The 144179-nt window shown below is 42.2% G+C and overlaps 3 protein-coding genes across 3 annotated transcripts; 1 reads left to right on the top strand and 2 right to left on the bottom strand.

Annotated features, from left to right (window-relative positions):
* Positions 1-4729: 4729 nt before the first annotated feature.
* On the bottom strand, positions 4730-6142 carry cart3 (cocaine- and amphetamine-regulated transcript 3). Its single transcript, XM_075472440.1, has 3 exons — positions 5921-6142; positions 5408-5491; positions 4730-5277 (listed from the first exon to the last, which is right to left on the bottom strand). The coding sequence occupies exons 1-3, from the start codon at positions 6107-6109 to the stop codon at positions 5170-5172; spliced, it is 381 nt and encodes a 126-aa protein (XP_075328555.1). The 5' UTR covers positions 6110-6142; the 3' UTR covers positions 4730-5169.
* A 46879-nt stretch (positions 6143-53021) lies between these two features.
* Positions 53022-55471, bottom strand: cartl (cocaine- and amphetamine-regulated transcript-like). Its single transcript, XM_075472434.1, has 3 exons — positions 55280-55471; positions 53867-53941; positions 53022-53310 (listed from the first exon to the last, which is right to left on the bottom strand). The coding sequence occupies exons 1-3, from the start codon at positions 55418-55420 to the stop codon at positions 53203-53205; spliced, it is 324 nt and encodes a 107-aa protein (XP_075328549.1). The 5' UTR covers positions 55421-55471; the 3' UTR covers positions 53022-53202.
* Positions 55472-65885: 10414 nt separating this feature from the next.
* On the top strand, positions 65886-138911 carry iqgap1 (IQ motif containing GTPase activating protein 1). The gene is made up of 37 exons (XM_075466942.1): positions 65886-66744; positions 67833-67935; positions 94839-94995; positions 97551-97628; positions 99861-99937; positions 101663-101730; positions 102096-102209; positions 103865-104043; positions 105336-105423; positions 105520-105677; positions 105766-105850; positions 106622-106785; positions 109272-109432; positions 109522-109646; positions 109841-110004; positions 115833-115923; positions 116003-116170; positions 118735-118877; positions 118959-119129; positions 119213-119296; positions 119381-119452; positions 122299-122368; positions 122441-122805; positions 123520-123683; positions 123790-124014; positions 125325-125465; positions 125564-125648; positions 126264-126496; positions 126591-126723; positions 126815-126917; positions 129176-129311; positions 130585-130672; positions 133087-133296; positions 133386-133552; positions 136736-136858; positions 136945-137053; positions 137529-138911. Exons 1-37 carry the CDS (start codon positions 66699-66701, stop codon positions 137640-137642), a joined length of 4962 nt encoding a protein of 1653 aa, XP_075323057.1. The 5' UTR covers positions 65886-66698; the 3' UTR covers positions 137643-138911.
* The last annotated feature ends 5268 nt before the right edge of the window (positions 138912-144179 follow it).

The following is a 144179-nucleotide window of genomic DNA, read 5'->3' as shown; positions in this document are numbered from 1 at the left end:
TTTAAGCAAAAACGTCTTGTGTTTGTTGTTCTTTTACTTATTTTTGGAGGGGCAATTTTTTCCAGTGCAGCTGAATAAATCTATGTGCTGGTTTCTGCACACAATAAATCAGTTGAGATAATGTCAGGTTGTAAGAAATAATTTCCTTTTGTGGAATCTCAATTTAACCAAGAAACCTTCCTTTGTGTCCTGCCACCTGTCAGTGAAATATCACCGATGACAGGAAAAGATGTGCCAACTTCCATATAAACACCCCTGCAGCCCAAAGTCCACAGACGAAGTGAACATTGTGAGTCTCACATGCATTATTGATGACGGGTAGCGAAGAATATGAGATTAAAACGGTGACGATAAATGAACAGAGGGTTTAAAGTCAGCATTATTCCCCAGATTTCATCATTATGTCGAGTCTTTATGTATTTCAAGTGAAATAGATGGATCTATTTCGGCTGATATTTTATATTAACATCTAAAGGTATTTTAATTTTCTCAAAATTATTAACTGTGAGAGGAGTGGAGGCTGTAAAATGACACAAATATTGACACAAATATTCACAGTTATTCAAGTGAAAGGTCAGCATATTGAAAATTGCTGATGTAATATTTGCATTAAATGCAAATGCAATAAAACTAGGGCTGGGCAACGATTAAAATGTTTAATCTAATTAATCGCATGATTTCCCTGATTAATCACGATTAATCGCATTTGTACGCAAAATCCAAAAATGAATCCAAAAGTAGCGTATAGCTTTTAGCATTTAGTTTTATTTTAAATGTGCTGCCATATGAATGAAAGTGCCATAACATTTGTTGTGCAAACACACTTTTAACATCAGCATCTTTCTGTAGTTTTTATGTAGAAGCCTCGCTCCACTGTCTGTTTCCTTGAATGACTTGCTGCTATCAGTTGTGTGTTTTGCCTTTAAAGCGATACAATGTAACTTCACAAAAAGCCCACTCTGGAGCTCCCCCTACAGGCTTGGAGGTAATGTACGGTTACACTGTCGTAAATACAACACCCTTTCACTTTCACTTTTCATGTTTGTTGACGAACCGGCGAGGAGTTAGAAGGTGCAAGCTATGTCGACCAAGAAGGTAAGAGTAATCAAATGTACCTGGGAGCGTGAGAGGGGTCTATTTGTTTTTGCGGTAGGTGTGCCAGAAAGCAAGTCAAAGTACTTCCGCTCAGCTCCCGGGCCGCTCCAGCAAAGTTACATAGCGCAGTTTTTCCAACTCAGACCCCCGAAGGGCATAGGAGACAGGCCAATCGTAATATTAAAACTCATTCTAGCCGCACAATTTTTCAAGCTGTTATTTTAAGGTAGAAATGTTACATAGTATTGCTTTAAGTGATATTTTAGACTGGAACTACTACGCTGAGAAGACAATTCAACTTGGCAGTGTTTACAGATGACTTTGGTTCTGTCGACTCCGCCGTCTGGAAGAACTTTAAAATGAAAATGGCCGAGTAAAAGTTCCGTACCCTTCTCCATGTTTGGTGGATCCGCCGATTACTTTCTTTTCCTGTTCCACAGCAGACAGCAACAGATTTTTACAAAATAAAAGCCTGTGAGCAACAGACTTTTATAAAATAAAATAAATAATAAAACAGCGGTGGTTTGTGGCGTAGTGGGTGGAGCAGGCACCCCATGTACAGAGGCTATAGTCCTCGTGCAGCTGGCCCCGGTTCGAGTCCCACATTGGACAGCCCTGTGCTGCGTGTCGTTCCCCCTCTCTCTGCCCCCTGCTTCCTGTCTCTCTGAACTTTCCTATCTATTAAAGGCACAAAAGCCCCCAAAAATAATATAATAAAAAAAAAGAAAAGTATGTTAATAAGCAATAAAATATTTATCTGCGTTAAATAATTAATGAGTTAACGCGATAATAACGAGTTAACTCGCCCAGCCCTAAGTAAAACGTGTGTAACTGCAGCTGCGTGTTAGAATTTGACCACCCCGTGTCCCAAAAGGCATAAAGTTTAAAATGTCTTTAAAAGACGGGCCTTAGAAACGGCTCCTCTGACATCTGGCACAGCTGGTTCACACCAAGAAACCGAGGAGCGTTCAACCGTCGTCAACCTGCGGCTCTCCTCAGGTGGGACTGACACCAAGCATAAACTACATTTAAAGAAGATAATTGTGAGGTTGTCATGATGTTTCCCTGAGGTTCATTAGAGTGTGAAAGTTCAGCTTAATCTCACGGTAATGAGCATGAATAACACCGCACTTCAGGCATCATTTATACACGATTTAAGCTTTTTGCTGTGTCATTCTACGCTGTTAATGAGACAGCAAACGGTCCGGGTCAAAGTAAAAGGAAGGGTGCCATCCTCTCACATCACAAAGTGTAAAGTGACTCATAATCTGTACCAATAATAATAAAGGATGAACATCTGAAAGTGTGCTAAGCAGGTAGCTTCATTCTTATTTTCAGTTGGTTCCAGTTCTGTGACACATCGCTCTTTGGAGGCCTGTTAACAGACTTTGAGGTGTGTTTAGGATCAATATTTGGTAAAACTGATATTCTTTCTTACCTCTGCCAGTGTTTTGTTCCATTTGCCTCTGTTAATTACCCCGTGATTAACCGAGAAAGGTGCTTTTATCAGGAAATTCTGAGCCTTATTTTTCTCAAATGGGGCCCCAAATTCTTCTTAAACTTCGACCCACACATGTTTGTTTAGTCGCTCGTTTGCAAACTTCTGACACTGAATTTTACGGTGATCTTTCTGTCTTACGGCTGTCCTGAGGAGTGGACCTGAACGGCTGCTGATGTTCGGGACAGTCGCATCTGATTCTTCTCCTTGAGGGAAAATGTGGATAAACTTTCCCAACTAATGGATTCTTATATCATGAAAAGGCCATTCCTATTTTCTGAATAAGTGATCACAAGAGCTCCCATCGTCTATCCCTGAGGGAAAAACAAAGACTTTACAAACACGCATTAACTTTAATGGTTTCTCATGTCATGAAAAGGCCGTTCCTATGTTCTGACTGAGTGATTGCAAGTGCTCCCATCATCTGTGAAACACTTTATATTCTTTGACTCTTATCATCATCAAGTGACCATCACAAAGACATCTGGTTGGGTTTAAATTTATTCTGCATGAAGACATCCAGCCAAGTCAAACTGAGCCATCATCAGTCAGAAGAAGACTGTCAGGGATTACTGCCAAGATGGAAAAAACTGTCCTTACTGCACTCACTTTAGTTTTAAAGGGATAGTTCACCTCTTTTGACATGAAGCTGTATGACATCCCATTCTAGCAACATCATTACTGAACATCTTCTTACCCCCTGCTGCGTACGGGCATTGACAAAAGTAGTCCGGCTAGTTTGCTGGGGTTACAAAAATAAAGCGTTTTGCTTCTCAAAACAATATGCGTTCAAAAGAGTAATACATTTGTATCACAAAATCGTTCATCAAGAAAAAGTCAGACCTCACAATCGCTTGGTGCTATTTTCTCTCCCTTCCTATTGTAAGAGGAGATTTATTTTGGTGTGAATACATATTCAGCAGATTGGCTTATTTTGCATTGTTCATTATTTTGAGTCCAAATAATTTAACTAATTGTTTCTATATTTATAAATACTACATTCTGCTGTTTAAGTGTCATTTGGAACTATGTAATATGGCGCACTTTACGTGCAGGTAATGTGAGTGATGATTAAGATTGGCGGAGTGATATGTAAGAGGTGAGCGTTGACGGTTTTTTGTTTTGGTTGGAGATTAAAAGTGGATCGAGTTATACGGCCGGAGTTGTCCTCGTGCTCTTACTTTACCCACAGCCCTCCGATAGTTTATGTAAGACAATAATTCAAACATCCAAAACCCGGTCTTACAGTATCACTGCATGCTGTGTGGACCGTGCAGACCGAGCAGCAAACACCGTAACAGGTGCGGCTGTCGGCAGGCGGCAGCAGGCAGTGATACGAAGGGAGAGAAAATAGGGCCAAGAGATTGTGAGGTCTGACTTTTTCCTGGAGAACCATTTTGTGATGCAAATGTATTACTCTTTTGAACGCATATTGTTTTGAGAAGCAAAACGCTTTATTTTTTAAACCCCAGCCAACTAGCCGGACTACCTTCATCAACACCAAAACGAGGCTGGAACTCTGCTCACAGGACGCAGCAGGGGGGAAGAAGATGTTCATAAATGATGTTGCTGATATGGGATGTCATACAGCTTCATGTCAAAAGAGGCGAACTATCCCTTTAAAGCAACCTCCTTTAGCGCTGTTAGCTTTGTAAGTGTTGTGAACCTCTAAAGATAAAGTGGGAAAATATCCTACTGATTACAAGCTCAAGCTCTGCAAATGCTTCCAAACTGAAGAGGAGCTTTTAAACAAAGTGTGGATTGTTTGCATCTCTTTGATTTTTGTCACTCTTGTCGGACATCTTTCATGCACGTGTCGGCATCATCAGCCAGAAGCTGCTCAGGTGAAAATGAATGGTGCAGTGACTGACATTCACTGTCTGTCTGCTTCCCCTGCAGCAGAATTTCATTTGAAATCTCTCAGTTATGGTCTGTGAGAAGCCCAACACCCCCACAGGAGGCGTGACGTCAGCGCCCAAAACATCCCAGTTCAAATACTGACCCCCTTTAGCTCGTTCTCATTATAACAACATGCGTGTTTCTGATGCCCTCGTGGAGCCTGCAGCGTTTACCTGATGGAAATGGATTTTCAAAAGAATCTACAGCCACTCCGCTGCTTTACAAAACAAGATCCAAGGTTTATTATTATCATGAGTCATACACAAAACATTCATCGGAGACCAAATAGCTCAAGCGTAAAACACAGATGAAAAATGACTTTATGCTCCAACTGTAGACTTTAAAGTGATCATGTGGTCCTCAGGTGCAGAGTGGGTCATCACAACCATGACTGTGTTGTTTTACGGACACATAGCGGATCTAAATATTCACAGGAACTTTGATGCGCATCTCCACATCCATACAGAGACTTATACTTCTGTGGTAACATGTTGGCTACTTTTAAAATATATACTTATATCATAAAACTACGACAGTTCTTTATTGTAAGGGCTGGGCAGTCACTCCAGTTGCTCCTCAGCTGCATCATAAAAAATATGAAAGTAATTACATGAGAATCGAGTGAGATGCTTTTCTCTCTTTCCTCCTCTCAAAGCTACATTCAGATCCGGAGAGGCTCATAAGCACTTCAGCAGGAAGAAGTTGCAGAAAGCTCCCCGGGGACAGTCGCACATCTTGCCGATTCGCGCGCCTTTCCTCACGGCGCACTGCTCCCCGACATCACACTGAGGGAGAGAGAAGCGGCAACAGCAGGCGTCTGATTAATATCCAGAGAAGGGAAATCTTATCGATCATTCAGACAAAAAACAAACAAACAAAAAAAAAGTTCAGGTCGATTCGGATTATTATTATTACCGTTGGGACTTGGCCAAATTTCTTTTCCCATGAAGGCAGTCGCTTCGCCTGCAGCTTTTCAAGAACTTCTTGGAGAGCTCCAAGCTGGCAGAAAACAGAACAGAGAAACCGCAAAAAGAGCTTCAGGAATGTAGAAAATCCACCTTTATCTGTCTCCGTAACGCAAAGAAGCTGCTGTCAGTAACCATTTGATCTGAGATGATCAATTTAATAACAGTTGAGCACCAAATGATTGTTTCTAATACTGAATGAACTATTTCTGTCATTAACACCCACAACAATAAGTTCAACATTAAATGCGCGCTTCTGAATTTATTTTGGTTCAGTTTAAGGTGTTTCACCGACTTGTTCAAGTGCATGTTTTGGTTCTTTTATATTTCTAAGCAACATGCGTGAAATTCAAAACAGAAATATCCAAGAAAATACTAAAAAAAAAAAAAAAAAAAAGACCAAACTCAAGCACTTCGTCGTCTTTTTTTTTGCGCGCGCTGCGGGATCAGATCCGGTACTCACCAACTGCTTCTCGCTGGTCAGGTTCGGACCTTTGGGGTAAAAATCCCGCAGCGCTCTGGGGCTCAGCTCCTCCTCGGACTCCGCGTCCAGCACCTGCGCTCCGGCGGCGCCGGCGGAGAGCAGCAGCAGCGCGCAGAGGAGCGCCCCGCTGAGTAGGCTGGAGCTCTGCATGGTCCCGGTGCGCGGCATCGTGTGGCCCTTCGACGGTCTCAAATAGTCGGTCCCCTGCGCCGAACACCTTTTTATGGGAGAACTTCCATCTGCTTGCTCCACCTTATTCTTTGATTTTTTTTTCTTTTTGTCATGCGTAACAGCTGCTTTGGGTGAGTCATCCCGTAAAAGTTGCTGGGCAAAATATGCCACACAAAAAAAAGTCAACAACAACAGCAGCAGAAGCAGCCCCGCGCGCGCGGTTATTACTGACACAGTAATTGATTACTCGATACGTGATTGATGGATGGCGATTTTCAAACTGATGAGGTCATATCTATGCAGTTTAATATGAAATCAGACTGATTAGACTTTGTGTCCTCTGCCTTTCTTTAGCATTAGATTTTGGATATCAAACACAAACACAATCATGGAGATTGAACTCAGTTTAAACCTCACACTGAGCCTTCTTCAGCATTCAGTATCGATCAGCAGAAACTTTTCTTAAATGTCATTGACTCTCCTGCATTCAAACTCGGTGACTCACTCGGTCTCTTACACAGCGCATGTTCATTAAAATCTTACAGTCATGGCTTTAAAAACCATTGTTACGCATTCTTTGTTCAAGTGAAATCGGCATCGACGCCCCCTCTGACATATTTGATAGTTTCTCAACCTTGAAATTAGTTTTGATTTGAACAATTCACCTGCGCTCTGATACGATTTGTGACCGAGGCCCAAAAGATCGGCTGCAATCAAACTGTTACTGAGAGGAAATGGGGCCTTGTCAAATCTTTAAAATAGGATTATTATGCATTTTGAAGTTCTGTTAGATATCTAGTCTACGCAAGTTATCAGTGCTATCATAAAGGCATTTGTTTGAGTCTGTGCAATTAAACTTTAATTATGTCTTACTGGATCTGAATGGAAGGATTAGTTACTTTGGGTTTAATATCAGGGGAAGAGGATACATGAAAACCAATGATTGGAAATGAAAACAGAATATAATCTAAATGCAAAATATGTATCTTAGAATCTGAATAAACCGTGACCAGCTGCAGAAAACGCTTCTCCAGTCTGTGTTTAAGCACATGCAACGAGCCCTTAGGTCCACTGTAACAATGCAAAGGCTGAGTGTTTACACGAGCCAGCATCTGCCTGCCGTTGGGGCTCCTGTTGTGTTCTTCCTCCTGTGCTCGAGTTCTCCCAGCTCACCGCATTGATCGCTGGATTGGGAGCTGGCAGAGATGGAGGAGCAGGAAGCTTTGATTGTGCTCGTTGCTGCATGACTCATGTCTCACTCCATCCCAGTTTTAATGACTGAGACGCCAATTTAACGTCTCATTCACAACAACCAAGCCATTTCATTCACCGCCACGAGTTCATTAGGTTGTGTTCCGCACATCGCTTACAGTTGTCTGCTGAAGACTCAGCTCTGTAGGAGTTCTCATTTGCTTCTCTGGTGCTTTTCGGTGCGGCTCTGAGGTCACGAGGTGATTTGCCTCAATCTGTCTGCAGACTGGACTCTCAGCAAAACAAACACTTAAAGTTTTCTGACTAAACCTGACAGCAACATGAAATAATCTAATATATCATATGCAGATACTTATGGAAACAGTGGGAGCCTTGTAAACAAACAATTAAAGAGAATTTACCTTCTGTCGAGACGCAGCTCATTCTTTACCAGAGATGGGACTCAAGTCACTGTGACTTGGACTCGAGTCGACTCGAGTCGCTGTTTTGATGACTTGTGACTTGACTTGACAAAAAATAAAAGACTTCAGACTCGACTCGACCTTGGAAGTTAAAGACTCGGCACTTGACTTGAGACACGATGACTTGAATGACTTGAGAGTTATTCAGTTCATGTTTTCAGTTTGAATATAAAATTAATAAGAAAATAATATGGATTACCCGGTAGGAGCGCAGGCTGAGAATGGCGTCATGATTGGATCCCTACCCTGTCAGTCAGCCATGCCCTCTCTACATACCTTACGTGTTTATTGGAGAGAATAAACTCATATCAGATATGCATCAACATGTCAGCAGCATCGAGAGTCGTTGTCTTCGGCTTTCGTAATGACCATTTTGACGGCTAAAGACGAACAGCACAGTGAGAGACATGCGGCATCAACATCTCAGACAGCCAGACGACAACTTCCAACTTTGTTCGTCATTTAAAGAACCATTCTGACCAGTAAGTGCTTATCAAATTAGCTAATATTATCCTGTTAGCCTAGTCGGTAGTTAGCTAACGTTAGCTTGATATGATACGGGGTGGACAGGTTGGACACATTGGCCAATGATGTTTACTGACAGTTACTTATATATTTGTGTTTTCACTTTATTAAGATCAGATTCTGCAGGTAAAACTGCAATAATAAGGTGACTTGACTTGACTTGCCCAAGAAAAAATTACTTGGGACTTGCTTGAGACTTGCACATGTGTGACTTGGTCCCATCTCTATTCTTTATATTTTGCTTCCAAGCAGCCAGACTTTCTTGTAATATTTTAAAGTGGTCTTAGTCACAGTCTCTTTACCTCTGACCCATGAATCATTCAATCATGAAGAGGTATCTAACTCAAGGGATGAACCAGTGTTGTGTAGCTGCATGAGTGAAAAACAGCAAAGATAACACAGTGTGACAGACAGAAAACAGATTTCTGCAGCAACAAGGTGATTCCCAAAGAGCTGTTAGCTGAAAACTTGGCATATCTCAGCATGGTGTGCAGTGTGTCCTTAAAACATTTGAGGAAACTGGACAAGTGGAGGACAAAAGAAGAAGTGTCAGGCCTAAAGAACTATCTACAGCAGATGAACAGGATCTGAAAGTGATGTCCTTAAGAAAGAGGAAAACATCCAGCAAAGACCTGACACAGGAGCTGAGAGATGCATCTGGACCTTCAGCTGATCCATCTGCTGTTGGCCCAAGCCTCATCAGAAATGGGCTCCATGGAAGGGTGGCTGTCAGGAAGCCGTTCTTAAGGAAGGGAAACAGGGAGAAAAGGCTGAGCTGTGCCAAAGCACACAAGAAGTGGGCTGAAAATCAGTGGCAGCAGGTCTGATGGAGGGATGAATCCTCCCCAGAGCCCGGAGCTCAACATTACTGAAGCAGTGTGGGATCATGTTGGCAGAGAACGGAACAAAAGGCAGCCCACATCCAAAGAAGAGCTTTGGGATGTCCTTCAAGAAGCCTGGAGAACTATTCCTGAAGACTCCTTAAAGAAAGGACAGAAAGCTCGTCTGAGAGGGTTCAGGCTGTGTTGGAGAATAAAGGAGCTCAGAGCAGATGTTCACTTTATTCTGCAGCAGCTGCCTGGTGCTGTCATGTCAATATGGACCAAAATCTCTGAGGAATGTCTCCAGCACCTTGTTGAAAGTTTGCCACGAAGAATTAAGGTCAAAAGGGGGTCCACTGGCACGATGTCCCTGGTAAAGTGTATACCTAAATATTCATATCTGACGGTGAGGATAAGGCCTTTGTTCAGTGTTTGCATTTGTTAGAAAGATTATTCAAAATGTTTGATTTGATTTGCGTGAACACTTAAGAGAGGTGGGGCAACGCCCACTTTGGAAGTGATTTGTTTTTCATAAAGATCGAGATCAGGTGTTGGAACCAGAAAGGTTTTATTCAGCCTTCAGACTGCTCCTGTTTCATTTGTTTCTCCGCCTGAAGACAAACTGCGTGATGGATGGCAATGAAAAGGGGACGGATTACTCTGATGTTAGCTGACAAATAGATACAAAGTTTTCCTGCAACACGAGATCGGTGAAAGTGCACAGCTGAGGTTTTCCTCAATTAAGGCGTTGTGTGAGTGTTGAAACAAACTTAAATTGGCATTAGAGCTGGGAAAAGGTAAACAGCTTGTGACCTGGATGATTGATAATCTACGCACAACCTAATCTCACATAAACACCAACTTTCGGACACGTCATCACTGGGTGGTGGCGCACAATGTGTTGAAATGATCGGCTTTGAGGTGGTGGAAGGGAATCTGTTGGTGGACATATGTAGAGGATAGTAGCCTCTTCTAGAGGCCAAGTGCCTCTCCAGGAATGACCATATTCTCAAACTACACACAAACTGTGATAATAGGCAACCACTGCTTCTTCCATTGTCTTATCCATCAGACGTCCTCTTGTACAGGTGTAGAATTTACGTTGCATCTCAGCAATGGACGTGGGCTTTGGGGTATGTTTGAGCTCTACTTGTTTGCCCAGGTGCTTATAACATGAGGGCATCCAGCTGGGGGCTCTTTTGTTGCCACTCTTGACATATTTTTGGTGTATTAAAGCTCAAACACTTGCAACCACTGTTCCTTTGGCGTTCTTGAGTGTGAGTTGCACTCTGGGATGGACCAAAAACGATTGGGTTAGGTGTAGAGGACCCTAAAGTTTAAGCAACAGTATCAGACCACTGACGAGTTAAAATATTCCAAAAAAAAAAGCATCAACAGTGACTGAAAGCAACTTTAGAGAAGTTTGTGAACAGTAAAGTTACACGCTTTTGACTCATTTTGAAGTGTATCGACTTCCTGAAACCGTTGTGGATGGTGCAGAGATACCAGCGTACAACACACGACTTGGACAGCACCGCTTCTCTTTACGGTTGCTTGACTTTTTTGTCGGCTTTTGATGGCGTCTTTGCGGCCCCTTTTCAACATGACAACATATTAATCTGAATTTGCTGTATATTTGCAGGACTCACACATAGATTTGGTTTTTATGACATCCCACAACTGCAGGGGGAGCCAAAGAGCAAAGAATAGCCAAATTCATCAGGGTTACTTTAAAGATGGAGCAGAGAAGATGAAGCTATCCTCTTATATAATTTCTCAGTGTGCACACGCTGGACTCCTCTGTTTATTATGATGTTGTGCTGCAGGTCACAGCTGCTTTAAATGATTTCTGTCTGATGAGCAGTGAATATGTTTGTGACACGGTACATATTTACCTTTATTTCAATTTACAGTGTAGGATTAACATGCCATACCGCCTTCTGAAGTCGCAGGTGCTAAAAAAACTTCCCCAAAGATGCATTGGTTTGTCCTCTTCTGGCAAGATCCTCTCTCCTCACTTTTACCTTTTCATTTTAAAATTTGTGACATCAGTAAGATTTGTCTGTGAACGAGAAACAGAGGAGAGAGGAGGCTGAAATCAGCAACATGAGTTGTTAGGTTTATGTATCCGTAATGTACTTCCAGTAGTATGAAAGCTTGTAGAGCAGCTATTAAACGATAAAAAGGATATTTTTGATATAACACATCATTTAATTCTCTCTTTTTAAGATAAACCACAATGTTTCCAACCTTAAGCATGTAATTTTTAATGCCCATCTTTAAGTGTAAGCACAAGTTAAAAACAAACATCATATTTCAAAGTTACTTTAAAACACGAGTTCTAAGCAGAAGACTTCAACTCGCTTCTTTAGCTTAACACTCGTGTGTGTTGTGCCGGAATCCATCCATCTTTCCATCCATCCATCCGTCCATCCAACCATCCGTCCAACCATCCATCCATTCATCCATCCAACAGTCCATCCATTCATCCATCCATCCATCCAACCAACCAACCAACCAACCATCCATCCATCCATCCATCCATCCATCCATCCATCCATCAATCCATCCATCCATCCATTCATCCAACCAACCATCTATCCATTCATCCAACCAACCAACCATCCATCCATCCATCCATCCATCCATCCATCCATCCATCCATCCATCCATCAAACCAACCAACCAACCATCCATCCATTCATCCAACCAACCAACCGTCCATCCATCCATCCATCCATCCATCCATCCATCCATCCAACAGTCCATCCATTCATCCATCCAACCAACCATCCATCCATCCAACCAACCAACCAACCAACCAACCAACCAACCAACCAACCAACCAACCAACCAACCAACCAACCATCCATTTTATATATACCCTATAGCCTATCCCAGCTGTCATTGGGGGGAGAACTACCAGGTACTCCCTTGACAGGTCGCCAGTCCATCACAGGGCCACACAGAGACAAACAGGACAAGCACCCATCCATGCTCACCCTAGGGTCAATTTTTAGAGTCGCCAATTAACCTAACATGCATGTGTTTGGGATGGAAAAACCTCAGGAGGAAGCCGGAGTACCCGGACAGAACACACCCATACACAGGGAGAACATGCAGACTCCACACAGAAAGGCCCCGGCAGGGATTCAAACCAGGAACCCTCTTGCTGTGAGGCAACAGTGCTAACCACCACACCACCGTGCAGCCCAGTGCCTGAATCCTAGCAAGCATGATCATGTATAAGTGCTGCAACATCATCACAAAAGGATGAATCTAATATTTTATGATGTAAGACGCAGATCGGAGACAAATCAAAGGAAGAAAGAAGCAAACAGAAGCCTCAGCGCTGTGAATCCAGGAATTCCTTTAGAACAAATATATATTCCTTCATGTGGGTGTTGGGATGATGGTGGGGAGTGTTGATTCAGCATCGTGAAAAAGTCAATTAAGCAATTAAGTTCTTGTTTAAACCGATCGACACAACCTTATTTATTCAGGTTTTTCTTTGTATTTCTCTTGTTTTCAATCTACTCGTTCGATTTATCAAACCTAATTGACAATGATTCTAATGAGTTCTCTGCCTCCAGTATCTCCAACAGCCATCAGTTTGAGAACCGTCCAATCAAGCTGTTTGTGTCTGTCAGTTATGTTCATGCTTCTCCCATGTTGGATATAAATTGCCGGGCTCTCATTATCTCTTCTTCTACATTTTATAACGTTCTTTCCACTGCTTGCTCCCGGCTGACATCCCACCTTTGTTCCAGTATCAGACCAAAAAAAAAACCCCAACAGCTCTCATCTTGACCTCATATCTCCAAAATGTCAGCTTTCCAAGAGCTAAAAATAGCCTGGCTTGCTTTAGCTCAGTTGCTGCGTTTTTGGAAAAAGAAGCAAATTGGCAGAGGTGGCATAATAATGTGTTTTGATGTTTGTTGTTATGATCCAGCCTGAAAGAAGTTATTGAATCTATATTGTTATCTCGGTTTGATTCTCTTAAGGAGGTTTGTTTGGGGTAAATTAGGACTTTTATTTCCACAGGAAGGGCAGAGAATGAAGACGGATGTGAGGATGGAGTGGGGCTACCGGCCTTAATTACACACGCCCGTATGACTGCTGTCGAGCTTTTACATCTCCTCTCCGGAAAACACCTCAAATGGAGATCTGAGGAGGAGGGTAAGAAGGAGAGGGCGAGAGAAGATGATATAAGAGGGTGACGTCGCAGCTATTCTGTATATATATATCGAACCTTCTTTCACACATCAGTACGCCTTCCCCGAGCCGTTTTTTTTTATTGGTCATGAAGTGGCGTACCATCAGGCGGCGTACCAGCCAGCTCAGCCAGGGTCGAGCGTTAACACGGTGACTCATCACTAATTACTGCATCTGAGTCTCTCAAGTCATTTGTGGGGAATGAGACCATGATTAATGAGCATCATTACCGTGCCGGTGTCAGGCGTTTGTGATATAAAATGTCTCTATGACACAAACTTGAGTTTTGCTTCAACTGTGGCTGTCTCATCTAATTTCACGACTGAGTGAGTCATCGGTGTAACTGTCATCTGCAGCGGTGCTTTTATGTGTGGCCGTCCCCCTGCTCATCCTGAACATTATGTAGGACTGGGATTTAACAGGTGGGGGAATCTCTCAGAGAAGTTGTTGGACGTTCAGGTCGCAGGAATGTGTTTCGATCAGAATAACACGAAGGACTGACGGTTCTTTGGAGTGAATAGATGTTCATCTGCAGGAGTGTTGGGCTGCAGGTTTATGCATCCACAGCATACTGTGTCGCAGAGCTGCCGGTGCATGACTTTGTTTTCTTCCCAGTGACTCTGTAATATTTTCTAAAAACCCCTCTGCGACCAGTGTTCTGAATCATGGCCAAAGAATTAAGTTAAACATGACATTTCAATATTCTAAGCAACATTGCTTTTTCCACTTTCATCTAAAAAAAACAAGTAAAAGTTGACACGCTCTGCTTCATTTGTGGGTGAGTTGCTTTGTTTTTGCAAAAAGCTTCTAGCTCATGCGCTTCTTTTGAGATTTTCCCAAAGATTTTTAGGTAATGCTTAGATCTTAGGACTGTGTGGTGCAGAGATTCTGCTGCCGATGCCCACAAAGCAGCATAAAGATGCCCACGAAGTGGCCCCATGCTGTTCAGCAGGCGTCAGGGTTCATTTTCAGGGGGAGGCAGCCGGCTTCTGATTGTTTGGGGTGAAGTTTAAGGCATCAGAGTACTTATACAACCTAGTCGCCTCTGTTAAATGTTGCTTTTTTACATTTCTAGAAACCACAAATACACACAATGCCAGAATGCTCCAATGACGTGCATGTGCATGTGCATGTGCTTTAACAACCAGAACCACGAGCATATTGAAGAAGAAGAAGGAACCTAAACTGTAGGACCTTCATCCCACCAAAAGTAACATGGTTTTTTTAGATGATTTTTTTGGGCTTTTATGCCTTTAATCTTTAATGGACAGGACAGTTGAAGAGAGACAGGAAGCAGGGGGCAGAGAGAGGGGGAAAGACATGCAGCAAAGGGCCGTCCGATGCGGGACTCGAACCGGGGCCAGCTGCAACGAGGACTGTAGCCTCTGTACATGGGGCGTCTGCTTAAAGGGATAGTTCGCCTCTTATGACATGAAGCTGTATGACATCCTATATCAGCAATATCATTTATGAACATCTTCTTACCCCCTGCTGCGTCCTGTGAGCCGAGTTCCAGCCGAGTTTTGGTGTTGACGCAAGTAGTCCGGCTAGTTGGCTGGGGTTTAAAAGATAAAGCGTTTTGCTTCTCAAAACAATATGCATTCAAAAGAGTAATACATTTGCATCACAAAATCGTTCTCCAGGAAAAAGTCAGACCTCACAATCGCTTGGCCCTATTTTCTCTCCCTTCATATCAGTGCCTGCTGTGTAGACCGTGCAGACCGAAGTGCAGACCGAGCAGTCCCCTGATTCCGAGCAGCAAACACCGTAACAGGAGCGGCAGGCGGCAGGCGGCAGCAGGCAGTGATACGAAGGGAGAGAAAATAGGGCCAAGCGATTTTGAGGTCTGACTTTTTCCTGGAGAATGATTTTGTCATGCAAATGTATTACTCTGTTGAGCACATATTGTTTTGAGAAGCAAAACGCTTTATTTTTGTGGCTCCAGCCAACTAGCCGGACTACCTTCATCAACGCCAAAACGAGGCTGGAACTCTGCTCACAGGACGCAGCAGGGGGTAAGAAGATGTTCATAAATGATGTTGCTAACATGGGATGTCATACAGCTTCATGTCAAAAGAGGCGAACTATCCCTTTAACCCACTATGCCACCGACATGTTTTTTTTAAACGTAGGTAACTCCCTACACCAGGGATGTCCAAAGTCGGTCCTCCCTACAGCAAGCAGATTAAACCCTTTCCCGTTACCAATGAAGGTGTGTTTACAAAGGCTCCACCTTTAATGCAACAAGCTATGAAACCATGAAGTGATGGCATCACACTGTATCCTGTAGCTTTCTGAGACTTTCTGGGCTGTTATTGTCGGTCTTACCATATTTGAAAAATTCTACATAAACAATTTGCAATGTGAAAAGTATTCAACTGTGTTTAGTGTATGGCGACAGCTGCTTTGTAGGAGTCAGATTCTTGCTTTTTGCAACAGGGATGGCTGCGCGGCTTCCTCTCAGCTTCACAGGCTTGAGCTGTCGCTACATATAAATCTTTCCATCTTCGCAGTCATGGCATTTCTATGAGCCCCTGGCAAGGGACACGGTGCACCTGACTGTGCTGAATAACAGGCCGTCAAACAAAGTCGAATGCCCAACGTTGACTCGTTTATATGTGGTGCATCTGTTGCCTCATTTGGGTGGTTAGACAGCCTCCTTACACCCCGGGTGTCTGATAAATCTGTCCATTCAGCTTATGGTCTGACTGATTTTTAAAGGTTTAATGGGATATTAACATTTGAAATTTCCGCACGTTTAAATGGAAGTTCAAACTTCAAAGAAAAAGTGTGTATTAACCCTAAATATTCACAGGTGAAAGCCAGTAGAAAACATTGTGCAGGACAAGTCTTCAGCCGATGATCTCAGGTCACCTCCTTATAAATGTGACGTCATCTGTCAGTGGGGTTACATGGCACTGAAAGGATCGGATTATTGGCTAAATTACATAAGATTGAGTTATTAAGTTCATGTAGACACCTTAGTTTGATAAAAAATTGGATCGGATCGGATTAAGACCCCGAGATAACTCAGTTGAAAGTCACTCTAAACCTGCTTGTAGACACTGAAGCTCGTGGTGAATCAGACTTTGCGTTCTGCGCATGCTCCAGATGTTTTCCCGGGGTCGTGACCCGGAAGTCAAAGGAGACGATATTCCTGTTGTTGTCGCCGTCAGAAAGAAACAAACAACGCGATGGAGAATGCTCCGTTGGGCATCGAGTTTGTGCAACAAGCAGCTCATCACAGACCAAATGTAGAGGGACGTAGCTTCATCTTGCTCTGCGTTCTCCATCTTTCTCCAATGCCTGAGTTAGTTGTTGTTGTTGGTGGGGAAGAGGTCAACAGGAAGTGGCTCTATTAGCAACAGCTGGAATGGGTACAGCGCCACCTATCATACCGGGGTATGACACGCTTTGTGCCTCTGATCCCATTCATTCACCGCCATATATCCAAGGAGAATAACCCTTATAACTCATTCTTACTGTAATTTAGCCAATAATCCGATCCTTTCCGTGCCTGTAACCCCACTGAGTGTAAGGACATAGGACGTTGAAATGGTGACGCATAAAAACTCAAGCTGACACCCGGGTCCGATTCCCGGCCAATGGGTCGTGGGTCAGTGGTTAGAGTGGGTTGTTGGCAGTTCGATTCCCACTCTCGCCACTCAAAGATTGGTGAACTGACGGCTGGAGGAGGGGTGTCAGTCCACCTCCTTGACACGGCCGAGGTGCTCTTGAGCAAGGCACCGTACCGCCCATGCTCCCCGGGCGCTGTGATTGGCTGCCCACCGCTCCAGTGTACATGGCATCTGTCTGCATGTGTGTGTGACCCTGTGCATGTGTGTTCAACAGGTGCCAACCTGGATGGGTTAAATGTGTTTCCCTATACATGACAGGACGTGAAAGAGCGGGAGTTCGAGGGTCCAAATGCAAGATTACCAGGAAGGAGGCGAGGACAGGTGGTGCCTAAACTAAACTAAGGGTCCCGCCGAGGCAGGAACAAACACACTACAAACTAACAACAAAATCACAGAGGACGGCAAAAACAACCTCCAATCTGATCTGACATTAAGGGGAAACCTGGAGGATAAACAGTCAGGTGGGTGCTAAAGAACCAGGATCAGAGGTCCGTTTCACGTAGCAGGTTTAGTGAAAACTCTGAGTAGGTTAACCCTGAAATGAGGGAAACCCTGAGTTTTCCGTTTCACAAAGGGAGGTAACTCAAACCCGAGAAAGAGGGGTAACTCTAGCCTGTTTCACAAAGAGAGGTAACTTAAGCTCTCGGTCAGTTACCGGAGTAACAGACTCTCTGAACCTAACCTGGTCGGGACCAGGTTTTATTCAAGAAACCTCGAGTTTCTTTCTGTCTCCGCCCTCTTTCAGCCACACACGCCATTTGATTTCCTCATTCATTCAGTCAGCAGAGCGAGTTCTTCTACTTCTTTTGACATAAAAGACAAATAAATATTTGTATGAATAGGCTTAAAAAAGACATATATAGGCCTATTATATTTTATAAAGACACTCGTTTCTTGGGGGTGGATTCCCTCAGCCACTGCCCTCCATTAGAGGTGACGGTGCTGGGCACCACCCGTTTTACGGGCATCTGCCTTCTTTCTGTTGGCTCAGTAGAAGTCTGTGTTTAAATAGGCTTAATTATTTAACAGAACATGATATAGATGAGAAGACATGGTTTATGTGTGTGAAAACAACATTATGTTGGGGATAAAACAACTGCACAGTCAAATAGCCACTTAATATTTATTTTACAGTGTAAAACATGATCAAAATGAGGTACCTCCATGCCGAGGTCTCACCTGTTTGAACAATGTTTTTATATTTCATCTTAAACTGCTGCCAAGTGCGCTTCTCCCCCGCGAGATTGCACCTAAATGAAATAAATGAATGGGCTACCATTCAAGCAGTTTCCCTGTAATAATATTGTGATTGCAAAGGACTACATTTAAACTTACACTTTTGCTGCTGCAGCGGTGTTGCACTTATTTCTAAAAACGTATTGAAACTCGCCGTATGAGCGCATTAAGATTTCCAATTCGAGGTTGGTGAAAAAAACGTAGCCCCTCCTCTTCCCCGTTGCCATGGTGACTCGTCGAATTGGGGCTCCATTGATGGTGGCTTTTTAAAGTTGTGGCGCACACGCAAAACTCAAGGTGAACCTACTCAGAGTTGATTAAACTCACTCAAATCAGCGTTTCTGGAACCGAAAACTCAGGGTTTTCTATCTCAGAGTAGATCAACTCAGAGATCAGGAATAGACTCAGAGTTGGTTGAACCTGCTTTGTGAAACGGACCCCAGGTGTGACAGATGTGCCTGATGAGAAACGAGTGGAAGTTAACGACACCGAATGCATAAGCTCTACAAAATAAAACGGGAAGCAAGAAAACTGAGATACAAGATGAAGACAAATAACCAGAGGTGGGTAGTAACGAGTTACATTTACTTGAGTAAGTTTTTGAAAACATTATACTTCTAGGAGTAGTTTTAAATCTCTATACTTTTTACTTTTACTTGAGTAGATGTGTGAAGCAGAAACTGTCCTCTTACTCCGCTACATTAGGCTACAATGAGCTGGTTACTTCTCTTCTTACCTCTTTGGTATTCTACGCCTCATTATTTTTATCCCCCCGCGTACGCCTCATTTTAATGTTTTATTCTGACAGAGAGAGAGACTTCCGCCAAAGGCTCTACCACCTGACTGTGTTCAACCAATCAGACGCAGCCGTGCAGTCTGCTCACGTGAGCATACTCAATCTCAGCGGCGGGACGGGTTAGCTTTAGCATTAGCAGTCGTAGCAAACAAACAAAGAAACAGATGAAAAATGTCAGAACCAACGGTGGGAAATGAAGACGCAGACGAGGCCTCATACTGAAAGCATGTTTACCTTACAAAGAGTGAGAAACAGCAGCTACATTATGTGTCTTCTGTGTCAACCAAAACAAACGCACATTTCAGCAGAAACTCAACATCTAACTTGAGGAAACATGTAGCGGTAAGTTTCCTAAACTCGTTTTTTCCCCATGGATAGGTGAATGTTTGTTTTTTAGGTTACATATTTTAAACATTTCCTAAGTCTCTTATTTTTTATTGAAGTTATAAAACTTACTTGTATTGTTTTAATTTAAGCTATTTTGTAATTTATTAATTCATTTTAATTTATTTGATCAATTGGATGAACTCTAATTTGCCTAAAGATGATTATTTAGTATTTTTGTCTGTCTGATTGAATGCTTATGTTAACAAATAAATCAGACGTTACTCAACAGTCCTGAACACACTCCTGGCTGACTTCTGTAGGCATCTCTAAGATGTTCAGATTCATCTGTAATCACCATCGACCTGATAAGCAGCAGAAACGGTCTGTAAGAATCGATCACACGGATCAATAAAGAAGCTATTGTAGCTGACTACAATGATTATTATGCTGAACTTCCAGTTCTAACAGAGGCGTTTTTAACTCGAGGACAACATGAGTCTTCTCTACCCTTAAAGCAGATTAAAGTCAGCAAACGGTTACAGTTTTAAACCTTAAGATGTTTTGGTGTTTACTGGATTTTAATATGAAGTGATGAGGATTATGTCATGGTCTGTGTTTTTGTGTTTTATCAGTTTGTATATCAGTTATATGCAGAAGTGGGTAGAGCAGCCAAAAATTGTACTCAAGTAAAAGTACTGTTACTTCAGAATAATATGACTCAATTAAAAGTAAAAAGTAGTCATCCAAATAATTACTTGAGTAAGAGTAAAAAAGTGCTTGGTGAAAAAACTACTCAAGTACTGAATGAGCGATTACTCAGTTCACGCCATGCTCATAATAATCTGACAGGCAGCAGCTGTAGCGACTCCTGCTCCATTAGCCCCGGCCAAACAAACGCATCAGCTGTCCAAGGTCCACGAGCACAAAGTGCTGGTCATCCTGAAATAAAAACCTTAACTTTTCAGTGAAAAACACGCTCTGCACTGGAAAAAGATCTAAATCTTACCAAGTATATTTTTCTCATTGAGTATCTCATTACACTCGATACAAGACACAATTGCCTAACCAAGTACTATTTCAGCCAAATATAGGGACTTCTTTTAATACAATACATCTTAAATATCTTGTTAAAGGGACACTATGTAATAAATTAAGTCATTTATTAACATAATCAACATATTCATTCATAAGTTAGTCCTCATTGGTGTAAAATGATCTCTGTCAAAAATCCCAATTATCCTCCTGAGTGAAGAATAACTTGTCTGTATCTACATAGAGCGGGCAAGCTCTATGGAGGCCTCCATGTCCTTCCGGTCTATGAAAAACGACGAAGTGCCGAGAGGGACATAAAGCACTTCGAATCGCGATTTCCCCACCAGGCCAATGACGTCATTTCCGCCAAATGGCTTATTACAGCCGCTAATGCTAAATACATTTTATTCCTTGGCCCACATGTCTTTGTGTTCATTAGCTTTATTTTTGTAAGTGCATCATGAAGGTCATCTTCTTCTTTTTATTATTATTCCTATGCTCCCCCTGGCTATCTTCTTTTTGGCGTTATATGCTCACATTTGTAAACTGTTATTTTGTTGATTTACTAATAAAGTTTAAAAAAAAAAATGCTAAATAGATAGATTTTATATTCCACTAATTAAATTATTAATTAAATTATCCCACTAATAATGTATTGATTGTTACCAAACTTCTGCCGTAGTACACATAGGCTCTTAACTCACAAAACGAGGCATTAGAAAGTTTGTAAGTTTACCGGGAGTTTATTTACTGCTGCTAATGCTCCTATTGCTAACGCTGCTAATGCTAACGCTGCGTCGACGTCACTTCTGGTAACTCCCGGAATATGACTAATTGCATTGCTTGCACACCAAAGGCTATGTCAACTTATGTTATCTGACATGTTATCTGTCATCTGTATTCATAGTGTTGTTGTATGTGTGTTATATAATCCTTTGTACTGTGTGTCTTGATTTATTTTTGTTTGTATGGACCTTGAGTCTGAAGCTATAGCTTCTTGAATCTTGACACATTCCGCTTGCCGTAGTTCAAGAAGTTGCAACGCACATTTGAAAACGTGAGGCGCTAGAGAGCAAATTCATTCAACTTTGCAAAATACAATTGCACCACTAGATGGGGGAAGAAATTACATAATGTCCCTTTAAGTGAAAACATCTTGTTTTGAGTCATATTTCATATGAAACAAGCTTTTTTTTTTTTTTTTACATTTGAAGAGGTTTTTAAGCTAATTTCAAGATCACTTTTATCTCAAAAGTCCTAAATATCACATTTTATTTCAAGAGATCTTGACAAGCCGATTTTCACTAGTTTTATTGGCAGATTTCAAGCAAAAACGTCTTGTATTTGTTGTTTCTCTTACTTATTTTTGGAGGCGCATTTTTTTCCAGTGTGCTTCTTTATGTGTTCTTAACCAGCTTTGCAGAACCCCAGGGCCCCAAATTCTACGCTCAAGCAGCTGCTGATTGCTTCCTGCCACAATGAATCCATCATTTAATTTGTTACACACGTAATTATTATTTATTTCCATATTCTGTCTTAAAAGTCATGCTATAGAAATGAATCTCCAGCTATAGCATACAGGGGAGCATCTTCTGCAAACCTCTGTGGGTGGAGGAGATAGTTAATGAAAAACCTGTCATTCATTCATTCATCACCATTGGATCATAATTCCAGCTCCCTTAAAGGCTTTTAGGTACAATGAGGACACAACATGTTTGAAGCTGGGGCTGCAGGAGTTTGTTTTAAACTGTCTGTCATGTTGCAGAACATTTCAAGCGTGTTAAAGGGACGGATGAAACGGCTTTGATCTTCCCTCACCGGGATTAATATTTCAACTTTTATGAACCGAAAGGAAAGGATTTTAAAGAGCAGAATATCAAAGGCATTGCATGAATAATAATAAACTATTCAGGAGGAAAAGTGTCGAACTCCACCCTTTTTCTTTTGAACCTAAGGGACAAAGGCACAGCTCGCTGGATTGGTAAATAACATACACTGGGACGAGTTCGCTCTGTCAGCCCAGCATCCCTCAGACTCGCTCATGTGCGTCACTGTGAGGTAATTGAGGGTTGTGGGTTTGGGACCTTTCTGTTTCTGTCTGCCTACACGGCTTACATTTGTCCTTAAATAATGCACACTGTTCTCCCTTCTGTAATTGCAGTGCAGAAACAATCTTGTGGCATTTTTCACCCCCCAGTGATGAAAAGAATTTTGCACAACGCTGCCGCTTCTCTGCATGTGTGCTTTCACAGATGAGACGAAACGCGGAAACACACATAAATGCAGTCTGATGCACAAATAAACAACACTTTTAACCAGTATTTATTTTTTTTAATCTATATTTAGATAAGAAGTGTTTTGGTGCTTTGATCTTTCAGCTTTAAATCTTTTAAGGAGCCTTTGAGCTGAAATGATTCACATTATTGAGCAGATATCACGTCTATCAGCGATAATATTTAAAGGGGAAGTTTGTTTTTTTTTAAACCTGGACCTTATTTCTGGCATAAAATACGTTCATCTACTCACAGATAACAGTTTGGTGAAAGTCGGCGTCCTTCAGAAGATATTTAGATCACTGGAGATCGGCGTATATCCATATAACGGGAGAGAACAGAGCAGAGACAATACAGCCTCTAAATAAGGCATTATCTGTCTTTATTTCACTAATACTTTAAGACCAATGAATGAATGAACGCGTACTATTGCACTGTTAGCTCAGAGCTGCCTTGTTGTTGTTATCAGGGGCTATCGGGTGGTTTATAGGAAGCTTTCTAAACACGCGTCTACTGGGATGATGTCATCAACACGCCCCTGCAGCACAGCTTGTGGTTTGTTCAGATTTGCAAACCTAAGCTGTGCTGCCATGTTCTTCTTAGAGAGAAGAGGCTTTCTCCTGCAGCCCTTCCACACAAGCCATACTTGTTAAGTATTTTTCTAACTGTGCTGTCATGAACTTTAACCTTTAACATGCTGACTGAGGCCTGCAGAGTCTGAGATGTAGCTCTTGGGTTTCTGACCTTGGGCTGACCTTGCTGGGACGTCCACTCCTGGGAAGATTGACAGCTGTCCTGAATGTTTTCCACCTGTGAATAATCTTTCTCTCTGTAGAATGACGGACTCCAGATAGTTTGGAAATGGCCTTATAACTCCTCCATTTTCTTGTGTCACTGCTGAGATCTTTCCTCCTCCTCATTGTGGTAACAAACGTCTCCAGCAAATGTGACAAACTTTCCGATGATCATTTAATCAAATGCATTTGATTAGCAGCCCCTTGCTACTACTTAACCTCTTAATACATATGGAAGCAGTAAGGCTGTAATTCGCTCAATGTTCGATGAATAAATATGGTATATCATGTCTTATATTGTTGTGTATCTCAGGCTGTAATCACCTGATTTTAAAACCTGGTCATTTTTCATCATGTCCTGAAATGTAAAAGCTTAGAATTAAAAGCAGCTTTACTTTGTTTTTCATTTGAGTTTAGAAGAAGGAAGAAAATTAAATGCATTTCCATTCAAATTTAGATGCATTGAATCATCATTAACAGACAGATTGTAACTAAATCAAACCAGGAGGCCAGTGAAGGTGCTTAAAATCTGGGAAGCGCTGACACGGGCTCTAACATGAGCCGCTGTTTTCTGACACCGGTAAGTCTCTTGCTCTTTTTCTGTGTCAGAGGATCCTTGGTCTTACTCCTCCTTCATCACAGTCTTAGATGTGTTTTTGTTTTTCTTGTGACTGCACTTGGAATAACTTTCAAAGTTCCTGTGATTTTCCCAATTAACCGACCTTCATGTTTTTTTTAGTTTTAATATTAACAGCCTGTTTTGTCTCTGTGATTCTTGGAATGATTCAGATGAATACATTAGTCAAATAGGGCCGTTTCCAAAGTTTCTTTAACTTTAACTTTAACTGGAATCTAGTTGACGACCTTATAAACATAGTTTAAGGGGCCCCGATAGCCCCTGATAACAACAACACGGCAGCTCTGAGCTAACAGTGCAACAGTACGTGTTCATTCATTCATTTGTCTTAAAGTATTGGTGAAATAAAGACAGATAATGCCTTATTTAGAGGCTGAATTGTCATTAATTATTAATTAACGTCGATAAATATTTTATCACGCATTAGCGCAGGTTTTATTATTTATTTTATTATTGTAAAAGTCTGTTGCTCACAGGCTTTTATTTTGTAAAAGTCTGTCGCTCACAGGCTTTTATTTTGTAAAAGGCTGTTGCTGTCTGCTGTGGAACCAGAAAAGAAAGTAATCGGCGGATCCACCAAACATGGAGAAGGGTACGGAACTTTTACTCGGCCATTTTCATTTTAAAGTTCTTCCAGACGGCGGAGTCGACAGAACCAAAGTCATCTGTAAACACAGCCAAGTTGAATTGTCTTCTCAGCGTAGTAGTTCCAGTCTAAAATATCACTTAAAGGCAAAACACACAACTGATAGCAGCAAGTCATTCAAGGAAACAGACAGTGGAGCGAGGCTTCTACATAAAAACTACAGAAAGATGCTGATGTTAAAAGTGTGTTTGCACAACAAATGTTATGGCACTTTCATTCATATGGCAGCACATTTAAAATAAAACTAAATGCTAAAAGCTATACGCTACTTTTGAATTCATTTTTGGATTTTCCGTCCAAATGCGATTAAACGTGATAAATCAGGGAAATCATGTGATTAGTTAGATTTTAATCGTTGCCCAGCCTTAATTTTATGCCAGAAATAAGGTCCAGGTTTAAAAAAAAGTGAACCTCTCCTTTAAGCTGCTGCCTATAATGAGTAAAACTTTCATCCATACAAACAGTGATTGCTTTGAGGAATTTAACCATTGAACAAGAGACTGCGTTCAGTCTTTGTAACCTTGGTTAGCCCCCATTGACAACATGTGGATTAAACAATAAACTGGAAATATATATATTTTCATGCTGAATATATGCGGCTGCTGTCGGTGTGTTGGTATTTAACAAGGCTGCTCAAAGTGTTTGTTGGGACCTGCGGAGGACTCAGGATACAGTCAGCGTTAGCGCTGCATGAAAGACGGCCGGACATGACCCGGTTTAATCTATTCATTGGGTGTCATGTTAGGTAACAAACCAATGAATCATTGAATCTTTGTCATGTCTTAACTGCACCCGAGCTCGGCTGGGTCTGGAATCAATTCTAATCTGGAGTTTCTGTGATTGTCAAACGTAGATACAAAGTCATTTCTTTCCACTCAAGACGAAGGAGGGGAAAAAAAAAAAAAATCAATAATGTCTGAACTATTTCAGGCCTTTCACAGCCATAATGCAGCAACTTGAAGTGACGAGTGAAATCACATAGAAAAAACAACTCACTGAACGTGTGAAAATAAATTAATTTTTATCATAATCATGTGTGAAGATGTGTTTCATCTTAAAGAAGGATGTGAAACTGCTGAAGGAAAGTCTCTGTTTTATCCATGTTATGAACTTCTAAAACCTTTTAAATAAGTGTTCAGTACTCCAGGTAGTTATCTAGAGTTTATAACATTTCCATTGTGTGATATAGTACTGAACATGGCTGCATGTTATATGCTTAAAGAGAGCTAATTCTGAGTTTTGAGTCTTATAAAAAGGTCTAAAGCAACGTCGGCACATTTAAGCTCCAGAACTTGATGCATTTGAGATCGTTTAGGTCAGACACAGTCCCAAAATGAGTGGAAATCCCTTTATTTTCAGCCTCATTCCCTTTGGAAACCAGCAAATCAGGACTAACGGCACGAAAACATGTGTATGCATTGTCTGCACCACAAACTGAATACATGTCAGCTCTCATGCAACATGGCGCATTCTAACCGCAGTGCTTTCTTTGGTGGTATTTCTTACTATAACATATGGCTCAACAGGTTTGCATATGTAGCATTTATTACCCATCGAGCACATTGTGAGGAAACGATTGAAATTTTTTATAGCGGATTCAAATCCAACATTCTTGACTTTGTTTTGGAGCAAATGGGTGCGAAACAAACCGTTGTGATGTCGTGTTTTTTGGGCTTTTTGGGTTTTGAGTTCTGGTTTGGTTCGACTCAGATTTCTGCCATCTTTCTGCTTCCGATCGGCTCAACCCGCCCCCACTTTTCCCATCATCCTGACCCATATATTCGACTCTGGGGCTGTGTTCGAAACCGCATACTACATACTTCCATACTACATTCTGCATACTCATCGATCAGACAGTATGCAGAGCGTTTACCCACAATGCATTTCGCTCCTGCCCGAGCCGAAATCAGCCGGTCTGAAGCTGATTTCACTTAAGCTCTAAACTCTGTAAACTTTAACAACATTTGAAACATTTTCAGGAAAGAAAGTAGTCGTTTAGATCCCCAACGTGTTGAAAACCTGACAAAATACCGGCTATTTACAATTTTGTTCCCACGAATTCGGTGCTACTAAAGCTAGCCGCAGTGAGCAACACACTTCCGGTTATTTTCACAAAATAAAATACCCGTTGCCTTTTATCATAGGGAAAGCCATTACGATACAATTGGTGCTTTTGTTTTGAAAACAGGAAGTGAACCTATCCTCGTTGTAGCTAGCTTGAAACTGCCGTTTTGACAGGAAATGACGATCGGCGACGTCACGTTACGTTGCATCTTGGGTAGTTTGAGTATGAGTAGTAACCTCATGATGCATACCCAACATTTCAGAGAATCTAGTATGCATCCGGGAACTTCTCGCTTACTCAAACTCGCAAACTAACTCAAAAAGTTAGTAGGAGAAGTAGGAGAAGTATGCGGTTTCGAACACAGCCTTAGTTTTTCACATTCACCTACTCGTTCATTGGCGTTCTTCTGTGTTGGCTCTGCTGGTCTCTCTACCTGTTCTGTTGCTGTCTACCGGTCCTTTTAGTTCAGTTAGTTGGTTCTTTTTCTCTTGTCTTTTCACACTTTTAACCTGCTTGAGCGGCACCTTTAGTTTTTCATCCCTAGGAGACCCCCCGCAGTTTGTCTACTGAGCAAACAGGTGGTGGATGACACGACCGACATGGGTCAGCGCTGCATCCTGCAACACCTTGGCGCCCCAGCAGCATATGCCAGGGTCCTGTTGGTGGACTTCTCCTCGGCGTCCCTAAAGTGCTCCACTCCAAGCTTACCCCGATCATCGCACCAGCCCCCATTCGTCAGCGGGTCACCAGCTTTCTCTGACTGACAGGAGACAGCGGGTGAGGCTGGGGAAAGTGGAGCTCGACCATTGTGTTGAAGCGACAGCCAAAAGCAAAAGCTCTTAGTTTATCAGATGGTCTACGTTCCGAACCTCAGTCTCAGAGATAGGGTGAGGAGCTTAGACTTAAAGGGGGTTGCGGTCTAATACTGCTGCTCCTTCTTGTACGAAAAGAGCCAATTGAGGTGTGAGGTGTCTGATACTTAAGAGAAAAGACGGTTGAAAAGGGCCTTTTCTAAGTTCACTGAGTACATAAACTCTAAACATGTCACTGATGAAGGCCACAGAGTGCATGTGTTCCAACCAGAGATAGCATATAGTCAAATAAGGAGATTCGGAGGAAAAATACATTCCAAAGGCATGAAGTCCGTGGACATTGTCTCTTGGCTAGATGCCTGGAGAAGAAGAGACCTTGAGCATCTCCCCATAAAAAGAAGTTTCACCCGTCTGCGATCTCAAAACGGTGTATAACTGAAAACAGTAGTGAGATCTTTAACCAGGTCTTCTCTTTAACACCTGCCCGGTCCGGGGGTTCAGTCAATGAGCTCGTCAGTAGCTTCAATGCTAAAATGTTAAATGTTATGGATGCTATTGCTCCCATTAAGGTGAGGGTTATCTCTGGAAGGAAGAAGTCTCCATGGCGAAATTCCACACTGGTGAAAAATGGGAAAAGAGAGTGTCCTAAATCATGCTTTTTATTTCTACTGTTTTAATGTATCTGTGAAGCACTTTGAATCGCCCTGTAGTTGAATTGTGCTGTACAAATAAACTTGCCTTGCCTCTGAAAAGGAGGGAGAGATTCCATTCGAACAATTGAGCTACTCTCTCCAGATTCGATGCATCTTTTCTGTAAATTCGAGACGGACCTGATGAATGCAATAAAGGTTTCTATGTTCGATTAAGTCCATGTCAGCAGAGTTCTTCATCGGCTCGGTGACCATCCCTCTTATTTACTACATGTGGCCCCTGGGTGCCCCTAGGAACGCCCATCTGTAAGGAGGCTCATTAGGATTACACATCCCATCAGGCCTGAACAGGTCAGGAGGAACTTGAAAGCATCGGACATGGACATACTTCTGTAACTGCTCTACATTGGGGCTGTTTTGCTGCTACTTGGAGGCAGCATCATGAATATTTGCAACAGTCTGCACAGCAGGTTGTGTTCGCTGAATGTGTCCCAGTACAGTCGTTGGCTTTTGCTTTTCACCGGTGCCTCTTTGCCATATTACATTTTTTGTGCGTTTCATTCTCTTCTTTTCGCTCATTATTGATGCCTCCTGGCTCCAGCTAACTTTCTGCCACTCAGGATTCAATTAGTGCATTGCAACATCTTCAAAGCCTATGTGCTGTGAGCTTTTTTTGGGGGGAAAACTTCACTTTTGTTTGTCTGCAGTGAAAAAAATACCCATTTCCATCTGAGAGCGTCTCACAGGGACACATTCCTGCAAGTATAAATGGTCCCAAAGGCTGCTGCCACTCAAACTTATACTTAATTTTCCAAATATATAGACTTATTTGCTGTTTATTACAGTACATCATTGTTCATATTGATAGTTAAACTTAACAAAAGAGGAACTTTTAATTCTGGCAGCACATTTGGTAACTTTTCCCCCGTAATATCTTTATAAATGAATCTTATCATCAGTAGTTTTTGCTTGTTGCAGCTTGTCATTGTCATTGAGCGCGCTGCTTTTCATAACTGTGCCTGAGATACAAAACAAATAGAGTCATTCTTAATTAATATATGAATAAATGTTGGAAGTTCTTTGCTTTCCTCCATCAAAGAGTTTCGGGAGCCGAGCATTAATTAATTCTAACATGTTTTCCCTTTTCCAGTGTGAATACTAAAACCAACATTTACACATGAGAAGTATGAAAAGGAGGAACCCAATTTGTGGCGTGTAATTCAGCTTGTGATCTGAATTTCAGATTCTCTGTTCATTTCACGGTTTTTTAAGGACTGATTTGAAGGAATCTCTGTCCAGAAGAAACAGCTGCGCAGCAGCGGGTTAAAACAGGAGAAAATTACACAGATAACCACGTTTTTCTGTGGGTTTTCATGATTAATTCTTTCGCAATATTTGCAGAGGATTTTAGATCATAAACAGATAAAAAGAGCAGGTTTGGAGACAGAATATGTTCAAATGAAAAGAGATAACAAACTCAGTCGTCACAAAGAGAGCCTTCTCTGTTATTATTTAAAGCTGATGGATGAGGGGACAAAGCCAGACACGAGTGGACAGTCGGTCGGGACTTTCGGCACACAGGCTGTAATTATGTGTAATCTTTTAAAGCAGTCCGGGAAACATAAGTAGATATTCTTCAGCGTCTGAAACCGACACAATGAGACTTTAGTCTGTTCTTGGTTCCTGGAGTTAATGGTTGGAATTAGAATTTATTCCCTGTTTCTATTTGTCTCTTCTTTGCTTTTATTTTTCATAAATCCATTTCATTAACTAAAAGTCTGTTCTTGTTTCATTTCTGGTTCATTCTGTCTTAGTTTCCCAAACCCACCGGTAGTTGTCCTGAGTCCCTCCTGCTTGCCGATGGTCAATCATCGCAGCTGCAGTCACCTGCTCATCAGTCTCCTTTGCGTTTCAGCTCCTCGCTGTTCTTACTCTGTTTGTTCCTGCTTTCCTGTCTCCTGGTTATCTTCTTGTAAGATTACTCTTTTGCTTTTCATTACTTTAGTTTTTGCTGCACTTTTGGTTTTGTTTTAAAGGGGAAGTTCACTTTTTTTTTTTTTTTAAACCTGGACCTTATTTCTGGCATAAAATACGTTCATCTACTCACCGATAACAGTTTGGTGAAAGTCGGCGTCCTTCAGAAGATATTTAGATCACTGGAGATCGGCGTATATCCATATAACGGGAGAGAACAGGGCAGAGACAATACAGCCTCTAAATAAGTTTAGTTTAGTTTAGTTTATTAGCTTATTTGACAGGGGCCATGTACAAGACAGTTCTAGTACCAGAGTTAGCTAAAAAGCTAATTTACATCTGTGGTCCCTGGGCAGGGAACTAAAACACACACATAAGGCATTATCTGTCTTTATTTCACCAATACTTTAAGACCAATGAATGAATGAACTATTGCACTGTTAGCTCGGAGCTGCCGTGTTGTTGTTATCCGGGGCTATCGGGGGCTTTCTACACACACGTCTAGTCTACAGCTGCAGCACAGCTCATTCACTCCGTGCTCTGTGACGGTCGGCTAACTTCACACGGAGTATTCTGCTGCTTGTTTTGTGCAAATGGCAGAATATTTATCAGATTTTGACGACGTGGATGACGGCTTTGAGTACGATGGAGTGAATGAGCTGTCCTGCTGCGGCACACGTTGATGACGTCATCCCAGTAGTGTGTAGAAAGCTTCCATAAGCCCCCTGATTACAACAACACAGCAGCTCTGAGCTAACAGTGCAATAGCGCGCATTCATTCATTCATTGGTCTTAAAGTATTGGTGAAATAAAGACAGATAATGCCTTATTGGGCCTAAACAGATCACAGATGTGTTTAGGCCCAATAAGACATCTGTGTTATGTTCAGAGAATATAAAGCCAGCAGAGCTCTGAGATCCAAGGACTCGGGTCAGCTGGTCCAGTCCAGAGTCCAGACTAAACATGGAGAAGCAGCATTTAGCTGTTATGCTGCAAACAAGTGGAACAAACTGCCAGTGGAGATTAAACTTTCCCCAAATGGAGACATTTTTAAATCCAGGTTAAACACATTTCTGTTCTCATGTGTCTATGCATGAAATCTGCACGATATCTTTGAACTTATCTGGACTGTTGCTTGTTTTTAAATTAATTTAAATTATTTAATTTGTTTCTCTTTATGTTCTTTTATGTATTTTAATGCTTCTTCCACTCCCTGCTGCAATGCTTTTATTTTATGTGAAGCACTTTGAATTGTTTTGTACATGAAATGTGCTACAAATAAACTTGATTTGATTTGATATTTAGAGGCTGTATTGTCTCTGCCCTGTTCTCTCCCGTTATGTGGATATACGCCGATCTCCAGTGATCTAAATATCTTCCGAAGGACGCCGACTTTCACCAAACTGTTATCGGTGAGTAGATGAAGGTATTTTATGCCAGAAATAAGGTCCAGGTTTAAAAAAACGAACTTCCCCTTTAAATAAAGCAAGTATCAGCACAGGGATATGAGGTGCATAATCTCTCATTTGGATTATGAGCCATCGGTTGGACCCACGGAGCATCTTTACAAAGGATGAAATAAGTCGGACACGCACAACTCTGAGGTTCTGAGGCTTCCTTTAAATAAGCAAGTGACTTGTGTACATGTCTGAGTGAAGCGCAAACCACGTGTTTTTCTACTTCTTTGTGTTCAGCACGATGAGCAGCAGATGTTTCCACACGTAGAGGATGATTATTAACATGTCAAATGTGCCTCCCGCAGATTCGTGCAGTCAGCTTTTTCCTCATTGGTGAGAAAAGTTGTAGAACCCCCAGAGCAGAGAGCACATGTTGTATTTGAGCTGAACTGATGCAGCACTTATTCATGACAAAAACGCTCCTCTAATCTCAGCTCGTGAAACGCGATAAATATGCTGACTCCAACTTTTCTGAATTCAGATAGTGGGAACACTTACTTAGCGCAGACTTAGCGGAGTTCACTTTTCAACTTGTACTTTTAGCTTGTTGGTCGTCCTGAATGTCTCTTTGACGGTCGTTTCTGCTTTGGATGAACCCGAGAGGTTTCATTCACCTCGGAGAATCAGAGAAAGGGGAGGCAGGGGCGGCTGTGGAGCCGAAGAGGAGAGGCAGTGGTATTTCCTCCATCAGGCGCCTAAACTGTCACGGCTACTGGAAAAGTTGTGACGTACAATGCGACACAACCTCCAGATACACTGATCTTTTTCTCAAAGTCAGGATAAAACCCGAGGTCATGAAATTATTGTCTTTTGGAGCAAGATGCTGCAGCCATTAAGTTACTGTCCTCCAATAAAAAACTACAGCATCAGTGCCATTGAGCCCAGACAATGTGGCTGGACCAGTTTTAATCAATATAACCGAATCACATCCCATCCAGATATAGATCTGAGATATATATAAAAGGTGTGTGGCTGAGATCAAATTGGTCTGGCACAGTTACAAAGTAAAGGGCGTCAGCAGTGAGGGGGTCCTGTCCCGTATTCCTGTTATTTCTGTGGGTTCTTCTCATGTTTTTGGTTGTTTTGTCCAATATTCTTGTTTATTTGTTCTCGGATCGTCCTGCTTTCTCCTGCCTCTGTCCACCTGGGTTCAGCTAAAGCTAATTATCACCTCCCGCCTTGTGTTACTCGTTAACGCCCTCAGTTTCTGTCCTCCTGCTTTTTCTTTGCTTCTTCATTGATGTCGTTTCCCTGTGAGGTCAGTTTTTCTGTCGTCGTTCTATCAGCTGCAGGAGTCCTCTTACTTTACTTCCTGCCTTTCGCAGTACCTTTCACTGTTTTTTTAAACTCTTTATTTATGCTACAAAACATTGAACAATTACACATTCAAGGTCCGGGGGTGGTCAGTATTTTCGAAAGACAGAATATCATACACAACACGTTAAAACAGTCTCACTCATTGGCCAAATAAGCCATTTCTGACATCGTTTTTCACCCAGATCTTTTTGGAGTTGGATTGAGTCAGTCATTTGCTCTAGGATTATACAAAGAAATAACAAATAAAGCAATCTTTCATCTTGAAACCTGGCCCTTTGATGCACTGCCCACCTGCTGGGATAGGCTCCAGCCCCCTCATGACTGAATTGGATAAAGCACCTATAGAATATATGAAAATATAGAGTATTGTATCAAATGGATGGCAGACGCACTTAATGTCTTCGGAGCTGTATTTGTCAAAGTTTAGCTCCAACAGGACTTAATCATAGTAAATCAAATGGTTTACAATCCAAGCATGCAGTGTGGTTATCTGAATAGACGGTAAGGGGCTTTTCAATCATCTATTCTTTCTCCAGGAGTCATTAAAAGTCCTTAACTCTCTGACACATAAAAAACAAAATACGGTGCTGTCCAACAAGCGTCCAAAACCAATTAGTGGTCCTAAATAATTAATCCTGGTGAGCAGCTGTTATTAGAATTGTTGTAATGACCACATTAGTCACCCAGATTTTCTGCCTTTGCAGGTGAACCGTCCTAACGTATTTCTGTTTGACAGTCGAGCGAGAGTAATGTACCAGTTAGGGAAATTACTTCAGGGCCCAAAGGTCAGCAGTGTCTGGCTTTAATCTGCTGTTGCTCTCTGATAAAGCATCACTCATGTCGGGTTGACCCTTCTGGGGCAACGGGAGAGCTGCAGGCACAGAAGCGGAAACGCAGAAAAACAATCTGAAGTTTTTAAAAGTACATTAATCATCAGTCAGACTGTTGGAAGTTAACAAGGCTGTTCTTTACCCTGAGAAGTGCAAAAAGATGCTGTTTTTGACATTAGAAAATGTCAGTAAAAAGCCTTTAATGGGAGCTCTTTGACAAACACTTCGCATGACTAACGCTGTCATGGTTACCAGTGTCATCGCATGGCATTAAAAGCTTCTTCACTTTGGGTCTCATTTTTATGCGTTTATGTAAACAGTGTAACTACCATCCAAAGTGCACATCAGGAAACGTGTGCAACGACTTCCTTAACGGGGAAGTTCATTTTTCTTTTAAACCTGGACCTTATTCCTGGCATAAAATACGTTCATCTAGTCACCGATAACAATTTGGTGAAAGTTTCAACGATACTTTAAGACGAATGGATGAATGAATGCGTACTATTCCACTGTTAGCTCAGAACTACCGTGTTGTTGTTATCTGGGGCTTATAGGAAGCTTTCTACGCACTCGTGTACTGGGATGACATCATCAACGTGCGCCGCTGCACACAGGCCGTGTTGGAAACCGCATACTTCTCCTACTACTCCTACTAACTTTTTGAGTTAGTAAGCAAGTTTGAGTAAACGAGAAGTTCCCGGATGCATACTAGATTCTCCGAAATGTTGGGTATGCATCATGAGGTTACTACTCATACTCAAACTACCCAAGATGCAACGTAACGTGACGTCGCCGATCATCATTTCCTGTCAAAACGGCAGTTTCAAGCTAGCTACAACGAGGGTAGGTTCACTTCCTGTTTTCAAAACAAAAGCACCAATTGTATCGTAATGGCTTTCCCTATGATAAAAGGCAACGGGTATTTTATTTTGTGAAAATAACCGGAAGTGCGTTGCTCACTGCGGCTAGCTTTAGTAGCGCTGAATTTGTGAGAACAAAATTGTAAATAGCCGGTATTTTGTCAGGTTTTCAACACGTTGGGGATCTAAACGACTACTTTCTCTCCTGAAAATGTTTCAAATGTTGCTAAAGTTTACAGAGTTTAGAGCTTAAGCGAAATCAGCTTCAGGCCGGCTGATTTCGGCTCGGACAGGAGCGAAATGCATTGTGGGTAAACGCTCTGCATACTGTCTGATCGATCAGTATGCCGTATGCAAGTATGTAGTATGTAGTATGCGGTATGCGGTTTCGAACACAGCCACAGAGTTTGCTACTGCTAGTTTTGTGCAACATGGCAATTTGGAAATACTCAATAACGAACCATGTTACCAGCAGCAATAGCAAATTCCGTGTATGGATGACGTCATCCAAGGAGACTCATGTGTAGAAAGCTTCCTATAAGCCCCCCGACAACAACACAGCAGCTCTGAGATAACAGAGCAATAGTTCACGTTCATTCATTCATTGGTCTTAAAGTATTGGTGAAATAAAGACAGATAATGCCTTATTTAGAGGCTGTATCGTCTCTGCCCTGTTCTCTCCCGTTATATGGATATACGCCGATCTCCAGTAATCTAAATATCTTCAGAAGGACGCCGACTTTCACCAAACTGTTATCGGTGAGTAGATGAAGGTATTTTATGCCAGAAATAAGGTCCAGGTTTAAAAAGACCAAACTTCCTCAGGCCCAGGATACATGGCTGTGTTTTGGATCTTTATAAATTAAACATTTATTTTTCTTTTCGTGGTAAAGTCTTAAGTTACGTTGCTGAGTGAAAACTGTGTTCTTTAGTCTATGAAGAGATTTTCCACTACAAAAGGTTTTCAGTGCAGATCCTTGAGAGATCAGGGACATTATGTATTGGTTTTTAGGCTTTTGTGTGGAGATTTTCAGGCTGGAACTCTTTCACCAACATATCGGGCCTCCTTAACCCGGTTGAGCTTTATGAAACCCCGGGAAACATTATTCCTGAAGTGTTGAACTGTTTGTCCACACACTCTTTCATGGGGAGGTGAACTCCTTCTCATACTTCCTTCTGAAATCTCTCTTGAATGTTCCCTTTATACCCATTCGTGTTACGGACCTGTTGCTAATTAACCTAATTAGTTGCGAGATGTTTCTCCAGTTTTCAAAACGTTTTCAGTCTTTTGTTGCTGCAATTCTACCTTTTAACAACAAAAAATGTGTTTATATATTCTTCATATTGTTCACACACACATATATATGTATATATATATATATATATATACATATATATATGATTATGCATATGCCTTTGTGGCCTTAGCTTATATACATAAATCTAATTTATGAATCTAAAAAATAGTTGAATATTTTGTGGTTTTGATAATTAATACATCGATTATATGTATGATTATGAAACCCCAAGAAACATTATTCCTGAAGTGTTGAACTGTTTGTCCACACACTCTTTCATACTTCCTCCTGAAACTTCTCATGAATGTTCCCTTTATACCCAATCGTGTTACGGACCTGTTGCTAATTAACCTAATTTTCACCAGTTTTCAAAACTTTTTCAGTCTTTTGTTGCTGAAATTCTACCTTTTAACAAAAAAAAATGTGTAGATATATAATTCATATTCACACATGTTCACACACACACACACACACACACACACACACACATATATATATAATTATGCATATGCCTTCGTGGCCTTAGCATATATTCATAAAACTAATTTATGAATCTAAAAAAATAATTGAATATTTTGTGGTTTTGATAATTAATACATCTATTATAGTCATACTTGCTAATATATAAAACATAAATCTGAGCAGGTTATTAAGGCTATTAAACAACAACAGTAGAGATAAAAAGTGTAATATCTAAGTCACTGTTAATGAGTGAAGTCATTCACATCCCAGCATCAAACAAAAGCACAGTGAGTCCAGCTTTTACCCAAAATAAGCACTGTGATGTCAGAATTATTGGACAAAGAAGTGTTCAAACAGGCTCTAATTAGTGAAATCACCTGCTGACACGAAAAGCCTCCTGAAGCGTGATGTTGTCAGAATCCTGCTGGGATCGTGTCCTGCTTTCACCCGACTCCACAGGTGACAGGCAGCCACTGATTACATGATTAGAGTCGCAGCCTGCAGTGTGCATTTGTGAAGAAACAGCACCATCTGCTGGTCTCAGGGTGTGTTTATCAAGTGAAGAAGCCTCTTAGATGGGACGTGAAACGTCTTCAAGATCCAAGAAGAAGTCCAGTTCAAGCTCTTAGGATCACTTTCTGCAGTATGGTTGATTCTAGGGAGCAATTGTGTGGAAGTTTTTCTGTGCCATCAGAGTTTGAATACGAATTTCTAATTTTGAATTTTTACAGCATCAAAATCAGACTTTGAATTTGAAAAACCAGCAGTGGAAAAAAATTCAACATCTAAAAAAATAAATTCAGTGGAAAAAAATTCAACTTCAAAAAATTAAATGGAAAAAAAATTCAGTGGAAAAAGAACTCAACATCCGGGTAAACAGGGAGAAGCAATCGATCCCTGTCTCAATTCATCCAACGGCAGCCAATCAGGTTACGCTCCACTGAATTTTTTGATGTTGAATTTTGTTTTAGAAATTGATTTTTTTTTTAAACTTTTGGTTTTTCAAATTCAAAGTCTGATTTTGATGCTGTAAAAATTCAATATTAGAAGATCATATTCAAACTGATGGCACAGAAATTCCATACAGTGGGTCTAATCACACACAACGATCAGAATATTTGCACCCATAACAGTCTGAACCTACAGCACCAATGATCTCATGGTCTGTCCGCTGAATCTCACTTAATCCTTTTTAAATTCACAGAGATTTGGTGAAGAAAATATCCAAAAATGGAGAAGATGTGGCCACGTTATGTACGGCAATGCAGGTTTATCTGTACGGCACAATTCAACAACAAGGTGATTCAAAGTGCATTACAGAGACATTAAAACAGTAGAAATAAAAAGCACAATTTAAATTTTAAACAAAAAAAGAAAGAAATAAGAACAATAGATAAAATCAGGAGTTAAAATGTGATTAAGCTTTGGAGCTTTATTCAAATGCAGCTGAAAATGGGTGTGTCTTCAGCCTGGACTTAAACACACTGTAACACATCAATGTAGGAATTGCCAGCAATCTACACTGTAAAGAATTTCCCTGTAAAATAACAGCAACATACTGTTATTTATTTTAACAGTATATTACTGTTTTTTGGATTACAGTATATGACCGTAGAATTATGGTAGCTGTTGTAGTTATTTTACAGCGCAACTACCGTAATTCATTTAACAGTATAATAACGTATTTTGGATTTGGACATCAATTCATTCCAAATACTGTTTTATGCTGTTAAATTACAGTTATCTACTGGGATTGTTAAATGACTGATTTAACTGTTAATTTACATGTGAGGGATGAATATTCAACAGAATTTTTACAATTATTGTCAAATACAGTCGGATACTGCTGTAAATCCACCGTAAATATACAGCAATTCGTTACAGTGCATATCAGTAATCTCCATAGAATGGAGGTTGTTGAATGCCAGTAAAATGACAATTCAGATGTAAATGTATGTGTGGCATCGCTTTATTCTCTTACCGTGACCCCTGAGGATTTATGATATGATTCTTTCTGAATTGATTCACAGGATTACAGGACAACAGGTCGACGCAGTGATTCTGCAGAAGCAGTAATTTGACTTTAGCATGAAGTTGAATATAAGGTGCATGTTTACACTGGAAAAAATGCCCCTCCAAAAATAAGTAAGACAAACAAATACAAGACGTTTTTGCTTGAAATAAGCAAAAAAATCTGCCAATGGAACTAGTGAAAATCGGCTTGTCCAGATTTCTTGAAATAAGATGTGATATTTAGGGCTTTTGAGATAAAAGTGATCTTGAAATAAGCTTAAAAACCTCTTCAAATGTCAAAAAAAGCTTGTTTCATGTGATATGTGACAATTTCTTTTCAAGACTTTTTCATTTAGCAAGATATTCCAGATGTATTGTCTTCAAACAAGTCCCTATATCTGTCTGAAATAGTACTTGTTAGGCAGTTGTGTCTTATATTAAGTGTAATGAGATATTTTAACTAGAAATGAGACAAATATTGGTAAGACTTTGATTTTTCCAGTGTACACCTTGCTCCACAGTGTCTGTCATTTTAAGGGTTTTTCCTGGATTATTGTGTCTTCCAGCAGTGCAGCTTCCCATCCTTTGCACCCACTTCTCCTCCCATCAGTCCTCCCCTCCATCAGAGTCTGGACTGCAGCTGCAGGACATTTCTGTTCAGCTCATGGCATCACGGCCGCCGTCACATCTTCATCACTCTGCATGCAATGTCAAAGGATTTTTTCCTTTTCTGTGTGAAATAATGCGTCTGCATCCTGAGTGCATCTCTTTCAGAGACACTTCCACATCAGCTATATTTAGCATCTTTGGTGGCTGCTCTGCTAACAGAAGGGACTGTGAAAAAGGAGGAAAAAATACTTTTGACGATCATAAAGGTTTCTCCCCACGTCGCTACATTTGGGCTCCCGGAAGACCACAACCGGTTTACTTCCAAGCAGCTAGATATCACAGCCACTTCACTTCATTAATAGCTAGACGCCATCTTCCTCTTCACTGGAAGTCAACTAAAGCTCCCTCCAGACCTCAGTCGCTCAACAATACACTGAAAAAAATAACTCATAAGATTTACTTAAAAAACCCTTTTTAAGTATTTGCACTCAAATGATTTAAGTAATATTTAATGCTGCAATATCAAGTAAATTTTACTTACCATGAAACACAACAGTTTTCAAGATATTAAGTAACATTTACTTAATTACATCTAAGTTTTAAGTTATATTTAGTTAAACAAATTAAATATACTTGTTTTTCATAGGCAGGAACATCATTTTACTCAAAATTCTAAGTAAATTTTATATATCTGTAGTATTTGCTGTTATGAAGTAACTTAGTAGATTTTAACGATACACTTTCAGAGTAAAGTTTATGTAGTATTTCTAGGTTTATGTACATACGACTATTAAACATTTAAATTGTATGAGGAAACCTAAGTAAAACTTACTCTTCCCCCATAATTCATGTATTACGTTAATAAAATGTTTAATTTTACTTAAGAAGCTCTAGTTCTTACTGAATCTTAAAAATACAAGGTAGAAATGATGACAGTTACTCTAATAGAGTTTACTTCACCAAAAAGTCACTTTTTTCAGTGTACTATGTCTTTTCTAAAGCTAGAGAAGATCAGATATTCAGTGAAAGGTAACTCTGACAAATTCTACAACAAGTGGCATCCTTTTTTTTAAAACTTTTTTTCATTCTCTTCAATCTCTGCCCCCTGATTGATGGACACCCCCCCCCCCCCCACTCTCTCTCTCTCTCTCTCTCTCTCTCTCTCTCTCTCTCTCTCTCTCCTTCTCTTTCCTCTCTTTTTCCTTTTCTGTCTTTTGTCCTCCTTTTTATTTATACTGAGCAGCTTACACACACATGTACAAATTACACTTATTATACTTATTCAATTGCTATATATAGATGCCCTTAAAGGGATAATCCGGAGTAAAATGCACTTTAGATCAATTTACGGGATGTTGGGAGTACATACGCTGAGTTGACATCAAAATCATGTCATTCGGATGTGTTTTGAGAATTTCGATTTGACCGTTTTTAGCCAAAAGTCGTTAGCCTGGAGGTGATGCGGGCATATCGTATCGCCGCTACAAAACGCTATTTTTATACCTCTTCTACAGCTCCAAACAACATAACACTTACGTGGTAGTGAGTAGAGGGTCCCTAAAGCCAAACCGAAGTGTCCCGAGGTCTTCATGTGGTCGGATAGAGAGTCCAGAATGAATTTAATCAAGCCAGTTCCTTTCCGGAAATGTTGCTGCTGCAGCTGCCGCTGAAGACCGTGGTGAAGTTGGTTTGATATTGGATATTCGACAGATATTCACAATAAGGAAACAAGGTGTCTTTTTTTTTCAATACCTCCCAAGCCTTGTGACCTAGTGAGTGTAGTACCAACCACACACACCTTTTTGTACACCAATTGAATGCACACTCTAGTTTATATTCATCCCGTCGAATATCCAATATCAAACCAACTTCACCACGGTCTGTAGCGGCAGCTGCAGCAGCAACATTTCCGGAAAGGAACTGGCTTGATTAAATTCATTCTAGACTCTCTATCCGACCACATGAAGACCTCGGGACACTTCGGTTTGGCTTTAGGGACCCTCTACTCACTACCACGTAAGTGTTATGTTGTTTGGAGCTGTAGAAGAGGAATAAAAATAGCGTTTCGTAGCGGTGACATGAAATGCCCCTCTCACCTCCAGGCTAACAACTTTTGGCTAAAAACAGTCAAATCGAAATTCTCAAAACACATCCGAATGACATGATTTTGATGTCAACTCAACGTATGTACTCCCAACATCCCGTAAATTGATCTAAAGTGCATTTTACTCCGGATTATCCCTTTAACTGTTAGTTAAGTAGCCCCCCCCACAATTGTGTATTGTTCTGAATTGTTGTGGAAAAAAAACCCGAAAACACTAGAGGAGGTAGACTTTATGCTTTTTTTTTTAACTCATCGAGATGCACATTATTTTGACTGTATCAATGTGTTTGCTCAAACTGACAGTGGTGATACAATGCTCAATGTAAATGTGACACTGATTTCTATTCCAATGTGCCTTACCTCCCAATAAAAATATAAAAAAAATTTTAAAAAAAGGAGGAATTGCACACCAAAGAGCTCCTGGCTCCTGTTATTTTCTGCTTTTGTCATTCAAAGCACCAGGCCCTCTTTCAGACCATTAAATAACAAGAGTCTGAAGAAGGGCTCGGTGCTCAAAATGTCACAACAGCAACTAGGAGCTCTTTGTGTCACAATCACTCTGGGCGGTGTTGTTGCTTTGGTTTCTGGGTCTTAGTGGAGCTGGGCAGGTTTCCTGGGAGCTCTGGGTTTCTCCTGCCAGTATCGACGGCCGTGGTTGGATTCCTCCCACAGAGTTCCACATCCTCCCGGATTCAGCTCTCTACCCTCCACAAACTCCTCTAATAGTATCCAAAATTATTTAATCCTTCAGAGAGGATATTCTTACATCTGCTGCACAGATTATGAAACCACTTCTGCATTTTTAAAGCATTAAAAAGTCATCCTTATTTCAGAGAAAAACCATCAACTTTTAATTGTTTATATTTATAAATGCTCTTTTAACTGGACTTCCCAAAAAGAGCATTAAACATCTGCAGCTCATCCAGAACGCTGCTGCTGGAGTTTTAACCCGGACTGAGAGATCTGAACACATCACAGCAGCTTTAAAATCTTTACTCTGGCTTCCAGTCAGTCACAGAATAGATTTTAAAAGCCTGCTGATGGTTTACAATCTGTGATCTGTTCAGAGAATATAAAGCCAGCAGAGCTCTTAGATCCAAGGACTCAGGTCAGCTGGTCCAGTCCAGAGTCCAGACTAAACATGGAGAAGCAGCATTTAGCTGTTATGCTGCAAACAAGTGGAACAAACTGCCAGTGGAGATTAAACTTTCACCAAATGGAGACATTTTTAAATCCAGGTTAAAGACATTTCTGTTCTCATGTGTCTATGCATGAAATCTGCACGATATCTTTGAACTTATCTGGACTGTTGCTCGTTTTTAAATTCATTTAAATAATTTTATTTGTTTCTCTTTATATTCTTTTATGTACTTTTAGTGCTTCTTCCACTCCCTGCTGCAATGCTTTTATTTTCTGTAAAGCACTTTGAATTGTTTTGCACATGAAATGTGCTACAAATAAATGATTTGATTTGATTTAGAAACTGATTCAGGGCTGTATTTAGTCTTTGACTTTGTACTAATCAATAGTACAACCGTTCCTCCAGAATTAAAAATAAATGTTCTAACAAGATGATTTGTGCCTTGTTTTCATAAATACTGGTTCTGAAACCGATCCCAAAAAAACTCAAAAACCAAATGTAACAGACATGACAAGACATTGCTGCTAGTTTAATGGGATTAAGTATGTCTTTGAGGTATAATTTGGGGTGAAATGACCCTTTAAAGATGAAACCTTCATGATCCTGCAGCAGAGAGCCCAGGAACCGTTTCTCATCGGTTACGCTGTACAGTCCACAGGAATCTCCTCAACATCTGTGTGTTGGTGAAGCTGGTGGCAGAAACAGATGCTTTTCTCCCTCTCTGACGTTTTTTTTTCACGCCACTAAAGTTATCTGCAATCTGAGCCGAACTTGGAGTAATTACATCCCCAGTCTTGTTCACAGATTCGATGTAGTGTTCATCCATCCACAAAACACACTCAACCAAGATCGTTTGGTGAGATCTGAAAATGAAGGTTCGACGCCTTGAGTTATATGTGAATTACATCTCGGTCTAATGGATTTTCATTTATGCCGACGCGTCTCTCTTAGCTCAGTACTCAAAGCGTTCATAGAGAAAATACAGGACCTAATCTTGTGTTTGGCCCTGAGACGGATGTGATGGATTCCTTTCATAAGCTTTATAGCTCACAGAATCTGAGTGGCGCTGCCTCATGAGAGACAACAACTTTGACGCCTTTAAAGTTCAGTGTTCAGTCGACTTGTTACGCAAATGTTCAACTAATTCAACTAACTAGAAACACACAGATTTAGAGCATCATCCCTCGACACACTGAGGATGGGGTAGCGTGCACGTTTCATTCACAAAAACACCTGATTCTAAAGAATGAGTCTTACCAGGTGTCTGCAGAGCTGGGTGAATAGCTACTGAGCTGCTCCATTTACTTGAATCAGATGTGTATGTAAAACATGCACATATATATACATATATATTTTAGGGCTGGGCAACGATTAAAATGTTTAATCTAATTAATCACACGATTTCCCTGATTAATCACGATTAATCACATTTGTACGCAAAATCCAAAAATGAATCCAAAAGTAGTGTATAGCTTTTAGCATTTAGCTTTATTTTAAATGTGCTGCCATATGAATGAAAGTGCCATAACATTTGTTGTGCAAACACACTTTTATCATCAGCATCTTTCTGTAGTTTTTATGTAGAAGCCTCGCTCCACTGTCTGTTTCCTTGAATGACTTGCTGCTATCAGTTGTGTGTTTTGCCTTTAAGTGATATTTTAGACTGGAACTACTACGCTGAGAAGACAATTCAACTTGGCTGTGTTTACAGATGACTTTGGTTCTGTCGACTCCGCCGTCTGGAAGAACTTTAAAATGAAAATGGCCGAGTAAAAGTTCCGTACCCTTCTCCGTGTTTGGTGGATCCGCCGATTACTTTCTTTTCCTGTTCCACAGCAGACAGCAACAGACTTTTACAAAATAAAAGCCTGTGAGCAACAGACTTTTACAATAATAAAATGAACCAAACCCCGGTTTGAGTCCCGCATCGGACGGCCCTGTGCTGCGTGTCATTCCACCTCTCTCTGCCCCCTGCTTCCTGTCTCTCTGAACTTTCTTATCCATCAAAGGCACAAAAGTCTTTTAAATTGTAAAAAAAATTGTACAAAAAAATGTAAAAAATAAAAACATGCGTTAATGCACGATAAAATATTTAACGGCGTTAAATAATTAATGCGTTAACGCGATAGTAACGAGTTAACTTGCCCAGCCCTGATTTAATATATGGGGCTCTATCTGTGCCAAACTTATGCTCACTGTGTGAACACTTACATGAGTGTATGTGACTCTGAACAAGTGCTTCAGTTGGGACCAAGCTCCATGACACCCGTCTCATGTGTGTCACTGAGTCATATGCACTGGCTGGGCCATCTTATCATTTGGCCTTTTGGTGTGGACTCGCAGTTGGTCTGATGTGATGGCTCTCAGCACTCGCACGTGAATGAGGAAGTGTGCAAATTCCAAAGGCAGCCGGAATCAATGGGAATATTTCACCGATGGAAATCGTATCAGGAAAGCAATCGTAACGACATGTCAGGAAGACACAGAAGTTTTGTTCAGGGTCACGTAACCACATGTAAGTCAGTGGGTCTACATGGTGAGATTAATTCGATTACAGCTATAGTTGAGTTATGCTCCTTATTTGAGCACTGGTAATTATCCTTGGACATATGGCGGTGAATGAATCGAATCAGAGGCACAAAGCGTGTCATACCCCGGTGTGATAGGTGACGCTGTACCCATTTCAACTGTTGCTAATAGAGCCACTTCCTGTTGACCTCTTCACCACCACCACCACCAACAACAACAAACTCAGTTGTTGGAGCTATTTATTCCTCATCTTCATCACTTTGAATTTTGTTCAAATTTATTCTTGGGTTACTTTATATTTTGGGGGGGTTATTTTCAGAGTTTATTTGTAGGTTATATTGGAAAAAAGTGAAAAAACACCTGATTTCTTAGCATTAAATTGAGACAAAATCATGTAGAAATGTATTTTAAGAGATATAATGTCATGAAGGTGAAGGTGGCCTATGAAAGCCATGAGTTAGCAACAAGTTAGCAGAGAACATTTAGTAAGATCTGGTGTGAAATTAGCTAAAACTGCCCAAACATTTTTTACATGAAACAAGCTTGCTTCATGTTAGTCTGAAAAGTTGTTTTCTAAATTGTCTTTTTTCCCATTTATCTAAGTACCGAACTTATTGCACTTACTCTAGCACTAGTTATACTCTTAGCTGTTTTGGAAGGAAATGCACTTATGATTTCTTGTGACCTGAAGTTCTTTTGCCTACCGATGTGGAACACACTTATTGTAAGTCGCTTTGGATAAAAGCGTCTGAAAAATGACTGTACTGTAATGTAATGTAAAAAGAACTGAAACTAGATAACAACTTACATTTCAATCTCTGATAGATAATTTAACACGATGGAGAGCAGTAAAGTAAATATCTGGAGTATCTCCACTCCTTCATCGGACTTTCTGACACTACCCTGGCTTGGTTCACATCATATCTCACTGACAGAACAGAACATGTATCCCTGGGAGGTGCAAAATCAGACACGCATTCCGTTACCTGTGGTGTCCCTCAAGGCTCTGTCCTTGGCCCCACCCTCTTCACACTGTACATGCTCCCCCTTGGTCGTGTAATCAGCCGGCATGGAATATCTTTCCACGGCTACGCTGATGACACCCAACTCTACATTAAAACAAACCCAACCCCCTCTGCAGCCCTATCCACAGTTTCCACCTGCCTGGAGGAGATAATGGCGTGGATGACGCCAAACATCCTGCAACTAAACAGCTCAAAAACAGAAGCCATTCTTGTTGGCAAAAAAAGGCCTGAAAACTCACCTTTTTAGAAAAGCCTTTAGTTTACCTGAAAAATCTTTAAATTATTTTACTGTTTATTTATTTATTTTTTTTAAATGCTAGTTTTAAAATGTAGCACTCTGAGGTCATTAAGTTGATGTAAAGTGCTTTATAAATAAAATATATTATTATTATTAGTAGTAGTAGTAGTATATAAACATGTATCATCAGTTTTATTACAGGAATAGACCACTGTTTAAATCATGATGTGGTTCTTTGTTGTGTTGGAAACCAAAATTTCACCAAAGATTACTTCAAAATGAGTCAGGATGACGTAGATTTTAAGGTTAAAAACTTCTCTGCTGCTGCTTTGAACAAAGTGCTGAGTTAGTGCTCTGCGACAGTGGCGCACCAGAGCATCCCTAATCCCCTGAAAGCATGAGGGAAAAGGAGAAGCTTATCACAGTGTGAGGTAATTGGTGCTCTCTGTTATTAAACCTTTGCATCCACTGAACATTAACCAGGACACCAACAAATAATGTCCCCTTTGTAAAACACCGTAATCACATTTCCAACACACTCTCTAAATGCGTTTTACTAATGGAATAATCCACTAGTCAATATTTTTATCATCAGTGGTTAACATGATCAATGTGAACAGGGTAATTGTAGTAGAGACTCGGCCAATCACAACTCCACACAACATTTCTAGGCTTTTACCCGATTAATTTGTTTTTATAACAACAATTTTACAGTTTCACTGTTCCAGAATAGTGCTGTTTCCATGCCGACCAAAAGGCTCCTAACACCCATGTACGAGACCCAGCTCCAGATATCTGACCAGAAACTTTTTCTGGTCCTTATAAACAAAATTTAGCAGCTGAAGACCAAGATAAACCGAGTTAAAACAGACCAAAATACTGGATTTAGGATACAGGAAACTACGTTTGTCAACACATGTGACACTACTACTGCTCCTTTGTTGGGTCTCCATCTAAATGGCTTTATTACACACTTTTTTTCAGGGGCTGTGCACTTAATGTAAATTATTAGGAGAAGAAGAACGGCCCTTTGACTTCATTAGGTGTGAGCATTGCTTAAATAATGCTAGTTGAGACAGATTGGACCCTTAAGCAGAGACAGGTAGTTTGAGAAGGTTTATTCACAGGACTCAGGTAAGCATTTCCAGGGGCTCTGCAACTGAAAGACAGATCAGTGTCCAATTCACCGGGTTAGTGATTAATCTTGGAATTGCAGAGTCAGCAAACAGGCCTGTTTACTGAGGCAGTGACTTCTTCTCCTTCCGGAGGGATTTCTGAAGCAGTAAACTGTCAAGTTTCCGAGTGCAAGATTCTGAGGCAAGAGGCTGGCTGCAAGTCATCCAGGGAAGTAAACATCAGTGAAAAAAATACTCTTATATGGTCACTGTAGAGAGCATAGAAAGAGCAGGACAAAAAATACAAAATATTGCAAAAATTCTACACTGAGTCTCAGACTAAAGATTAGACCTGCTGAGTAACGTAAAGGTGACAAAATGTCGATGCGTGAGGGGCAAACCGGAGTATTTCAGCAGAGGTTGAATGAGCAATCAAAGCGCCGCAGACTGCCACACCTAGGCCTGCCATGGCTAGGACTGCCTCCCCTAGGACTGCCTCACCTAGGACTGCCTCCCCTAGGACTGCCTCCCCCAGGACTGCCTCACCTAGGACTGCCTCACCTAGGACTGCCTCCCCTAGGACTGCCTCCCCTAGGACTGCCTCACCTAGGACTGCCTCACCTAGGACTGCCTCCCCTAGGACTGCCTCCCCTAGGACTGCCTGCCCTAGGACTGCCTCCCCTAGGACTGCCTCACCTAGGACTGCCTCCCCTAGGACTGCCTCCCCTAGGACTGCCTCACTTAGGACTGCCTCCCCTAGGACTGCCTCACCTAGGACTGCCTCACCTAGGACTGCCTATTCTATGACTGACACACCTAGGACTGACACGCCTAGGACTGACAAACGGACTTACACTTGGTGTGATTGAGCCTTTTTTCGAATATTAATCAAAAAGCTGACACATTTATTTGTATTATTTGAATAAACACACCAGTCACAAGGTAAAAACACCACACACATCTTCAAAAATGAGGTCCAAATTAGCTAAGAATCATAAGAGGAGACTATCTTCCTCCCCAAATCATTCCCATGGGTTGCATGTTCATATAATCTAACAAATTGTGTGTATTTTAGCCCTAACTATGATCATTCTTTAACCTTACCTGAGTAGTTTTGTTTTCTAACCCTGACTGAATGATATCATCATCTTAAGCCAACCAGGAAATGATGACATAGGGTAACATAGAGTGTTAATGTTGTTGGAGGGATCTGTAAAGGTTAAAAGTTGAGGAATGAAAAACAAATCTGATGTGAGGTCAGAAAGTAAAGAGGCTTCTTTAGACTGCTCCTCGTTTGTGCTGCAGGCTGGGAGCGTGAGCCTCATCAGATCATGTCATCTGACTTTTTTTTCCCACATCTCTGCAAGACCGTGACCTTTTGCAACCAATGTACGGATGTCTTCCCCACGGATCTAAATGCAGCTGTCACCTGTATGGAAGTTTTTCTGTGCCATCAGAGTTTGAATACGAAATTCTAATATTGAATTTTTACAGCATCAAAATCAGACTTTGAATTTGAAAAACCAACAGTGTAAAAAAAATCGATTTCTAAAAACAAAAATCAGTGTAAAAAAATTCAACATCTAAAAATTCAGTGGAAAAAGAACCAGACTCAACATCCGGGTAAACAGGGAGAAGCAATCAATCCCTGTCTCAATTCATCCAACGACAGCCAATCAGGTTACGCTCCATTGGACAGATCAGCTCATTAGACATTGAGTAATATCTATTACTCAATTTTATTAACACAAATGGCAAATAAAGTAAACTCACTCCCCCATATGGGCAAACACAGGTGAGGCCACCGTGGAAACTGCGGACAAACCCACTTGGGACCCTTATCTGCAGCCCAAATTTAAACCTTATGGGCCCCATACGGACATGCTGGCTGGGATTCACACTGCAGTGAGTGGAGTGTGCCTCAATCTCCAAAAAAACGGTTATGGAGTCTAAGAATAGGTGCATCTGGTCACAAAAAAATGCGGTTATACAGCTTGTCTGCTATTACAGGTGTCAGTGCTGATTTTGTATGTTTGATCACTCAACTGCAGACTGTAAAAAAACAATTATGTTATCATTAGCTGTCAAACGCGGAGCTGATGTGAAAGTGCCTGAAATGCAATGTCACCGATGGCCACTAGGTGCTGACCCCAACAGACATGGAGCCTAATGTGTTTATATCGTCTCAATCTCGATTGAGATCTCGGTAAACTTGAGGCTTCAGCACAGCAGTTGATGAACCAATGGATGATCTAATGAGGATTTTTCAATCTTTCATTTACAGTCTATGGAGTCGGCATACTCTTCTGATGAGACAGGAGCTAAAACTGACACTAGATAGATAGCTTTACTGTAGTATCCGAGGTACTTTCTCTAATTATTATGAGAAAAACATTTATTCAGTTCAGTTCAGCTTCTTTTTTCACTTCATTGAGCCACTGGTGGTGTTTCTCCACTCTAATTTAAATTAGAATAGGCATGAAATGCAAAAACAAAAAGGAAACAAGGCGCATATGGTACTTAATAAATGTGAAATCACAGTGAAACCTTTTTTTTTTAAAGGCCAAAACAAAGAAACAAAAAAAAGCTTCAACTAAGTCAAATGCAATTTATCAACAACAACACTTTTCATTCCCTATTGACTTGTTTTTTATTGCATACTGAATAGCTTCAGGGGTTGAGAGAGGGAAGTATCACACTGCTGTATCTCCAGCAGAAGACATTTAAATGAGCTCCTCAGTCTTTTATGGTTCTGGGGATTAAAACTCCCCGGACTGACGTAAAGTGTGCATCTGGTGGCTGCAGGCCACGTGTACTTTCAGCATCATTTATCTTTTTTATTATTGGACCATATTTTTTTTTTTTTTTCCACTTTATTTATTGTTTTTCACAATTTAAAATGATACATAAGACATACAGAAATACAGAAATATAAGAACACCCCCCCACCACCCCAAGGGGACAAGCAAACAATAGAAAAAAATAAAAAATAATAATAGAATAGAACATAATAATTTAAGAAATTAACACAAAATAAAGGTGTGTGAGAGAACATTCATGTGGTTTTCAGTAATGATGAATGACAATATATACATGACATATATACATGACATATCAAAACGCTATACCTGTCCGAGCAGGTGTGTAATAAAAGGTTGCCATAACCTGCTGAAATTATTATTAGGACGTCGTAAAGCCAGTCTAATCTTTTCTAACTTCAAGAGTTGTAGCGTATCTCTAACCCAATGTTTGTAGGAGGGTGGAGCAGCCTGCTTCCAATTAAGTAAAATTATTCTTCTCGCTATGAGAGTGACAAAAGCAACGCCATCAGATTGTGCCCTAGGAAGATGGTCATCCTCACATTGAATACCAAAAATGGCTGTGAGAGGGTTTGGGTTTATTGTTCTTTTAAATACTTTGGATAGGGTATCAAATATAGAGGACCAATAACCCGAGAGCCTCGGACAAGACCAGAACGTATGAGCCAAGGTTGCAGGTGAAAAATTGCATCTGTTACATGAATCATCAATTGTTGGATGCATCTTTGCGATTCTGGCTTTTGAAAAGTGCAGTCTGTGTGCTACTTTGAACTGAAGTAGGCCATGTCTGGCACAAATTGATGAGGAGTGTATCCTTGAGAATATATCTGACCATTCAGTATCTGTAATTTGTAGGTTTAGATCAGCCTGCCACGCTTCTCTCAGTGCATCAAGAGATGCCGTCTGAAAAGAGGAGAGTTTCATATACATAATCGATGAAAAAATAATCGATACGCGAATAGGAATGATGCACAGGGGAGAAGAATGAATAATGTTTTAGATCAGGGTACAGGAAGCGCCAGGGATCAGTCATATTATAAACTTGAAGAAAGGAAGTAATGATCTTCGCTGATCTTGTTATACTGTAAGGAGTGCTGGAGGAGCGGTCCAATACTGGATGTAATACACAATTAAAGTCACCCCCCAAAATAAGCCTGTGCGTGTTTAAGTTGGGAAGTGAGGATAAAAAAGTCTTCAGAAACTGTGCATCATCTCCATTTGGAGCATAAACATTAGCCAGAATTATAGGTATATTATACAGGGTCCCTGTGACCACAACATATCTCCCTCGGTGGTCTGCAGTAACAGTTTGCATAATAAAAGGAGTATTCTTATTAACAAGAATTGCAGCTCCTCTAGACTTGTTTTGATAATTAGAGTGGTATAATTGCCCCACTCACCTTTTGCGTAATCTGTTATGATCAGAGAATGTAAGGTGGGTTTCTTGGAGGAAAGCGATATTAACATCAAGACTTCTCAAATGGGATAAAACTCTATTACGTTTGATGATCTGATTAACTCCCTTGGTGTTCCAACTAATATTATTGGACCATATTTAAGGGAGTGAGATATGAACGAAAGTTAAAACGTGAACAAAAAGTATGCAACAACTCATGTATCACAGTGCACAAGCCTAAATCTCAGTGCACTGGTCTTAAATAGAGGTTAAAACGCTGTCAAAAACAATGTTACGATAAAACAGATTGCAGAAACAGTGAAAACGATACAATAAACGATTACTCCAACTTTCATCGACTCAGCTCCAAGGGGGTGCTGAGGCCCATCAGCTGCCATCAGGCGAGAGGCGGGTCCATCCTGGATAACCAGTGCATCACAGGAGCAACAGAGAGACAAAAGAGACTCAGGGCTCATTTAGAAAAACTAACTAACCCGACAAGCGTGTTTTACCTGGAGAGCACCCATCCACACATACCTGAAGAAGTGTTGTACCTGTTTTAGGACCTTCGGAGTTTCGTAATATGCTGAAACGTAAAACATGACACCATCTTTTCAAATTATGACCCCTATTTGAAATATAACACAGCATTTTCACAAGTGTATAATAAGAGTATATATTCAAATGCTTGCCTCTAACATGAAACATCTGAAATGTCCAAATTTCCTATTTCGATTTCCTTTTAATTGTCTTTATGACTTGTTTTAAATCACGGTCACAGCTTTTCTCTGTTCTGGCACCCCGATGGTGGAGTCGCTGCCCATCTTTGGCCGCAGGCTGTAAAGCCATCTCTGCAGGAAACACCGCCCTGATCCGCCCTCTGAGGACATCACCTGTTTCATCCCAGCTTCTTACGCACTTATTTGTTTCCTAAATTGTCTTCCCATTTGTCTCAGTACCTAACTCACCGCACTTACTCTAGCACTAGTTATGCTCTTAGCTGTTTGGTTTTGGAAGGAAATGCACTTGTGATTTCTTGTGACCTGAAGTTCTTTTGCCCACCGATGTGGAACACACTTATTGGAAGTCGCTTTGGATAAAAGCGTCTGCAGAATGACCGTAATGTAATGTAAATGTAAATCGATCCTTGAACATAAATGCCCACTAAACAGATTCAAGTTTAGATACGTTGAATGTGGAATATTGCGCAATATTGTATTTTTATTTTTTACCTTTTGTTTTTAGGTTAATATCTTAGATTAGCATAGGCTATTATGTGTATTATATGTTCAGTATAGCTCTTTTAATTAGCGTAAAATGTATTTGTAATATCCATTTTGCTTATTTATTGTTACTGGTTTTTTAGAGTACTTATGTCATGATATGTTACAGCATGTTATGTCTTGTCATGGTAGCTGCCTTTACGGTGTCCTGTCCTAAGAATTTCAGTGCCCAGTCCGACTCTGTTGTTCTGTGTATCTGACAATAAAAGACTTGACTTGAAATGATTTAATCATGTAACAGCAAAGTGTGAACAAACCAAACGACAAGAATACACGATGAAACATCTGTTTATTGGACGTGAAGCTCGTACATGCTGGAGGACATTGACTGGAATGAGGGCAGTAGAAAACACACGCTGACCCCTGGGGCAACAGCAACACAACAAAGATAAAGGATGTTAAACAAAAAACGGAAGCGGAGAGACGAGGCTGGCTTGGTTTATCAAAGCTGTGCAGAAGTGGAAAGAAAAACAAACGTCCTCAGATGCATTTGAGCAGGTAGGAGTTGCAGTTGGCTCCTCTTCTGCAGTCGCAGAGCCTCCCGATGCGAGGCCCGAACTTCATGGCACAGCGGTCACCCATCCCACACTGAGGACAGACGTGTTGTTCGGTCGGTCAGTCTCACCAAGTCAAGAAGAAACCATGAATCATCAGGAAAGACTTTTATACTTCATAAACTTTGATTTATTCTTCAGAGTTTTTCTTTTCCTTCCTTTTGATTTAATTGGGTTTTTATATCAAAAAGAGTAAAAAGACGGAGAGGGAGAGCTGTAATCCACCCCAGCGTTTTTCAGGGAAATAATTAGATCCTGATCGTTAGCTCAAATTGGGCCCGTAGGCTGATTTACTTTCTCTGAGGAAGCAGAAGGATTGAAAGGATTCTGTAGCCTTTTAGTTTCCTTCTTTCAGCTAATTGAAATCAGGCACTAATCTTTATTAGCCCCTTAATTACACTCTGCTGTTGACATTTTGTTGTTATCTTTTAATTAGTGGCAGGTATCCCTTACCAACCGGTTTAATTAAAAAGCTGTGGAGGGATGCGGCTACAGTGGACAACAATGACTCAGCGCAGCCTTGTGAATGAGTTAATTAAGCTCTTCAAAGCTGCGTTGCATCAATATTAATGTGAGAAAAGTTGAGTTACCAGTGCAACGCTCCCTCTTTTCTCCGTGGAAGAAACGTGATTCATCTGGCCCAGCAGAGCCTCCAGCGCTTCGACCTGCACGACAAAGAAGTTGGAGCACAAAAACAGAAGCAGGGACAACTTTAAGCTTTTCAAAAGAAGAAAAATGGTAAAAGTGTACATTTTTTTCTACCTGAAACTCAATGGCCTTAGCTTAAAATTTTGTTTTTAGCACACATGCTACTATACCCCACACATTTACATCCTTCATATGGTCTTCGGGTCAGTTTGACCCGCATACACAGAGACACACAGACAAAATGTTACATTATTATCATCAACCATTGGCTTCCTGTCCTTTATAGAACTGATTTTAAACTAAAAGATGACTTCGAATATGAGGATAATTTGGATCTGAATCTGGACGTGAATTTGAAGATGACCTTCACTCGGAATATGCACCACAAGGAGCACCACAGGTGGCCGCTGGAAGAGCCTCACAGACATATTTGTCTAAGAATAGACAAATGAAATGGTATTCGTCCCCAGTGAGAGAGCCAAAGTATTGAGTACAGTGGATTTTTAACATCAATTATAACCTTACGACAAAAAGAGTAGTCACACTTCCATTGTTATTTGTAGTAGAGACTGATTGCATTATTAAACATAAATATTATCTCAGTTGTTTGATTTTGAGATAAAGACAGCATATGTTAATGGTTTATGAAATAAAATTTTATGTTAGAATTGTTTTTAAAGCCCCAAATATGTCCCGGGTCAATTTGACCCGAGGGACACCAGAGGGTCCCAAAAGTGAAGACCATACAAGGGTTAAATAGAAAGTGTCAGACCTTTGAAAAACGAATGAATAGCTTAGCTTTTTAAACATTTCACAAGACGCTTTTCACATCAAGAAAACTGCAAGAAGCTGTAAAAACTTTTTAAAAGTTATCTTTTGTGGATTTTGTGGTCACACGACTACACTAAAATGAAATATGTAAGCTGTCTTTTGCAAAGTTTCTTACAAATTCTCTCACATTCATTTGAAAAGTATTTGGAATCTTTGGAAACTTTGAGATCTAGAAGTTAGAATATTGTTAAAGGTTTAACACTATCAGACAGGGAATGACTATAAAGCCATAATAAACTATCCATTTTGCTTAAAAAAAAAATTAAATTAAAAAAAGCGCAAATTTATCTTCACTTAAAGACCAAACACTCTCAAAATCATTTAGTTTAGGATGGACTCTTCGTTTTTTATTTTTTTTAAATCAAACAACAGAAAAGATCTGAAAATGGATGAGAAAACAACAACATACTTTTGGGTTGTTCTGTTGAGATTTCCCTACTTTAATAAACGCGAACCATGCAGTGATTTCAGTCCATTTGCTCCAGGAGTTCCACATCTGCTGCAGAGCTTCTCATCATACTGACCAGCTCTTTGTCTGCGGCTGGTTCTGGTTTCTCCGCTCCAAAGTCCTCGGCGGGGTCTTCCGGCGGCGCCTGGCCGCGGCACAGAGCGGACAGCAGGCCGACGAGCAGCAGCAACCCGCGGAGCATCCCGGAGCTCTCCATGGTGCTGGTGCCGGTGATGGAGGAGGGCGGGGGTCCTGGTAGGAGGTGACAGATCAGGGGGCTGGAGGAGCAGAGGGTCGCGGCAGGTCTACACGAGATTCTCCTTCCGCCCACCGGACTTTCTCCTCTCTTATAAAGACTCGCAAAGCTCCGCCCGAGAGGCCGCTGCAGAGTCCTGCATGGGGGGCTGCAATCCCCCCCAGTTCGGTTAAATTGATTAAATGAAGACTGGATCGATACTGAACACTAGTCTTGCGTTAATGCACTTAAGAAAACCCATCCCTACACGAGCAGGTTCTTTAGAAGCCCGTGCAGATCCACGCACAGGTGCACAGGTGTGCTGATGGCCTGGTCACGTGATTCATATCAGGTGAAGTAAAAACCCATTTTTATGCAGTTTGGTCGATTGTAAGAGGCTTTAGCTCCTATAAATGTACACATTTATACAGAACTCCACACACCACCATGCACTGATTTCACTGACTCTATTCATTATTCACAGAAAGTCACAATAAAATGAAGTTTTATTAAAAACAGTATGCGTTTGTACAATAATTCGAGAGAAAATAAATGATAATAATACATTTTATTTTAAAATGCACCACGCCCCCTCCACATCATATAATATGATCTATATAATATGGGATGTCATACAGCTTCATGTCAAAAAAGGCGAAATATCCCTTTAATGGTATGGCCAGCAAAAACTCCAGGTTTCAGTTCGGTGAAAGATGTACGGGCCGTATTTTTTTTTAAATGGTCCGTGACGTGGCTCCATTGTGCAAAACTGACGTGATTAATGTACAAAAAAAGTTGGAACTTGACTGAAGAAGAACATTGTATTTAATTATAGGAGTTTTCAAAGAATTCTAGTGTCACAAACGCCAGAGGAGCTGAAACAAAGTTCTAATTTGTGATTTCATCCTTTTTTCCCTACTTATCTGAAATTAAACATTTATTACAACGGTTTTATTTATTTATTTTTCCAGCTATGATTTAATGGGTCAGAATGTGCGCAGTTATAAAAGCGGGGGAGGTTAAGTGTCTCGGGATCTGGTTCTATGAGGGCGCTGCTCCGCTCCGTTGTGGAGAAGAGGGAGCTGAGCTGAAAGGCAAAGCTTTCAGTTTACTGGTTCATCTTTGTTCCAACCCTCACCTGTGGTCACAACATCTGGTTAGAGACTGAAAGAATGAGGTCATAGGGTGAAGAGCTGCAGCATCTGGAAGGAGCTCGGAGTGGAGCCGCTGCTCTGAGGTGGTTTGGACGATTAGGATACTTTTTCCTAGGTTTTTCAGGCATGTCCAACCTGAAGCAGACCCCCAGGGGAAAGCCTCTGGATCCTACTGCTTCGGTTTATTATTTCTGTTAGTGGAGCATTCATTTTGTTTGTGACCAAGTTAGACATAATCATCCATCCATTTTCTATACCTGCTTAATCCAATTCATGGTCCCAGGGGGGCTGGAGCCTATCCCAGCTGCCTGTGGGAGAGGGGCGGGGTACACCCTGGACAGACCCAGTCCATCACAGGGCTAACTGTGACATATGTTTACTGTAATTCAGTTTATTCTGTGGGAAACACTGAGTAATGCCCCCTTCAGCTGTATGGGAATCCAAAAAGACTTCTTCAAAGGTTACACTTGTGCATCCTTTCTTACAGCTTCAATGGCGAGACCTGTTCTCCACTTGATGCTCTCCAGGTGTAATTTAAAAATGAAGATTCATAACCTTCCAAAGGTTTGGCTTCTGGGACATGAGGCCTTTCCGGGTCTTTTCTGCAGTTTGAGTTTCCCCTGAAACACAAAGATTGATTTATCAGAAACTATGATTTAGGGGCACATCAACCGTTTTCCTAGGTTGGTCAGTTTGCTTTCAGTGTATGAAAACAGTTTAAAATCATGATACCCAGAACTTGTGGCTTCTGTGGCTTGGTGAGCTCTGAATTCTTCGATTGCCTCCACAGGTCGGGGTCTACGCTGTAGCCTCAAGCCACCTCTGAAACACGCTTCCTTAAAACCACTTCTGCATTCAGAGCTCACTCACCGGAGGTCTGCTCTACTTGCGTAAAGCTGTGGGCGGTCGTGTGCCAGTGAGCTGGTTTCAATACTGCCACACAGAAAAGGCCAAAGTGCTGTTTTCAGATGGGATGTTTCTAAGAAACTCTTCTTCACGGCGCTGATCGAAGCGGTTATTGTTGTCAGAGTTAGTGTAGGCACCAGATGCCTATTTTATACCTAGTTTTGAATTTGCCCCATATTATGTGTATTTGAAAACAATATTTAGGGACCGAGCAGAGAAACTGCAAGGACCCTATTGTATCTGTAAGGATTATTATTCCGTCTTCCGTCTTCTTATTCTTTGCGAAAGGTATGCGAAATCTCATGAACTTTTGCGAGCGCCACCTGCCAGTCGACGACATGAAAGAATCTAAACTTTATATTTTTGGGAGTCGCTCATTGACTCTGTAGCGCCCCCTACGATGCTTAAAAATGGTCCCCGCATTGGGGTTAGTTTCACGTGGGATGACGGAATTCGGTACACTCATTCATCATGCCCAGACGCACAAAAAAGTCTCAGGCCGCCATCGTCCCATGTCCACAGGAAGGCGGCCATTTTGGATGGAAAGTGCGTTTTGGTGCCATTTTTGACCGATTCCACGCCTTGCATATAATCGAACTTGTCCTACAGATTTAATGCTACAGACTTCAAACTTGGCCAAGTTACTCTTAAGACATGGGGGGGGAAAATTCATGGAGAAACTTTTTCAAAACTTAAAGGGTGTGGCCGTGGCGATGGCTCAAAGTTTGATGACTCGCCATCACTCGCCACAAAAAATGAAGTCGCTTATAACTCCCACATACATTATCCAATCTGTCCCAAACTTCATACGGTGAATGCTGGACCCAGCCTGAACGCGTACATATTATCATAGTGACATCCACCTATAGCGCCACCTGCTGGGGGTTGGAAAAGTCTTTTTTTTTCCACACCTCGCATTTGATCGAACTCCTCCTACAGATTTTATGGTAACAGCTCCGAACTTGGCCAGGTTACTCTTAAGCAAGGGGGGAAGAAAACTCTTGACAAACCTTTTCAAACTCTGAACGGTGTGGGTGTGGCGAGGCGTTCAAAATCGTGTGATGGCGTTTGTGATTTGAAAGCCTTATCATCATCGCAAGGTCATGAAACTTGGCACACACGTCCACCCTGTCGACCTCGTACATATGTAAAGGGTATCATGTGTGGGTTAGTTTGGCTCAGTGGCGCCCCCTAGAAATTTTCAAAAACCCCTCCGCATTGGGGTTATTATGTGCTCGTACGTACGCAGAGGGTATCGTGCGTGTGGGCAGAGCTGCGCGTCTACGGCGTCCAGCGCATGCCCCAACGTGCGCACATCCAACGTACGCACACCTCGGTCCCGCTCACAGCTGCTTGCAGCTTTCTAGTTCTTATTATAATTTCATATTGATAAGATATTTGATGTTTATTTGATTTCATGATTGATACAATTAATAATTTAGGTTAAAAACATATGTACAAGGTTAAAATGTGGATTTAGAATAATTATAGGAAGTTACATAGTAGACCTTTAATCACTTTAGAGCTCAGCGCGAGGTGCCTGGGACAGTAGCCATTCTTAGATTGACACGGCAGGTGGAAGGTTGGTGCCTCACGGTTTTCTGACCGTGCCGTTACCGTGCGTGGTCTGTGGAGCCTTAGATTTAGATTTGTAAAAGTTTAGGAGGCATATTTTCATTTGTATTCATTTATGTTGTCTTATTTGTTTTTAAAATAAAAAATACAAAACGTGACTTCGGTGGAAGATGAGTTATCCTTTCTTTGGATCCTGGAACACGCGTCAGCCACAAAGCTCCAACCTATTAAGGATTTGGTTTAGTTTTTCGAAAATACCCTACAGTTAGGGTTTGTGGGCTTTGGATTCTGGTTTATTCTTTGCATTTCGGTGTCTTGATTTCACACGTTTTCTTGACTCCAGGGGTCCGTTTCACGTAGCAGGTTCAACCAACTCTGAGTCTATTCCTGATCTCTGAGTTGATCTACTCTGAGATAGAAAACTCTGAGTTTTCGGTTCCACAAACGCTGATTTGAGTGAGGTTAATCAACTCTGAGTAGGTTCACCTTGAGTTTTGCGTGTGCGCCACAACTTTAAAAAGCCAGCATCAATGGAGCCCCGATTCGACGAGTCACCTTGGCAACGGGGAAGAGGAGGGGCTACGTTTTTCACCAACCTCGAATTGGAAATCTTAATGCGCTCATACGGCGAGTTTCAATACGTTTTTAGAAATAAGTGCAACACCGCTGCAGCAGCAAAAGTGTAAGTTTAAATGTAGTCCTTTGCAATCACAATAATATTACAGGGAAACTGCTTGAATGGTAGCCCATTCATTTATTTCATTTAGGTACAATCCCGCAGGGGAGAAGCGCTCTTGGCAGCAGTTTAAGATGAAATATAAAAACATTGTTCAAACAGGTGAGACCTCGGCATGGAGGTACCTCATTTTGATCATGTTTCACACTGTAAAATAAATATTAAGTGGCTATTTGACTGTGCAGTTATTTTATTCCAAACATAATGTTGTTTTCACACACATAAACTATGTCTTCTCATCTATATCATCCATCCATCCATTATCTATACACCGCTGAATCCGTCAGTCGGGTCGCGGGGGGGCTGGAGCCTATCCCAGCGGTCAATGGGCAAGAGGCGGGGTACACCCTGGACAGGCCGCCAGTCCATCACAGGGCCACATAGAGACAAACGAGACAAACAACCATACACACTCACAGTCACTCCTAAGGACAATTTAGAGTCATCATCTATATCATGTTCTGTTAAATAATTAAGCCTATTTAAACTAACACAGACTTCTACTGAGCCAACAGAAAGAAGGCAGATGCCCGTAAAACGGGTGGTGCCCAGCACCGCCACCTCTAACGGAAGGCCAGTGGCTGAGGGAATCCACCCCCAAGACACGAGTGCCTTTATAAAATATAATAGGCCTATATATGTCTTTTTTAAGCCTATTCATACAAATATTTATATGTCTTTTATGTCTTTTTTTTCTTTTGTCCCAACACATTCTGATGGTGCCGCTCAAAAAGATAATTGTCTGTAAATGCAAAAATCTATGCGCGGTCTGATAACCATCTCCGACGAATATTTAATTCTCTGCGCAATAATGCTGCACCTTCATCCACGGGATCGTTGTCAAAAGGACATGTTCGTGAAAAAGTCGCCTCCTACTGTACCTAATGGACTTCTAGAAGTAGAAGAACTCGCTCTGCTGACTGAATGAATGAGGAAATCAAATGGCGTGTGTGGCTGAAAGAGGGCGGAGACAGAAAGAAACTCGAGGTTTCTTGAATAAAACCTGGTCCCGACCAGGTTAGGTTCAGAGAGTCTGTTACTACGGTAACTGACCGTGAGGTTAAGTTACCTCTCTTTGTGAAACAGGCTAAAGTTACCCCTCTTTCTCGGGGTTGAGTTACCTCCCTTTGTGAAACGGAAAACTCAGAGTTTTCACTAAACCTGCTACGTGAAACGGACCTCAGCTGTCTGAGTTTGATTCTGATCGTTGCTTTTTTTTCTTAGCTCAGGTTAAGTTTTTCCTAGTGCCTTTGTTTAGTCTCTGTTGTGTGTTTGGTTCAGTTCTGTTTGAGTTCTTGGAGTTCTTTAGTTTGAACAAGGGCTGGGCAACGATTCAAATTTTTAATCTAATTAATCACATGATTTCCCTGATTAATCACGATTAATCGCATTTGTACACACAATCCAAAAATGAATCCAAAAGTAGTGTATAGCTTTTAGCATTTAGTTTTATTTTAAATGTGCTGCCATATGAATGAAAGTGCCATAACATTTGTTGTGCAAACACACTTTTAACATCAGCATCTTTCTGTAGTTTTCATGTAGAAGCCTCGCTCCACTGTCTGTTTCCTTGAATGACTTGCTGCTATCAGTTGTGTGTTTTTTAAATTGAAATTTTTTTGTTTTTTTTTAAATAAATCAAACCTGCGTTAATGCACGATAAAATATTTATCGGCGTTAAATAATCAACGAGTTAACGTGATAATAACGAGTTAACTCGCCCAGCCCTAGTTTGAACCTTACTCTTTCTGCATTCTGTAACCTGTTATACTCTTGTTTATGTCATAACAGTCTGTTTGTCTTTTGCTTAGTTTCTAGCTTTTGTATTTGTGCTCATGTTTCTCCATGTTTGTTCTGTTTAGTTTCTACTTTCAGTTCTTGGCTCAGTCTAATCCCCCCATTCTTGTCAACACCCCTAGACATTCTCAGCTTTCTCGGCCTTGTCCCTAGGTCTTTACTCACCTGCTGTCCCTCCGCTCATCAACCTTCCCAGTATCTTTAGCTCTCCAGTCCTCCTTGACCAGTTTCTTGTCACCTCCATGGTAATCCTTCCCTCTTTCTTCCTTGTTCTGAGTCTTTTTGTTTGATTGTCTGCAGTGGATTTAGTTTGGATTTGTTAAATAAAGGCCTTTCATTCCTTCACCCACCTGCCTCCTGTGGACCTGTCCACCACCATCTCCTCAGCCGTGGATCTCAACAATCAGTGTTTTTTCAGCGATTACTTCCTGCAAAATTCTATTGATCAGAAAACTCTCAAACTGGGCGATGCCTCCTTTATTTATTTAACATTCTTCCAGATGTTTCACTGTTAATTTATTCCTAAATGTGCGACAATTAAACCACCAAAACATCCTCGAGCCAAGGTGTTTATTGAGCTAACATCAGGAGAAAGTCAGAATAACAAGTTGCCCTGGACTGTTTAAATGGCTTCTTTGTGAGTCTCAGGCATTACCTCACTGGGAAACCCCTTTAAATTCAGCAACAGGAAAAGTGAGTCAGCAGCTGACCTTTTACCGGAGACACAAGCTGCCTCTTCTCTTTGAGCTGACTTTATATGTGGGCTTTATTAGCCGAGTTTCTCTAATATCTAATCACATGTTAAGATGTAGAAGATGCTCATCGTTAGTGAGTCTGTAAATAAGTTTTTTTCAGTCAGTTTACTGTAGAAGTGTTTATGTTTAAAAAAAGCGAGTACAATAAAGTGATAATAAGATGCAGAGTTAATAAGCTCTCAGGTTCTTGTGGTTAAATATTGTAAACATGGGTTGATAAAGCTCAGGAAAGTTCCTGAATGATTTTTTTAAATAAGTAAAAGACAGACTTGAGGATCACCAGTTTTAGTCCAGTCCTGTAGTGACTTCATTCCACAGACAACAGATTAATAGTACCTTTATTTGTGTGGTTTTACAGAGTTTAATGAAATATCTCTGGTTAAAGTATTAGTATAAGTATCAGTAGTATGAATTATGGTCATCATCAGTGGGCGTGGTTATCAAACTGAGTGGATAGATAGATAGATAGATAGATAGATAGATAGATAGATAGATAGATAGATAGAAAGATAGATAGATAGATAGATAGCTTTAAAAAAGCCTGAGCCAGTTCAAAAAGAGGAATAAGGGATTTAAATATTGGCAAATCACCACTGAAATAATTTCCTGTCAGTTGGAAATGTGGTTGAGCTTGCTGTGTGTGCTCTGTCAGTGTGATAACATCAGGCTATGTTCTGTTTGTATCATCTCTCATACAATCAGAACTTACTTCCAAAGTTAAAGGCAGTCAGTTGTGTTCAAATTTACATTTGAATTATTGCTGGATGCCAGAGGGCAGATCTTAAATCGAAGGATCCAGTGGCTCACTAAACAGAGCTGTAAATTCATGGATTATACCGGAGGTGCATGTGCTGCCTTTCTGAGATATTTCCACCAAAGCATGTCACATGAAGACGTCAGGAAACTGTGGCAGTGTGTGAAAAAAAAGGGGGAAAAGTAGCTACGGATCAAAAGAAGTCGGCTCAAGATGGGATGAAAAGAACATTTTTGCTCTAATTGTGTATGATATGAGGAGGATTTAGAAATGGAATGAAACAGGCAGCTTCACTCAAAGTGGCTTTAAAGGATGGTCCAGTGTTCTTTCTGCAAAGGTGACACGACCTGGCTCAAAAGCCATATCAAAAAGGAGGAAGCACACGGTTTGTAAGTTATAAGGAAATCAATTTATTTAACCTATTCGAACTTGAGCTGGAGAATTCAACAAAAGTAAAACAATGGCATGTGGCAATCAGTCATCAGTAGTGTAGTGGTGTTATGGAGCATGAATGTGCTGCAAAGGTGTTGTATGGTGCGAAAAATAACAAGAGGATAAACCAAACAAACCCAAAACACACTGCTATTCTCACAAACCCAGCCAGGAACCAAAAGGGAAGAATTAACAAAGTAAGGTGGCTTAAATCCACTCCCACAGACGGCCAGGTGTACGAGCTGCCGCAATCACTGCTGCACACTCCAATCAGCTTCCTGGTCTGAGGGAGGAGACAAAGAGAGAGGGAGGAGAGAGAGAGGAGAGAGATATGCCCGGCAACAGCCCCAGGGGCTGTGAACAACAGGATTAGACCTTTTTTTGAGAGGCGAAATCAAAACTTCACTTCACACGAATCTGTGGGTCTGCGTCACTGAAACTACAGTTCAATAAATATTAAACCAGAAGCTTTAGATACTTTATCTGATGAAAAGAAGAAAGAAGAAGAAGAAAAGCCACAAAATGGGAGCTGAGTGTCCTCATATTTATTTACAGGAATCAAGGTCAGTGTGTGGATTTAACTGAGCGTCGTTTTAAATACGGCGGCTTCAAGGAAGAATTTCCCATTTCTTTTAATCACGAAACGTTGATCTCCTTTCTTTAGCATTTAGAAACTCCAGGGAGTGCTTGTTGTAGCTGTCAGACACTTCTAAGTTTGGAAGGTTCCTAATCAAATAAGATTATTACAGTAAATCCTGAAGCTCTCGTTTAAACTGGCTACATTGATTAGTTTTCCAGCGTCAGAATGAGAGCCGTGATCTTGGTTGTTTGGTCGTAAAACTCTTTCTCACATCTCTGGGATTTGACAAAATCAAACATGTTTCATATTATCCTCCATCCTTTCAGTGATGCATTCTGCGTCGTCCCTTCCAAACAGGAAGCAGAAGAAGCTGTGGTTGAGAGTAACTATGGCGACGTGGCTAAAAAAGTACAGTTTTAAGGGATTGTCTAAAATATTACAGTACATTACATCACATTACGGTCATTTTGCAGATGCTTTTATCCAAAGCGACTTACAATAAGTGTGTTCCACATCGGTAGGCAAAAGAACTTCAGGTCACAAGAAATCAGAAGTGCATTTCCTTCCAAAACCAAACAGCTAAGAGCAAAACTAGTGCTAGAGTAAGTGCGGTAAATTAGGTACCGAGACAAATGGGAAGACAATTTAGAAAACAAAGACAATTTAGGAAACGAAACAGGAGATGTCCTAAGAGGGCGGATCTGGGTAGTGTTTCCTGAAGAGATGGGTTTAAATTAAAAAAACAAGGAGCAACTGACTGCATTATGGCAACAACACGAAGGTCTCCACGACGTTTTATCTTCTTTGTGCACTGTGCTGTTATTTCAGCACACAACTTTGCACTTAGAAATGCAGCTGTGGCTAAAAGCTGCTTATTGGTTGATTCGTTGTTGTTAAGAATTCCCACCAGGTGCATGCTGGGAAATAATCTCAAATAAATCTAGTTGTGGTCCTGCGAACAGTGACCCTGCTTTAGTCTGTGGCTTGAAACCAGAGGTGGGTAGTAACGAGTTACATTTACTTGAGTAGATGTGTGCAGCAGAAACTGTCCTCTTACTCCGCTACATTAGGCTACAATGAGCTGGTTACTTTTCTTCTTACCTCTTTGGTATTCTACGCCTCATTATTTTTATCCCCCCGCGTACGCCTCATTTTAATGTTTTATTCTGACAGAGAGAGAGACTTCCACCAAAGGCTCTACCACCTGACTGTGTTCCACCAATCAGACGCAGCCGTGCAGTCTGGTCACGTGACCATACTCAATCTCAGCGGCGGGACGGGTTAGCTTTAGCATTAGCAGTCGTAGCAAACAAACAAAGAAACAGATGAAAAATGTCAGAACCAACGGTGGGAAATGAAGACGCAGACGAGGCCTCATACTGAAAGCATGTTTACCTTACAAAGAGTGAGAAACAGCAGCTACATTATGTGTCTTCTGTGTCAACCAAAACAAACGCACATTTCAGCAGAAACTCAACATCTAACTTGAGGAAACATGTAGCGCTAAGTTTCCTAAACTCGTTTTTCCCCATGGATAGGTGAATGTTTGTTTTTTAGGTTACATATGGGTTACATATGTTTTAAACATTTCTTAAGTCTCTTTTATTTTTTATTGAAGTACTTGAATTTACCTGGATTATTTTAATTTAAGCTATTTTGTAATTAATTAATTAATTTTAATATATTTTATCAATTGGATTAACTCTAATTTGCCTAAAGATGATTATTTAGTTTTTTTTTCTGTCTGATTGAATGCTTGTGTTAACAAATAAATCAGACGTTACTCACTTACTTACTTTTCACCAAGCACTTTTTTACTCTTACTCAAGTAATTATTTGGATGACTACTTTTTACTTTTACTCGAGTCATATTATTCTGAAGTAACAGTACTTTTACTTGAGTACAATTTTTGGCTACTCTACCCACCTCTGGTGATGTGTTGCCATGAAAAAATACCAAACTATAACTTTTTAGCCGTACTGCCCAGCCTGAAGGAACCTTTTCAGTTCCTTAAAAAAGTCAAAAAGTATCGGGCACTTTTGGTCTATGACCAGCTAATGATAAAAGGAAGTAATTAAAGCTAATTAAAGTAATTAAACCTCTGCTTAAAGCTCAGTGGGATTGTCTTCAGATGTGAGCAGGTGTTTGTCTATTTAAAGTCTGTTTGAGGTATTTTTTTCAAAGTCAAACGGACCCCGGGTGGTCCACGGACCTCGGGCTGGAGCCCCTCTGAGGCGCCCTCCCGGCAGTGACCAACAGGGGGCGCTGCGGCCGCAGTCCGACCGCCTGGAGGCTGCTCTGCGTTTCCTGAAACGCATACTTCAGGATTTATGAACACACCCAGTGACATCAGTGAGGTTTGAAGAAGGAAAAAAAAAACTGTGCAGAGAAGGAACCAGAGGGCCGAGAGGTCCTTGCTTGTGTTTCTGTCGGAGTTTTGAGTGTTTTTTAGGGTCCGCGCGGGGTTTGGGAACCGGACTCTCTGGGACTGCGCGTGAACTTTTTTATCCACTGAAGCGAACCGCGGAGCGCAGAGAGAGAGACAGAGAGAGGTTTCTCAGCAGAGGAGGATGTCAGCTTCAGACGAGACAGACGCGCTCCGGCCGAGATATGGCTGTAAGTTTGACTTTTTTAGCTGCTCACCTTGGGATGCCAGCGGGGAGGCTTCCCCTCCCAGCCCGGGCTGCGGGGCGCAGTCCCCGCCGCCGGTTCATGCAAACTGCCTCAAAACTTGTGAAAAGTTGGTTTAATCGGAATGCTCAGTGAGGCGGGTCGGGTTTCTTTTTTTTTTTTTTTTTACCTCTGACAGCATGCTTGCAGCTTAATTATGACTTCCGCGTTTTTACTATAAAGCAGAGTGATCTTTGGAGGGAGGCCTGCTTCTTACCACACCGCACATATGTTAGTTTTTACGCTCACAGTTAAGCTTTAATAGTTTAATAAAAACAGATTAATCTGCATCTAATCATTGTGAAGTTGTGTGGCTGTGAAGTTTCCACCCAGAGTTTAACCACCGCCCATGAATCATCTCCAGAACTCTGGGGGCAAAGTTTGGAAAAAAAAAAAAAAAAAAAGTTTAAAAAAATGAATTAATTCAATCTAATTTGATTCAAAACTTTCTCTTTTGACCTTTTTTCCCATCTCATATTCTTGTGTAATATTCTACACATATTTTGCGAAGCATATTCTGGGTGAAACTGGAGCCATTTGGGGCTCATTTTGGTCCCAAATCACGTTTGACCTGCTCGGGAAGTTTCCTCTGATCCCACTCAGGCTCCACTTTCCCACCTCAGATGTGACAGGCGGGTTAAAAGCCTCTTCTTTGTATCGGGGCCCCTCCCGTCCCCATCCCCCCCTTCTCCATATTTTGGGAAAGAAAACGCAGCTTTGGGGAGTTTTTGCCCTGCAGGAGGCATCACAGTTAGAATCTGCTCAGACTGTAACTTCAGCCGCATTGTGTTGCCTCCTCAGAGTGTGAATAAGCACTGAGAGTCACGGCTCACACTCAGGTGGATGCAGAACATGTTTTAACTGGCAGATGACTAATAAATGAGGCAGTTTTTGGATGGGAACGTTGCCCCGGTGCTGCAACAACAATACAGCCTTCTGTAAATGAATGAATGAGTGAGTGAATCAGCCCAAACTGAACCATGATCACAGCATTCATCAGCCACTCTTTTGGCTTTCTGTGTGTCTGACCCCAGCTGTCCTGGATGGCATGGAGCGGCTCACGGCGGAGGAGATGGATGAGCGGCGGCAGCAGAACATGGCCTACGAGTACCTGTGCCACCTGGAGGAAGCGAAAAGGTACGCCGGAAATAAGACGCCTCGTTCACAGCTCTGATCTGTGATGCTTGGTTTTATGTTCAGTTAATCTGCCCGTAGTTTTCTTATGGAACAGAGAGCTGTCATGGATTCCTAAAAAAACTGTCCTGCCAGCATCCCAGAACAAAGGTAGAACGCCTTGATGTGATTTAAGAGGAAGAAAAGAGGAAAGTGGGATGGATTTTTGGTTGATTTTGGTCGCTGAAGTGTCTCCGAGCAGATTTTAAAACTTCAAACTTGGGCTGTGTTTGAAACCGCCTACTACATACTTGCAAACTACATACTTCCATACGGCATACTCATCGATCAGACAGTATGCAGAGTGTTTACCCACAATCCATTTCGCTCCTGCCCAAGCCGAAATCAGCCGGCCTGAAGCTGATTTCGCTTAAGCTCTAAACTCTGTAAACTTTAGCAACATTTGAAACATTTTCAGGCGAGAAAGTAGTCGTTTAGATCCCCAACGTGTTGAAAACCTGACAAAATACCGGCTATTTACAATTTTGTTCCCACGAATTCGGCACTACTAAAGCTAGCCGCAGTGAGCAACGCACTTCCGGTTATTTTCACAGAATAAAACACCCGTTGCCTTTTATCATAGGGAAAGCCATTACCATACAATTGGTGCTTTTGTTTTGAAAACAGGAAGTGAACCTACCCTCGTTGTAGCTAGCTTGAAACTGCCGTTTTGACAGGAAATGACGATCGGCGACGTCACGCTACGTTGCATCTTGGGTAGTTTAAGTATGAGTAGTAACCTTATGATGCATACCCAACATTTCAGAGAATCTAGTATGCATCCGGGAACTTAAAAAAAGTTAGTTAAAGTTAGTAGGAGTAGTGCGAGTAGTAGGAGAAGTATGCGGTTTCGAACACAGCCTTGATCTAAAGTCTGATCGCTGCTGACTCGTTTGGGGTTTATGAATCTGACCAGTTTTCCCCCTGATGAGCTCGATGTTTTCACCAGTATCGATCAAACTACATGTGAGACTTGATGGAACCATTTTCTTGGTCATTGCCATCATGAAGTTGTGACTTTGCTGAGTCGGTCGCAGTATTTCTGGCCACGTTTGGAGCTTCAGAAACTAGATTCCAGCGTGGAGTCATGCACAGATTCTAAATTTGAGAAACATAAAGCACTCACATCTAATTTGTACTTAATATCTGCAAGAAGAAAAGAGGCAACTTGATTAAAACCTCTCTTCAGTCGGAGCTCCGTGCAGCTCGGTGAGGTGGAAACGTGTGCAGTCGGGCTGAAATTACCGTTCTGATGAAAGAAAAGATGAGATTTGTGATGAGATTCTTCCTCGTAGAGCTTTCACACATGCGCTGCTTTTCTTTTATCAGCTGAACGTGTCTGTGTCACGTCTGAATGAGCTGATTTTCTGCAGCTGCAGCAGAGTTTCCCATCACTTTCTGCACGCTGCAGCCATGAGATCTGCCCTGCTCAGACTATTATCTTTCTTTTCATTGATAACCAGCTTAATTTCTGCTTCCTTCTACTGCTGATAGGTTTCAGTATCGCCATGGCAATCAGACAATTCTGATAAATACCTTTTGTATTGTACCTTCTTGGATGTGGCCGTCTCCATCCCGCTTTCTGTGTCTGCGTGAAACAATAAGATGCATTAACATAAAGGTGATAAATGTCTGAATGGCTTTGCTGTAACCGATGAATGAAGCTGTTCATTTTAAGTAGGGCTGGGTAACGATTAAAATGTTTAATCTAATTAATCGCATGATTTCCCTGATTAATCACGATTAATCGCATTTGTACGCAAAATCCAAAAATGAATCCAAAAGTAGTGTATAGCTTTTAGCATTTAGTTTTATTTTAAATGTGCTGCCATATGAATGAAAGTGCCATAACATTTGTTGTGCAAACACACTTTTAACATCAGCATCTTTCTGTAGTTTTTATGTAGAAGCCTCGCTCCACTGTCTGTTTCCTTGAATGACTTGCTGCTATCAGTTGTGTGTTTTGCCTTTAAGTGATATTTTAGACTGGAACTACTACGCTGAGAAGACAATTCAACTTGGCAGTGTTTACAGATGACTTTGGTTCTGTCGACTCTGCCGTCTGGAAGAACTTTAAAATGAAAATGGCCGAGTAAAAGTTCCGTACCCTTCTCCATGTTTGGTGGATCCGCCGATTACTTTCTTTTCCTGTTCCACAGCAGACAGCAACAGACTTTTACAAAATAAAAGCCTGTGAGCAACAGACTTTTACCATAATAAAATATATATATATATTAATTAAAAAAAACTGCGTTAATGCGTGATAAAATATTTATCAACGTTAAATAATTAACATTGGGCTGTGAGGCTCAGATAGGCACGACTGTGAAGTTCATTTATCTCAATCATAACTCTGCCATTTATAATCCAGGTTTATGTTCACCAGCAAAGCAAATCTGAGGCTTAAAGAAGGAGTGAGTTACGTGTCAGTGGAACCATTGGACTCGAGGTGGAAAAAAAAAGAAAACGACAGCTGTGGTGGATATCCACAAGAGGAAAATGAAGAGAGCTGTTCCTCAGGAATGCCTCTCTTCTCTGGGGATGTCTGGGGTGTTATATCACATCTGTGGGGATGCCATGCAGATGCCACACAGATGCACGAGTCGGGCTGCAAACAGCGGGGGAGGCGAGTTATTTTAATCTGCACTGGGTCGGATGTGAGTCCTTTTCAGAAAACAAATCGAAAACACAGTGAAAGGATGCATATTTCTGCGCATAAATCCCACGATAAAAGAAGTGGGAAAGAGAGACCGGAGCCCTGATACCTCCCAGTGTTTGGGAGGAAAGTTTGGAGCACATCCAGTCTGAGGAGGCTATACAGCCCTTTACAGGCAATCCTTACGGTGTACCAAAGTGCTTAACAGCAGGTAATAAATAAAGAGAAGAATAAGTAAAAACAAATGATAACAATAAAAGAACAGTGAAAGCAATAAAATACAACAAAATCAAATAAGATAAAAGTGTCATCATACTACTGGGTATTAAAATCCATCCTAAATAAGTAGGTTTTTAGCCTAGATGTGAAGAGGCCCAGGTCAGAAATAAGACGCAGCTGGACGGGGGGCTTATTCCAGAGCCTGGGGGCAGCTTTGGGAAAAGGCTCGCTCACCCCAGGGTTTGTATTCTGACCTGGGCACTTCCAGCAGAAACTGATCTGTTGACCTCAGAGCTCTACCAGGACTGTTAAAAGCTCAGATAAATATGAAGGGGATGCCATATATTATGGCACTATAACGGCAAAAAAAACCTTGCACTGGGAGAGAATTAGATTTATTCTGAAAGACAAATTGAAGGACTTTGATCAAATCTGGCAACCTTTGGTCCCTCATCTTGACAGGGAATCCGATTAGACTTAAGGCTGAGTTATACTTCTTTTAACTGCACTTGCGCTTGTGTTAATGGCTCGAGACGTTTATGCTTCATTTAGCTTTGCCGGCGCTTGCGTGTGCTGCGTGGCGATTCACCGCCAGGACAGTAGGTGGAGTAGCGGCTTTTTTCAATGACAAGCCTACTACGATATAGGGAATTTACCGCCAGGACCTCTTCGGCAAGTCTCTCTTCGAGTGGATTCATCATAGACATAATATATCATAGACATAATATATTTAATATATTATGTCTATGGGATTCATGCTTCGTCTTCTTCTTCTTTGCTTTGTACCTTGGCGTTTGAAAACAGCGGTCTTTTATTAGGGGATGAAACCGGAAGATGAACACGCCGCCGGATGTGATGTAGATAGTGGCTTGTGCTCGCGTCCAGAGTGGCTACTCTATAGCTCTGCTCGCGTCTTGCGTGAAGTTTAGAAAATTGAGGTGACACACGCAAACACGACAGGGGGGGCTTGCAACCGCCCAAGGGCTTGCGTTGCGTCTTGCGTTACCGACTATAAACCAGGCTTTAGTTGGATGCACTCCTGGAGGGTGGGAGGAAACCGTGTGTTTTTTTGTTTTCGTTTGTTTGTTTTTTCTCTCCAAGTTAGCTTTGTTTTTGCTGGTTTCTGTTTGTTTATTTACTTTTATTCACTACTTTACTTGTTTTTGTCATTGTCGTTATTATTGTTAAAAAACAAAGGGAAACATGACTGTTGTTAGTTAATTTCTCTGTGAAATGATGTTTATTGTTTCCCAATAAACATATTTGAAACCAAAAAAACCCAAAAAAGATGATCTAATTTGGCAGTATGAACCTGTTTCTGATCTCGTTGTTAACCGTGAGACTCGATGTTTAACGCGTGGAGCGAATTCTCACTTTGGGGTCACTTCTTGGGTGAAATGGTTCCAAATCCAATTTTTATTTATAAAGCACTTTGCAACAACCTCAGTTGAAAGTGCTGTACAGAAAAATAAAAACAAAGAAATTAAAAGAATGAAATACAAGAATAAATTAAAAGACATAAAACAGCTATATCATTTAAAACAATAATAATACTAAAATAAATAATAAATTGCTTTCGGTAACCTCTTGGACTCGGAGCAGGTCGCGGACTCACAGATTCAAAAGAGGAAGAGTTGCGCGAGACAGGAAGTGACTCTGTTGGTTTTTAGTATCTCCCACTTGTTGCCACAGAAACCCACGGTTGTCATAGCAACAGGTTCCGGTGCGAGTGGGGTGTGTGCTGCTGCTGCAACGCCGTGAGCTCTGATTATCTGAGAGAAAGAAAAAAAGAAGCTGAGTGATGTGTTTGTTGAACCGTCCGTCTGGGATCTCCAGGATGTGATCGATTCTTCACCTCATTTCCTCCCGTCTGACGCTTCTATTTTCTTTCTTTCTTTTGTTTGTTTTCTTCAGGAATGTCTTTAAGTAACTTTGAGATAATATATCAGAAGTCGGTGTTCACGATAAGAGCAGAAAAAGTCCATTCTCTGTCGGCAGAAGCAGAATCTCTCACTTAAAGCTCCGTTTGTCCAGTTTTCTGCTGTAAAACTGGACAAATGTAGCACACAGCAGTAACTGCAGGTCACTGCTTAATGCTTAATGCTTAATGCTTAATGCACGCCCCGGTTCTTCATCTTTGTAACTCGGCTTTTCCTTTTCGAGAGCCGCTGATGTGGAACAGTGTTGTGACAGCGTTTCCCTCAGGAAATCAGCTTGTGAAGGTGGAAGCGTTGAGCGGAAGGTTTCGGGTTTGCAGTCGTTGTTGATCGAACCGGGTTTACCACGACATCAGAAATAAAGTTGGACTTGTTGTTGGACTTTACTGCATTTAGCTAAAGGGGCTGAAGTTGTTTTCCAAGGGTTCCTTGAAAATTATCACATTGATTTGACTCATACACGCCTGAAGTTATTGGAAACTGTTGCTGACAACATGATCTCAGCATGAAGATAGATAGATAGATACTTTATTCATTCCAATTTGGGAAATTATTGTGTTGCAGCAGCGTACAGTATAAAAGATATGTAAACAATTAAAGGAAAAACAAGCAAATAGAATATAAATAGAGAATAAACATCAGCTATAAACAAATCTACAGTATTGAAAAAGACAACTTTCTGTGGGACACTGAAGGAAATTTAGTTTTTTTCCAACTCTTTGGAATATTTCAACATTGCACATGCTGTTCAGTCACTCTTTGATCTACCTCGGTGATAGATTCCATCACTTCTTGTCACACGTGTATGTAAAGGAGTCACGTTAACTGCTTCTTCACTGCTGACTAATGGTGTTTTTCTGCCTCAGGCTCATTTTTGTCGTGTCACATGGCAACAAAAATCATTACCTAAGCTTCTATATTAAGGTCTTGAGCCCCTCATTTCCTAATATATTCCCAGAAAAATGGGAAATGAGTGCAGTAATCAGTTGAAAGATGCAGATTTGTATGGAAAAACTTGACTTATAAATTCCAGCCTGAACCCTCTCAGACGAGCTTTCTGTCCTTTCTTTAAGGAGTCTTCAGGAATAGTTCTCCAGGCTTCTTGAAGGACATCCCAAAGCTCTTCTTTGGATGTGGGCTGCCTTTTGTTGCGTTCTCTGCCAACATGATCCCACACTGCTTCAGTAATGTTGAGCTCCGGGCTCTGGGGAGGATTCATCCCTCCATCAGACCTGCTGCCACTGATTTTCAGCCCACTTCTTGTGTCCTTTGGCACAGCTCAGCCTTTTCTCCCTGTTTCCCTTCCTTAAGAACGGCTTCCTGACAGCCACCCTTCCATGGAGCCCATTTCTGATGAGGCTTGGGCCAACAGCAGATGGATCAGCTGAAGGTCCAGATGCATCTCTCAGCTCCTGTGTCAGGTCTTTGCTGGATTCTTTCCTCTTTCTTAAGGACATCACTTTCAGATCCTGTTCATCTGCTGTAGATAGTTCTTTAGGCCTGACACGTCTTCTTCTGTCCTCCCCTTGTCCAGTTTCCTCAAATGTTTTACGGACACGCTGCACACCATGCTTCTGTACTTTTTTGCTTATTAAATATTAATTGTCGGCTCCACATTTAAGTCTGTATTTGCAGTGATATGAGGTCTCCCGCTGTGCTGCCAGCAGAGGTGTGCAGTCATCCACAGAAAGTAATTAAGCTTCGTTCAGAAGGTTAACTCCACTTTTCACTAGGGGATTTTTTTTTTTTTTTTTTTTTTTTTTTGCATAAAGGTGCTAAAAGGTTCCGAACATGGGTTAAAAAGTCGCTAGCCTCAGTTGGCCAAGCGTTCATACTGTTGGCTGTGTCTTTATCCGGTGTTATTGATGTTAGCAGGGAGGGATGGATGTGTGAGACGAAGGCGTGGAGCGCTGCGCATGGATTTAAAGGACTAGTACAACACTACGTTGGAATGTTAATAGTGAAACGATGTGAGTGGGTTGTCAAATCTATGTTTATATCCTTTGGCCACGATGACAGGTACAAGAACTGGACTGAAAATAAGTGAAACTGAAACAATGAATCTGAAACAAAAATAATAAATGACAAGTACATTTACATTTTGTTTTGCCACGGCTGTTGGATGTGGCACCGTGGTAAGGATCAGCTAATCCTGCCTTTGTCGGGAGTGGACCATCTTTTAGGCAAAAAGTGGTTCTGAAGCAGGAATATTATGAATGAAATATCTGTTATGTTTTTAATATTTAGATGAATTTTCCTCCTAGAAATGAGGTTTCCGACAGAATGAATGCTGCCAACTGATTGAGGATTTGTCTCCAGCTGAAGTGTCACCAAATGTCCTCCAGCATTCGCCTTCTGCTGTGATTGGCTGACTGAGCTCTCGCATCGTATCCAGCAGGTGTCTGTTGTGTCAGAGTTTCAGGTAGACCGAACTCCATTGCTGTGTTCGAAACCACGTACTACATACTTCCATACTGCATACTGATCGATCAGACAGTATGCAGGGCGTTTACCCACAATGCATTTCACTCCTGCCCGAGCCGAAATCAGCCGGCCTGAAGCTGATTTCGCTTAAGCTCTAAACTCTGTAAACTTTAGCAACATTTGGAACATTTTCAGGTGAGAAAGTAGTCGTTTAGATCCCCAACGTGTTGAAAACCTGACAAAATACCGCAAATTCGGCGCTACTAAAGCTAGCCGCAGTGAGCAACGCACTTCCGGTTATTTTCACAAAATAAAATACCCGTTGCCTTTTATCATAGGGAAAGTTATTACGATACAATTGGTGCTTTTGTTTTGAAAACAGGAAGTGAACCTACCCTCGTGGTAGCTAGCTTGAAACTGCCGTTTTGACAGGAAATGACGATCGGCGACGTCACGTTACGTTGCATCTTGGGTAGTTTGAGTATGAGTAGTAACCTCATGATGCATACCCAACATTTCGGAGAATCTAGTATGCATCCGGGAACTTATCGCTTACTCAAACTCGCTTACTAACTCAAAAAGTTAGTAGGAGAAGTATGAGAAGTATGCGGTTTCGAACACAGCCCATGTGTGGGACAGCTCAGAATGTATCGGGTTGGGAGGTTGTGTTTGATATGTGTGGCATGATGGGAATGCACCTGCAGGGTGTGAGAGTGCACCTGTGGGGATGGCTGCAGGAATGCCCGTTTCTGCTGCAACGCCGCTACCATCAGGTGTGCGTTTGAGTATCGACCTCTAACCACAGCAGAGACATGCAAACTCTGTGTTATCGCTCTTATTTTCATGCCCATCGCATGAACAGAAACCGTGCGAGGCTCACGGCCTGCTCATTATCACTTCAATTTGAATGCTGGCTGACCTGCTCGTCTCTGCTGGCTTTTCAAGAGGGTTTGGATAAACCAAACCGTTTTTATGGTAGAAATTGTTAAAAAAAAAAAGGCTGAAAAAAATCACTTTGTTGTCCAAAGTGACCTCTCTGGTTTGCGTGTTTAATCCAAAACCCAGAGGAATTCATTTCGGTGATATAAAAGGAAGAAAAGTGGAACAAATTCACTGATTTCAAAAGGCTGAAAGCAGCTTTTGTTCAAAGTAATAAATGACAAAAAAAAGCTCATAAATTTCCCTCAACCAGCTCAACTACTCTGCATATGGAGCTTTCTGTCTTTACCTTATTTGCTCCCTGAGTCTTCTCTGGAATGCGGTCGGACATATTGTTAGTACCTGGACCCCCCCCCCCCAGCACTGTGTCAGCTGGTTTAATTTCTGAACCATGGATGGTCAGGATATCGTGACTGCAGTTCCACCTTCTGTTTAGTTTCCTGTCGACCTTTGCAGCATGCAGTGCGGTTCATGAATCGCTCATTCAGCAGATCTTTGCAGCGGATCACCTGGTACGATTCCGCAGGTCCTCCCAGATCCTGCAGCAAGATGACATCAGAGTGAAAGTGGAAGAGGAACAATTGATCACTCATTGTGAGAGGAGCTGATTGTACATCCCCAGAAACATAACGCAATACATTTTCTTGATTTATTCAACAAAAACTAAGAAGAAGAAGCAGTGTGTGGGAAACTAAGTGAACCCCTGATCCAGCAGCTGGTTTCCTGTGGGACGTTCTCAGTCTCTCTCCTGGTTCTGGAGGAATCTTGTTCCCACTCTTCTCTCCAGCTGCTTCAGCTCATTGAGGTCTGCAGCTCTGGTTTCTGCAGCTCTCTGAAGGTCCCACCACAGCATCTCAGTCAGGCTGAGGTCTGGACTCTGACTGGACCGTTGCACACCTCGATTCTTCTCTTCTTCACACATTCTGCTGTAGATCTGCTGCTGTGTTTGGGATCTTTGTCGTGTTGATGAGCCAGTTTCAGCCCAGCTTTAGCTGTCAGACAGACGGCCTCACATCTGACTCTAGAACACTTTGGGATCCAGAGGAGTTCATGATGGACTCACTGGCTGCGAGGTGCCCAGGTCCTGTGGCTGCAGAACCAGCCCAGATCATCAGCCCTCCACCACCGTGCTTGACAGCTGGTGTGAGGTGTTTGTGCTGATGTGCTGTGTTTGGTTTCCTCCAAACGTGCTGCTGTGCATTATGAGCAAACATCTCCACTTTGGTCTGGTCTGTCCAAAGGACATTGTTCCAGAAGTCTTGTGGTTTGTTCAGATGCAGCTTTGCAAACCTAAGCTGTGCTGCCATGTTCTTTTTAGAGAGAAGAGGCTTTCTCCTGCAGCCCTTCCACACAAGCCACACCTGTTCAGTCTGTTTCTAACTGTGCTGTCAGGACCTTTTAAAGCTGCAGTCGGCAGGTTTTCAAAATTACGAGTCGGAAAATTCGAACTGATACAACTTTCAGGTCCCTCCCCCAACCTCTAACAAGCTCCGAATCGCCCCCCAAACCCCTCCCTCTCTGTGGACGAGGTTGTGCACGTGAGTTCACACCAGTGTGAGCGCACAAAAGCTGGGGCAGACTCACGCTCAGCAGCGTGTGCACAAGCTGTGATTGACAGGTAGGATTGCTCCACCCTAACTTGATTGGTTAAAAACAGCCGGGAGCGCTCGGTTTTTGCAAGCATGATTACAGGCTTCAGAGGGAGCTACAGATTTCGTTATTTTTCCTAAACAGCCTATTTAATATTCTACTTCCAGAATCCCATGACAGTTCAAGCTAATATGACTAAAAAAAAAGTTGCCGACCGCAGCTTTAACCTTTAACATGCTAACTGAGGCCCGCAGAGTCTGAGATGTAGCTCTTGGGTTTCTGACCTTGCTGGGACGTCCACTCCTGGGAAGATTGACAGCTGTCCTGGATGTTTTCCACTTGTGAATAATCTTTCTCTCTGTAGAACGATGGACTCCAGATAGTTTGGAAATGGCCTTATAATCTAACAGTTGCTTCTCTGAGATCATTGCTGATGTCTTTCCTCCTTGGCATCGTGTTAACACACACCTAAACGGCACAGACCAACGAACTGACAAAACTTCTGCTTTTAGCTTTAGCTGTTCTTTAGATAAATGACGACACAGTATAATACATTGTGTTGTTCCTCTGAGAACTGGTAAGTACCAGAAGATAGTGAAGATTTTTCATATGACTGCTATGTCAACAACAAGTATTTGAAGTAACGGGTGTGATTGACTTAATTGTGTTTCTAACCTGCTGGTTGGACTGAATCTCGTTCTGTGGGTTGGGTCAGACCAATGAAGACGCTATGAACGCCGTAAAGTGGAGATCAAATGTAACTGATACTCACAACACTGGGCAGATTCAGCTTCTGCTTTTATTTAGCTAATGTTTGAAATGGGGATGTCGAAATTTAAAAAAGGTCTTGACCGACCACTGAGCCTCATTAGTCGATTAAAGTCGGTCACCGAAAATTCTACAAGTGCCATTTATGATATCTGTGTCCTGTCGCGCGCCCCCATTTTAGACTGGTTAGGCTCCCACCACACAATCAATGTTAGTTTGTGCCCTTGGTATTATACATTTTCCCCAATCATTGACCACTAGTTCTAGGCGTACTTGTGGAGGAATAAGGGTTTTGGGTAGAAAAATAATTGCTGTGCCTGCGCAGACACGCACAGCCACACATTACGCGCAACGGCGCCCTTCCAGTCACGGTACTTTTTAAACACGAATCAAACGCGGCACCGAACTCGGGCTGTTAAAAGCCCCCGTTACAAAGTCACACACAGAGAAGGGTGCATTTGGCGGCGTTACAGGAAAGTAGGTTAACCAATGACTTCGTTAAAAAAAAACAACTTACCGAATGCCAACAGCCTCTGTGGCGTAGCCTATGCTGCACAAAATCCTTTGCAATAACTTCCTGTCGTCATGCCATTTAAGTACAGATGAATATATCACAACAAGTAGGCTAAGTTAGTCTTGTGTCTTTTGCCATTACAATGTTACAATTATCATTATGTCGTAGTCCACACGCAGCCACATTATTTAGGTTAATAGTGGCGATTTTTTATTTTTTTTATTTTTTTTTTAACTGCGCAGACAGGACCCGTCATGTACGGCGTACAAGTTGCAACCGGTGTAAGAGAGGACCTCTGAGGAGGGCGCTACGTGAGCTCTGCTGCGGTTGTTCTTCCATTGTGGGATGGCTCATGCTCACATAACATTTCTAAAGATATAGTGAGGTTTTTATTTGATTTTTTTTTTTTTAAACCGACGGCAGAAAAATTCTGTTGATTCGGTCAACCATCAGTCATACGGTTATCGGTTAACATCCCTTGTTTGAAAGTTCCCTCTGACATGTTTGTGTTGTGCTTTGCACTTCTCTGTCATGCCCACAGCAGTAAAGCTGCTGGATCTCAGACTGATTTAGCTGGTTTCATGGCTGCAGTGGACAGAGACATGATGTGTAAACCAGTAGGACTTCCTGAGGGTGTCTCAGAGCTGCAGTATCACCTTTCCCCTGAAGTCCTCAAACATGCTCCGTTTACCACATCACTGCACATCTGTGATGGTCCTTTAGCTGCCATCTGTGGTTTTCATCTGTCTTTTTTATGTTTCCTGTTCCCTTTCAGTTATATTTACACTACACACACACACAGGTTTACCTGAATTAGAGTGTGTCTGATGAGTGTTTGGTTAAAGAATTTGAGAAGAATAGTTTGAACCTTAGACCAGAGATACTCATTGCGTGGCTCCTCAAGCTCTAATTGTTGGCTCTTGTGACAATATGGTAACAATAAAAATATATTTTTTCAAATAACATACAGCGAATACTGCACAGTATTAAGTATTTTTATTAAGTATTAATTAAGGCTTAATGGTGTTTCCTGAAGGGGGCACTGCACTGGAAAAAAATCAAAGTCTTACCAAGTATATTTGGTAACATAGGAACATGACATAGGAACTTTCTTTGGACTGAAAGGGGAGAACCGGGAAGTTTTCTGCACCTGAATCCTCGTGCCTCCTCCTCCTCCTCCTCACATCTCCGTCTCATCCTTTCTCATCGGAGCTAAAACCAAAGGAGGAAGCAAAGGAGACACTTCAGGTCTTAAAGGGGCCATTGAGTTTCAGGTATTGCTCAGTTTTGGAGCTAAGAAAAGCTAATTCGAGCCAAATCTTTTAGGACAGTCGTTCCTTTTTATGTCTGGAAATTTGGATTCCAGATCGGTCTTAAGAATGCAGAATGCCCCTCCTCCGTTTTCTAAAGGAGTAGTTTGACAACCTGCAGCAAACGGCTGACGTTAGTGTTATGCTCTGAGCAGCCCACATAATTACTCTGAGTTAATTTATTGTGTCGATCGAAAATGACAGGCTGCTGAATCCAGTCATTAGCCTTTATTTAACCTTCTTGTCATGAACTTTCCATCACCTCCCACTCCACAATAACAAGAAGGGAGAGGTGTGCACTCCGTGTTTCTGACTGTGACCTTTTTCACCCGTGGCATTAAAGTGTTTCGCATTCATTTCAGACAGAATAATGAGCAGAGGTGGGTAGAGTAGCCAAAAATTGTACTCAAGTAAAAGTACCGTTACTTCAGAATAATATGATTCAGGTAAAAGTAAAAAGGAGTCATCCAAATAATTACTTGAGTAAGAGTAAAAAAGTGCTTGGTGAAAAAACTGCTCAAGTACTGAGTAACTGTTGAGTAACGTCTGATTTATTTGTTAACACAAGCATTCAATCAGACAGACAAAACTACTAAATAATCATCTTTAGGCCAATTAGAGTTCATCCAATTGATAAAATAAATGAAAATGAATTAATTAATTACAAAATAGCTTAAATTAAAATAATCCAGGTAAATTCAAGAACTTCAATAAAAAATAAAAGAGACTTAGGAAATGTTTAAAACATATGTAACCCATATGTAACCTAAAAAACAAACATTCGCCTATCCATGGGGTAAAAAACGAGTTTAGGAAACTTAGCGCTACATGTTTCCTCAAGTTAGATGTTGAGTTTCTGCTGAAATGTGCGTTTGTTTTGGTTGACACAGAAGACACATAATGTAGCTGCTGTTTCTCACTCTTTGTAAGGTAAACATGCTTTCAGTATGAGGCCTCGTCTGCGTCTTCATTTCCCACCGTTGGTTCTGACATTTTTCATCTGTTTCTTTGTTTGTTTGCTACGACTGTAAACTGTAAAAGTAAAACATTAAAATGAGGCGTACACGGGCGGATAAAAATAATGAGGCGTAGAATACCAAAGAGGTAAGAAGAAAAGTAACCAGCTCATTGTAGCCTAATGTAGCGGAGTAAGAGGACAGTTTCTGCTGCACACATCTACTCAAGTAAAAGTAAAAAGTATAGAAATTTAAAACTACTCCTAGAAATATAGTTTTTTCAAAAACTTACTCGAGTAAATGTAACTCGTTACTACCCACCTCTGATAATGAGTGTTAAATTCTTATGTTGTTGCTGCAGGACAGACGGTTTAATGACTGGAAGCACACGTGATCGATTTACCTCCAGCATTCGACCTCAAACCCGATGGTTCTGTCATGTTCTCAACAGGGAAATGCCATCCTTTAGGTGGATTTATTTAGAGTTATAATGAAGGTTGTTCGGCTTAATCATTGCGCAGTGGTGAAAACGGCACAAAGCCCGTCTGTTTAAAGTGTTTCAGATGCAAACGTCAGTGCAGCAGTTTATCTTGTGACGGGACAGTAAAAACAGCACCTTTTTGTACACTTTCTCCCCTGGAAATCAGTCAATTTATTAACATAATTTTAGTTTATGTTGGTGAGGCAACCATTGAGTGGTTAAATGTCACAGAATTCATATGCCGCCTCTGGAAGATATGCACATGTTTTCACTAAAGGAAAACAACTTTCAACGTTTATGTCAAAGGAACTGTCTCTAAAGAATGATCAGAATTTACTGAGACAGGATTGTTGTTGTTGCAATAAATGACAGCGGTGACGTTATACATCACTGACGGTTCAAAAACAGGACGTACAACTGTCTCACTGAGTGGAAATCTTTGGAACTTTCCGGAATTTCACCTACGACCCCCTTAAAGGGATAGTTCGCCTCTTTTGACATGAAGCTGTATGACATCCCATATTAGCAATATCATTTATGAACATCTTCTTACCCCCTGCTGCGTCCTGTGAGCCGAGTTCCAGCCTCGTTTTGGTGTTGACGAAAGTAGTCCAGCTAGTTGGCTGGGGTTTAAAAAATAAAGCGTTTTGCTTCTCAAAACAATATGCGTTCAACAGAGTAATACATTTGCATCACAAAATCGTTCTCCAGGAAAAAGTCAGACCTCACAATCGCTTGGCCCTATTTTCTCTCCCTTCGTATCACTGCCTGCCGACAGCCGCGGCTGTTACGGTGTTTGCTGCTCGGAAGCAGGACTGCTCGGTCTGCACTTCGGTCTGCACAGTCTACACAGCAGGCAGTTCATCCTAAAAAAGTCTGTCGCAGGTAGCTGGACGCATTGATATGAAGGGAGAGAAAATAGTGCCAAGCGATTGTGATGTCTGACTTTTTCCTGGAGAACAATTTTGTGATGCAAATGTATTACTCTTTTGAACACATATTGTTTTGAGAAGCAAAACGCTTTATTTTTTAAACCCCAGCCAACTAGCCGGACTACCTTCGTCAACACCAAAACGAGGCTGGAACTCTGCTCACAGGACGCAGCAGGGGGTAAGAAGATGTTCATAAACGATGTTGCTAATAGAAATAGAAATGGAATAGAAAAATACTTTATTCGTCCCCCACTGAGGGAAATTCAAATTAGTCAAGTAGCTCAATTTTTTTTTTTTAATATTTACTATATGGAATGTCATACAGCTTCATGTCAAAAGAGGCGAACTATCCCTTTAAAGTGAGAGTAAATTCACTTCAAGGCTACGCAGATCAGCAGATCAACGCCTTCCCTGACGTCCTTCTTAAAGAAATGATGTCGGGCTCATTTTTGTCCCTGGGAAGATTGTTCTGAGCCAAGGCGGAGCCGCTCTCTAAAGCGTGGGTTTTCTTCTGTCTGGAGGTGTTTCAGCATGTTGTGTCTCTGTTTACATCACCACTTTGTTCTTATGACAGTATTCTGCTATGCTGTGTAACAGCTCCGTTTTCAGATCTTTCCTCACAGAAAAGCCATTCCTGTAAACAGATGACTGTGACGGAACGCGATGGTTCATCACAGTAAACACAAGGATTACGTCGGCTTTATCTTTTAATCCATCATGCAGTGTCTGCTGTTGTCACATCAAACTGAAGATTAAACTCTCCCCTCCGTGCGTCCTGCTGATAGTAACAACATCGTGAAGAGGACTCCAAGAAGTTAATACTTTGAGCACGTCATGCGTGCAAGATAAGGTGGCTAACTCGATGGAACACAAACAGAAAAACTAGATTTTGACTGTTTAAAGCTTAACAGAAGCTCTTGTTGTTTCATTCTCACCCTTTGCTGCGTGAGCAGCCCAGTTCCTCCTAAAGCCCTGGCTATTTGCCTGTAATTTCCTGTTTTCAAAAGGTTTCCAAACACCCTTGTGTATTGCTGCTGCAGCATTGAATATTACACAACACCAGGCCCCGACATTGTGTCGTTACGAGGGGAACAATGGCTCAAGAATGATGTATCAAAACCCCTCTTAAAGCGATACGATCTGTCCTCGGGTGACTGCTGGCAGCTGAAAGAGTTGCAGAGCTGCAAACAAACAAGTTCAGCAACAGTTTGGAGTATGAACAAAACATTTACAGTTTTCCCACTTTTCTTTCTGCTTGATGATGTAAAGTTGCTGATGCTTTTTGCCCCTCAAAGATACTAAAATGACTATCTGTAAGTTCAAGACCAAACTTGGTCATGATGACCGCACAATGATGCGCGAGACGAGCAATCTGAAAAGACGAGGTTACAGGAAGTATGACTCGTGTCAGTCACCGCAGCTTCTACGGTTACCGTGGTTACTTGCTTGTGTTGTGTATGCAGTGAGTCTGTAGAGGCAGAGCTGAAGCACAGCAGAGAGGGAGGGGCTCACATGATTATTATGCTGCGTGTACACCAAGAGCGACCTACGCTACCTGAGCGCCGGAAATCATTATTTCTCTATGGAGGGTGAGCTAACTGCGCTACCAGAGCGGATTCCAGCGATTAAACTCAAGCTAACTTTATGGTAATGAGCTATGACGCGTTTCGGCGAAAACCAATGACAATCCACAGATTGTAGGGGTCCGACAATCCGCGGGGTTCGCGGAAACAAACGTGTAAACTTTAGTTCCTATCCAAACAATAGTCGTTTAATCCTGAGACTGTTGCAATTGCTGTGTTGAGTGCTTCAATACAATAGTGTAGTAACCCCACGCATACCTTTCTCACTGCAATTAAGTTTTATTTCGGATTTTATTTTGAATTTAGTTTATTTTCACCGCTGCCTCTGCTATTCCTGCTCTTCTCAGGTGTACCTAATGTAGTTTTACATAATTTGTAACTTGATGTATATTTTGTGTTACAAATTGTAAATAACAACACGTTTATTCGTGTCCCTGCCCTCTCTTTCCTCATGTTCTTTTCCGCGGGGGTGCTGCACAGCCGCGGGGCCTTTAAGAATTGAACATTCTAAATGTGACGTCACGAGCTACCAAAGCAAATTCTCAAGCGAAGCTTCTCCAGCGACCTCCGCTACGAGGTAGCGTAGGTCGCTCTTGGTGTACACGCAGCATTAGTAGGTAGGGCAGCAAGAAGTATTAAAAAAAGTGGCATCTACCTGCCCTCTCAGTTACAACGTAATGACAAACATTTCATGCATTTCGTTAGTATGCAAACAAGTCCACGTCCAACGGACGTCGTGGCATTTTGACCACAGGAACCATTATCAGGAACCAGAAATACCTTCAGTATGGTTCTCAGCCCCATTTATTTCCAAGACAGGAAGTTTGGGTTATGGTATGAAGTCAGATTTTGACTCTCAAACGGCCTTGGCATGGAATTCACATATTTGAGTTGGGGGGGCTAACGGTGCTGATCATTTCTGTTCTCACAGTGTGTTATAGTTACACCTCTCTATCAGGCAGCTCATGTTGGAATTCCACCGTAGATCCTAAAATAACTCGAATAGTTTTTAGTGTTTGTAAGTAAACACCAACAGTCAAAGTCGGCCGTACCCGGTTCAATCAGATGAGGGCAGATGCTGCATACCAGCAACGACGAATGATGCTAAACCATGTTAGTTTGAGCCTTAATCGGAACTTAAATCAGAACTTGCGGTTCCCACCTCCCTTCCTACTGTGCTTAGACCTTCCCTTTGAAACCTCCTTCACAAACAGGAGGCTGTCATGGGACTTACAGCCAAGGAAACGATCAAAAACTCCCCCTGACTCTCTGCTAGCATTAGTAAACACATTGGAATCCTCAAGAGGAGCCAGAACAACCTGATTTTTATCACATTAATATCATGATAATATCTGATCATTAATATCAATATAATATCATGTTATTTTATTTTTATATGTCAAATTGCCATGCTCTGGTTTAAATGCACATGATTATGCTCACATGTAGTCGATTTTTGTTGATCTGTACATGTTTGCCTCTTGCTTAGCACACTAATCTATGATGCTAATCTATGATGTCAGCTTTATTCTTGTTGATACACATTCTACTGGCACAAAGAAAGCTAGTCTGGCAGGTGTTTAGATTCACATGCTTTCACTTTGAACATTGCCCTGAACTTTGGGTTTTGGGTTTTGCTGAAATCCTACCGGGCGGTTGTTTTCCAGAGAAATGTTGAGGCCTCAGCGAAAGCAGGCCGGGTCGCTCATCCTGGCAGTAAATTGTTGAATGTGGGGTATCGTGGGCTCCATAAAGGCCCCGCGGGAATCGTCCCGCCCACCTTTTGAAAACTCGAGACCACAGGTTACATTTCCAGTTTGGATTTCTGTCATTCAGTCCAGTAACAGACTTGTGATTGAGATAAAAAGCTGTCGGTATCTCGCCGCGGTGCCTGGTCCCGTCCGATAAGCAGGGTTATCGGCCTGCTTGGGATTGCTGAGATAAAGGTTTGCTGTCAGCAGGTCAGATGGGGCACATCCTCCGCCGGATGCCTGCTGCACTTCGGTTGGCCAAAGGTCACAGCTTTGTTTAAAGGAAAATCCCTGGTGTATCCTGAACTAAACTTAATGGAAGTGAATGATCTTCAGTGAAAGTATTTGGAGGTTACAGTTTCTGCTGCAGGTGCTGAGCTGAAACCAAGCTTTGGCACGGTGTTGGTCCAGCTGCTTTCGGCTGTTTCAGTGAGAGGACGAGCTCGGTTGGTGCAGCTGGTGGACAGATTCCTGTGTTGCAACAAAGCATGTAATGGACAACTTGGCTCTCACTCTTCTCTTCTCTTTTTTTTTTTTTTTTTTGGGTCTTCTGTCATTCTGGTCCTGGTTTTCTTCCACTGCTTCCCTTGTAAAACGGTGACATGTTTGTGGAAGGATGGGATTTCCTCAGGAGTTTTGATTCCCATAACTTCAAAGTTTCTCTTTCAGCTCGAATACATAGACTTTTTTTTATTTTTTTATTTTAACTCAGCCTTTAATTATCCTCCAGTTCAGCAGCACAATGACGGAGGTGAGTCACAGCTAGCAGCAGCACAACAGGACGGGGGTGTGTCCGTACCTTGGCATTGTGCGGCTGCCAGATAAGACTCACCACACACATGATTAGCCTTTCCAGCTATTCAGAAAGCACACAGCACTTCCCTCCTTTTTTCTTTTTTTCCTTTCAGGCTCACATGGATGCACAAATGCATTTACAATGCCGGGGCCAGGAGCTGAAAGAGCATTGTTTAAAAGTACTGACACCTTTTTGTATCGGTGCTGCGTTACCCTCCTTCTCTCTGTGTCATCTAAAGTTAGCGCCATGTTTCGCCTTGTGATGTATGTTCGGGAGGTTCCCGGCTTAACGTACGTGTTGCTTTGCACATGTTGTGGATGTGTGGCTTAATACGGCGACTGTAAGCTTTGGAAAATGTAGAAACATCCCGAAGCCCGAAGGAAAAGCAGCAAGTTTTCTGTTGGAAATCAGAGAAAGGCAGCCTGTAGGAAACCCTTGTGGTGAAATGTTGACTCAGTTATGAAAGGACCAGCTGTCGCCACAGGATAAAGTCTGGCAGGATGTGAGGTCACCTGCAGCGTTTTCCTCTTTAAGGGCATTTATTACCCTCCTCCAGTCATGTTGCATGTTTGTGAAGCAGTATTTAGCTTCTGGTTCGATTGTGCGGAACATCAAAAATAAAATCGCCTCCAAAAATACGTCCCACTGAGCACCATGGGAATGTGCTCGGTACTAAAACCAGCTTTTCAAATCATTCATGGTCGCTGTGAGCTGCAGGATGACACACATCATTCACTGTCATTGTTTCTTCATTGCACTGCCCATAGTTTTCTAAGCGATGCAACCTATTGGCCCCTCCCTGAGCAATAATATGCAATAATGAGGCTTGTGGTCTGTCAGTTTGAGCCTGTTTTATCTCTCTCTTATTAAACATTAACTGCCTGTGGCACGGGGTTGAGACCTGGGAAAGAGGAAGAATGTAACTGAAGTTTCTCCATCTCTGTGGACTGAATGTGATCATAATGCACCTTCTGCGTCCCAGTAAATACGCAGTTTGAGCATCTGAGTTTGAGTTTGAGCAGAGGATGTGTCTCCTGGACGGCAGCTGGGGGCGGCTTCCTGGAAAGATAGTGGTCAGTAGCCGACCTCTTCCTATGAGACTGACCTCTGAACTTGGCACTGCCTTTAGCTTCCTGACAGCACCAAGCATCTGGGAAGGTTTCTTGGATTCCACGTGTGCTACTTTATTTCTAAAGCTCTTAAAGCAGGGGTGTCAAACTGGTCCATGAAAGGGCCGTGTGGCTGCAGGTTTTTGTTCCAACCCTGCAGCAGCACAGCTGACTTGTTTCATTCAATCAACAGAACTGTCTGCACTGAAGGTCTTACCAGTTCAGTTGATTGAAGGAAACAAGTCAGCTGTGCTGTCGCAGGGTTGGAACAAAAACCTGCAGCCACAGGGCCCTTTCATGGACCAGTTTGACACCCCTGCCTTAAAGGGATAGTTCGCCTCTTTTGACATGAAGCTGTATGACATCCCATATTAGCAATGTCATTTATGAACATTTTCTTACCCCCTGGTGCGTCCTGTGAGCCGAGTTCCTGCCTCGTTTTGGTGTTGATGAAGGTAGTCCGGCTAGTTGGCTGGGGTTTAAAAAATAAAGTGTTTTGCTTGTCAAAACAATATGCGTTCCAAAGAGTAAATCATTTGCATCACAAAATCGTTCTCCAGGAAAAAGTCAGACCTCACAATCGCTTGGTGCTATTTTCTCTCCCTTCGTATCACTGCCTGCTGTGCAGACCGAGCAGACCGAAGTGCAGACCGAGCAGCAAACACCGTAACAGGCGCGGCTGTCGGCAGGCGGCAGCAGGCAGTGATACGAAGGGAGAGAAATTATGGCCAAGCGATTGTGAGGTCTGACTTTTTCTGGATGAATGATTTTGTGATGCAAATGTATTACTCTTTTGAACGCATATTGTTTTGAGAAGCAAAACGCTTTATTTTTTTAAGCCCCAGCCAACTAGCCGGACTACTTTCATCAACACCAAAACGAGGCTGGAACTCGGCTCACATGACGCAGCAGGGGGTAAGAAGATGTTCATAAATGATGTTGCTGATATGGGATGTCATACAGCTTCATGTCAAAAGAGGCGAACTATCCCTTTAAATCATTTCTGACTGGATGAAGAATTACAAATCCTGCATTCAAACCCTGTGTTTGATGAAAAGGAAAATGTTCTCATGTTTTATAGCCTCGCAGGTCCCCCTCAAAGTTTCCACCTGCAGTTGTGATATTCTTAAGCTTTATTGTTCCTGTTGGTATTCGGCTTGTTTGATCATGAAATTTAATTAGTTGAACAAAAAACTTGCTGAGCCTTAAACCCTGTGAAAAGGTTTTTCCATCTTACTTATTGGTTTAGAGTGATTCCAGTCAATCCTCTCATATTTGTGGCTTTCTCTAAATGCCTGTCAGAGTCTGAAACCCAGCGTGACATTTACTTTGGCTGCTTTGTCTGCTCTCATTGACGACATCCTGAACTCTCGTTCATAGCTGTAGTTCTTACTGGTTAAGTGGAGGGCGTGACTGTGTTTGTGCTCGCCTGGAAATGGCGTGGAGCCTTGATAAAAGAGCCATTACTTGGCAGTCTTTATGGAGCCTTTCATTCCTCCAGAGTGGGGTGAAAATGGGGACTTGTTCCTCACTGGCAGGCCCAGGCCCAGCGCCATGGGTCGCTCACCTCGGCCTCAATGGCAGCCCTGTCTGCAGGCCTCATGTCACGACTTCCTGAGAGGGAAGTTGTTTCAGCTGGAGGTTAGCTGCCCTTCGCTCTGCAAACTGTGGGTGCGCATGTATTTTCATGTGTTTGTATGAGGACCAAGTGTCTCAACAAGAATTTAAATGTGGGAACAGAGATTTTCCCCCAACAGTTTGTTTGCTCTTTGCTAACTTTGTTAAACCTTTTGAATTCACCAGAACGTCAGCAGAGATTCTTCTTTGTGTTCTGATCTCACGGTTTTACTGCTTAATGAAAGCATATGAAGACGAGGATTTCAGAAAGTCTGCTCTTCTGTAGAAAGATTTCTAAAGACCTGAATGATCATCAGGCTACAATTAAGGAAAGGGGGGAAAAAACTGTCCATAAATGGAGGAAATTCAGTACTGGTACTATTCCCCCAGCGTTGGTCATCCTGTGAATTACGGCTGTTAGTGTAGCAATACGCTAATCTCACGAATGATACGATACGATTATATTCGATATACTTACATCATTTTCTGAAAGGGGAAAAAAAAAAAAGAGACGGTGTGATTTGACGTGAATCGTCGCTGATTGGACTGGTGATCCGTCCTTTGAACCAGACGGACAACACCGCCAGTCAAACGGAAACAAACGAACATGTCGTATGTATACGCTTTAATGCCTCCAGTCTTGAGTTATCAGCTTATTATGAGCAACTTTGGGCTCGTTTTTTAAAGAACAACATGGTTCATAGCGACTCATTTTCACCTTGTGTCTGTTAAAGATCTGGCAACGCTGGTTCCAACAGAGTTTAATGCAGAATATGAAGACTGGGGTGAAAATAATACACATTTTAGTGGGTTAATACTCCCTGTTTTTATGGATATTGAGACTTTGGATAGGCACTAAGCTTTCAGTGGGGAACTTCATGTAATTGTGCTCCGTAACACGCCAAGCAGGATATTAATGAACAAATGAATGAATCTCCTATGTAACTAATGTAAACGCCATCGTTGGAACATCATCCGTTTAGATTAAAGCACCACAAGAGAAGTTTATGAACCTTAAAGCTAGGTGCTACTGATGTGTTTTTGGAGTACATTACCTTTAGTTCTGCACATTCCTAGAGCTGAGATACTGCAGTTTGCAACGATGGCCTCCAGCCCTGCAGCAAATTTGTTTTTCTGACAGGTGGTGCATCCCGCAGCTGTACGGGGGGCCGAAGAGCAGAATTTACTTTGCATGTTAACTGACGCTTTTATGGATCACGTCTGACCTGGTAAAGATTGAAATGACTCGACTTGCCAGCTGTTTCCCCGTCTGAGTCACAGAAAATACACTTAAAGGGATAGTTCGCCTCTTTTGACATGAAGCTGTATGACATCCCATATCAGCAACATCATTTATGAACATTTTCTTACCCCCTGCTGCGTCCTGTGAGCAGAGTTCCAGCCTCGTTTTGGTGTTGATGAAGGTAGTCCGGCTAGTTGGCTGGGGTTTAAAAAATAAAGCGTTTTGCTTCTCAGAACAATATGCGTTCAAAAGAGTAATACATTTGCATCACAAAATCGTTCAACAGGAAAAAGTCAGACCTCACAATCGCTTGGCACTATTTTCTCTCCTTTCGTATCACTGCCTGCTGTGTAGACCGTGCAGACCGAGCAGTCCCCTGCTTCCGAGCAGCAAACACCGTAACAGGTGCGGCAGGCAGCAGCAGGCAGTGATACGAAGGGAGAGAAAATAGGGCCAAGAGATTGTGAGGTCTGACTTTTTCCTGGAGAACGATTTTGTGATGCAAATGTATTACTCTGTTGAACGCATATTGTTTTGAGAAGCAAAATGCTTTATTTTTTAAACCCCAGCCAACTAACCGGACTACTTTTGTCAACGCCAAAACGAGGCCAGAAAGGAAAATATTCATGCACGATATTGCTAGTATGGGATGTCATACAGCTTCATGTCAAAAGAGGCGAACTATCCCTTTAAGATATTCCTCAGATTCCTGCTCCGGTGAATGTCCACTTGTCTTTATTTTACTCCTACTTCTTTTAAACCATCATATTCTCCTGATTCCAAACCTCGGCTCTGATGATGCTCCGCAGCCGTGTTAACTCACTTCAGACCTGTTAGTGTAAAAGTGTCTGATCTGTTTATGCTATCCAGAAGACTACTTCAGATGGACTCTTCTAGTAAATGGAAACTTGTTTTGTGAGTCTCACAAGCCGCTGTAGAAAAGAGCTGATGAGTGTTGTTATGATTTGAGGTCAAGACTTTTTTTCATTCTAGTATCTGCTGTGAATGATCTATTTTCTTGTTTTTTATGAAGACATAATTAGATGGTTTGGATGGATCGAGATGGATAAATTCTGCTGAAAACATCCTGAAACATTTTGTTCTCACAGCTCCAGCAACAGAAATGAGTGTGTTTTCTTTTGGGGGGGGGGGGTCTGGTCTGTCTGTCTATCCGAAGCAGGAAGGCAGTCTTTTAATCTCCCTAAGGATATAGCTAACCTTGTTGTTGCCTGACAAAGACCTCGGTTGCAGAAGAGGAGGAGTGTTTTCTTAGCAGATGAAAAGAAAGGCTGTTTTCTCTTTCCAGAAGGCCGTGTTTGACTTCACGCTGTAAAATTCCTCGCAGCCAATGATAAACTCAAGGTTTCTCTGATATTTTTAAAGCCTCATTAAAGCCGGGCAGACGCCGCCGAAAATGCTATGAATCACTGATTTAGAAAGATTGTTGTTTTCAAGTTTTAAAGCCAACTACGATGCAGCTTTTTTGAGTTTTTGAAGGCATTCGTGTGACCTAAATAAAACAGAAAATAAATTGGATGGATTATTTGGAACCTTTATGCAGAAAGCATGAATGTTAAAGATTTTTAAAGAGTTTTTCTTTCGGTAAAAGAATAAAAGGTGACATTTGTTTTTGAGCTTGACTCTTTCCAAGCTTTTTATATGAACGAACATAAAGCGTCTTAAAAAGAAAGTCACGTGAACAAGCTGTGAAAAAAGATCAATATCTGCCAGCAGAAGGAAGCGAAAACGTGCTTTCTGGGCACATATTTTTGGCAACATGCTCTTGCTTTGTCTGTCGTTGCTGGTGTTGTTACCAGGTCGACTTGTCCCGACTCAGCAGGAGATCCCAGCACGCCTCCTTTGTGGCTCAGGGCCGACTCCGGCTCTCAGAAGGAATGTGACTCTGTGATATGACCTAAAAGAAATGAAATGTCACACATGAAGAATGCCGGGGACTCTGATAGGTTGCCTTGGGCAAACGGAGGAAGGAAACTTGCACTTTTCAACACCTGCGATTTGCACTCGGGTTGATCCGTTCTGCTGCAGGCTCGAAGAAGCAGACTTTCACTTTCATGCTGCTTTTGGTATTTTTAGAACTTCCGCGTCACCTTGAATGTGTCCGCATTCGTCTCGGCGTATAAAACGGTGTCAATGTTTTCTTTCGTTAGCTGCTATTCACTGTCTGAAAAAAATTAAACCAAAAGTCTGAAAACTCCAGTCATTTCTTCATATCAACCCTCCAAGCTGCCAGACGTTCCTTTGATCTTTTAAAGTGGCCTTTAGCAATAGTTCTCCAGGCTTTCTTTGGACATTTGCTGCTTTTCCTCTCATTTTCAGTCCAGTCCTTTAAGTGGACAGAGTGTGAGGAAAACAGTGAAGGAAGTGTCAGATGAGACAGGAAAGTCCAGTCGGTGGATTTGGATTAGAAGAAGCAATAGCAGCTGGAGGCCCAGCAGGGGGAGCACTTAGGGTAAACAGACTCTTGGAAGAAGCAAGGAAGAAGTTCAAGATATTTAAGTGGAGGGGCTGTGTTCGAAACCACATACTACATACTTCCATTCTGCATACTGATCGATCAGACAGTATGCAGAGCGTTTACCCACAATGCATTTCGCTCTTGCCCGAGCCGAAATCAGCCGGCCTGAAGCTGGTACCGCTTAAGCTCTAAACTCTGTAAACTTTAGCAACATTTGAAACATTTTCAGGTGAGAAAGTAGTCGTTTAGATCCCCAACGTGTTGAAAATCTGACAAAATACCGGCTATTTACAATTTTGACGATCGGTGACGTCACGTTACGTTGCATCTTGGGTAGTTTGAGTAGTAACCTCATGATGCATACCAAACATTTTGGCCAATCTAGTATGCATCCGGGAACTTCTTGCTTACTCAAACTCGCTTACTAATTCAAAAAGTTAGTAGGAGTAGTAGGAGAAGCATGCGGTTTCGAACACAGCCAGGGTGTGGCCCATGTGAGCCTTTTGAAACCAGGTGGCCATTTTGGGTGAGCTGGCCTTGAGTTGACCTGTATGGCTTTGTTTTTGCTGGTATTGTTAGTGACTATAGGACTGTTTAGGTGAGTTTGTCTGCTGAATCTGCTCGCGTGTCTTGTCCTGCCTCCACCTCTGGCACCCTCTATACTTTCATTACCCCCTACCCGAACCAGGGTTTGAATCCCAATTCTACTTATCTTTACCTCTTCTATTTCTACCCCCTACCCGAACCAGGGTTTGAATTCCCACCCCGCTGTGACTGGTGTGCAGTTGGTGAGAGGCTGGGGTAGCTTGTGGAAATAAAAAGATGGTTGTTGTGGTGTGAGGAGCAGTGATGGCTGGCATTAGGGGAGTGACTCTGGGACGCCAGTGATCACTGTCTAGCTTCCTGGAGGTATCGTGGGCCCAACTTGATGAAACACTGATGAAAGGAGGTTCCCACCTGATGACCCCAATGACATGTTGGTCAGCACTGCTCTCTGATCTATATTATAGGGATTATACAGAATTATTCGCTGAGTCTGGTCCATTTTTTTTTCTTTCTAAGCACAACAAACTTGTGCTTACCTTAAAAACCTGACCATCTCCAGAGGGATGTTTTTGTCTGAACTCTGACCTATGAATAATTCAAGCAGAATAAAGGGCTCCAGTGTTGTCTGCACATTTTTTTTTGTTTTAAAATTGATTTAAAATTGTTTGCTAGTTTGTCACAAAGACACATAATTTGAAATGAAAAACAGCAAAGATAACAGTCTGACAGACAGAAAACAGGATTTCTGCAGCAACAAGGTGATTCCCAAAGAGCTGTTAGCTGAAAACTTGGCATATCTCAGCATGGTGTGCAGTGTGTCCTTAAAACATTTGAGGAAACTGGACAAGTGGAGGAAAAAAGGCCTAAAAATCTATCTACAGCAGTTGAACAGGATGTCCTTCAGTATCTAAAGAAAAGAGATGCGCTGTGTTTGACAACTGGTGTCTATTTCTGAGCCTTTTTAAGTGTTTCCCTCATGAAAAGAAGGATGAATTCACGTCCACTGTGCTCTGCTTACAGGTGGATGGAGGCCTGCCTGGACGAGGAGTTGCCCCCCACAACAGAGCTGGAGGAGGGGCTGAGGAATGGCGTTTATCTGGCCAAACTGGGCAACTTCTTTGCGCCGCACACGGTCTCCCTCAAGAAGATCTACGACCGGGAGCAGACGCGCTACAAGGTGGAGTTTTTCAGTGGAGTTTGGAGAGTCAGTGGATCACAATGTTTAAGATGAAATGGTTAAATGATTAAATTAAACATTTCCCATCATGTTTCTGAGTAAATAAAATGAAGATGGGTTAATAATCTGGGGCAACATGTCATAAAGCAGTGCTACCTTTGATTTAAAGTGTTCATGGTGATTGTTTCCTTTTGGAATAATGAATAATAACTGTTTTACACTGATAATAATAGCTTGTTTAAAGTTGGAATCCTTTAACCTTGTCAGTAGCTGTGTGTTTATAAACAACTAAAATACAAAGAAAGTACTTTACTCTGTGACCCGCAGGCTGTGTTTCTGATCGTTTATCCTCATAAAATTAAACCTGGTCCCCATGTGGGGACATATTTTATGATCTTATTATGCTGCTGCTACGGAAAAGCAGTGCTTATTGGGTTCTACTCATCCTAAAAAGCCAGGAGAAATTAGAAATTCAAATTAAGGTAAAGCTTTGATCTTAAATGGTTCTTATTTAGGAGCTTCTTCAGTTGGTCCGGTCTAAGTTCTGCAGCATTATGATCTGTGCTGTCTTCAGTTGGGCTGTGTTCGAAACCGCATACTTCTCCTACTACTCATACTAACTTTTTGAGTTGGTATGCGAGTTTGGGTAAACGAGAAGTTCCCGGATGCATACTAGATTCGCCGAAATGTTGGGTATGCATTAGGGGTGGGCGATATGGAAATAATGTTGTATCACGATTTTTTTTTTTTTTGCATTAAATCACGATTTCGATTTTTTTTATCACGATCTTCCATCCAAAAAAAAAGACCAATTACAGTAGAGTTAAGTCGACATGCTGAACCACAGAAGAGCTAAGGAGTAAAAGAAAGAATTTGGCAATCAACACATTGTAATTCAACTGTAACCCAATTCAAGATGAAAAATAATGATCTAATTGATGACATCTGACACAGTGAGAGTGAAGCAACCGGAAATAGAAAAACGAACCACTGATGACGACTTGACTCCACCTCATGATGCCATTTAGCAACAGATGAGCAACGCTGCATGTTCATTTACTGCAGCCACAGTCACGCACTGCCATCACCAGAGCGCCCTGAAGGAATACTTTTCAACTCTGTAATGTTTGTCACGGTCGCATCCCATTGCTCTTGCACCGTAGTTAGCTTACGAGCTAGCGGTTTCCTTATCCGACCCGAGAGTGCTGCTGCTGGCCGTGAGTTTCTCCCGTGCGCCGCTATGGATGTGCTGTGGATGGTGCCGCTGCTGCTGTTCCCATTCCTGATGTGGACCAGCAGCAGTGTGTTAGGGTAGAAGAAACCCAAACCAATTCCAAATTACAGAGGTGGATTTCCTCTTCTTCACCAGCTCGTCGGCTTGGCTTTCAGCCATGGCTGTCCATGCGTTTTCTAAGTTTTTACAAACACAACATGGAGAAAGTGTCACGATGCACAGTTCGCTATGATTGGTCGGTTAGGTTAAGGACGCCCTACGTCTGCCGCATCGGCGGGAACCGGCATTTAAAAATAATAAATAAATAAATAAATAAATCATTGCGCATGATTGGCAAAGGCGATCTATACGGTTTCTCTAATTTGGTAGATCGCCTGCGATTCTCCACTCTTCCTCGCCAGTCACGATTTTATATCGTCAGATCGCGCACCCCTAGTATGCATCATGAGGTTACTACTCATACTCAAACTACCCAAGATGCAACATAACGTGATGTCGCCGATCGTCATTTCCTGTCAAAACGGCAGTTTTAAGCTAGCTACAACGAGGGTAGGTTCACTTCCTGTTTTCAAAACAAAAGCACCAATTGTATCGTAATAGCTTTCCCTATGATAAAAGGCAACGGGTATTTTATTTTGTGAAAATAACCGGAAGTGCGTTGCTCACTACGGCTAGCTTTAGTAGCGCCGGGAACAAAATAGTAAATAGCCGGTATTTTGTCAGGTTTCCAACACGTTGGGGATCTAAACGACTACTTTCTCACCTGAAAATGTTTCAAATGTTGCTAAAGTTTACAGAGTTTAGAGCTTAAGCGAAATCAGCTTCAGGCCGGCTGATTTCGGCTCGGGCAGGAGCGAAATGCATTGTGGGTAAACGCTCTGCATACTGTCTGATCGATGAGTATGCAGTATGGAAGTATGTAGTTTGCAAGTATGTAGTATGCGGTTTCGAACACAGCCTTGGTCCGGTCTAATTTCTGCAGCATTATGGGCTACTTTCGTCAGTTGGTCCGGTCTAAGTTCTGTGCTTTCTTCAGTTTTAGTAAACAGACCAAAACACCCCCACACTGCAGTTGCAACAGACCTCTTGATGGAGCTTTGGCAGTAGCTGATCCAACAGTACAAGCTGTTATGTACTTGTGGTTGTACAAACCTCCTTTTCAGACATTTTACCACATTAAATCTGGCTTGTCCCAGTCTTGTTTTCCTGTGCCTCACCTGGCTGAAGTGTTTGGCTGAGTGGTTCTCCCTGTTCCCAACACGAGGGAATGGGGCTGAACAGCATCTTTGTTCTGTTCTGAAGTCTGGCTTCTCTTTTACAGGCAACGGGTCTCCATTTCAGACACACAGACAATGTCATCCAGTGGCTCAACGCGATGGCAGAGAAGGGGCTACCAAAGGTGAGCCTGGTCACACGGATACCACCTGTCACCTGCAGAAGTATTCACCCCTGAGTTCAGGGGCGTATCAAAGTAAAAACTTCAATGAATTTCTACACATGCTCCTTTGACTGGATTTTCATATTGTCGCCTATTGGCTGCACAACAAAAACAGTAAACATGTTTTATGTAAAATCAATGCTCAACATTCAAAGCATTTTGTTTGGTCTGGGATCCAGTTTGTTTTCTTGTAGTTTAAAAAATCAGCTGCACAGAATTTAGATAAATAAATAAACTCTTCCCATGAAGTGCAGTTTATAAAATCTGATATTTCACATGTAAGTAAGGTGCTTTAGTTGTACTGCACTTCCTGAGCCACCGTATTTCCTGTGGCCTTCATCTCCGTCAGCCGCAGGAGGGCAACAGACTTTTATTTTAAGCAGGCTTGGGTTCAAGGCCGCCGCTCATGATCTATAACGGCCTGCGTTGGTGCAAAGTTTGCCTCCCTAAAGTTATTGTGTTTATTCTATAAAAGCCGGGTGTAAGATTATAGCAGGTGGTGTGAATGACGAAGGTCGGGTCCTAAATACAGGCTGGAAAAAAACACAATGGTGCATAAACTATTACCAAAAACTGTCATCAACTATTCCAATTTGTTTTTAGGTCAGATTTCAAACGGTTGTTCTAATCCACTCTTTGTAATCCTCCTTTAACTTCGATAAGGTTAAGCGCGCCACAACTCTCGTTGTCATTGGCTATTCATATTGTCTGTCAAAAGATGGAAAAATGTAATCTATCGAAAAGTTATTTCTCGATAGTTATTGTTTTATCGCCCAGCCCTACCAACAGTCCAATCACGTGGCTAGAATAGAGCCATGCCAGCAGCTAGCCATGGGGTGTTTGTTTGTGCTGCTGCAGCCGTATAAAGAAAGAAAACGAGTGTTCCCTCGGAAGAAACGACGGAAGACGCAGCCCAAGGCGTAAGGGATGACATCGTTGATGACATTGTTGATAATAAGGGCCCGAAAAGTTCGGTGGTGTGGAGGCATTTTGGTTTTTTGAAGTTTGACACGAAGACGGGGAATACCGCTAATCTGTTTCATCACCTGAAGCACGGAGAATGCAAACTTTTACCAACACAGCCCGGAACAGATGCTAATCTTCCCCCGATAACAGCGCCTCAGACCACAGAGTCTGCTTTATCCAGCGCCGTGTGACACAACATCTAAGAGACACCGTGATGTTACACATGCAGCTTATTGTGCTGCAAAAGACATGATACCAATAAGCAGAGTGGAAAATAAGGGGTTCAAGTGGATGCTAACAGTTATGGACCCGATATATATCGATATCGATATTTTCCGTATCGCCCAGCCCTAACTGTTGGTGTTTACCTGCAGGAAACATTTTAAACAATGTAAACAAATAATGTTATAAGAAATGGCAACAATCGGTGTTCATAGAGATGGATTACCCTCTTTTAACAGACTTTCTCGATGTGGAACAATGTCCTTGGATGTTGAGAAACCCGTTTTAAATGATCCACGATATGGAGCAAAGTTGACAGATTTGTAAAAGTTCTCGCAAAGGACAGATGAACTGAAACTTAACACTTCAGTGGGATAGTCACCAGGGCTGTAGCGATACACTAATCTCACGATACAATACACAATAATCAGCCAACGATACGATTCAATACTCTTTCATCATTTTCTGGGGGAAAAAAGGGACAGTGTGATTTGACATTAATCGTCGCTGATTGGACTGGTGGTCCGACCTTTGAACCGGAAGGACAACACAGCCAGACAAACAGAAACAAACGAACATGTCACAAACGTGAGAGCTGTGCACTTTATGCGACATTTTTATGAACTAATTTATCACTGTTTTGTATAATGTGACCCCCTGGCATTGTATTGTATTATATTAAGGTTCTGTGTTTTCAGTAATTGTAAACTCTGGCTTTAAAAAAATAAATAAATCGATACTCTCGGCTGAAAAATCGATACTTTATCGGGAAACGAAATATCGATATATATCGCAGTATCGATAAAATTGCTCAGCCCTAATAGTCACCAGTTTGCAACTTCAACAGAACATAAAGCTGTGCCGCTGGGTGTGTGCACATTTACATTGTGTAATCCCCTGGAACGACTCCTTCCCACATGCTGTAACATGACGGCGGCGGCACGCTCTCCTGGTTCTGCTCAAAGCGCCGCAGTAATCGACTCATCTTCTCCGACTTTGTTTCAGATCTTCTACCCTGAAACCACAGACATATATGACAGAAAGAACATGCCACGCTGCATCTACTGTATACACGCTCTCAGGTTTGTGGGTCTTTTTTTCTTTCAAAGCTGGTGTTTTGTGGTCCTGAAGCCTCTTAGGCCACAGCTTAGATACTTCTGCTGATGTGTTTAACAGGCTGAGGGGCATAAAGAGGTCAACAGATGGTGTGTTTGTTTATGAAAAGACGGGAGTTCTTCATTCACCGAGTTGCGAGTTTGAAAGGACACATTCTGCCTGTGGTTAATTCCATTTGTGTCCTGGGCATATTTCAAGTGTGTGACAGCTTTACGAGGTGAACTCTGCAGGCTTTTCTGCAGAAAGGCAGATTCCACCTTTGATTCCACCTCAGGTGAGATGGGTAGAGAGGTCCTCCAGGTCAGGAAAGCAGAGCTGCATCATGTCGTTTTACCCAAGTATGCCATGCTAATTCAACCTTTTTTGTAACTGAGTGTTACAGTTGCCGACATTTAGTGGTCAGTTTGGAGATGGCGGCCATCTCGAATGCCATGCGTCACCTAGCAACAAATTGGCTATCCTGCAATAGCTTAATGTATCCAAGGCTGTGTTAGAAACCGCATACTTCTCCTACTACTCATACTACTCATACTAACTTTTTGAGTTAGTATGCGAGTTTGAGTAAGCGAGAAGTTCCCGGATGAGATTGGCCGAAATGTTGGGTATGCATCATGAGGTTACTACTCATACTCAAACTACCCAAGATGCAACGTAACGTGACGTCGCCGATCGTCATTTCCTGTCAAAACGACAGTTTTAAGCTAGCTACAACAAGGATAGGTTCACTTCCTGTTTTCAAAACAAAAGCACCAATTGTATCGTAATGGCTTTCCCTATGATAAAAGGCAACGGGTATTTTATTTTGTGAAAATAACCGGAAGTGCGTTGCTCACTTCGGCTAGCTTTAGTAGCGCCAAATTCGTCGGGAACAAAATAGTAAATAGCCGTTATTTTGTCAGGTTTTCAACACGTTGGGTATCTAAACGACTACTTTCTCGCCTGAAAATGTTTCAAATGTTGCTAAAGTTTACAAAGTTTAGAGCTTAAGAGAAATCAGCTTCAGGCCGGCTGATTTCGGCTCGGGCAGGAGCGAAATGCATTGTGGGTAAACGCTCTGCATACTGTCTGATTGATGAGTATGCGGTTTCGAACACAGCCCATGTTTTTACCCTCTGAACTTCACTCTTCTTTTACGTGGCTGTTACCGTGGCAATATGGCCATTCACCCGTGCAGAAGAACCCGCTGGACGGGTATATAAAGGGTTCATTCTGTGGCAATAAAAACATCATCAAGCAAAATGATTAAATAGTGATAGTAACATAGTTTTTTTCTCATGGATCTTTGTTTTAAACTGTGTTTAACCCTCAATGACCTTGGTGTTAGGCCTCCTTTAGCTCATAACAAAGATATGACAATCTGCAGCTTCAACACCACATAAAAGCTGTGGACTGTGTTCAAATATCTGTTTTTCACGCCTTAAACTGCCGTGGTTTTTAAGGAAAGGACGTCTGATTGACTGTAACCCCTCTAATGTGCTTTTTCACCGCAGTAATCCGGACCAGAATATGTGCAATAATTAGCAAGAACCACAGAGGAGAGCGCTTTTGGTGTATTAGACGGATGAATTATTGATCCCGTGAGGGAAGTTATTGAGCATGACTATGGAGCCCGTTGTGCTTTTACGACCCTGGCCGCCTCCTGCTTATTGTGTCATGTTTCTGTGTTCACTTCTCATTGTTTCTTTTCACAGCCTGTACTTGTTCAAGCTGGGCTTGGCCCCTCAGATCCAGGATCTGTACGGAAAAGTCGATTTCACCGGTAAGAATGCAAGCACGAGTCTCCGCATCTGTTTCTCTCATTCTCCCCCTTGTTTAACCCAATTATGTAATCTTAAATCCAGAGCATTACGAACGTCACCCCTGTTTCCAAAGTTAACACGAAGCCCGGAGTGTGTAGAATTAGTCTGCGCCGTGTAAGAGCGCGGAGGAGCTGCTGGAAATGTGAAAGTCATTAGTAATTACGAGAGCTTTTCCTGTCGGTGCAGTTCCCACTCAGTGAGCCAGTTTTAGGAATCTGATTATCACTCATGAGCCAGGAACACCCCCCCAACCCCCACCCCTCTGCTCAGACTTTTTCCACTGCGGTCCATGAATCTTTTCCTTCTCCTCCGTCTTTCTCTGCAGAGGAGGAGATCAACAACATGAAGAGCGAGCTGGAGAAGTATGGCATCCAGATGCCCGCCTTCAGCAAGATTGGCGGGATCCTGGCCAATGAGCTCTCAGTGGATGAAGCCGCATGTGAGAGAGACTCGGATGTTGTGGGGGGGAGGGGGGAAGGGGGGGGGGCGCACCATCTTACAGCTGCAGATAAAATAAATGCTTTAATAATGATGGGAATTTTTTATGAAGTTTACACTCTTACAAGTCAAATTACTTAGTTTATCCATCTGTTTCTTTCACTGTTTATCCGTCAATAACAAGAAAAAACACAATTATCACCAAACTTATGAAAACAGCTGAGATCTGTTGGGATCATAGAGATCCTTAATTCCTATAATTAGTTATTTATTGCTTACATATGATCCGTCTGTTTGGTATGTTTTAGGAAAAGGATGAGAATCCTAATCTGTGATGTTTCAGAGTAAATCCACAGCCAGGAGTTAGTTTTTTGCTAATGATCAGTGGTGGGTAAAGTAGCCAAAAATTGTACTCAAGTAAAAGTAAAAAGTAGTCATCCAAATAATTACTTGAGTAAGAGTAAGTGCGAGTGTGAGTAAAGTGCTTGTTGAAAAAACTACTCAAGTACTGAGTAACTGTTGAGTAACGTCTGATTTATTTGTTAACACAAGCATTCAATCAGACAGACAAAAATACTAAATAATCATCTTTAGGCAAATTAGAGTTCATCCAATTGATAAAATAAATTAAAATTAATTAATTAATTACAAAATAGCTTAAATTAAAATAATCCAGGTAAATTCAAGAACTTAGGAAATGTTTAAAACATATGTAACCCATATTTAACCTAAAAAACAAACATTCATCTATCCATGGGGGAAAAAACGAGTTTAGGAAACTTAGCGCTACATGTTAGTTAGATGTTGAGTTTCTGCTGAAATGTGCGTTTGTTTTGGTTGACACAGAAGACACATAATGTAGCTGCTGTTTCTCACTCTTTGTAAGGTAAACATGCTTTCAGTATGAGGCCTCGTCTGCGTCTTAATTTCCCACCGTTGGTTCTGACATTTTTCATCTGTTTCTTTGTTTGTTTGCTACGACTGCTAATGCTAAAGCTAACCCGTCCCACCGCTGAGATTGAGTACGGTCACGTGACCAGACTGCACGGCTGCGTCTGATTGGTGGAACACAGTCAGGTGGTAGAGCCTTTGGCGGAAGTCTCTCTCTCTGTCAGAATAAAACATTAAAATGAGGCGTACGCGGGGGGATAAAAATAATGAGGCGTAGAATACCAAAGAGGTAAGAAGAAAAGTAACCAGCTCATTGTAGCCTAATGTAGCGGAGTAAGAGGACAGTTTCTGCTGCACACATCTACTCAGGTAAAAGTAAAAAGTATAGTGATTTAAAACTACTCCAAGAAGTATAATGTTTTCAAAAACCTACTCAGATAAATGTAACTCGTTACTACCCAGCTCTGCTCATGATAAAGGCAGGAAGTGGCTGGCCCGGCTCGATCCGTTAAGCCTTTGTCCAAAGAAAGATCGAACCAGCTTCGGGAATATTTTTACCCAGTAAGACTCACAGCTGCCCTCGGTAAAAGCTTCTGATTTCTCTACCTGTAAAGCGTATTTAAAGATTGATATCAACTGAACACTGTATCTGTTTATTATTGTTTGTTTGAGCCACACAAAGATGATATATTTAACATTAGTGATACAATAAGGAAAAAAAAACCCTCCCGAAATGTTCTGATAAATCTTCTCTTCCATCCTCAGTACATGCGGCTGTGATTGCCATCAATGAGGCTATTGATCATGGTGTGCCAGAGGGCACGGTGGCTGCCATGCAGAACCCAAACGCCATGCTGGTCAACCTGGACCCCACCTCAGCCGGCCAGTACCACGACACCCTGTACCGGGCCAAGGGAGAGAAGGTGGCCAACTCACGCAAACGGGTGAGAGGCCGAGAGCTCAGCAGCTCTGAGAGGCTGTGAACTCCCTCTGTCATTTAAAAAGGATTCATAAGACTGAGCACCGAGGCTGCTTCTTGATTAGAAACTAATGGAATATGCTGCCTGAAGCTAAAGGAAAGTTTTTGCATTATTTGGTCAAATTCTGCTGTAAAGAACGGATTTAGAGTGGAATAAAATCACTCTTCCAACAGCTCTGCCATCACTTCTGCTGCATGGTTTAAAGCAACAGGCAGAGCAAACAGGTGTAGGTGATGGTGTAGATGAAGGTGTAGGTGATGGTGTAGATGAAGGTGTAGATGATGGTGTAGGTGAAGGTGTAGATGAAGGTGTAGGTGATGGTGTATATGATGGTGTAGGTGATGGTGTAGATGAAGGTGTAGATGATAGTGTAGGTGATGGTGTAGATGAAGGTGTAGATGAAGGTGTAGATGATAGTGTAGATGAAGGTGTAGATGAAGGTGTAGATGATAGTGTAGATGAAGGTGTAGATGATAGTGTAGATGAAGGTGTAGATGAAGGTGTAGATGATAGTGTAGATGAAGGTGTAGATGAAGGTGTAGATGATAGTGTAGATGAAGGTGTAGATGATAGTGTAGATGAAGGTGTAGATGATAGTGTAGATGATAGTGTAGATGAAGGTGTAGATGATAGTGTAGATGAAGGTGTAGGTGATGGTGTAGGTGATGGTGTAGATGAAGGTGTAGATGAAGGTGTAGATGATAGTGTAGATGAAGGTGTAGGTGATGGTGTAGATGAAGGTGTAGGTGATAGTGTAGATGAAGGTGTAGGTGATGGTGTAGATGATAGTGTAGATGAAGGTGTAGATGATAGTGTAGATGAAGGTGTAGATGAAGGTGTAGATGAAGGTGTAGATGATAGTGTAGATGAAGGTGTAGGTGATGGTGTAGATGAAGGTGTAGATGAAGGTGTAGATGATAGTGTAGATGAAGGTGTAGGTGATGGTGTAGATGAAGGTGTAGATGAAGGTGTAGATGATAGTGTAGATGAAGGTGTAGGTGATGGTGTAGATGAAGGTGTAGATGATGGTGTAGATGAAGGTGTAGATGATAGTGTAGATGAAGGTGTAGGTGAAGGTGTAGATGAAGGTGTAGATGATAGTGTAGATGAAGGTGTAGGTGATGGTGTAGATGAAGGTGTAGGTGATAGTGTAGGTGATGGTGTAGATTTAGGCTCAGGTGCTGCGTGGGAGGAGGCGTGAGATGTCATTTTGTGTCGCTGCTGTGGGTCATGCGTGTTTTGCTCTGCTCTTTCAGCAAATGGAAAACGCTGACGCAGAGAGGGACATCTATGACGAGCTCCTCAGCCAGGCTGAAATCCAGGGCAACATCAACACCGTCAACGGTTAGATTCCCCAACACGTTTCCAGGTTTTCTTGTTTTTTTGGCTTTTTCTCGGTTGCTGTGGTGCACTGGTGGAATGTCGACCTTTCTCCAACAGTGAGCAGCGCCCTGAGTGCAGCTGAGCAGGCTCTGCTGCGGGGAGACGAGGACAAGTTGTACGAGGCGCTTAAGGCCATGGGTCTGCAGAAGCTGCAGCCTCAGAACAAGGGCTGGTACCTCAAGCAGCTGCAGGGGGACCGAGAGAACAAGGAGCAGGTAGGACCGCATTTAAAGTGTTTGGAGAAGGTCGTTCGTTAGCTGTGCTTCCTTCCCGTCGTCATAATATCAAACGGCTTAATTTCAGGCGTTTCCGGGAGAAGCGCTGAGCAAGGACGAGCTGCAGAGCGGCGTGGACGTGGCCAACGGGATGGCAGAGGGCTACCTGAAGAGTAAGAGTCTCAGTCGCACCATTTCTGTCACCACGGCAGCTTTTTACCATCTCAGAAACATCAACAGAATTAAAGGTTTCCTCTCCCAGAAAGACCAGGAGAAACTCATCCATGCATTCATCTCCAGCAGACTCCATCACTGTAACGCTCTTTTAACTGGACTTCCCAAAAAGAGCATTAAACATCTGCAGCTCATCCAGAACGCTGCTGCTGGAGTTTTAACCCGGACTGAGAGATCTGAACACATCACAGCAGCTTTAAAATCTTTACTCTGGCTTCCAGTCAGTCACAGAATAGATTTTAAAAGCCCGCTGATGGTTTACAATCTGTGATATGTTCAGAGAATATAAAGCCAGCAGAGCTCTGAGATCCAAGGACTCAGGTCAGCTGGTCCAGTCCAGAGTCCAGACTAAACATGGAGAAGCAGCATTTAGCTGTTATGCTGCAAACAAGTGGAACAAACTGCCAGAGGAGATTAAACTTTCACCAAATGGAGACATTTTTAAATCCAGGTTAAAGACATTTCTGTTCTCATGTGTCTATGCATGAAATCTGCACGATATCTTTGAACTTATCTAGACTGTTGCTTGTTTTTAAATTCATTTAAATTATTTTACATGTTTCTCTTTATATTCTTTTATGTATTTTAATGCTTCTTCCACTCCCTGCTGCAATGCTTTTATTTTATGTAAAGCACATTGAACTGTTTTGTACATGAAATGTGCTACAAATAAATGATTTGATTTGATTTGATATCTCTTTTTTATGTAGTGTTGAAAGCAGTGGAACGCATCAACGCCGCCATCAGAGCGGGCGTGCCGGAGAAGACGGTGGAGGAGCTGATGAGCCCCGACGCTCAGCTGCCTGATGTTTACCCGAGCGCTGCCGACCTCTACCAGAGAGAGCTCGCCAGCCTGCAGCAGCAAAGCCAGGAGGTACCGAAAATAAGCGCTCGCATCATTCTCAGCGTTCGAGTCAAGCCGTCGTGCTTAAAAAAAAAACTACCTACCTCATGATTTACAGTTTTATACGTCTTATTCAGAGGTGGGTAGAGTAGCCAAAAATTGTACTCAAGTAAAAGTACTGTTACTTCAGAATAATATGACTCGAGTAAAAGTAAAAAGTATTCATCCAAATAATTACTTGAGTAAGAGTAAAAAAGTGCTCGGTGAAAAAACTACTCAAGTACTGAGTAACTGTTGAGTAACGTCTGATTTATTTGTTAACACAAGCATTCAATCAGACAGACAAAAATACTAAATAATCATCTTTAGGCCAATTAGAGTTCATCCAATTGATAAAATAAATTAAAATTAATTAATGACAAAATAGCTTACATTAAAATAATCCAGGTAAATTCAAGAACTTCAATAAAAAAATAAAAGAGACTTAGCAAATGTTTAAAACATCTGTAACCCATATGTAACCTAAAAAACTAACATTCACCTATCCATGGGGAAAAACGAGTTTAGGAAACTTAGCGCTACATGTTTCCTCAAGTTAGATGTTGAGTTTCTGCTGAAATGTGCGTTTGTTTTGGTTGACACAGAAGACACATAATGTAGCTGCTGTTTCTCACTCTTTGTAAGGTAAACATGCTTTCAGTATGAGGCCTCGTCTGCGTCTTCATTTCCCACCGTTGGTTCTGACGTTTTTCATCTGTTTCTTTGTTTGTTTGCTACGACTGCTAATGCTAAAGCTAACCCGTCCCGCCGCTGAGATTGAGTACGGTCACGTGACCAGACTGCACGGCTGCGTCTGATTGGTGGAACACAGTCAGGTGGTAGAGCCTTTGGCGGAAGTCTCTCTCTCTGTCAGAATAAAACATTAAAATGAGGCGTACGCGGGGGGATAAAAATAATGAGGCGTAGAATACCAAAGAGGTAAGAAGAAAAGTAACCAGCTCATTGTAGCCTAATGTAGCGGAGTAAGAGGACAGTTTCTGCTGCACACATCTACTCAAGTAAAAGTAAAAAGTATAGAGATTTAAAACTACTCCTAGAAGTATAATGTTTTCAAAAACTTACTCAAGTAAATTTAACTTGATACTACCCACAACTGGTCTCATGTTACAAAGTGTTGCCCTCTTTGTTGTCAGCAGGGTTGGTTTTATGTTTAGGGGTCAGAAACGGAAGCTAATTTAACACCTTTTACGCTACGTGTTCGCGAAAAAAACAACAACTTTCCATTTAAATCTTTTAGTCAAATATTAAATGAGTTGTGCAGAAAGTTTGAGTCCAGCTCAGACTGGCAATGATCCAACAACCCAGAATGTTTGCATGCATGCACACATGTGGCCCATCAGCATGTAGGGGCTGATATTTCTGCATAGATTTAATTCACATTTGGTCATTTGGAGTCTTTCGAAATCCTTTTGCACATAAAAGTTTACATTAATGAATTTGTTCTTATTCAAACAAACACTGAAATACTCTGAAACTGTTCAGTTATTATTTAAAAATGCATATTTCAATAGAATTAAAGTGAAAAGCAACCGGCATCAGCTGGAATAATTTCACAGTCGGTGGATCCCTGAAGATCAGTCGAATTTCCGTGGACCTGCCCTTTAATTTTCAGGTAGTTTTGCAGCTGAACCGTGGGGCGTATATTTAAACACACCGTTTTCCAGAACGTAGCAGAAGCTGTCGAAGCAGTTCAAAGCAAAGTGGAGCCCTGTAGTTTCATGTTAGTATGTTGGTAGAATATTAAAGACTAACTGCTGACCCGTCGGACTGATCTTCATCTGCACTTTGAACCGTCGCACAGCTGTTAAAGTTCCATCATGACGGAGGTAACTCCAGCTGGTTTATCCTGATTTGCTCCACCTGTTCTTGAAAGCTTCTCTTTCTCCGGTCAGTTATGATGTACATTACAGAAACCTTTCGTGGTTCATGGATTTTCTTTCTCAGTTTCCTGACTCCAAGCAGCCCGAGCCCTCTTTTCCACGCTCTCCTGAATGTTTGTATGCTGAGCTTCTTTCCTCTTGTTGGCCCCAAACTCACCAACTCCCCCCCCACACCCAGTCTTCCAAAATATCTAGCAAGCTAGATATTTGGTTGGAGACTGGGTGTGTTTGCAAAGCTCACAAATCATGTGTGTGAGGCGTTCACACGGAGCTGGTGACGCTCATTTGGGACATTCGTGGTCAGCTGCCAACATTTGGCCATTTTGAGTCAAAAATGCACAATTGCTGCCATGTAGTTTCTCAACTTGTGCTATTTTTATCACATTTATGTCAAATTAATTGACTGTAGATCTGTCAGAGCAATCTGACGATTTAATTATGGGATCTGAAGAAAACACGTAATTTGAAAATCTGCTTTATTTTTTTAAAATTTATTTCTAGTTTTGTTCATTTAATGAAACTTGTTCTTTTCACTTGATAAGCAGCAAAGTAAACGTGCGTCTTCTGGTTCCGCAGGGCTCCTTATCCCACCCCGAGCTGCTCGTTGCCGTGGAGATGCTGTCGTCGGTGGTGCTGATGAACGAGGCGATGGACGCCGGGGACCGGGCCGCCCTCTGGAAGCAGCTGTCCAGCACGGTGACCGGGCTCAGCAACGTGGAGGACGAGTACGCGCAGAGGTGAGCAGGCGGCGGCGGCGCTTTGTGACGCGGTGGGTTGCGGTTGGTGTGCGGGGGGGTTAATGCGCTGCTGTGCGTGTGCCGCTCAGGTATATGGACGAGCTGATGCGTCTCAAAGCGGCAGCCAGAGAGGAAGGGTCTGACTACCTGACCTGGAATGATGTCCAGGCGTGCATCGACCAGGTCAACCTGACGGTGCAGGAGGAGCATGAACGTAGGAGACACACTCACTTCCACATACAGTTCACACCACTAATGCATCTAAATGAGATAAGATTTAAGTGACATGTTCCTGTAATAAGCCGGCCTGTTTACTAGTTGTCAGCCAAGCTAATTAGCATGAGATACGATGCATTGTTCGGCCAAATTAGATCTTGGATCGTTGGAATCGTAAACGTGTTCCTGCAGGTATTGCTGCCATCGGCCAGATCAACGAGGCCCTGGACGAAGGGGACCCCATGAAGACCCTGGACATGCTGCAGAACCCCTCGGCGAAGCTGACGGACGTGGACCCGTCGGTGGCTCAGCACTACCACGACAAGCTGCTGGAGGCCCGCAGAGAGAAAGCTCACGTAAGGCGAAGCGCCGGCTGCCTCACAGCTGCTGCTGCAGGCTGGAGAAAAGAGATGTTCAGATTATCCTCAGCTTTGGATGTGGAGTACAACTCTGTTCTCTGTTTGAATCTCGTATTCCAGAGGTCATTATGCAAACGGCTCATGCAAACGGGGCCTGGCTACAGTTGCATCCAGGCATTAGTCGGGTGTTTTTACTGCCGTTTACAGTTAAACTTCCACAGGTTTCATACGGCTGCACGTCTGACACGTATATACAGATGCAGAGGACACTTAAAACTGGGGCTGGGCGAGTTAACTCGTTAATTATTCAACGCCGATAAATATTTTATCGCGCATTAACGCAGTTTTTGGAAAAAAATGTAAAAAAATTTGGGGCTTTGGTGCCTTTTAATGGATAGGAAAGTTCAGAGAGACAGGAAGCAGGGGGCAGAGAGAGGGGGAACAACATGCAGCACCCCTGTTTTATTATTTATTTTATTATTGTAAAAGTCGCAAGTTGCTCACAGGCTTTTATTATTGTAAAATTCAACTGCTGAAGCCTCACATTAACTTTGCAATTTCACACAAAAAGAAGACGGAACAAAGAGGATTCTGTTCTCCGTCACTTGAATGTGAAGGTGCTTTGTGGCCATTATCCTCAGAACAATTACAGCCACTAAAAGCAGTCTCCGTCTTCACATGAGTAAAATACTAGGGCTGGGCGAGTTAATGCATTTATCGCGTTAAAGAATTAGCGAGTTAACGCAGTTAATTTTTTTTTATTAATTTTATTTTGTAAAAGTCTGTTGCTGTCTGCTGAGGAACCGGAAAAGAAAGTAATCAGCGGATCCACCAAACATGGAGAAGGGTACGGAACTTTTACTCGGCTATTTTAAAGTTCTTCCAGACGGCGGAGTCGACAGAAACAAAGTCATCTGTAAACACTGCCAAGTTGAATTGTCTTCTCAGCGTAGTAGTTCCAGTCTAAAATATCACTTAAAGGCAAAACACACAACTGATAGCAGCAAGTCATTCAAGGAAACAGACAGTGGAGCGAGGCTTCTACATAAAAACTACAGAAAGATGCTGATGTTAAAAGTGTGTTTGCACAACAAATGTTATGGCACTTTCATTCATATGGCTAGCTTTAGTAGCGCCGAATTCGTCAGATCAAAATTGTAAATAGCCGGTATTTTGTCAGATTTTCAACACGTTGGGGATCTAAACGACTACTTTCTCACCTGAAAATGTTTCAAATGTTGCTAAAGTTTACAGAGTTTAGAGCTTAAGCGAAATCAGCTTCAGGCCGGCTGATTTCGGCTCGGGCAGGAGCCAAATGCATTGTGGGTAAACGCTCTGCATACTGTCTGATCGATCAGTATGTTGTATGTAGTATGTGATTTCGAACACAGCCATAGAAACGTTTTCATACGTCATTTGCTGGTCTCTCAGGGCGGAAGTTAAAGGCTTAGAGTAGACGCTGATGTCATTGTGCGATCACCCCCCCCACACTTCCTGTCATACATCGCTGTGGAACATGAAAGTTGGTCTGTGCTCTCGAAGCCCTGCCGTCTTCCCTCTGTGGAACTCGTGCGCACATCGAACAGAAGCACCATCTCTCTTCAGCCCGTTCTCTCTGACTCATTTGCCTGTGTTATCATCAGCAGATGAGTGCGGTTCTTGTTTGTGTATGAATGAGCATCACTTTTGCATATGTCACAGACAAGTAGGAGCTGAAAATACCCACCAGGCCTCGGGGTCTGAACTGGATTTATTTCAGGACCGCGTCTGTTTCTGTCCTGTGTAAATACAGATAAAACCGAGTTTCTTATCGTGCTCGGAGCCCAAGATTCACGGCCGGTGCCCACGCTGTTTTAAATGTCAACGCTGGGAGTTGCATCTGAAAGTCTTGCACATTTGGAGACTCAAAATGGGCACAGAAAAAAGAAAAGAAAAGAAAAGAAAAAAGCTTGGAATAACAGGGAGCTATGTCTCAGCTGATTTCACGGGCTTAGGAAATGACAAGCAGGGCCTCAGTCATTCGCTTCCATAAAAGGGCAGAAAGCTGGCTGCAGCGTCGGAGAGCCGCGGGCACGCACGCCATCCTCCGCCTGCCGGCTGGTGAACGCGGCTGATTGAGGTGATGAAGCCAGAGGAAGCGATTAGCGCTTCCTGCTGGGCTTCAGACGCTGGATGCAGATGAGGTATTCCTGAGGTGAAAAGGCCTCCGGTGTCTCCGAGGAGGACGAGCTTCTGGGCTGAGCCACTGGCTGCTTTTGGACTCGTTTCTCAGTCCAGTCCTCGTACCTGAGCATTTTCAGAGCAAACTGGGCTCCAACTGTGGGGAAGAATAAAGATGGTCAAACCAAATATGGACTTTAAAGCTCCTTAGAATAGAATAGAAGTACTTTATTCATCCCAGCTGGGAAATTACTTTGCAGTTGCAGCATACAGACAAAGTTATAAATAAAATGAAATAGAATATAAAAATGCTATAAAATGTAAAAATGCCGTAAAATATGAATGCAACTTAAAAGCAGAGAAGTGTACAACCTTGTGTTTGCATGCGTTTCAGTGGATCGTTGCGTCTCCCTTTATATCAAATCAAATTTATTTATTTATATAGCACATTTCATGTACAAAAGAATTCAAAGTGCTCCACATAAAATAAAAGCATTGCAGCAGGGAGTGGAAGAAGCATTAAAATACATAAAAGAATATAAAGAGAAACAATTAAAATAATATAAATGAATTTAAAAACAAGCAACAGTCCAGATAAATTAAAAGATATCGTGCAGATTTCATGCATAGACACATGAGAACAGAAATGTCTTTAACCTGGATTTAAAAATGTCTCCATTTGGTGAAAGTTTAATCTCCACTGGCAGTTTGTTCCACTTGTTTGCAGCATAACAGCTAAATGCTGCTTCTCCATGTTTAGTCTGGACTCTGGACTGGACCAGCTGACCTGAGTCCTTGGATCTCAGAGCTCTGCTGGCTTTATATTCTCTGAACAGATCACAGACTGTAAACCATCAGCAGGCTTTTAAAATCTATTCTGTGACTGACTGGAAGCCAGAGTAAAGATTTTAAAGCTGCTGTGATGTGTTCAGATCTCTCAGTCCGGGTTAAAGCTCCAGCAGCAGCGTTCTGGATGAGCTGCAGATGTTTAATGCTCTTTTTGGGAAGTCCAGTTAAAAGAGCGTTACAGTGATGGAGTCTGCTGGAGATGAATGCATGGATGAGTTTCTCCTGGTCTTTCTGGGAGAGGAAACCTTTAATTCTGTTGATGTTTCTGAGATGGTAAAAAGGTGCCTTGGTGACAGCTTTGATGTGGCTGCTGAAAGTCAGATCTGAGTCTATCAACACTCCGAGGTTACCAACTCTGTCCCGAGTCTCAAGATATTCACCAACGCTGAACCTCTTCTCTTTGCTCCCAAACAGAATGAGGACCTACTGTACATGTAAGGAAATGTAGAGCGGCTCAAGACTTTTGCATACGTTGGTTTGCGGTGGATGTGAGCTCAGGGGAGTCGGGAGAAGAAAGACTCGTGCTTGTTTTGCTGCCCGTTGGTGTCGTCTCATTAGCTGCAGCATTAAGGCTGTGGGCTAAGGGCTGCGCCTAGATAAACAGCAGGAAGTCCTGCCCAGACTTCTCCGACTAACGAGCTAAACATCGTCCGCTGTGCCTCTTCAGATGCTTATCGCTCCACTTTGAGCTGCAGTTTCAGCTTTTTATGTCCCTTTTTTTTCCCGAGGCCTGAGAAACGATCCCACAGTTTTGAGGAAGTAACATTCAACTCAACTCAACTCAGCTTTATTTATAAAGCCCTTTAAAACAGCCGTGGCTGAAACAAAGTGCTGTACATGAATAACAACACGAAATATAAGGCATAAAACATAAGAACAATGTAAAAACAATAATAAACAATAAAAACAATAAAGCAAAAACAGAAACAGAGTCTCATGCTGGGTTAAAAGCCAGGAGTTTTAGAAATGGACAGTGAAGGGGCTTGTCTGATGTGCAATGGGAGGTCGTTTCACATGAGATTGAGAAGAAGAGGTTTGATGATTAAACCGTATTCGTCACTAAAAAGACTCTTAAACCGCCCCAGCTTTCACTTCCTCTTATTTTCTTATGATGTGCTTGTAAAGTTTTCACTGCACCGAGCTTTGCACTGGTCCTCCTCCAGGCGCGCTCTGGCACCACACCCTTTGCTGCAGTGACTCATCACCCACAAATAGCAATTTATGGTGGCAAATGCACAAAAAACGCAAACACTAATCAGCACTCAGCCAGGTAGGACTGTGTTTACTATAAAGACGGAGCTTGTTTGGGTCCCTGTGCATGCTGCTACAGATCTTATCCCCCCCCGCCCCTTCCATAAGACACAGTTAGGATCAGGTAGCAGTCTTTCCCGCCCACTTCTTTCCCACACACCTCGTTTGATCCGCTGCGACGGCGTGAGGAGGCGGGGCCCACCTGGGAGGAGGCTGCAGCCTAATGAGCGGCCTCAGAAAAGAAAAGCAGCTTTCAACAAGTAGCAGCCAGCTGCCGCATTGTAGGGACAGAGAGCGCCATCTGGAGGCGGGTGGGCATCCCTGCAGCTCGAAACAAAATGGTTTGTCCGTGTGGAGACGGAATCAAGTGACAAAGAAAGAGTTTGAACATTTGTGTTGGTTTGGTTAGTGGGTTGAATGGTTCCATCCTTTAGGATTACTGGGCTGATGTCCTGGTAATCATGTCTAATGCACCGGCAGCTGTGTGTCTGTTTCCTGTTGACGTCTGCAGGCAGGGAGCGATAGTCTGGTAATGAGAGTGTTCTGGCTTTCATACGCAGCTGGATTCATTAGACCTGAGAGGTTCAGATTGTGAGGATGCCGACAGACGATGGGCACATTTCAAAACCCTGATTTATACATCCAAACAGGAAGTCCTAACCCTGAGATTACATGTCCGTTATCTGCATATCTAATGTTTTAAATCAAAATCAAATCAAATTTATTTGTAGCACATTTCATGTACAAAACAATTCAAAGTGCTTCACATAAAATAAAAGCATAGCAGCAGGGAGTGGAAGAAGCATTAAAAATACATAAAAGAATATAAAGAGAAACAAATAAAATCATTTAAATGAATTTAGAAATAAGCAACAATCCAGATAAATTAAAAATTAAAAGATATCGTGCAGATTTCATGCATAGACACATGAGAACAGAAATGTTTTTAACCTGGATTTAACAATGTCTCCATTTGGTGAAAGTTTAATCTCCACTGGCAGTTTGTTCCACTTGTTTGCAGCATAACAGCTAAATGCTGCTTCTCCATGTTTAGTGCAGTTATCCCCCCTTTATACCCCCTTTAAATATTGTCCTCTGCTTTAATAGGCAGGAGCTAAATTGTGTTAAACGTCAACACAGGCAGAATAAAATGGATCCCGATATGATGTAACCTTAACAGATGCTGGCCTTTGAACTAGTTGGATCAAATGTTTACGTTGACCACACCCAGTATTCAAAGTCTCACATGTATTTCATTTAACATGGAAGACCATTGAAAGGATACTCTTTAATGTGTGTGCATGCACTCGAAATAAAGCGTTTAACTGCACGACCTGGCCTATTTTCCGTCTCCTTTTGCCTTTATCCTCTTGTTCCAAGGTGCATTTCACCAGTTAAATGTGGTGGAAGAAAATTTACAATCAAATACTCCAAACTCAAGATTCATCTTAGAAACAAGAAGTTTCCACACCTCTAATACCTGCTTTATGGAGCAGACGCCCGTCACGGTTCTCTTAAGCAGTTTATTTATAATGCAAAGTAAGTGAGTGTACTTTTCCCTCCAGGAGACGCAGGACCCCTCTGCTGTGCTGTGGTTGGATGAGATCCAGGATGCCATTTTGAGGGCTAACCAAGACACACGGGAGGCCTTACAGTGTAAGAACACAAAAGTTTTTCTTTCCGTTGGGAGAGTTCAAAGCGGACCAAAGGCTAATGTTGGTGTTTGCATCCGCAGTCTCGCAGTCCATCCAGGCCATAAACGAGGCGGTGGACAGTGGAGATGCAGCTCAGACTCTGGCTGCTCTGCGTAACCCTGGAGCTGGACTGTACGGGGTCACCTCCGAGTGCGGGACCACCTACCAGGAGGACCTCTCCAAGATTAAGGAGGAGAAGAAGAAGGAAGGTGAGGAGGAAAACCGAAGACAAAGTAGAACAGAAAAAAATCAATTCGCCTCTAAAAGGCAGAAAATAACAAATACTTAGTTGGGTTTATTTACTGCATTCAATCCTTAAACAGGCTTTGATATAAATATTGCACATGAACAAAAACATTAAAGGAGAAGTTCGTTTTTTTTTTTTTTTTTTTTTTAAACCTGGACCTTACTTCTGGCATAAAATACGTTCATCTACTCACCGATAACAGTTGGGGAAAGTCGGCGTCCTTCGGAAGATATTTTGACAGATATTTAGATTTTGACAACGTGGATGACGTTGTCAATGAGCACGATGGACGTTCTTACTGGAGGGAATGAGCTGTGCTGCAGTGGCTCGGCGATGACGTCATCCCAGTAGAAAGTGTGTAGAAACTCCCCGATAACAACAACAGGGTAACTCTGAGCTAACAGTGCAATAGTACGCGTTCATTCATTCATTTGTCTTAAAGTATTGGTGAAATAAAGACAGATAATGCCTTATTTAGAGGCTGTATTGTCTCTGCCCTGTTCTCTCCCGTTATATGGATATACGCCGATCTCCAGTGATCTAAATATCTTCAGAAGGACGCCGACTTTCACCAAACTGTTATCGGTGAGTAGATGAAGGTATTTTATGCCAGAAATAAGGTCCAGGTTTTAAAAAAAACGAACTTCCCCTTTAAGAATCGACTAAAATGAGGGCATGTGTTGGTCCACACCTTCACAGGTCCCGCCATGTTGCACCACCCAAAGACTCTTCTCATTAAATGGCTTCTTATAAAGATCCCTAAATGAATCTGAATCCACCTTTGAGACATCAAGCCTAGGAGCTGGAGGGGAATCTGGGGGAAAACATCAGGACACACAAATTTGAGTAGAATTTGGTGATCGTCATCCTATAACTTGATATTTTTACAACTTCTAACATCATTTCACATAGTCGGACAGGATTAACTCTCACCTAACAGCTAATACTCTGGAAGAATGGTGACTTACTGAGTAAATACTTGTTTCTTCATGTGATTACTCACTTGGGAAAGCAAGCAGAGCTGCAGTTAGTACATGGGTCACCTCCTCTGACATGCCAGGTCTCTGTAGAAACCTGGTTTTAACTTTACGTCCAGTTAATCAGAGCATTGATCTGCTGGAATGAATAAGGTTTACAGCGTAATTAAATGTTAACAAAGTAGTGATGCCGCTGAGGAAATGCATTCTGCCAGTAATTAGGCCTTATTTATGCGCAGTGATACTCTTCAAGAAGATGCGACCCGATGTGTTTTACCTTTTTTAAGAAAAGAAGCTCGGTAAATGAAATGGATGGAGCCACTTTACCAATTTGCAAATAGGAGTTAGGTCTTAATGATGCATATTTAAAGATGCAGAGCACAGAGAGGTCAGTGAGTAAAATATGAGCTTTTTCAAAAAGGTTCATTTTAAGATGAGTGATTAAAAACAGAGTGTCTCAGCATTTTTTTCTCACACTGAACTGATTCAACAGAAATTAAAAGCTCCGTCTCCAGCTGTCGAGAATCCAGATGAGTCATGAGGCACTTTGTCAGCATTATTCTGCATCTTTATATGGAATCAGGTTTATTTTGCTTGGATGTATCTGGTACCAGAGGTGGGTAGAGCAGCCAAAAATTGTACTCAAGTAAAAGTACTGTTACTTCAGAATAATATGACTTAAAATGAATTAATTACAAAATGCTTAAATTAAAATAATCCAGGTAAATTCAAGACGTTCAATAAAAAATAAAAGAGACTTAGGAAATGTTTTAAACATATGTAACCCATATGTAACCTAAAAAACAAACATTCACCTATCCATGGGGGAAAAACGAGTTTAGGAAACTTAGCGCTACATGTTTCCTCAAGTTAGATGTTGAGTTTCTGCTGAAATGTGCGTTTGTTTTGGTTGCCACAGAAGACACATAATGTAGCTGCTGTTTCTCACTCTTTGTAAGGTAAACATGCTTTCAGTATGAGGCCTCGTCTGCGTCTTCATTTCCCACCGTTGGTTCTGACATTTTTCATCTGTTTCTTTGTTTGTTTGCTACGACTGCTAATGCTAAAGCTAACCCGTCCCGCCGCTGAGATTGAGTACGGTCACGTGACCAGACTGCACGGCTGCGTCTGATTGGTGGAACACAGTCAGGTGGTAGAGCCTTTGGCGGAAGTCTCTCTCTCTGTCAGAATAAAACATTAAAATGAGGCGTACGCGGGGGGCTAAAAATAATGAGGCGTAGAATACCAAAGAGGTAAGAAGAAAAGTAACCAGCTCATTGTAGCCTAATGTAGCCGAGTAAGAGGACAGTTTCTGCTGCACACATCTACTCAAGTAAAAGGAAAAAGTATAGAGATTTAAAACTACTCCAAGAAGTATAATTATTTAAAAAACATTCTAAAATAAATGCAACTCATTACTACCCACCTCTGTCTGGTACCTTAAATCCAGCTCTATGTCCAATCCATCGCTCGTTAAAAGTAGATCTGCTTTTTCAAACCATCTCTGATGATTTACATGTAAACTGTGAGGGTTAAAATGTCTGTGCAGGTGAAAACGGCAGCGACTGGGTGCAACACTGGGTGAAGGGAGGACACAACTACTACTACAACCTGCAGACCAAGGAGGGCACGTGGGTGGAGCCGTCGGACTTTGTGCAGAACAACACCCAGCTCAACAAGGAGGACATCCAGGTAAACGCATCCTCACCGGCATCTCTTCGAATTCACTGCCTCGTAAAAGCACATTTAACTGTGTCTTATTCTCCCTTCCAGGGGGTGGTTTCCGGGGTAACCACAGCCTACAATCGAGAGCAGCTGTGGCTGGCCAACGAGACTCTAATCACCAAGCTCCAAGCTCGTTGCCGTGGCTACCTGGTGAGAAATGGCCGAAAGGAGCGGATAAACTTCCTGAAATCCCAAGACCCAGCTGTTACCCGCATACAGGTGAGATGGTTGCATTTATCCCCGTCATCCCGGCATCGTGCTCGGGTAGAAACACGAGTCTGACGTGATAAACCTTTTCTCAGGCCCACTGGAAAGGCTATAAGCAGAAGAAGCAGTTCAAAGAGCGGAAACAGTATCTGAAAGACCACAATAAAGAGGCCGTTAAGGTAAAAGTCTAAAGCGATTCCAGTCATCTGTGTTTTATTAGTGCATTAAAGTCTGACTGACTGGTCTTCCCTGGTCCCCCTCAGATCCAGTCCATGGTTCGCATGCATCAAGCTCGTAAGAAGTACAAGGATCGCCTGAAGTACTTCCAGGATCACGTGAGTCTCGTGTCCGAGTTAAACTGGCTCCAAATCAAACAACCAGGAGAGAGGGTGTTGCACTCTTTCTGTCTCAGAAATTTGCGTTAAAAGTAGGGCTGAACGATATGGACGAAATTTCATATCTCGATATTCATGCCAGAAATCTCGATATCGATACGATCTGACTTCAGTGGGTTCAGTGAAAACTAAGCATTTTTCTGAAAAATAAAAAACATCATGATACAAAAGAAGGACGACTGCAGACATCGGGTCTTGAGTTGGAAGTTTGTTGTTATAAAATGGAGCGTTGAACTGATGTAAGGTTCAGTCGTCCTGCTCGACCACAGGTTGTGGCAAAATGTTCAATTTCACGGAGCTCGGATTCAACATTCATTTCACCTTCGTTATAGATTTTTGGAATGGCCACTTGATTAAAATATGTTGGGGATGGTATTTTGTAACGTTTGTCCAACGTCTGAACCATTTTCTGAAAGCCCTCTTTTGTGACGGTGTACACGGGCACCACGTCTTTTGCAATGTGGTACATTATAGCATCTGTAATGTCTTTGTGCCGGGTGGGCATCGACTCGACTGGCGTAACGCTACTGAACGCATCAGCAATCACACTTTGCTTGGGCTTCACTTCTCCGGCGTTTCTCTCATTGCGCTACACTCTTCGTGCAGCAGTGGTGTTGTTTCAGGTGGTGGAACATGTTTGTTGTGCAGGTCGAGGTAAGGCAGCACAACACCTCGCTCTGGTTCACATCCTCTTTCCTGAATCCAAAATACCTCCAAATAAAGGAGAATTACTTATTTTTTTGCCACTAAATCCGTCGAATGTGCAGATTCTGCACCGGCCTCATCTTCCGCGCTCATGCTTCTCTTTTTAATTTCCCCGCTGTGACTGTAGTTTGTGTGTCTCCGTCTCCCTCGCTCGGATGTTTGTCATTGGCCGGCTTCAGCTGTGCATAAGGGCAAGTGTAAAAAATGATGTTTGCGACTGCCTGAGCTGCACATGCGGAGGAAATCTATATCGTTGAATTTGCGATATTAATATCTTGAATGTTCATATCTAGATATTGATACGATAACGATATATCGTTCAGCCCTAGTTAAAAGTTGGCAAATAGTTTGTTGCTTAATGAAAGCTTTAAATTACGTTGCTGAGACGAATGTCCCCCCCGACGCATTGGCTGGAAGTATGTCGGGGCCTCCGGGGTCGCTCGTTTAGCCCTTTGACTGATGTGAAGTCGTTAACTCTCTCACTCACTGTGGATTGTTTATTGTTTGTTTGCATTTTAATAAAACATTACAAACAAGAGTATATTACATAAAAGAAAGAAATGGAATAAAATAAATAAAGAAATATATATACAATAGATAATAAATGATAGGCTGCAATGCTGCTGGAGAGGTTAGAAACCCTGGGAGGGCTTATCGGGAGCCTCACCATTAAGATAAATAAACTAAATTAAATGCATCTCATCAGGATAAAACAACAAATGGATTAATGAGAGAGAGAAAAAAAACAATAAAGAATAAAAACAACATCACATTAATCAATAATCAAGCAATGAATCAAGAAATCAATTACAATAAATCAAAAGACTAAATTGCAATGGCAACTATAAACCAAAAAGAGAAGAAAAAGTATTAAGACAGTCCCATAGAGTACAGGTGATCTTTTAATTTAATACACTTGTTCCATAAAGTTACACCTTTATATATTTGATGGGAAACTGTGCTCTAGTGGTACAACAGAGCGGGATATGAAGCAGCTTAGATTGTAGAGTTGTTCTGGAGTGAATGTTTGAGTTTTTTTGAAAGTATAAATTCCTTTGGTGCCGTCCGTAATGAGGACTGTGACAAAGTGGGTGAGACCATTTGTCTCATTTATTAATAGCATCTTTAGTTCACCATACTTGTTTGTTTTCAATCATTTTACTATCAGTAATCAGCACTTTACAGATACAGACTCTCCCGGGTTTGTTTGTGTTTTGTATTCTGTTTGGTTATATTTCATAGTTCAACATCTTTGATTTAAATAAACACTCACAAGTATTGTTAAATTCAATTATAATTTATTGATTTATGTTTCCTTAGAATCAGTTAAATGAACATTTAAGTGTGCTACTCACCATACCCACCATGTGCTCAGAGACAAAGGGAGGAAGTGTCTTCTTCTTCTTCTTATAATTTATTGGCGGCCAGCATCCGTAATGTTGCATTACCGCCACCAACGGTACATTTATGTAAGGGAGGAAGTGCTGCAATATTTCTGCTTTCATATTCTGTGAAACTTGATTGGGGAAGGTCATTGGACTAATCCAAATCAGGAAGGTGAGACACCATTAGGTTAAGATATTATTTAGGTTTATTTGGTATTTACTTTTGTATGGTTAACATGGAGATGAAGAAGTAAAACAGGTATGAGTGTTTTTACTGCAATGTATATGAATTGCTGAAAACTGAAATGGTGAAGTTAAAAGCCAGTGGATTCACCTCCTCTGTTGGTACAACCAAGGAGGCAGTGCCCAGTGAGGTGAGGCTATTTAAGCAGTGGCCTTTAGTCTGTCGGGGGGAGAGGGAGTGCAACTATTGTGCTGATCGGGTGTAGCAATGTACATTTGATTTAATTTCTTTTTTTTTTGTTTAGTTCTAAGTTGAGTTTTATTTAGTTCAACTAAGATAACTGTTCAGTTATATTTCTTGTTGTAAATATATATTTTTGCTACACGTGAAGCAGGCACCTGTAAATAAACACCTTGGGGTGATTTTTGGACAAACTGCCGTGATTTTATGCCGCTCTGGTCAGCTTCCCAACAAGGACTGTTGATCAGACGAGTGATCGTTTTCTGCTGCAGATCAATGAGGTGGTGAAGATTCAGGCTTTCATTAGAGCCAACAAGGCGAGAGACGACTACAAGACGCTGAGTAAGTATCGAGCAAACTCTCCGTCTCTGATTTTTAGAGACGTCACATGACACTTCTCCTCTCCTTGCGCAGTCAGCGCCGACGATCCACCGATGGCGGTGGTGAGGAAGTTCGTCCACCTGCTGGACCACAGTGACCAGGACTTCCAGGAGGAGTTGGAGCTGATGCGGCTCCGCGAGGAGGTGGTGACCAACATCCGCTCCAACCAGCAGCTGGAGAACGACCTGAACCTGATGGACATCAAGATCGGCCTGCTGGTGAAGAACAAGATCACCCTGCAGGAGGTGGTGTCCCACAGCAAGAAGCTGACCAAGAAGAATAAGAGCCAGCTGTCCGACATGATGATGATGAACAAGCAGAGGGGGGGGCTGAAGGCTCTCAGCAAGGAGAAGAGGATCAAGCTGGAGGCCTACCAGTACCTGTTTTACCTGTTACAGGTACCGACACAGTCGCCGTGTCTCTGAAAACACAAAGGCTGTGTTCGAAACCGCCTACTACATACTATAATACTTCCATACTGCATACTCATCGATCAGACAGTATGCAGAGTATTTACCCACAATGCATTTCGCTCCTGCCCGAGCAGAAATAAGCCGGCCTGAAGCTGATTTCGCTCCTGCTCTAAACTCTGTAAACTTTAGCAACATTTGAAACATTTTCAGGAGAGAAAGTAGTCGTTTAGATCCCCAACGTGTTGAAAACCTGACAAAATACCGGCTATTTACAATTTTGTTCCCGACGAATTCGGCGCTCCTAAAGCTAGCCGCAGTGAGCAACGCACTTCCGGTTATTTTCACAAAATAAAATACCCGTTGCCTTTTATCATAGGGAAAGCCATTACAATACAATTGGTGCTTTTGTTTTGAAAATAGGAAGTGAACCTACCCTCGTTGTAGCTAGCTTGAAACTGCTGTTTTGACAGGAAATGACGATCGGCGACGTCACGTTACGTTGCATCTTGGGTAGTTTGAGTATGAGAAGGAACCTCATGATGCATACCCAACATTTCAGAGAATCTAGTATGCATCCGGGAACTTAAAAAACGTTAAAGTTAGTAGGAGTAGTGGGAGAAGTAGGCGCTTTCTCACAGATAAAGAGCAGAACTATGGCTGCATCTGGTGGTATTTAACTGCATATCCGCTTCCTTTCAGACCAACCCGACATACCTTGCCAAGCTGATCTTCCAGATGCCACAAAATAAATCCACAAAGTTCATGGACTCTGTGATCTTCACCCTGTACAACTATGCCTCAAACCAGCGAGAGGAGTACCTGCTTCTCAAGCTCTTCAAAACTGCCCTGCAGGAGGAGATAAAGTGAGAAACACCATAATAACGTGGTAATAAGTCATGGCTGTGATTTTTTTATTTTTTTTTTAGATGCGATGAGGCCTAACTGCTGCCGTTAACAACTTGTCTGCAGGTCAAAGGTCGACCAGATGAAGGAGATCGTCACAGGAAACCCAACGGTTATCAAGATGGTGGTGAGTTTCCACAGAGGGACGCGGGGACAGAATGCACTGAGGCAGATCCTGGCGCCAGTTGTCAAGGAGATCATGGATGACAAAACGCTAAACATCAAGACCGACCCCGTGGACATCTACAAGAGCTGGGTGAACCAGATGGAGACGCAGACCGGCGAGGCCAGGTGAGCTGGAGGACGTAAAGTGAGCTCTGATGAGCTCTTTTCTAAAGCCATCTACCACAAGGGGGTTCAGCTGATTAACGTCAGCACGACAACTCAAGAAAGTCCTATCTTAAAGGGAAAGTTCGTTTTTTTTAAACCGGGAGCTTTTTTATGGCATAAAATACGTTCATCTACTCACAGATAGCAGTTTGGTGAAAGTCGGCGTCCTTCAGAAGATATTTAGATCACTGGAGATCGGCGTATATCCATATAACGGGAGAGAACAGGGCAGAGACAATACAGCCTCTAAATAAGGCATTATCTGTCTTTATTTCACCAATACTTTAAGACCAATGAATGAATGAACGCGTACTATTGCACTGTTAGCTCAGAGCTGCCGTGTTGTTGTTATAGGGGGCTTTCTACACACGCGTTTACTGGGATGACGTCATCAACGCGCGCCGCTGCAGCAAAGCTCATTCACTCGATCGTACTCAAAGTCGTCGTTCACATCGTCAAAGTCTGATAAATGTTCTGCCATGTTGCACAAAACTATTCAATTCAATTCAGTTTTATTTATATAGCGCCAAATACAACAAATGCCAACTCAAGGCACTTAAATAATTAAGTCCAATTCAAGCCAATTGGAATTCAATTCATTGTAATCATAATTATTTACAAAATAATCCAATTCATTCATATAGAGCCAATTCAAAAACAGTTTCCTAGCAAAGGAAACCAACAGATTGCACCGAAACTTGTCTTCAGTCCAATCAAACTAGCAGTAGCAAACTCCGTGTGAAGATAGCCGACCGTCACAGAGCACAGAGTGATGAGCTGTGCTGCAGCGGCGCGGGTTGATGACATCATCCCAGTAGACGCGTGTGTAGAAAGCTTCCGATAAGCCCCCCGATAGCTCCAGATAACAACAACACAGCAGCTCTGACCTAACTGTGCAATAATACGCGTTCAGTCATTCATTGGTCTTAAAGTATTGGTGAAATAAAGACAGATAATGCCTTATTTAGAGGCTGTTTCGTCTCTGTATCGTATTTTATGCCAGAAATAAGATCCAGGTTTAAAAAAAAAAAACTTCTCCTTTAAGTTTTAAGATGAACAGTAGGTTTCATTTAATTAATTATTTTATTTGACAGGAGACCGTTCTTACTGATCAACAGTAAAATGAATTTAAAAGAGAAGAAGAGCTTTTCTCTAACATCTTGAGCCAGCAGGTCTTAAAAGGATCTCTTTGGGCTCCGTTTTCCTGCTACGCTCCGATGACAAAAAGAAATCTACATTCCTCACTTCTTCCCCTGTTCTCTCGCCAACAGTAAGCTGCCTTATGACGTCACTCCAGAGCAGGCCATGTCTCACGAGGAGGTGAGGACGAGACTGGAGGCCTCCATCAAGAACATGAAGACCATCACTGACAAATTCCTGTCTGCCATCGTCGTCTCGGTGGACAAAATTCCGTAAGCTCAGAATTTCCGACTTCACATTTTCACAAACTGAAGAAAGATGCTTTTTTTCTTGCCTGTCTTACGTGGTCCGTGTGGCTTTTGTCCGTCAGATATGGGATGCGGTTCATCTCCAAGGTTCTGAAGGACACCCTCCACGAGAAGTTTCCAGATTCCACGGAGGATGAGCTGCTCAAGGTTTGCTTCTTTAGTTCGTTGGCTTCATTTTGATCACTCGCCTGTTTAACGGGTCAGTTCGCCCAGGTCTCATCCTAATATTTGGAGCACGTTTATCACGACCGCAGTGCACCCGATGCACAGCTTACATTTACTGTGGGGAAACTGGGTGAATTGACCCTTTTTTTTAGCCCTGCTATTTACCAAGCATAGCCTCCTTTCACTGGCACTCCTCATTTAACAGTTTTTACTCGCATCTTCTTCCCCGTTTTGTTGCACATCTCCTTCCTTTTTTCTTCCTTTTCCTGCCTTCTTGCTTCCAACCAGCTCCGGTCTCTTTCCAAACTTCAGGGGTCCCTGTTCTCTCTGCCGACGTGAAGGTGAGCTAAGCCCCCCCTCCCAGGCTCCTTCTCTTTCTGCACACCCTGTGCTCTCACACATTTCTGACGTTCGTGCAACATTTACCAACCCCTCCAGTCTCGGTTCTCTCATGATTAATATGAATGCTAAAGCTGACACAAAGATGTAGCTGGAAGCTAATTGATAGCATTAGCATGTAAGCTTTTGGAACGATGCCACAGTTTCTGATCGTCAGCGTTTTTTAGTGAGTGAGCCATTTTGGTTTTGACGTTTCAGATTGTGGGGAACCTTTTGTATTACCGCTACATGAACCCTGCCATCGTGGCGCCCGATGCCTTTGACATCATCGAGATGTCCGCCGGCGGTCAGCTGACAACCGAGCAGCGGCGAAACCTGGGCTCTGTCGCCAAGATGCTGCAGCACGCTGCCTCTAATAAGATGTTCCTGGGAGACAACGCCCACCTCAACCCCATCAATGAATATCTCAGCAATTCCTACCAGAAGTTCAGGTTTGATTCGTTGATGACTTTGAAGGAATGCCAGCTAGTTATCCTGCTATTTTTCCTTTTTTCGTGAAAGGCTCTTTTGACTTTTTCCCTTCAGGCGTTACTTCCTGGCAGCGTGCGATGTTCCCTCTCTTGAAGATAAGTTCAACGTGGATCAGTACTCGGACCTGGTCACAGTCTCCAAACCTGTCATTTACATCTCCATCGGAGAGATTGTCAACACTCACACTGTGAGTTGAGATCACCTCCTTTTTTTTAAGTTAGTTTTTCCTGGTTTTCCTCTCCACAGCATGAATAAATTGGTTGCTTCTGCCCTGTTAGCTGCTGCTGGACCATCAGGACGCCATCGCTCCAGAGCACAATGACCCCATCCACGAGCTGCTGGAGGACCTGGGTGAGGTCCCCACTGTGGAGTCTCTTATTGGTGAGTGGAGTGGAGGTGGAGGATGGCTCGGTTGTGAAGGTCAAACTCGACTTGAGCTTAAAAGAATGATCCCAAAAAATGAAAAAGTAGGGTTAGGTATTGCTTATTTGTTTGTTCGTTTTCAAACTCGTTTGGCCTGTAAATTCAATTCAATTCAGTTTATTTATAAAGTGCCAAATTACAACAAATGTCATCTCAAGGCACTTTAATAATTTAGTCCAATTCAAGCCAACTGGAGTTAAATTTGTTGTAATCATAATTAATTTCAAAATAATCCAATTCATTCATATAGAGCCAATTCAAAAACAATTTCCTAGCTAAGGTCCAATCTCCCGTCCTGAGCGTGCACGAGGGGACTGTGGGAGGAAAAAACTCCCTTTTAACAGGAAGAAACCTCTGGCAGAACCAGGAACCATCTGCCTGGACCAGCTGGGGGCTGAGAGGACAGGAAAGAGGGGACAACAAGCACCGTAACACCAAGCCAGAGACGCCTGCTGAGAGAGAGAAACACAAGTTAATGACATGATGATGTCACATGTACATGGAGAGGAAAGAGAGTAGAGGGAGGAGAGGTGCATCATGGGAGCTCCCCCAGCAGTCTGGGCCTATAGCAGCTTAACTATGGGATGTTTCAGGCTCACCTGAGCCATCCCTAACTATAAGCTTTATCAGGAAGGAAAGTTTTAAGCCTGGTCTTAAAGGTAGAGAGGGGCCTGATAACTGAAGGCTCTGCCTCCCAAACTGGCAGCTGGTTCCACAGAGAGGGGCCTGATAACTGAAGGCTCTGCCTCCCAAACTGGCAGCTGGTTCCACAGAGAGAGGCCTGATAACTGAAGGCTCTGCCTCCCAAACTGGCAGCTGGTTCCACAGAGAGAGGCCTGATAACTGAAGGCTCTGCCTCCCAAACTGGCAGCTGTTTCCACAGAGAGGGGCCTGATAACTGAAGGCTCTGCCTCCCAAACTGGCAGCTGGTTCTACAGAGAGGGGCCTGATAACTGAAGGCTCTGCCTCCCAAACTGGCAGCTGGTTCCACAGAGAGGGGCCTGATAACTGAAGGCTCTGCCTCCCAAACTGGCAGCTGGTCCCACAGAGAGGGGCCTGATAACTGAAGGCTCTGCCTCCCAAACTGGCAGCTGGTTCTACAGAGAGGGGCCTGATAACTGAAGGCTCTGCCTCCCAAACTGGCAGCTGGTTCCACAGAGAGGGGCCTGATAACTGAAGGCTCTGCCTCCAAAACTGGCAGCTGGTCCCACAGAGAGGGGCCTGATAACTGAAGGCTCTGCCTCCCAAACTGGCAGCTGGTTCCACAGAGAGGGGCCTGATAACTGAAGGCTCTGCCTCCCAAACTGGCAGCTGGTTCCACAGAGAGAGGCCTGATAACTGAAGGCTCTGCCTCCCAAACTGGCATCTGGTCCCACAGAGAGGGGCCTGATAACTGAAGGCTCTGCCTCCCAAACTGGCAGCTGGTTCCACAGAGAGGGGCCTGATAACTGAAGGCTCTGCCTCCCAAACTGGCAGCTGGTTCCACAGAGAGGGGCCTGATAACTGAAGGCTCTGCCTCCCAAACTGGCAGCTGGTTCCACAGAGAGAGGCCTGATAACTGAAGGCTCTGCCTCCCAAACTGGCAGCTGGTTCCACAGAGAGGGGCCTGATAACTGAAGGCTCTGCCTCCCAAACTGGCAGCTGGTTCCACAGAGAGGGGCCTGATAACTGAAGGCTCTGCCTCCCAAACTGGCAGCTGGTTCCACAGAGAGGGGCCTGATAACCGAAGGCTCTGCCTCCCAAACTGGCAGCTGGTTCCACAGAGAGGGGCCTGATAACTAAAGGCTTTGCCTCCAGAACTGGCAGCTGGTTCCACAGAGAGGGGCCTGATATCTGAAGGCTCTGCCTCCCAAACTGGCAGCTGGTTCCACAGAGAGGGGCCTGATAACTAAAGGCTTTGCCTCCAGAACTGGCAGCTGGTTCCACAGAGAGGGGCCTGATAACTAAAGGCTTTGCCTCCAGAACTGGCAGCTGTTTCCACAGAGAGGGGCCTGATAACTGAAGGCTTTGCCTCCAAAACTGGCAGCTGGTTCCACAGAGAGGGGCCTGATAACTGAAGGCTTTGCCTCCAAAACTGGCAGCATACAGACATGCTGAACATTTCCTTTTTCAACCCCAGATGTTTGAGTTAACTGTGAATGTTTAAATGAGGAGGGTCCATACGAGGTGAGAGCCGCCAGAATGTCCAGCCGATTGATTTTACCCGTCTCTCTCAGGTGAAAATCCTCTTCCTGCGGACGACCCCAACAAAGAGCTGATGGGGAAGACGGAGGTTTCGCTCACGCTCACCAACAAGTTTGATGTTCCCGGTGAAGCCAATGCTGAGATGGATGCCAGGACCCTCCTGCTCAAGTGAGTTAATGCTGTAGACTCGGCCCATAGGGGGCGCCGGGGCGCCGTCCGTCCTGGTAGGAGGAGGGGAAATGTAAAATATATTTTTAAAAAATCAGTTCAAAATGTCGGTTTACACACTAGTGTGAGTCTACATGCAATATGAATGATGTGCACTACATTTCCCACAGACAGATTGTTTCTGTCGTGCAGTGCAGCCAAACAGCCAATCGGGTACTGTTGCCAGGGTAAATTAATAAATATTTGGCCAATCGATGTTGCAGGATTTTATGGTCTTTGGGCGCTGAAAATATGGCCCCAGCAGCAGATTTCAGGTTAAAAAAAAAAATGCTTGTGCAGCGCGGTAAATCAGCGGGATGATAGCGAACTTTACGAGGGAGGTGCAGCTTCCACCGAATTTATCCGGATTAAAGGGATTGTTCGCTTCTTTTGACATGAAGCTGTATGACATCCCATATTAGCAACATCATTTATGAACATCTTCTTACCCCCTGCTGCGTCCTGTGAGCCGAGTTCCAGCCTCGTTTTGGTGTTGATGAAGGTAGTCCGGCTAGTAGGCTGGGGTTTAAAAAATAAAGCGTTTTGCTTCTCAAAACAATATGCGTTCAACAGAGTAATACATTTGCATCACAAAATCGTTCTCCAGGAAAAAGTCAGACCTCACAATTGCTTGGCGCTATTTTCTCTCCCTTCGTATCACTGCCTGCTGTGCAGACCAAGCAGCAAACACCGTAACAGGCGCGGCTGTCGGCAGGCAGCAGCACGCAGTGATACGATTTTGTGATGCAAATGTATTACTCTTTTGAACGCATATTGTTTTGAGAAGCAAAACTCTTTATTTTTAAACCCCAGCCAACTAGCCGGACTACCTTCGTCAACACCAAAACGAGGCTGGAACTCTGCTCACAGGACGCAGCAGGGGGTAAGAAAATGTTCATAAATGATATTGCTAAAATGGGATGTCATACAGCTTCATGTCAAAAGACGCGAACTATCCCTTTAAAAAGCTGGGACCCGACAATGTTCGACGAGTTCATGTGAAAAACTGAATCAAGCTAGCTGTGCTCGGAAACATTAGCATTAGCATAGCAGCGCAGCTGGATGACGGACAGTGCGTTGCGGTAAGCAGGGCTGGTATGCAGTTTACCAGGAAAAAAAACAAATAGTGACAGCTGACTTGCTACTTATTAATTTCTGAGACTCTGTAGATGTTTCTTTATCAGAAATATCTGTAGCTTCTTACATCTTTCTGTTTTTGTTTTTGTCTTTTCAGCACCAAGAGACTCATCGTGGATGTGATTCGGTTCCAGCCTGGAGACACTCTGACTGAGATCCTGGATTTAACAGCCAGTCCAGAACAGGTCCGAAACACACGGTTGATGGAGTGGATCCAGGGTCAAAATAATAGATCAAATAAAAACAGACCATACTTATGCTTTGAACATCAATAAAAACTAGGGCTGGGCGAGTTAACTCGTTATTATCGCTAGGGATGGGAATCGAAAACCGGTTCTTGTTGAGAACCGGTTCCCAGTGTTTCAATTCCTTGGAATTGTTTGGCGATTTTGCAAACGATTCCCTTATCTATTCCAGTGGGCGCGAATGACGTCACCACGCAGCGTTGCGTGGCGAGTCCAGCGCAGCCAGCAATCAACAGTAAACATGGCGCCCAAGCGGTACAAACGCGCGGAAGTTTGATTACACATCCCCTAAAAAAGACGACAACAGGGCAACTTGTAAAGTGAATATTTCACCAAAGGGAGGAAATACTACCAACATGCAATAACTATGAATGAATTTTACGTTTTCGATCCGCTCCGGACTAACGTTGGTGAATCTGAACCCAGCAACGTTAGCAACGTTAGCATGTCCTCGGCTAACACTTCAGGTAACTAACTAACAAACACTGCCTATCATGTTAGCGCCATTTGCCTCATTGTAAAACCTGCTGTTAGTAACGGTTAAGGTTAAATGAATGCCTTCTCAGGCATCACATTTAGATGAAATCATGAGAGACAGAGCCTGACTGGCTCAGAGCCAGAGGCTGGTGGTACTACCCCCAGTTCACCTCTACCTCCAGCTTCTCCTTTCACCAGAGCAGGGAAGAGTTACATTACCCAGGCCAGGATAGACCAATGTGGACCTCACCGTTGTTGGGTTTGTAAGGTCACGACTCGTGTTACTTCTAAACTAAACTAAGTTGATGCTAATTGATCGGTTTGTTGTCCTTTTTCTCCAAATGAGAATCGATAAGGGAACCGATAAAGAACCGAATCGTTACGCAGAATCAAAAATGGAATTGAATCGTAAAAATCTTATCAATTCCCATCCCTAATTATCGCGTTAACTCGATAAATACTTTATCGCGCATTAACGCAGTTTTTTATTTATTCATTATTATTTTATTTTTTTTTATTATTTTTGGGGGGCTTTTGTGCCTTTAATGGATAGAAAAGTTCAGAGAGACAGGAAGCAGGGGGCAGAGAGAGGGGGAACGACACGCAGCACAGGGCCGTCCGATGCGGGACTCAAATCGGGTTTTTATTTTGGTTTTTATTTTGGCTTTTATTTTGGCTTTTATTTTTTTAAAAGTCTGTTGCTCACAGGCTTTTATTTTGTAAAAGTCTGTTGCTGTCTGCTGTGGAACTGGAAAAGAAAGTAATCGGCGGATCCACCAAACCTGGAGAAGGGTACGGAACTTTTACTCGGCCATTTTCATTCTAAAGTTCTTCCAGACGGCGGAGTCGACAGAACCAAAGTCATCTGTAAACACTGCCAAGTTGAATTGTCTTCTCAGCGTAGTAGTTCCAGTCTAAAATATCACTTAAAGGCAAAACACACAACTGATAGCAGCAAGTCATTCAAGGAAACAGACAGTGGAGCGAGGCTTCTACATAAAAACTACAGAAAGATGCTGATGTTAAAAGTGTGTTTGCACAACAAATGTTATGGCACTTTCATTCATATGGCAGCACATTTAAAATAAAACTACATGCTAAAAACTATACACTACTTTTGAATTAATTTCTATTTTGCGTACAAATGCGATTAATCGTGATTAATCAGGGAAATAATGTGATTAATTAGATTAAAGATTTTAATCGTTGCCCAGCCCTAATAAAAACAAAGCCGTTTACTGCAAACAAACACCAGAGGGGGTCCCAGCATTTAGCCGTGTCCACTGATCAGAGTGGAAAAGTACTGTGTTGCCTTCAGGCGCAAAAACAGGAACTCGTTATTCAAACATGATTGAAGGAAAATTACCAGCTTCGCTTTACTTTGCAAGTGATGAAGTGCAGAGTTGCACTTTCACTCTCTTTGGCAACATCCTCTTTCCAACAAAATCAATGGAAAATTTTAGACCATAACTGGTGATTTCACAAACATGTCCACGCAGTCGCCAAGCATGTTAGACATGCAACATCTGGAAAAGTTCAAATGCGTTACATTTAGTCAACTTTAAGGTATACTTTCAGTTTTATTTTTATTTATATAGCGCCAAATTACAACAAATGTCATCTCAAGGCACTTAAATAATAAAGTCCAATTCAAGCCAATTGGAATTCAATTCATTGTAATCATAATTATTTAAAAAATAATCCAATTAATTCATATAGAGCCAATTCAAAAGCAATTTCCCAGCTAAGGAAACCAACAGATTGCACTAAGACTTGTCTTCAGTCCAATCTCCCGTCCTGAGCGTGCCTGAGGCGACTGTGGAGAGGAACGACTCCCTTTGAACAGGAAAAACTTAAATACTTAACCCTGTTTTCAGGAAGCAGAGTACCAGCGCGCCATGCAGAGAAGGGCCATCAGGGACGCAAAGACTCCCGAAAAGATGAAGCAGGTCAAACCGGTGGTGGACGACAGCCTGACCCTTCAAGGCAAGAAGGACAAGATCAAGAGCAACCTGCAGAGGCTGGCCGAGCTGGGGAAGGTGCACCCCGAAAACCGCTACCAGGACCTCATCAACGACATCGCAAAGGTAAAACAGCACTCTGCTCATCTCTGGAAGAGGACGTCTCAAAGGTTAAAGAGGTTTAAATGGGATGTGTGTGCGTTTGTGGGCTGCAGGACATCAGGAATCAACGACGGTATCGGCAGCGCAGGAAAGCCGAGCTGGTGAAACTGCAGCAGACCAACACGGCCCTGAACACAAAGACCAAATTTTACAATGTGCAGATCGATTCTTACAATCTGTATATCAAGACCTGCATGGACAACCTGGCCAGCAAGGGCAAGTGAGTAAACTTTAGGCCTGAAACGCCTCCTTGAACCAAAGTTTCTGTGCCTTTTTCATTCCTTTTAGAGACGAGTGAAGCCTCACCTGTGAGCACAATTAACCCATTTAGGCCTAAAACGCCTGGAAAAGAATGCCTGTAAAACCTATGGGCGATTTCAGAAAGACCCCCAAAAACCTGAAGTTTTTCGGGAAATTCAGCAATTGTGTCAACGCCTACTAAATGATTGATTTCTCAGCCTCTGTAGCAGATAGAAACAAAATTCAAAAAGTATTTGAGAGCTTACACCTGTGGCTTTCTTTGGAAATTGAGTTTATTTACATACACCTTCGCAAAAATGTAAAAAGTAAAGTGCAGGAACAGCACTATTTTCAATAAAAAAAAAAAGAAATAAAATAAAAAGGAAAGTGCAGGAACAGCACTATTTTCAATAAAAAAAAGAAATAAAATAAAAAGGAAAGTGCAGGAACAGCACTATTTTCAATAAAAAAAAAAGAAATAAAATAAAAAGGAAAGTGCAGGAACAGCACTATTTTCAATAAAAAAAAGAAATAAAATAAAAAGGAAAGTGCAGGAACAGCACTATTTTCAATAAAAAAAAGAAATAAAATAAAAAGGAAAGTGCAGGAACAGCGGTATTTTCAATAAAAAAAAAAAAAAACAGTAATAAAATTTAATTTTATATTTAAATGATTTATTTATCTATTTATATATTTTATCGCCAGTAATCTCTTCGTACTGGCAGCACAAGGACTCCCATGCCCATACAGATTCTAGTAAACGTTTTCATCTCCGGCACAGTTACGTGTGACCACCTTGCCATCTTTGCTCGAGCTGGAGTCTGAAGTACCTGGTCACTGTATCTATTCGTCTCGGAAACGAGATGCGCCCAAAGCTCCTCAGTAAAAATATGATTAAATGCCTGCAATGGTGTGGCATCTGCAGGTAAACCGACTTTCACCCCTGGTGTGCGGTTGAAATCTCTCCGTCGATTACGGTGGTAATTGTCAGTCTTCCACTCACATTCAAACCCTTCAAAATCATCCTCAAACATATGTGCTCGCCATAAATCTCCATCAATTGGGTCAGCACGTTCTTCAGCATAATCAAAGCCAAGAAACTCCTCACAATCGCTACTGTCTGAAAAAGACGTGTACGCTTTCCCGGCCTTAAAGGTAGAATAATGCAACAGCGCCCCCGGCTTTAAAGGTAGAAATGCAGCAATGCTACATCTTCTTACCCCCTGCTGCGTCCTGTGAGCAGAGTTCCAGCCTCGTTTTGGTGTTGATGAAGGTAGTCCGGCTAGTTGGCTGGGGCTTAAAAAATAAAGCGTTTTGCTTCTCAAAACAATATGCGTTCCAAAGAGTAATACATTTGCATCACAAAATGGTTCTCCAGGAAAATGTCAGACTTCACAATCGCTTGGCACTATTTTCTCTCCCTTCGTATCACTGCCTGCTGTGTAGACCGAGCAGTAAACACCGTAACAGCCGCGGCTGTCGGCAGGCGGCAGCAGGCAGTGACACGAAGGGAGAGAAAATAGGGCCAAGCGATTGTGAGGTCTGACTTTTTCCTGGAGAACCATTTTGTGATGCAAATGTATTACTCTTTTGAACGCATATTGTTTTGAGAAGCAAAACGCTTTATTTTTTAAACCCCAGCCAACTAGCCGGACTACCTTCATCAACACCAAAACGAGGCTGGAACTCTGCTCACAGGACGCAGCAGGGGGTAAGAAGATGTTCATAAATGATGTTGCTGATATGGGATGTCATACAGCTTCATGTCAAAAGAGGCGAACTATCCCTTTAAGTTTGGAAAAGACGAGATTTGGATTAGCCGATTTCATCAAGAGAGACCTTATCTCCAAAGTTAAGGGCCCGTTCGTGCTGATGTTCGACAAATAAACTCGTGTATTTTTCTAGTATTTCCGAGCCTCCTTTTTGCTAGCATGGATGTGAAATGGCTCTTAAATTGTCTTAATTATGGTCTTAAAAAAGTCTAAAAAAGTCTTAAATTTGACTCGTTGAAACCTGCAGAAACCCTGAAAACTTCATACTTCTTCATTTTATTTTATGGGCTTATTGGAACGTGTTTGCGCGTCCTAACGTCTTAAAAACCCACTTTTCTCCTTCCGTGCAGAGCTGCAGCTTCTCTTCTGTCTGCAACACGTTGTTTCAGATGCAGACTCCCTGAGGCTTTGCTCTAAGTGCTCAGCTGACCTGACGAAAATAAGGCATCATAATGTCAGCTTTTATATGACACAAACTACAGTACTGTGCAAAAAGTCGTGGATATAAAGCAGTTTATAGAAGGCAAAAACAGAGTTTGTGCAGCTCTGACGAGATTGTAAGTCTATGTTTGGTTTCAGCACCGTCGACAAGCTTCTTTGTCATTTCTTTTACACAGTAAAGATGGGCGTGAAAGACAGAAGATGGATGTAGCAACCATTGATTTGTGGGCGCTTTCAAACCTGAAGTTGTCGCCATCTTTGTCTGTTTAAACTAAACTTAACAAAGCGGTGATGGAACTGACTGAGAACCAGAATTTGACTCTAAACAGGAACATTTTTCACCTTATGGGCATCAGATTTGATAAAAGTATGATGTGAAATCAGCCATAGAGACCAAAAAATTCACAGGTCACAAATAAGGCGAGTCGAATGATGATCTTTTACTAGGATTCTTGCTTTTTTGCAACCGCAGGCGTCGCCCCCTTCTGGCCATTAGGTGAAATACAGGCCAAAGCGCCTCGTTTTTTAAACCCAGGAACTTTGCTTTCTTTTTATATGGTCTGCGGGACAGATGTTGACCTCTCAGAGCTGTCAGAGATGAACAAATCCTCTCTGAGTTCAGCTGCACATGAACCAGAAAAAGAAGAGCAGATGTCACTGAAACACACAAGAGCATTCACAGAGGAAGAGAACGAGGCCTCTCGACTTGTTTTGTTTGTGGCTGAGACGTTTCAGAGCCGGAGCTGACAGAAACGTCTCATGGGTAAAGAGAAATGTAAAAAAATGGTGGTCTGCGAGGCAGCTGCTCCTTTTTTCACACGTTAGGGATGCAAAGAGATAAAAAAAAAAAAAACATGGGGTTTCAATCGGTTCAGGCAGAGAAAAGCAAAGGATTCCCTCTTTAAAAACAATTTACTGAGAGCCCCTTTCTGTCGTCTTTCTCCTCTCAGGTTGTCAAAGAAACCGGGCGACAACAAAGCCAAGAAAAGCAAACAGGTTTCACAGAAATACACGGCGGCTCGGCTCCACGAAAAGGGCGTCCTGATCTCCATCGAGGATCTGCAGCCCAACCAGTGAGTCCTGCCCTCCATCGCACAGTCGCTCTGAAAATGGATGCCGAATGCTCACCAATCTCCCGTTTCCTCCTTTCTCATCACAGGTTCAAGAACGCCATATTTGAGATCTCTCCATCAGAGACCGTCGGAGTGTTCGAGGTGAAGGCCAAGTTCATGGGCGTGCACCTGGAGACATTACAGTTAGAATATCAGGTATTTCAGCTTTTTCTTTCTTTCTTTCCACGCTGACTCAGGTCAGCTGGTCCAGTCCAGAGTCCAGACTAAACATGGAGAAGCAGCATTTAGCTGTTATGCTGCAAACAAGTGGAACAAACTGCCAGTGGAGATTAAACTCTCACCAAATGGAGACATTTTTATTAATTTATTAATATAACATTATTTATTATGTTATAATATTTATTAATAACATTAATTTATCTGGACTGTTGCTTGTTTTTAAATTCATTTAAATGATTTTATTTGTTTCTCTTTATGTTCTTTTATGTATTTTTAATGCTTCTTCCACTCCCTGCTGCAATGCTTTTATTTTATGTGAAGCACTTTGAACTGTTTTGTGCATGAAATGTGCTGCTACGAATAAATTTGATTTGATTCGATTTTTTTACCTGGTGCGGGGAGTTGAAAAAAGTCGAATCTTTTGTTCATTTTTCTGCCTTTTATCCTCCAGGATCTCCTCCAGCTGCAGTACGAAGGCGTGGCGGTGATGAAGCTCTTCGACAAGGCCACCATCAATGTCAACCTGCTGATTTTCCTGCTCAACAAGAAGTTTTATGGGAAATAGATGAAAGGAAGGAAGGAGAGAAGGGCTACAGACACTGAAATTAAACCACAAACCCCCTCCCTTTAAAGCACCGACCATCCTGTCTTTCTCACACTTCTGCACTTCTCTACTCTGTCTATGCAAACTTCTGTCCATCGTTTTTTTAGTTGGTGGATCACCGTATGTGCTTTATTTTTAACGGAACAGTTTTTCTTTTGTCTTTATTGTCCGACTGTAGCCAGCTCAGAGATTTGTATTTTTTTTTTTTTTTTGCTTTAAATATTCTGAATATCTCGCGCATTCGGCTTTGAATTATTATAAAAATTAGTTTGATGTAAAATCTTGAAGATTTCTTTCTGTTCTTACCTGTTTGTGTATCTGCTCGGCCGACGTCTAAAGGCCCGATAAAGGCCTGCAGGGCTCTTTGTCCCGTACTCGGCTCCGTTGGGCCTGAAGTATTTCTCCCAGGTTTTCTTCTTCCATACCGTGAAAACTCTGCAGTAAAAATATTTCTCACATTTGGTTCAGAATGTAATGAACTCTCTTTTTGTTTTAACTTTGATGCCTCCAATCTGAAATATGCAAAAGTAGCATCAGACATGATATTTGACATCTGTTGCTGAATAAAAAGCCATCCTCATAACGAGCTATTTAAAGTAAAAAAAAAAAAAAAGACCTTTTCTGACTCGTCTTTCTCGAGCGGTCCGACATGGTCCGTTGGTTTGTGCCGGACTGGACCGAGCCGGCTCAGAACTGATCAGCGGCGCGTTTCTGCTGCTGCTTCTGACCTTCATTTGCAGAAGAAACGTCACATTCTTGGCTTCTGGCCCACAAAGCTTTGCAGATTTAATGGATTTTCACATCTGCAAAACAAACCAAAATCAGTGCAGCAAACACGATATCATGTCTGTTGATCAAAATAGACGCATTTCCTAATGTCTTTCTGAAATTACTTCAGTATAGCTGCCCTTATTTATATTTTATTTGTCGTCTCTCTCGAGTAAACTGTTGCTAATGTTTGCTAAGCCTAAGACGGACCACAGGAATGAGCTTGAGGATGTACAGTATTACAGGAACCAGCGGCTCCAGTAGATGTTTTTGGTGTTCAAGCAGTATCGGAGTGATTAAAAATGAATAAATAAAAGCCTGAAACGTAGACTGAGACGCAGATTGATTGGACTGGTGTAGAGTTGCCTTGATCCTGGGCTGACGGTTGGAGAGGAGGAAGTCTTTGCTCTGATTGACGGTCCATGAAATGTACCTGTTTTAGAATAAAGATCTACCACCGCAGTTTGTTTTTCCTCATCCTACAGCAGGGACTGTGAGGAAGTACAGATGTTTGACCTCTAACTGTTGGAACTATTATAGAAGTAACGCATTGATTAGGTACTCTACATGTTATAAATAACAGGAACTGTTTTTGTGGCGGGACTTTTGGCTGCATACTCTCTACTTTAGATAATTGAACCATATTTTTTTGGTTATTACATCACTGCTCAAAAGTCTTGAGCCGGCCCTCATTTTCTTTCATACGGCTAACAAACGTAGAGCTGAGAGATGTAAAAACAGTTTCTTTAAAGGGATAGTTATACCACTGCCAGCCAATTGAAAATACGCTTGAATTTGAATTTGAATTGACCTCAGACTGAGCCACAGTGGGAGCAAGTTGCAGCAGATCTGTGGTTAGAGCGGGTCGCCCAATAACCGGAAGGTCAACAGGTGCCAACCTGGATGGGTTAAAAGCGGAGGACAAATTTCGTGTGTATGCATGAAAATAGTTTATTTTGAAATTTTTTTTTGCTGCACTGGTTTCAAGGCTGCACAGCTCGTAAGTGACACTTCCATTCATTCTGATGAGTTGCCATGCCAACAGAGGAGTCATTTTCCAACTGGAGCAGCTGATGGAGGAAAAAGAGCTCAAATCTCTGACGACTTGAAGAGGAAACTGTGGGTGTTGGACAGGAGCGAGACCCAGAAAGTGTTTGGAGGAAGTTTAAACCAAGTCGGGGGGGAATATGCCTGACTGGCCTCCAGGTTATAGGAGCAGACAGAGACTTTGGAAGTATTGTAGTGGTTGTTAATCAAATCAAATCAAATTTATTTATATAGCACATTTCATCTACAAAACAATTCAAAGTGCTTTACATAAAATAAAAGCATTGCAGCAGGGAGTGGAAGAAGCATTAAAAATACATAAAAGAACATAAAGAGAAACAAATAAAATCACTAAAATGAATTTAAAAACAAGCAACAGTCCAGATAAATTCAAAGATATCGTGCAGATTTCATGCATAGACACATGAGAACAGAAATGTTTTTAACCTGGATTTAAAAATGTCTCCATTTGGTGAAAGTTTAATCTCCACTGGCAGTTTGTTCCACTTGTTTGCAGCATAACAGCTAAATGCTGCTTCTCCATGTTTAGTCTGGACTCTGGACTGGACCAGCTGACCTGAGTCCTTGGATCTCAGAGCTCTGCTGGCTTTATATTCTCTGAACAGATCACAGATGTAAACCATCAGCAGGCTTTTAAAATCTATTCTATGACTGACTGGAAGCCAGAGTAAAGATTTTAAAGCTGCTGTGATGTGTTCAGATCTCTTAGTCCGGGTTAAAACTCCAGCAGCAGCGTTCTGGATGAGCTGCAGATGTTTAATGCTCTTTGTGGGAAGTCCAGTTAAAAGAGCGTTACAGTGATGGAGTCTGCTGGAGATGAATGCATGGATGAGTTTCTCCTGGTCTTTCTGGGAGAGGAAACCTTTAATTCTGTTGATGTTTCTGAGATGGTAAAAAGCTGCCTTGGTGACAGCTTTGATGTGGCTGCTGAAAGTCAGATCTGTTAATAACAGACATTACATTGTTAGCTATGAGTTTAAGTCCATAGAGTTCACCAGTGATGTATATGTTGCCTGGCACTGCTGCCAACTCAGCTCAGTTATTACCGGATCACAAACGCAGCTAAAATAAATAAACCTTCATGGCGATTTCTGGAAATTTAAACAACCACTCGTTTTGTATGATTTGTCATCTGCTTCACCGGAAGAAACGCCTCGGCCTCCGCACCGTTTGTTCAGTGGCAACCTGTGGTCAAAAGAAGCTTTGGTCTCAGGAAGCTGCATGAACTCTGGAGGGGTGCTCTGAGGTCACAGGAACCAGAACAAGGCTGCAGGTCCAGGCGGTGTCAGCCTGGGTCAGGACAAAGTTTCAGTGCTGTGGAAGATACCATGCCGTGAAAGTCCTGGAGACACTTTGTTATTATCGGCTAACCTCAGAAGGCAAGTGAACATCTTTTCAGAGCCACTGCAGCGTCATCTCTCTGCTGCAGCGACCCCGCGGTTATCTGGAGAAAACTTGAAGCCCCGCGTGGATCGTGCTCCGTGATTTCTTCAGTTCTTTCTTTTTTTTTTTGTAATTCAAGTTTTTAATTTCTTGGTCTTTGGTGTTTGACGGTACAACATTTTACATTGTGAGACATTTCTTATCATATGCATTACATGTAGTATCAGTGTCATAGCAAAACCAAAATAAAATAAAAGTACAGTATGAACGATACTGTTCATAAAGAGGACATATTGATGGTTACATAGCTGGAGAGCTAATCCATACAATAGGTTATAGTGCTGGATACAGGATACAATCAGAGGGTGATGTAAGTGTCACATCTGTGACTTTTGCCATGTTTTTAGTTTCTGCTTAAGTTCTTAGTTTTCTCATGTTTTAGGTTCAGGTCTTGTGTTTAGTTTTTTCCATGTCATGCCACCCTCTCCTGCCCTGCCATCAGCCTCACGTCCCTCACCTGTGTTTTCGCCATCAGCTGCACTCTATCCCTAACCACCCTCCACAGTATTTAGTTTCCAGGTTCCCTCGTTGTTTTGTGAGATCCTTACACGTCAACATCCTCCATCCCATGCCACGACCAAGTTAAGTGGTTTTCTCCGTGCTCTGTCAAGTGTTTTGTTCTGTTCTGTAATTATCCCACAGTTTAGGTTTTTTGAATCTGGCTCAGCTGTGCTTTTTGTTTGAACTTTGTGTTTTTGTAAATAAATCAAGTTTGCTTTTTTGAATATCCACATCCTTTTCACACCACCCAAACTGACAGTAAGCCCAGAACAGGTCCCAGACTGGTAAATGGACTGTACTTGTATAGCGCTTTTCTAGTCTAGCTGACCACTCAAAGCGCTTCTAACTACATGCTACATTCACCCATTCACACACACTCATACAGCACGTCTATGTCTATTCACACACTACGTGCTTTGTAATCATTCACACACACATTCATCCACCGATGGATTTATCGGTAGGCAACGTGGGGGTTCAGTGTCTTGCCCATGGACACTTCGACATGTAGCCCGAGGAAGCCGAAGTCGAACCACCGACCTTCCGATTGGTGGGCGACTGCTCCTGAGCTACAGCCGCCCCGGTGCCTTGGTCTTGTTTTTATTGTTCAACTTGTTGAGCATAAGTTCATATAAATGTCTTTATCATAATGTTTATCCACTCTTTCATCTCCAGTTCTTTCATTTCTTTTCTCCAGGAAACGGAGGTGGATGCATCCACAGTGGCCTGGATTACTGACTACCTGACAAAAAGAACACAGGTTAAAGGGCCGTGTATACTCTCGCAGCAGTGTGTCGCAGACATGGCGCAGTTATTTTTGATTTACGCCTACTTTTGAAGCGCTGTCTGCGCTATGTTAGTCCCACGCCACAACGCAAGAGGGACAATCACGAACAAGCTAGGATTGTGGGTGTGGTGGGTGGCGTGTTTCTCTTCCGGTTACGGAGGTCATTCAACAACAATGGCGACTGGACGAATGCGCACTTTGATTGAGATGCAGCTGATCGATCTAGAAATAGAAGAAATATTGCTACTACTGGAGCTGGCAGAGAGGCGAAAGAATCATCACGGTTAGCACGGTTAGCGTCACCATTAGCCGGTTAGCAAACCGGAAATACGCATAGTGTAGAGCGGATGTAGAGTTGACCAATCAGAGGCCTCCTTTCTCTCCTGCCTGCGGCGATATCTGCGGCGCTGTCTGCGGTGAGTTACAATTTTGGGGAGGTGCACCAGAGTGTCTGCGTAAGGGGGGGCCATGTCTGCGTTAACTGCGACACACACGCCGACAACCTGGTTTCCAACCATAAACCGCCCTTTAGTGTCTGAGAAGCTGGTCAGCAGCTCAGGAGCACCACAGGGGCCTGTACCCTCCCAGTTTCTTTTCACTCTGTACACCTCAGACTTCCAGTGCAACCATGGGCGTCGCACCCGTGGGGGATGGGGGTGTTTCGACACCCCCACTTTTACAGCAAGATGATTTCATCCCCCCACATTTTCCAAAGGTAAACCCGTTTGCCCCATGGATGTATTATATTAACGGTTTGCCCACCCTAGTAGTGCACCAACATACAATGCGTTTTAAAGACTCTATAGCCTCTTTAGAATAATTCCATCCAGATTTGAGCAGTCTAACTATTGTAGTTTCCATACAGGACCTAGTTTAGGGTGATCAAAATGCAGTGAAATGGCCCTTTATGCCCATCCATTTAATTCGCAAATCGGATGCCAACTTCAGCGTCGTGTCTATGGGCTTGATGTGGCGCTCATGTGCCCCCCCTTGAACACCCCCACATTTAAAATCACTGCTCCACACCTGAGTGCAACTCCGAGTCCGGTCACCTCCAGACATATTCGGATGACTCTGCAGCTGGCTGGGCACAGGGAAAATTAGATGATTGTAGACTTAACGAGGACCAGGAATGAGCAAAACTTTATTTCTGTCCTGGGAGAAGAGGTGGAAATGCAGCACTTTGGGATTCTGCAAGAAGGGACAGAGTGGACTCTAGTTCTTCAGGAACCTGATGTCCTTCATTGTTTGCTGCAAGAAACTTTGCAGCTTGGCACTGCTCTGGAGTTGATTATCCAAAGACGAGTGCAGCAAAAGCCGCTCAACATATAGAACGATGCTGCACGCCCTCTACATAACGCAGTTATCAAACACGAAGGTTGCCAAATCAGAGGTTTAATCAGCAACAACGAACACGACACAAGGTCATTTCTGCCCACAGCAATAAGTACTAACTGTCCTGAGACTTTATGCTCCAAAATGACCTACCACTAAAACAAGTAAAGTATGAATTCATTCAATTAAACTGTTTGCAAAAACACAATCCTGACAAACTGCACTATCCTAAAAAAAAAATGTGATCAAATGATGTCTTTGTGGAAGTCTTTAAGTAACAAAGTGCAAGATACAAGATTTTGTTTTGGTATGGATACAACACTGATTTGTCCCTTGAGTTTGGTGCCTTTTTAAAACTTAATTTAATAATAGTTCAGTGTCAAATGTCTTAAAAAACAACAACACATTCCTCTGAGAATCGTCTGGTACAAGTTCTGGACTAAAAATATGTGAAAAAGCAGTCGGTGTTCAAAAGAAAAACTTTGATAGACCTCTCAGGATGCTAGGAAGCCCCAAAATAAAGCAACTTAATTGAATTTTAAATCCAAAATCTATTTTGTATGATGAAACCACCTGTTATTTATCTATTCAACTCA

Source organism: Odontesthes bonariensis, chromosome 1 (assembly GCF_027942865.1).
Source record: "Odontesthes bonariensis isolate fOdoBon6 chromosome 1, fOdoBon6.hap1, whole genome shotgun sequence".
NCBI classification, from domain to species: domain Eukaryota; kingdom Metazoa; phylum Chordata; class Actinopteri; order Atheriniformes; family Atherinopsidae; genus Odontesthes; species Odontesthes bonariensis.
The sequence above is the reverse complement of the archived record's forward strand: the minus strand, read 5'-3'. Positions and strand labels throughout refer to the sequence as shown.

Bases quoted from the DNA above. Each gene is read 5' to 3' on its own strand.
- cart3 (XM_075472440.1), bottom strand. From the start codon at position 6,109: ATGCCGCGCACCGGGACCATGCAGAGCTCCAGCCTACTCAGCGGGGCG. The intron at 5,492-5,920 runs GTGAGTACCGGA...GTTTTCTGCCAG, and splicing joins TGACCAGCGAGAAGCAGTTG to CTTGGAGCTCTCCAAGAAGT. The intron at 5,278-5,407 runs GTAATAATAATA...TCTCTCCCTCAG, and splicing joins AATTTGGCCAAGTCCCAACG to TGTGATGTCGGGGAGCAGTG.
- iqgap1 (XM_075466942.1), top strand. From the start codon at position 66,699: ATGTCAGCTTCAGACGAGACAGACGCGCTCCGGCCGAGATATGGCT. The intron at 105,424-105,519 runs GTTAGATTCCCC...TTTCTCCAACAG, and splicing joins CAACATCAACACCGTCAACG to TGAGCAGCGCCCTGAGTGCA. The intron at 119,297-119,380 runs GTAAAAGTCTAA...GGTCCCCCTCAG, and splicing joins ACAATAAAGAGGCCGTTAAG to ATCCAGTCCATGGTTCGCAT.
- cartl (XM_075472434.1), bottom strand. From the start codon at position 55,420: ATGGAGAGCTCCGGGATGCTCCGCGGGTTGCTGCTGCTCGTCGGCCTG. The intron at 53,942-55,279 runs GTCAGTATGATG...TTTGTCGTGCAG, and splicing joins CAGCCGCAGACAAAGAGCTG to GTCGAAGCGCTGGAGGCTCT. The intron at 53,311-53,866 runs GTAACTCAACTT...GTCTGTCCTCAG, and splicing joins AAAGAGGGAGCGTTGCACTG to TGTGGGATGGGTGACCGCTG.